The sequence below is a fragment of the Aquarana catesbeiana genome, linkage group LG02 (assembly GCF_042186555.1).
Source record: "Aquarana catesbeiana isolate 2022-GZ linkage group LG02, ASM4218655v1, whole genome shotgun sequence".
NCBI lineage: Eukaryota > Metazoa > Chordata > Amphibia > Anura > Ranidae > Aquarana > Aquarana catesbeiana.
The window spans coordinates 193,271,443-193,415,621 of record NC_133325.1 but is presented as its reverse complement, the minus strand read 5'-3'; the positions used below and the strand labels follow the sequence as shown (position 1 = coordinate 193,415,621).

General features: G+C 43.5%; 1 long non-coding RNA gene across 1 annotated transcript; it reads left to right on the top strand.

The window, feature by feature from the left end:
• The first annotated feature begins 66,130 nt into the window (after positions 1 to 66,130).
• Positions 66,131 to 128,940, top strand: LOC141129847 (uncharacterized). Its single transcript, XR_012241881.1, has 3 exons — positions 66,131 to 66,284; positions 122,772 to 122,865; positions 127,753 to 128,940. It is a non-coding gene; the product is annotated as an uncharacterized lncRNA (long non-coding RNA).
• The last annotated feature ends 15,239 nt before the right edge of the window (positions 128,941 to 144,179 follow it).

Here is a 144,179-nt window from a genome sequence, read left to right as displayed (position 1 = left end):
CATTTTATTGTATTGAATGTTTGCTAATATATTGTATTTCTTTCCTCATTCCCTAATTACCATGATTGTAATATGCTGTGAATGTCCCCTTTCTCCTCATTCATGCTGGATTTTTATGTCATTATTATTATTTTAGGTCCTTCATACATATTTGCCCTTCAATAACCTCCCCAGCATGGTGTCTCCTGGCCCTATATTCACCTCATGTAGTCACTTAACAATGTATTTTATCAGCTCCGTAGTACTGCTTTACCCCAAATACCCCCTAAAATGTTTTGAAATGTTATTTTTTCTTTAAATTCAGGCAGAGTGCCAGAGGCTTTTTTTTTGTGGTGTCCCCAAATAATTTTTAGTAACCCTCCCTCCCCCAACTGCTAACTCAGCTGATCCCAATTCTCTATCTATCCTCAATCCTCTATCTGCTGACTTTGCAAAACCCATAATACACACTATACCCATCTCTTTTGTGCTCAGATTTATGGATGAATTCCCCAAAGCATGTAGTGCAAGGGCCTGCCTGTATACTTTCAAATGGCACTGTTTAAAGTTTTTGTATTCTATTATTTTCTTGATAGGTAATAGCAGAATGTCCAAATGTCCTCAAATGTGTACAATGTGTATTTATATCTTGGTATTATGACACTTCTTACCTGTCCAGTGGGCTGCCAATAGTGTAACTAAGGAGGGGCTGTTCCAAGTAATACCCATTATTTAGGCATTCATCTCTCAATGAAGTGAAGAGGGTTACCTGTCCAAGATTTCCACACACCCCATAATGTTAGAAATGGCCCATGAGAGGGGGGGGGGGGAATATGATAGGTGTACCTTATACTTTGGCGTTGTTAAATTCCCCTTAATAAATGCTATCTGGAGGTTGACCCATAATGTTTGTGCCTAATCTGCTTGCTTCTGAGCAAAAATAGTAATGTTTTATTTTTTCCCTCAACAGTTTCCTTCCACGCCACAGGAATGGCAGACTGTGGCCTCCCACTTTGCCCAGCGGTGGGACTTTCCTAACTGCGGAGGGGCAATTGATGGGAAACACGTCCACATCGTCCCACCACCCAACTCGGGGTCGTACTATTTCAACTATAAGGGGTTCAATAGTATAGTGATGTTGGCGGTGGTGTCGGCTAATTACGACTTCTTGTATGTGGACGTGGGGAAGAATGGCCGGATGTCCGATGGTGGAGTCATCGCCCAGACGGAGTTCTACAGGCGTCTCCAGAATGGCAGCTTGGACTTGCCAGCTCCAGAGGACAATGTGGAAGGACTCCCATTCGTGTTCGTTGCTGATGAAGCGTTTGCGCTGGGGGACCACCTGATGCGGCCATTCCCGATGAGGACCCTCACCCCGGAACAGAGGGTTTTTAATTACCGGCTGGCCAGAGCCCGAAGAGTGGTGGAGAACACATTTGGAATCCTGGCCAGCCGGTTCCACGTATTTATGACACCCATCCATATGGCGGAATATAAACTGAACCATATTATACTGGCGTGCTGTATTCTCCATAACTTTTTAAGGAAACATTCGGCCAACTATGCTGGCTCAGTTGGGCCTGAGGCCGGAATGATACATGAAACCACACTGACGGCGCTTGAAAGCGGCCGTCCTGGCTTGCCCTCCCTGAGTGCCCGTGATGTCCGGTTACGCTACCTGGAGTTCTTTGCGGGTAGGGGGGCCATCAATATGCCAGCAAATATGTGAAGCCTTTTTATAATAAAAAACAAAAAGAAATTCTTTGTGGACATTTACTGCTTGTGTTTGTTTTAGCTGACCCTGACAGAAATGTGTTGAGTGCAGAAAATGGCGTGATTGTGTAACCTTATACAAAGCACTGTTGGCTGTTATTTACTAAATGCAAAAACACATTTCACTACAAGTGCACTTGCAACTGCACTGAACCTGCACTTGTAGTGCAAAGTGGATTTGCCCTTAGGAAATAACCCCCATTTTCGCTGAAAACAGCAATTACATCACCCCAAATGTGTTGTAGTGTTGAGACAATAATCCACACATTCTTGATTGACCAACTTTTTTATACCTGCACAATCACATGTGCATTTACCAAAGGTTTTTAAAACAAACCAACATGTTTGTTGTATAACAATTTTTGGGGTGGCATTATCAAAAATAGAAATGTCCATTTATGATAAAACAGGCCTGTGTAAAACCAACAAGAAAGACAAAAAACTTGAACTTACAAAGTTCACATTAGGTAAAACCTGAAGGCAATATCAGACATCAGTATTTAGGAACTGTGTTTGATATTGCATTCAGATGGGGGGAAATCACCCCTGGAAAAGCCAAATTTGGAAGATGCACACCAATTTACGAATGTCAACATGTGCTAGCTGCCATCACGGGGGGTCAAGGGACGTGTTTTGGGGGAGCAAGCCCTTCCTCACCGCTACTTTATAATTGAGGAAGGGGTTGCACCCCCAAAACGCCTCCATTAATCTCCCGTGATGGCAGATAGCACATGTTGGCACACTGTGTGCATCCTCCAAATTTGGCTTTTCAAAACATTGCAAAAAGATTTAAAACATTGGACCACAATCCAAAAAGTGATTTTGTGGGGTTTTAAATTCGCCCCAAAACATCAATGATGTTATTATTTTTTTGAATCACATCATTTATTTTTTTCTGGATGTTTTGCAATTCGACATTACACCCCATGATCTCCCCGATCAGGATCTGGGCACTTTCAGATGTGAAAGGATCTCGATCCCTCACATCACGATCACCTAAAAAGAGAGAAACCAAACAAAAACAGGTATCAAAAATCTGCCAGCATCCATTTCTTACCTGAGCCTGTGGTCGCAGACACTCACCTGTTGTGGTGCCAATTTCCACCACATCTTCTTCCTCCTCCTGCTCTTCTTGGGTTGGGGGTATTTCACCTTCTTCCATAGGTGGGGGGTCTGTGGTCTCCTCGGATGAGGGGTGTCCTCCGAGTCTTTTCTCCCCTATGTAAAACAAAAATGGTATAATTAGCACACAGATATTTGATGGCAGAACTATAAATAGGAAACATTGCTTGGAAGTGGGGTACAATTGTCTATTTTAGCCGAGTTCCAAGATGTATTTTTTTTATTGCCCTTTGTCAAGTTGCAATACTTTACCTGTTTAGTACAAGCTTCACAGATGGAGACCCCCCTATAGTATACACTGGAGCACCTGTGTGGCCCCCCTAATAAAAATGGTGTTCTTGTGTCCCACACTAGTGCTCCAGTGTCCAGATGTGAAAACAGCTGCTCAGTGTCCTCTCCTTACACAGAATCTATTTTGCATTTCATTCTAGTAACAAACCCATCTACACAAACAAATATTTGGCATCCAAGTAGGCCCTAAAAAATGTGGGAAAATGCATATGGCCTAAACAATGGTGTTTTAGAGGCCGAAAGAAAAATGTTTGATACGAACGAATAATGGGCCCATGAACATTAAAGTTGCCCTTTTAAACTGTACAATCAAGAAAAGCATATGGAGCAGCACGAACGTAATAAAGACAAAAAGAATAGGAACACAGCACAACTACTTACTTTTTTGCAGCACTCTCCGGATCTTTCTGTACTGCTCTGGCTCTCTTAATTTCAGGTCCGACCACCGCTTCCTGAGCTGATCTTTCAATCGTCGTACCACGAAATTCCTGTGAAGACTTTTGACCACTTTCGCCATGATCTTGGCCTTTCTGATATTGGGGTTGGGGTAAGGTCCATACTTTCCGTCATAGTCGGCCCTCTTCAGGATGTCCACCATCTCCAACATCTCCCCAAAGGACATATTTGTGGCCTTAAAACGTCTCCTTCTGGATCGGGACGTGTCCAGATCCGGGCTTTCCTCCTCCTCCTCCTCTTTCCTGTAATTATCACACACCTGCTGTGACTCCGCCATGTGCTCTTCCCCCCACTGCGCTGAACGAAAAGGGGCGGGGAATAGAATAGAAAGAACGTCAGGGGCGGGCGGAGTTACACGCATGCGCAGTGTATCTAAAGCGTAACACACGTGCGTATTACGTACGATCTGTGAGCGGAGGAAGGAGCATTGGACGCGCCGATCGTAAGAACGAAGGTAAGAGACAAACTTGTGCCTATACTGCTTCTACATTGAGGCCTATATTGTAACAAGATTAGGAGAGTTTTGTCTGACATTAGGGTTTGGCTTGTGTTGTGTCTTGCAGTGAACATGGATATGCTAGTGAAAGACAATGAGGCCACGTGATACGCACACGTCTTGTCCTGTGTAGTTGACTTCCGGGTTGAGTAGCGGGCGGTGGAACGCACGCTACACTGCGCTGCATTCCCCACAGCTTTGACTCTGTATCAGCCAGCGGAGCACTGTTCGCTCCCCTCGTTTTAAATCCTTTTATAATGAAGCTGAGTTTTTTCGGATTCACGCGATGGGGCTTATTTTTGTTTTGTAACATATGGATGTTCATGCCGGGGAGTGACTGGAGGTGATCGGGATACCAAGAAAGGAGAGTAGAACGGAGGACTGTCACCACGGACTATTGCTGCGGGATACAGTTTACAGGCTTGATACCCCTGCAGGGGTGAATTCTTCCGGTGAGTGAGGGCACAAAAGGGGGGTCCTTTGGAAGGCTGGGAGCACTTAATCCATCAGGAATATTGCTATGTGATTGAAGAGACTCGATACTGCACTTTAAGAAAATGATTTATGGATTTTTTCTTTTGGGGACACTTGTTTTTATGGACTGATTATTCACTTTTTGTTTTAAACACTATTGTATGCACATATGTACATATGCTTTTTATCAATATGTTTTAGCACCATTGATGTACACATTAGCATAGGATTTTACCACTAAGGATTTTTTCAAGCATTTTTGGTATTTTTACAACTATTTTTCTTACATTCATTTATTCACCTTGTTTTGGGATGGTTTAATCTGGATCACTCTAATTTTAGTGTTGTAATTTATGCGATAATACACACTGCACTTTATAGATTGTGGGTATTTTTTTACACATACACAAAAAATTTTTACTCACATGTTTGGAATTTTTACCATTCCTATATACAAAATATTTTTTATTTTTTAGTTTACACTTATATATGTTTGTGCACATCAGAGTGGACCTGGTCGAACAGCGCCAATCACCCCAATTTGGTACTCAATACTTTCTAGAATTCCACCTAGGTGTTATTCTGTGCTGGGGGGCTGCAGTTCCTTTATTGCCTAAGCGCGGAACTATTTGTTTCTTACAGAGTGAACCCAGGCCATCCCTCTCCAGTCTTCCTTCCACGCTTCCTTCCCCCCCGGCTGAGGCTTCTGACGCCCAACCTGGGCCTTCCAGGCAACATGTGGAGGAGCCCAGATTGAGCCAGGTATAGCATTCCTCTAAATATTTCTGCTTGTCCAATCAATGATGTTAACTAGATGTTAGTTGGGAGTACTAATTTATGATTGTGATTGATGATGCAACAACTAAAACCATGTCCCTTTTTCATACACAGGGAAGTCTCAGCCAGGAGGTGGCCGGGCCGAGCCGGCTGGCTGATCTGCAGGTCCCTCCACCCCCCCTGGAAAGAGAAAGTGGCAGGAGGAGGAGTGCCCTAGAGGAGGCTGCCAGAGGACTCTTTTGGAGGGCTACAGAGGTCCTGGGAGCACCACACACTGTGGAGGAGGACATTGCTGCCACCATTGCCTATAAAATGCAGAGGATGGAGGAGGGCCAACAAGCCATGTGTGAGTCGCTCAAATTGGAGGCTCTTAACAAAGGTATGAGGGGCCAAATTACAGCTCAGACACACCTTTGCGATGGTCCTCCTCCTCCTCCTCCTTCTCCTCCAGGTCCTCCTAGTCCTCCTCCTCCTCCAGGTCCTACTCCTCCTCCTGCCACATCTCCAACAGCACAGCCACAGCGTAGAAGGAAGCATGGAAGGAAGACCAGAGAGTGATGGCCCTGGGCTCAGTCTGGTCTGGGAAAAGATGCAGCCTCTTGTGGTACCACAGCCTGGGGACACAGATGTCATCTGCTGCTTTCCAGATCTCTGCGACTTCTGGACCAGACTGCCCTCCCTTACATATGGACTCCTCAGGCCACCAATTTTGATGTTCAAGAACTGATGTCTGCCGTGGGGGTCCCAGGCTTTGCTAATATCTCCTGTTGATCCAGTGTTGCCTTCCTCTTTGTTTGGTTCTGATCCCTTAGTAAAGGATTTTTGTTTTGAATTGTACTCTCCTATGTGTTTTACTTCAAAAAGGACAGTTTTTTTGTGAGGATTCAGGTACATTTCGAATATACAATGTGAAATGAACAAGGGACACCAACAACAAACAATCTCCTTGAGATTAAATAATAAAAGATATCAATGGTGTTGGGGTAACTTGACACACAAAACACACACAAAAATATTCTGGAGTAAAAATAAAAATAACATTGAACAAAGATCAGCCTTGGAAAAAATACAAACATTAAATCTAAAAAAAAAAAAGGCTTAAAATCCCAAAAAAAATTAAATAAAAAAAAAAACATTCTGTCAGATGTGACAACTAATAACAATATATTCAGGGAATCCCAATAAAAAAACACAAATAAAACTTTGTGAGAAGTGTGTGTGAATATGAGCAGCAAAACTACTTAATTCTTGTCACATTATAAAGAAGAAGAGAGTGCGCTGTATTAAACCATTTTTGACATTGCAGCGTGACGAAAGTGTTGTATCCATTGCGAACGCTAAGTTTACCAGAACGAGCTGTTCCATGCCGGAATTTCTTCTGAGCATGCGTGGCACTTTGTGCGTCGGAACAGGCCACACACGGTCGGAATTGACGCGATCGGATTTTGTTGTCGGAAAATTTTATCTCCTGCTCTCCAACTTTGTGTGTCGGAAAATCCGATGGAAAATGTCCGATGGAGCCCACACACAGTCGGAATTTCCGACAACACGCTCTGATCGGACATTTTCCATCGGAAAATCCGACCGTGTGTACGGGGCATTAAAGTGGTTCAACTGGAGAGTGCACAATCTGGTGCAGCTCTGCATAGAAACCAATACGCTTCCAAGTTCTATTGTCACAGCTTAATTGAACAAGCTGAAATTAGAAGCTGATTGACTACCATGCACAGCTGCACCACATTTTGAGTGCTCCTGTTTTAGTAAATCTCCCCAACAGTGTCAGATAACACAACCATTTAGTTGTCTACTTTTCTATTAACTACGGGGCTATGTCTTTGCTACGCATGCACCCTGTTAAAAGGGACACCAGAGCTGGACAGGAAGGAGTTAAAATGGCAGTCATTCTTATGAGAAAATCAGCCAGCTAGGTCCTAAATATATTTGTTTCATTACAGCTCCAATTCAAACCCTCCTTATAATCTTTGAGTTGGAGGGTTTATTGTCCTCAATTTCACTGTAGCCTTTGTTCCTTCTCCCCAAGGCCTGTAAACAGTGCTTACTTCTTACAGCCATCTGTCGCTATGGGCTAGTAATATGCATCATCTTCAACAGGTATCAAATACAAGGTACCTTGGTTAAAAAGACTGAGCCTGAGGACACAATAAAGTTTCCAATAATCTCAAATGTCAGGGAAGACAGTTCCCATAGGCCATACAAGACCCTCCATGGTAAATATCTTTACACAAAGCCTTTCCATAAGGCATTTTCGAGACCACCGCAGTAAAGTCTTAAATATCACCCTTGGTGTAACTGAGATGGCAGTGCGTCATTCCATGCATAATTGGATTCATCCTCCAGACTAGGGTTGCCACTTTTTCTTCTAGCCAAACCCGAACATTTTAGTGGCACACAGCAAAAATTGTTTTATTTTTTTTGGAAAACACTATCGGATAAGAGACCTGGGACACCTTTGGGTGCTCCTAAGAGAATAGAAATGCGGCATGCATCGTGCCCCCTCACTCTCCTGTCAGGCCCTGTTCCGAGCCACATTCCTCTCGGAGCAATGTGTCCGGGTTTCAGGCAGACTGAAACCTGGACACATGATTCAAAACCCGGACTGCCCGGGTGAATCCCAGACAGGTGGCAACCCTACTCCAGACTGACAACCATGGGACAGCCGATGTATCTCAAATAATACATAATCATCCTAGGCTATCATTGTGGTATCAGAAAAACATATATGCCTCAATACTTATCATGTCCTTATGGCTGTTAAGTTGTGAGCTGGAACAAAAAAACTTAATCTAGGTTTCCCAGATCATACTGTGCCCCATTTCAAATCGCTGTGTATTTGTCTCCACAGTATCCCTCCATTCATCTCCTGTATAACAGTCTCAGATAACAGAGCCCTTGTGTACCTTATGTAGCACCCTCTACCAGAAGGTAGGTGCCAGTAAGGGTTATTTTATTAGGTTGTTCAACACAGGCAAATTTAGGCAGGCCTATGCTGTAAGTTAGGCCTGTCTGTTTTGATCTGGGGGCTGGGAGTGGTTAGAGTAGCTGTGGGTGTGACCACCTGTGCTCCAGTTCTGAGGCGCCTCCCCTGCTTCCAGGGAGAATGTTCTGGAACAAGAGGCTGGGCCTAGAGCTGGAGTGGCAGGTAGCACATGTGGGAGCCTTGACCAATCCCTAACTGGCATTGGCGGGGGCGGGCCTCCTATATATGCTGAGGTGACATGCTGCTGGGGAGTAGAAGTCGACTGGGTGACGTGAGGCATGGAGTGCTAGACAGCCACAGGAGCACACCCCCATCTGGGGGGGGGGGGGGTGTAGCGATCACAGGAGGAGGCCCAGGGAGAACTGTGAGGGAACATTGCCTCTACATGGTCATTGGCAATGTCTCTGTCATCACATGGTCGGTGGCAGGGACATTCTGGAGCAGAGGGGCAGGGAGTTCTTCATACCCATTAGAAGAGGATGTGTTATATCTTAAACGTAATTGCAAGTTGTGCAGGAGGAAACCAAGTGTGCAAGAGGAAGCAAGTTTGGGCAGGTGGTGAAGAGAACTAAGACTATTGCTTTTACACGGTCAAAAGTGATGTTTCTGTCTCTCACATGGGGATGGATGGAGAACTCTTAGGAACAGTTGTCTGCATAGAGATGCAGAGGAAGTAATAGTCTGCAAAGAGATGCAGAGGGAGTAACGCCGCGTACACACGGTCGGACTTTTCGTCTACAAAAGTCCAACGGACGCTGACGGACTAAAGCTGGCTGGTAATCCGATCGTGTGTGGGCTTCTCCGGACTTTCAACTGACTTTTTTAGCCTCAAATCCGACGGACTTTAGATTTGAAACATCAGGCCCAGATTAAGAGCATCATGGGCCTGGTGCTAAGGATGTTGGTGGGCCTTTTTATGAAAATAAATAAAATGAAAACGCAAACAATTTTTTGTGAAATTTAAATTAAAGAGGGAGGGAGAGGGAGAGGGAGAGGGAGAGAGAGAGTGGTAGGGGGTGAAGGGGGTGAGAGAGAGGGGATGAGAGAGAGAGGGGGGTGGGAGTGAGGGGGTGAGTCTGTGGGGGGCACAGCATAGTACATTACACGGGAGGGGGGGGGGTATAGCACAGTACATCACATGGTTGGCACAACACATTACATGGTGGATACAGCACATTTAATGGCGGGCACAGCACATTACGCGGTTGGCACTGCCCAATACAGCACATTACAAGGTAGGCACAGTACATTATATGGTGGGCACAGCACATGACATGGTTGGTACTGCACAACACAACACATTTCATGGTGGGCACAGCTCATGCACACAGTGGGCACAGGACCTTATATGGTGGGCACAGCACATGACATGGCAGGCACAGCTGAGCACATTACATGGTGGGCACTGGACATTACAAGTGGGCACTGCACAGAACATTATATGGTGGGCACAACACATTATATAGTGGGTACTGCACATAGCATGGTGGGCACTGCACAGCACATGACAAGGTGGGCACTGCATGACACAGCACAGCACATTACATTGTGAGCACAGCACATTAAATGGTGGACACCACACATGACATGATGAGCCCTGCACACCACATTCCATTGTGGGTACTGCACGGCACATGCCATGGTGGACAATGTACAGCACATTACAACATGGTGAGTACAGCATATTACATGGTAGGCACTGCATGGTGCAGCACATGACATGGTGGGCACAACACAGCACATGACATGGTGGGCACTGCACAGCAATTTACATGATGGGCACTGCACATGACACGGTGGGCACTGCATGACACAGCACATTACATGGTGGGTACAGCGCATTACACGGTGGGCACTGCATGGCACAGCACATGACGTGGTGGGCACAGCGCATTACATGGTGGGCACTGAATGGCACATAACATTACATGGTGGGCACAACACATTACATGGTGGGCACTGCATGGCATAGCACGTTTCATGGTGGGAAATGCAACTGCACATTACATGTTAGGAACTGCACATGACATGGTGGGCACTGTTGAACAGCACAGCACATTACACAGTGGGCACAACACACTACATGCTGGGCACAGCACATGGCAGGGTGGGCACAGCATAGCACATGACATGGTGGGAAGTGCACATGACATGGTGGGCGCTGCACATTACACGGTGGGCACTGCACATTACATGGTGGGATCACTGTATGGCACAGCACATGACATGGTGGACACTGCAAATTACATAGCGGGCATTGCAAGGCACAGCCATGACATGGTGGGCATTGCACATGACATGGTTGGCACTGGATGGCACATCACATGACATGGTGGGCACTGCACATTACATGGTGGGCAATGCAAGGCACAGCACATCACATGGTGGGCACTGCACATTACATGGTGGGCACTGCAAGGCACAGAATGACATAGTGGGCACTGCACATCACATGAAGGGCAATGCAATGCACAGCACATGACATGGTCAGCACAGCGCATTACATGGTGGGCACTGCAATGTACAGCAAATGACATGGCATGGTGGGCACAGCACATTACATGGGGGGCACTGCAAGGCACATGACATGACATGGTGGGCACAACACATTACATGGTGGGCACTGCATGGCATAGCACGTTTCATGGTGGGAAATGCAACTGCACATTACATGTTAGGAACTGCACATGACATGGTGGGCACTGCAAGGCACAGCATGACATAGTGGGCACTGCACATCACATGAAGGGCAATGCAATGCACAGCACATGACATTGTTCAGCACAGCGCATTACATGGTGGGCACTGCAACGTACAGCAAATGACATACTGGACACAGCACATTACATGGGGGGCACTGCAAGGCACATGACATGGTGGGCACAGCACATTACATGGGGGGCACTGCAAGGCACATGACATGACATGGTGGGCACAGCACATTACATGGGGGGCACTGCAAGGCACATGACATGACATGGTGGGCACAGCACATTACATGGGGGCACTGCAAGGCACATGACATGACATGGTGGGCACAGCACATTACATGGGGGGGGCACTGCAAGGCACATGACAGGACATGGTGGGCACAGAACATTACATGGGGACACTGCAAGGCACATGACATGGTGGGCACAGCACATTACATGGGGGGCACTGCAACGCACATGACATGGTGGGCACAGAACTTTACATAGTGGGCACTGCAATGCACATGACAGGACATGGTGGGCACAGAACATTACATGGGGGGCACTGCAAGGCACATGACATGACATGGTGGGCACAGCACATTACATGGGGGGCACTGCAATGCACATGACATGGTGGGCACAGAACTTTACATAGTGGGCACTGCAATGCACATGACAGGACATGGTGGGCACAGAACATTACATGGGGGGCACTGCAATGCACATGACAGGACATGGTGGGCACAGCACATTACATGGGGGCACTGCAATGCACATTACATGGTGGGCACAGCACTTTACATAGGGGCACTGCAATGCACATGACAGGACATGGTGGGCACAGCACATTACATGGGGGGCACTGCAAGGCACATGACATGGTGGGCACTGGGCACAAGAGAGCACATGACATGGTGGGCACAGCACATTACATGGGGGCACTGCAAGGCACATGACATGACATGGTGGGCACAGCACATTACATGGGGGGGGCACTGCAAGGCACATGACATGGTGGGCACAGCACATTACATGGGGGGGCACTGCAAGGCACATGACATGGTGGGCACAGAACATTACATGGGGACACTGCAAGGCACATGACATGGTGGGCACAGAACTTTACATAGTGGGCACTGCAATGCACATGACAGGACATGGTGGGCACAGAACATTACATGGGGGCACTGCAATGCACATGACATGGTGGGCACAGCACTTTACATAGGGGCACTGCAATGCACATGACAGGACATGGTGGGCACAGCACATTACATGGGGGGCACTGCAAGGCACATGACATGGGGGGCACAAGAGAGCACATTACATGGGGGGAAGCAGCAGTCTGTCCCCTAGCACAATAATTACACAACATCCCCCTAACAAATGTACTGACCTCATCATAACAGCATGGGAGATATCCTTCCTCCCGGGCTCCTGCTGGATAGGACATCAGTGCCCCTCCCCCAGACACTGAGGATCTGTGTGAGTGAACAGATCCTGTGATAGGGGTCAGGCATCGACAGAGACAGGACTTGGCTGCACTGACTTGTCTCCTCCATGTGTGCACAGAGGGCTCCTCTTCCTTCAGGAAGGCACACAGGAATTGACAAGCCACTGCCATGGGCCTATATTGAGGGAGGGGCCTGGAGCTGCAGCTCCACCAGCCCCTATGTTAATCAGGCCCTGTGAAACATGCTTCAAATCTTTACGTCGTAACTACGACGGACCCCGAAGTCCGCTCGTCTGTATGCTAGTCCGACGGACAAAAAAACGACGCATGCTCATAAGCAAAAACTAAACGGAAGCACTCGGTCTAGTAAAACTAGTGTTCGTATTGTAGGTAGCACATTCCTCATGCTGCAAAATCTGTGATCGTTGAATGCAGCGCATTTAATGTCTTCTTTACGAATGCTATAAAGAACGAAGATGTTTTGCTGTTCATATTCAAACAGAGTTCTCCCAAACAGATTTCTGGATTCTTTTTCTCTTTGATCTCATGAATGACATGGTATGCTTTTTCAATACAATGTTTCCATACTAATAATACTTTTTAAACTTTTTTTTTTTTTTGGTGGAGTCATCTTTTCTTGTAATTTTTATCCAGATATTTATTTTATGATTGTTGTGGAACTTTTTTTCTGTTTATCTCTAAATTTTTTTGTAAAGTTACCACAGGGAACCCATTTTTATATATTTTTTTTAATTTTTTTTTAATGTTTGTAAAGTTATCACAAAGAACCCTTTATAATTTTTGTTTTTATAATGATTTGTTATTTTTTTTATATAAAGTTAACCCAAAGAACCGTTTTTGGTTATGTATCTTTTTTTTTTTTAAATACTTACCACTCGAACATTATTAACATTATTTTAATCTATTTTTGTTGTGTTTTTGCAAAATCAATGAGATTGTTGTCCCTTGTTAATTTAAAACATTGTGTCTAAAATCTATGATTTAAAATAAAAAACCTAAACTCAAAAAAGATCCATTTATTTATGGTCTAAATAAAATAAAGAGGAAGTCAACGCTGGAAAAAGTATGTGTACAAGAAAATGGGGATCTTGAGGAGTCCATATAAGAGGGAGCACAATCTGGTCCAAGAATCCCAGAGATCAACAGCACCAGCAGATGATATAGATGTCCCCAGACTGTGGTACTACAACAGCCTGCGTCTTCTGTCAGACCAGACTGAACCCAAGTCATCACTTTATTTATTTTATTTATTTATTTCAGGTACTTATATAGCGCCGTCAATTTACGCAGCGCTTTACATATATATATATTATACATTCACATCAGTCCCTATACCCTCAAGGAGCTTACAATCTAAGGTCCCTAACTCACTTTCTTCTCTTCCCTGCAGCCTTTCCTCCACGCTGCCCTGCAGCCTTCCCTGTAGCCTTCTTTCGAGGCTGTGGCTCTGGTGTTTCAGTTGTGGCAGGAGGAGGAGGAGGAGGAGGAGGGGGGCTGCCTCATGTAGTTGGGTGTTTTGTGTTAGCGTGCCCTGCAGCCCCTTCTGGATTGTTTCCCCAAATAGTCGCTCACAAATGAGGCGCTGCTCCCAATCCATTTGAAGAAGCCTGCTGGCTAAGTAGCAGCCATAGGACTCTTCCGCTTCGGGGGGGCTCTTTAAAAAACGGGTGGCCTCTTGCATGAGGCGCAGGGATGCCTCCTGTGTGACCGTCCCCTTCCTGGCCCTTTTTTTGGGAAGGTGGAGGGGAGGCACTTGGGATTCGGTCAGGCTCCTACTGGGCCCAGCCACCTCACTTGGCCCAGCCACCTCACTTGGCCCAGCTACCTCACTGGGAGCAGCCACCTCACTGGGAGCAGCCACCTCCTGCCTGACACTGGGCCCAGCCTCCTCCAGGATGATGGTGAATCCGGCCTCCTCCAGGCTGTCCATGGGCCCGGTCTCCTCCTGCCTGCCACTTTCCCCACATTCCTCCTGGATGGACTCATCCTGTGTATAAAAAAAGGACAATAGTTTTAGTATATTTTTTTGGGTTCATCAATGACACACAGTTTGCTTCTCATGACTAGCAAATTCAATATGAATACATCTCTTTAATAAAAGAGTCTAATCAGACACCCTAATTATTTCAAGCAGGTGCCAAACATATTTAGCCACTACTGTCAATTTATATGTATACACAATTTTGAGGGCAAAATTATTTTAGACAATTATAACATCCAGTTAACATCATTAATATTAGTACAGTAAATATTTGTTAAAATAATTTACCTGACTCCAGATGGTCATATCCGGTTCATCCAGGATGGAAGACCCAGCTTGCTCCTCATCAGCCTCTGCTGGGGTGGAGGGAAGGGTGGAGGGAAGGGTGGAGGGAAGGGTTGAAGGTGATGCCCTGGCTTCAGTCTGGTCATCAAGAAAACGGAGTTGATTGTAGTACCACAGCCTGGGTACATAAACATCATCTGCTGATGCTCCTGATCTCATTGATTCCTGGATCTTCTTATGTTCCCTCTTATACATGTTCCTCAAGACCCCAATTTTCTTGAGCAATGTCTCCATTGTTGCTTCCGGGATGGTCGCCTGGACAAAGGCCAGAAGTCTCTCCAGCGTTGACTTCCTCACATGCTTTGCATAATACTGTGGGTGTTTCACCTCCCACAAATTCCTCATCTCTCTATATTTAGAAATAAAAGCAGTAAGGAACTCTGGATCCTTAAATAGGGGATTCATAATGTCTGTATAAAAGATAAAGTCACAAGACAAAAAACACTTTTATTGGGTTTCTGCTAAACCCTCATCATCTTATCCCTATGTAGGCCTCATCAATCTGTCAAGCCATATAGGCCGCTTGCTACAAAGTCTTGACCAAAAGTATAAATTTTAAATTACCTTCGTTTAGTAGCGTCCCAGTCCACTATCACCTACGCACAGAACGTACGTACGACACGTGCGCAAGGCCCCTCTTTATACACTACGCATGTGTGAAACTCCGCCTGCGTCGCCCGCCCCTGACGTTCGATTTTAACTCATGTTCTCCGCCCCTTAATTCTACGCACAGAACGTACGTACGACACGTGCGCAAGGCCCCTCTTTATACACTACGCATGTGTGAAACTCTGCCTGCGTCGCCCGCCCCTGACGTTCGATTTTAACTCATGTTCTCCGCCCCTTAATTCTACGCACAGAACGTACGTACGACACGTGCGCAAGGCCCCTCTTTATACACTACACATGTGTGAAACTCCGCCTGCGTCGCCCGCCCCTGACGTTCGATTTTAACTCATGTTCTCCGCCCATTTTTAGTTACGGCGCGTAGTGGGGTGAATAATGGCGGAGACACACGACATGTTAACTAACTCAGGTAGCGAAAAAAGCCCGGAGGCTGGAACGTCAACAAGATCTGTGAGGCCTAGATTTAAGGCCTCCAATATGAGTTTTGAAGAGATGGTGGAGATGGTGGCCATTCTTCAAAAAAAGGACTATGATGGGAAGTATGGGCCGTACGCCCGGCCAAATTTGCGCAAGGCCAAAATAATGGTGAAGGTGGTGGACACTTTACAGGCTTCTTTTGGGGTACAGCGCTCCAGGGATCAACTTAGAAAAAGATGGTCTGACCTGAAACTCAGGGAGCCGGATCAGTTCAGACGGATCCGGAAAGTGCTGCAAAAAAGTAAGTACCTGTGTTTTCATCTTGTGTTGATTACCTCGTATACCGCTCCATGTGCTTTTCATTCCTCTACGATTGTTTGCATCGTTTGAAACGATCTTTTAATAAACATCGTTACATATCTATATATAATATATACATATATATCTCTCTCTATATATATACACATAGACATATATATATATATATATATATATATATATATATATATATATATATCTATCTATCTCTCTCTCTCTCTCTCTATATATATATATATATATATATACACACACACACATATATATATATATATATATATATATATATATATATATATATACACACACACACACACACATATATATACATATATATATATATATATATATATATATGCATACATACATACATACGTATGTATGTATATATGTATGTATATAGATATATAGGTAGATATATAGATAGATATAGAATTTTTTTCTTTTTTTTTTAATTAAATTAATATCTATTTTTAGATTTAGATTTTGTTTGAGATTGAAGATTTATATTTAGTTATAGATATATAGAGAGAGAGAGATCCAAAGATTTTTGGATATATTTTGATATTGATATCTAGATATCGAGATATCTATCCATCTTGATATGTCTTTAGAAATTAAAATCTTGAAGTCTACTAGGAACTCTACACAAACAGACAATTTGTACACCACTTCACTACAAATGTTTGAAGATTAGTATGTACTAAAATATCTGTGTGCTAAGTATATTAATTTTTTGCTTCACATAGGGGAAAAATCACTCAGCCAACAAGAGGAACCCAATCCCCCCCCAGCAAAAGAACATACTTGGGAAATCAGCCCAAGCCCCACTGAGGATGTGGAGGAAGGAGAGGTGGGCGACATGGGCACCCCACCAGGTGAGTGTCTGACACACCAGCTTACGGTAATCTATGCATGGCTGCCTTTTCTTTTATGTAATTTTTCTACTCTATTTTAGGTGATCTGGTTGTGCTTGAGTCAAGCAACAGTGCCACCCCCGAGGATGTTCAGGAATTATGCGACATGGGCACCCCACCAGGTCAGTGTCTGAGACACCAGCTTTATGGTAAGGTAAACTATGTATGTGTGCATATTTCTAAACACATTTTTTTGTTTCATTCCACTTTAGGTACAAGAAGTGACTATTTCACCTCAGACAGTGCCCAACGGCTAATTTGTCAAATAATGGCCTGGAATGGGGAGATCGATGAAATGCGTAATCGGCTGGATCGTATGCAGCAGGAAATGAAGGACATGATTGATGTTTTGGGTCGAATCTAAATGCCCTTTTTGAAACCCCAAAACATCGATCATGTCCTTCATTTCCTGGTTTGCTGACCCCATTCTGGGCCTTCTCTTTATTATTTTTGGTCAAATTATATGGCTGTTTAACAGCATTTAAAAAAGGAGGGCTGTTTAGAGAAAATACCTTAAAAATCCAAAAAAAAAAAAAAAGTGATTTTAAAAAACCAAAAAAAAAAAAAATGGATTTTAAAAAAACCAAAAAAAAAATGGATTTTAAAAAACCAAAAAAAAAAAAAAAAAAAAAGGATTTTAAAAAACAAAAAAAAAAATTAAAAAAACGCATGTTTGCTAAAATCAAAATGCCCAAAAAATTGTATTTTTGATTATGTAAAAATATTTAACTATAATTATATTTTTCGAAATTATTAAGATATCATTATATTTTTGTCTAGGAACATTTTATACTAAATGCATAACTGAATGCATAACAACGATTAATAAAAACATCTGCTTAGGAATTAAAGAAATGTGTGGTTTGTTATTTCAATGCTCAGTATCAGTTTGGTTATAATTTTAAAAAAGTTGTTTACAGTGGCAATGGAGCTTATTTAGACATTTAAAAGGAAAATACAGTTGGCACTACAACTGCTCGACCATAACCTAGGAGAAAGCCCAAAAGAAAGGCAAGCAATAAATATAATTCACGATTTCATCAAGATTTTTTTTATTTAAAATATTTAGATATCCTGGCCCATTGCAATGGCCCCCCTACCCATAAAATAATTAACATATTGCTGTCTAACTTGACGGGCACTTTGGGGGGCCAAGCCAGTACGGACAGTATCCAGGCCCGTAAGGTTGTCATCGATAAGTCCGGCCTCAGGCCCAACTGTTACCATATAATTTGGAGAATGTTGTTGTAAAAAGTTGTGCAGGATGCAGCACGATAAAATGATAAAATTAAGTTTGTATTCCGCCAAATTAATGGAGGTTTGAAACAGGCGGAACCGGCTGGCCAGAATCCCAAACGCATTCTCAACCACTCTTCTAGCTCTGGCCAGCCGGAAATTAAAAACCCTCCTCTCCGGGGTGAGGGTTCTTTGCGGGAATGGCCTCATGAGGTGCTTGCTCAGAGCGAAGGCTTCATCGGCAATGAAGACAAAGGGGAGTCCTTCCACGTTATCCGCATCAGGTGGCAATCCCAGGCCACCACTCTGGAGACGCTGGCAGAACTCCGTCTGGGCAAATACTCCTCCATCCGACATCCGGCCATTCTTCCCCACGTCCACATATAAAAATTCATAGTGTGCCGACACCACCGCCATTAAAACAATACTGTGGAACCCCTTATAATTAAAATAGTATGACCCCGAATGGGGTGGTGGCACGATGTGGACATGTTTCCCATCTATAGCCCCTCCACAATTGGGAAAGTCCCAACGGGTGGCAAAATGGGATGCCACAGTCTGCCATTCCTGTGGCGTTGAAGGAAACTGGGGAATCAAACAAGAAAACAAAAATCAGTAATTTTGAAGATAACATTGCAAGAAAATTATACAATTAAAAACATTATTCCCCAGCATCAGTATAACATTAAATAATTTAAATCTTCGGGAAGAACTAATATGGAAAGGCACACTTATCAGATTGCTCACCCCCTCTGATGGAACATTGATTACATTTTAGGGGGTTGTGAAATCCCTAAAAAAGATTACTTTTAGGACATGCAGGGATTTAGGGACTAAAAAGGCTACAAGACTGCAGTTGTCGCACTCTGCAAGTGCAGTTGCTACCCAGCTTACAGTAAATGAGGTAAGGTAAAAAGGCAGTCATGTTGCAAGGAGTACACAATCACATGCAAGGGCAATTAATGAAAACACTTCGTGGCTTGCATATGATTTGATGATGGAAATCAGCAGAGCTTCTGCTCATTTACTAAAGCACTGGAACAAATGCACTTGGAGAGTGCACATGCATTTTGCAAAGTGCAACATATATTTGCTTTATACAAATCAACACCACAGAACATTCTAGCAAATTTTTACGAGGGTGGGGGGGGGGGGGGTTGGGAAATCAAGCTAATTGCTAATTATAAGCACACTATTTGGATTGAGTTTAGGTGGGGGGGAGGGGGTTGGGAAATCAAGCTAATTGCTAATTATAAGCACACTAAATACACTCAAACAAAATACATTCAAAATGAGTAGACTAGGTGGATATGTGCCCATCATTGCATGCTGGGGAGGTTATTGAAGGAAAATATACATGCAGGACAAAAAAGAACAGGAAAAAAATCCAGCATGTGTGAGGATAAAAAGGGGACATTCACACTATATTGCAATGATGGTAAGTAGTGTTTTAGGCGCTTATAGGGAGCACTGATTTTTATTTTTTTAACTTTATTTTCATCTTTATTTTTATCAGTTTTTTTTTATTTTTAAAGACTGTATATTTCACAATATAATCTGAAAGAAGGATCAATGAACTTTCACAATTTTTGTCACGTTTGGACCAGTGGCGGCTGGTGATAAAAACATTTTTGGTGGGGGGGGGGGGCAAACAAACCCCTCCAGGTCCTTACCTGCAAACAAAGCCTCTATCCTGGGCTGTCATGGCTCCCCTAATACCTGACAGCTGTTTCAAATCTTCAGCCTCCTGATTGGTTTGGCGTGAAACCAGAAGGGGCGCAATGGTGAATTTTTAATCGCTACAATTAAAAGTGGGAGAGCACTGCATCCCGAGCACAACGTAAAACAAGCCAATTAGAGCCTCAGGCTCTAACCACGTTCTTGTTAAACACTGACAGACCTAATAGACTTTTATTAGTCCGGCGCCCCACACATTGCACTGCACACACATTTTTAAATAAATCATAATATGACTAACATTTTTTAACTTTAGGATGTTAAGTTTTTTTTCTCATATTATCATTTAAAAATAAAGCGTTCTATGAATCGCTTTCCTATTGGTCTAAACTTTGGGGGGGGGGCTGCGCTTCTCATGGATCAGCCACCTCTGATTTGGACACTAATTAATTGAGTTGCACTGCACTATTTTATTTTAGTTTTATATCAGAGTGTTGTGAAATCACTGTAGAGTGTTCAACTAGCAACATTTTGCAGAATCTTTTGGATTTTAATTGTTTTATTTCGTTTGATTAATTTACACCAGACAAGTAGGGGTGGCACTGATTGTAACTGGGTATACAGGAACTAAACTGCCAAAGTGTATTTGTGGCAACTATGCTAGGCTTAGACCGACTAGATGTGCACTGTCCAAATAAATGAAGGAAATGAGAGAAGGGAACAAAGGGAACCTGCAGGATGGTTTTACGGGAGGGGCAGTTCTTTATGTTGTTCTTTGCTGGCTATTATTGGGGCCCTTTAAGAAGCATTGTGCACTTATGTACCAGACCTTCAGAGCTCGTGCCATAAACAAGAGCTCCCGTGCGCATACGAGAGAGCGACCTCATCGCGGCTCCGCGCCACTCATGTAGCTGGAGGCCGCAAACCCGAAAGGAAGCCCGGGTGAAGATGGAAGCCCTGTAAGCAGTGACAGCGTGTCGCTGGAGGGCTTCGTTTTAAGGTATGTCTCTAATAATGTGCCACTATGTGCTGTGCGATGTATACTAGCACATTATGACATTACCTTGCAGGGGATTTTTTATTTTTTTTACTACCGCTTTAACATTGCACACTGCACACTGTACCAAGAGCATAGAATTATTCACATGGAGGTGGAAGTTAAAGATCATTTTCACTAGGTTTTGACTGTGTCTGTCATCGGATCAGATGAGAAGGTTTTTATGTCAATGGTCACTTTTCTTTTGTGTTGTTTTATTACAGCAATAACTCTCACAGACAAATATAAACTGTACCAAGATGTTCCTAACCTGCATTACCTGGGTGACGTCATTATAGGAGATCTAACGCATAAAGACTACATCCTGTACTTGTCCTGAATATTTGTGAATTTATGAATTATGCTCTGAAGACATGTTAATACTGTGGAAATGACAGGTAATGTTTATGGCATCAGAATGAAAACTGGAACGATGTTAAATCAGACATCTGTCACTGAGCTTATGTCTGCAAGGTACACATCACCATGAAGATGTTAGGACCAGGAAAATAAATACTGGTATCACTAGCTGTTTTGAAGGGAAAATATCATGTATTTATCAAGCACACATTTCACAGCTGTCAGAGTAATTTTTTTTAAGTTTTTGATACGACTGAATGCCACGTCAAATTTTTTACTGTAATCAAGTTGCTATAATTTTTAAGTGTAAATAATACAAAATCTAGGCATTTGAAGACTATACTAAACGAAAAAAAAATATCACCATGCTTATATAAAATGTATATACTGTATAACCAGATGAGTTTTACCAAGGGTAGAAAATCAATAAAACCCCTATTAGTTTATGTTTTCTGTTTGCATCCCATGAGGATGGGATAGTAGGCATCATGCAAAATTACCAAACATGCATAGCAAATAAATAAACAGACCATACACCCATTTCATTAAAATAATAATTCTTTATTCTATATTTATTGGATAAAATTGGCCACGGCCTGATTTATTGGTTTTATTCTATTTTTAATACCAAACCAAATTTATTCATAACATCAAATCCATTCTCATAAAGCATATTCTCAACCAAACTTTATTTTAACCATAAACCATACTCAACCCAGCCACTGAGACTCGAGCTGAATCAGCATTTATCATCAAATCTTCTTCTTAAATCTCCCCTTTGATTATTCACCAAAGGGAGCCACCACATAAATCTTTAGCCGCGACGGGGGGGGGGGGGGGGGGGTTAGGGCGGGGAGCTCTTAGTGCTGTAATTTCTCTGGCGACTGGCACAATCCTGACTGGAAATTTCCCTTAAATAGGCTATAGGATCCCTTCTGGAATATTCTAAAGGTCATATGACCTTTACTGACCAATCCTAACTGGCCTCTTGACCTTTCCAGAACCTTCTAAACCACCTGACTAAAATTGCCCAATCATTGCTATACTATTTAACCTTCTAGATTCTTCTATGACACCTGACCTTAACTACCCAATCCCTAATAGTCTATTAACCTTCTATAACCTCTGAATCACCTGACCCTAAACAGCCTATCAAATTTAACCTTAACTGCAATACCTATTCCTAATATTCTTTTAAATGCCGATGCCACAATCCCATGAGGAAAGGCGGCCCAATATGGCCTATCCTTTATTTCCCCATGGGATAGTAGGCATCATGCAAAATTACCAAACATGCATAGCAAATAAATAAACAGACCATACACCCATTTCATTAAAATAATAATTCTTTATTCTATATTTATTGGATAAAATTGGCCACGGCCTGATTTATTGGTTTTATTCTATTTTTAATACCAAACCAAATTTATTCATAACATCAAATCCATTCTCATAAAGCATATTCTCAACCAAACTTTATTTTAACCATAAACCATACTCAACCCAGCCACTGAGACTCGAGCTGAATCAGCATTTATCATCAAATCTTCTTCTTAAATCTCCCAAACGACAGGAGAGTTGATATTACCATCAACTCTCATGTCCACAGAACCCCAGACCGCGGCCGACTCTATGCATGTTTGCAAATCAGAATTAAAAATATCTAAGCCCACCTCAGATAAATGAATGCCATCGAATCTATACAAACCTGGTAAGTTTCCTTCCAGTTCCATATGACGAAACGACAAACCTAAATCGGGGACTAAAATTTTCTCCATAGCCCTATTTATCCTTTTCCTAACTTTGTTTAGAGATTTAAAAACTAAAGAATTAGACCAACATAAACGTGGAATGATTTCTGAAAAGACCAAAACCGTGTTTGGTGAATTGATCCGCAAAAATCTAAATGTGTCCTGCATGGAAGAAATCAAATCTAAAGTCTTCACTTTCCCAATATCATTACCACCAAGATGAATTACGATTATATCCGGAGAAGTATATAAAGCATATAATCTACCTAACTCGAAAACCAAATCTTCCCATAACATACCCCTCCGTCCATACCAATGAATGCGAAAAGAGGAAGGATCCAGTCCTAGATTTTCAGAATATATTCTATGAGCTGCTCTCTGTTGTGCCCAAAAAACAAAAGAATGGCCCACAATCCACACTGTGCGGTGAGGACCTGAAATAAAATAACAATTTAATAAGGACGAATGTATAATTGAAAAGAATTAGAACTCCATCTTCCTATTTTTTTGATGATATTATCTTGTAAACCGATTCGAGCGGCCTCAGTAGCCGCTCCTATTCTAAATGAATGACATGTGATCCTTAAATGACTTAGACGTAAATACACCAAACACCTTTTTAAAACCGCCGAAAATTGATAAACAGTTAAAGGAGAACCATTCTCGTGAATAAATAAAAATTCGGAAATATTAGGCCGTAATGCAAAGTAAAAACGTAAAGTTTTAACTGGACAAATATTAACATCCGTGCATTCTTTTAAATTTATCCAGGCCCCTAGACCTAGAGGATCCGTTTTACTAAAACGCAGGAAAATGCGCAGACCATCCGATAGAAACTCAACGTTTGATGATAACATTCCCGATGTACTTGTCTTAGAACAAGGTAAAACTTCGGAAATCCGAAACGGAGCAAAAAACGTTAATGTAAAAACCGAAGAAAAAAGTGCAGCTTCATAATTTGACGAACATACATATCCCGTTGCCATACAAATTCTTGACAACATATCAGGTGTTATCGGAGATCTACTATCCTTCTTAAAATTTTTCCTCTTATATCCCTTTAAAACCTGTCTCACCGAGAAAAAACTATGACAAGGAGGCAGGCTGTAAAGGCGCAAAAAGAAAGAAATTCCCGATAATGTTTTGCAAATATGAGACCAGGAGTATTTCTTCTGAATTAACGATTGAAGAAATAGCAGCACAATACTTTCGGAATATTCCGAAACAGTAACGTTCAAAGCTAATAAAAAATTAGACCACAAAAGCCATGAAGAAGTATAATTCTTCCAAGTAGAAGGGGCTACAGAATTCTTAATATTCTGAGATATCAAATCAGATCCCACAGATGCGACGGGCAAAGTGACCCCACCACATCCGCCTCTGGCATTAATTCGAAAAATCGTTCCATCTGTAAGCGAGATAGAGCATCGGCAATTATATTAGTCTTACCTGGAATATACTTAGCCTTTATCCAAATGTTCCATCGGAGGCATAGAAAAACTAAATGTCGCAAATAAGCGACCACCAAAGGCGATTTGGAAGAAAGGCTGTTAACCGCAAAAGCAACACCTTTATTGTCAGTGCTAACTAACAACCTCTTATTCCTAAAGAAATAACCCCATAGTTCTAATGATACTATAATAGGAAAAAACTCTAGCAGAACACTGTTTTTGCAAAAACCATTCGTGATCCACCTGATTGGCCAGGTCGAGGAACACCAATGATTTCCCCAAATTGTCCCAAAACCAACCGATCCCGCAGCATCAGTTGATAGTTTAAAGTCACTATCTATAATAAAGTCCTGTTGCCATAGAGCTCTACCATTAAAATTTTCCAGAAATTGTAACCAAACCATTAAATCTTGCTTGATGTCCATAGTAATTCTAACATGGAATGACGGATTTTTTAAACCAGAAATAGCCGTGTACAATCTTCTGGAAAAAACCCTACCCATAGGTAAAATTCTGGTTGCGAATGCTAACTGACCTAACAAAGATTGCATCTCCTTTAAAGTTACTTTACTTTTTCTCAAGAATAACCTCAAAAGTTGATTAAGTCTATAAATTTTCTCATTGGGCAATCTAAATTCCATGTTTATAGTGTCTAAAGTTATCCCCAAAAACTCAATACAACAAGTTGGAAAAATGGTCTTTTCTTCCGCCAAAGGAATACCAAAATAATCGCATATTCCTTGAAACGATTGTAATAAATGCAAACAATCGTTCTCACCACCCCTTCCCATGAATAAAAAATCATCCAGATAGTGGATAAAATCGTCAGAGGCAGTTACTTTAGCTACCACCCATTCTAAAAAGGTGGAAAAAGCTTCAAAATAAAAACATGAAATAGAACAACCCATAGGCAGGGCTTTGTCGAAATAAAATTTTTCCTCGAAATTAATACCTAATGAGCTGAAGCAATCAGGATGCAAAGGAAGAAGCCGAAAAGCAGATTTTATATCCGCCTTCGCCATTAGTGCATTAACCCCTAATGAACGCAGTTTATCTACTGCTGTGTCAAAAGATGTATAAGAAACTGTCACCGAATCACTATCAATTTGATCATTAATGAGCTGCCAAAAGGGAATGATAGGTGATGTATGAGCCGAAATTCATTCGGTTCTTTTTTAGGAATCAAACCCAATGGAGAAATCCGAAAATTATCAAAAGGGGGGCTATCAAAAGGACCCTCCATCCTGCCTGCTTCCACTTCTTTTAATAATTTTTTACGCACTAAATGAGGGTAATCGTTTACAGATTTCAAATTTTTAACTTGTGCACAGCCCTTACCTTGAAACTTTGGTAATGAAAACCCGACAGAGAAGCCTTCAATTAGCAGAGATGCCATCTGAAGGTTTGGATAAACCCGAAGCCAAGGAAGAATTCTTGGAAACTTCACTGGCGTGATTGCTTTTGGAAAAACTTTCCTTTTGGCTTGCTTGAAGCTTCCGAAAACATTTAGATATGGGGTGATTTCCGGAGCAAAAAGCACATTCATGTTTATATTTGCATGCAGATAACCATTTACAATGGCTATCATTGTATGCAAAACACAAACCTTTCTTATAATTAGTACTTGTAGTCGAATTGGAAACCGTATTAATTGCACTTTTTTGTGAAAAAGTTTGTCTCTGAGGTAAAAATAAATTCAACCAGAGACCTACGTCCTTAGACCCCCATTGTAAAGAGGGTTGAACTGCCAATTTCTGTCTGAAAGCCTCATCATAAGCCAACCATGAAAACCCACTAAAACTTTTGTAAGCCTCTAAAATAATGTCAATATGTTGAAATAATAAAGAGCTTTTGGATGGGCATTTCTCACATAAAACACTGGCATAAATGCAAAATGCTTGTAGCCAGCTGTAAAATGATTTAATTAATGGTTTACGGCGATCATCCTCCTGCTTCTCATCCCTCCTCTCATATTTCGGAAATTCTCTAGAAAGAGGAAGAACTAAATTTAGATCAATAAATTCCTCTCTCCAGATTTTCTCCCGCAAAGATGAAGAAAGATGAAAACCCAGAGGAGAGATAAAACAAGGCATGCACTCCCTGAATCCTTTCTCAGGCCCAGTGCCCACTGTGTTGACAACCTCTTGTGAAACAATAGCCTTCTGAGGCATAGTGCTGTTTTCATTTAAAACAGCCGACCAGACCTCTGCTGTATTATCATCCCTGCTACTGGGCATCCTTGTCTGTGATGTTGTGTGAGCACGCATAACTTCAATAAGCTGCTGTAAAGAAGAAGATAATTCAGAAAGCTTTGAGACATCTGACAACTCACCATCATTATTACTAACTTTGTTGACTTCTTCAGAAAACAGAGGTGAAGCACACCGCACAGTGATAGGAATGCCGGCTGCTGTACTAGTCAGAGGAACCAAACTGGGTTCCCCCATTGCCTCTCCATTGTGGCTGCTGCTCTTCTGCTGCTGTTCCGCTAGAAACCGCTGTGTAGACGACTGAGCTGTGGCCGCAGCTGGTACCTGACTCGCTCTCTCTTCATTGTGCTCAGTAGCGTAAGTCGCGCATGCGCGCCGACTACCCGACGACGACACAGGCCTCTCTCTCCTTGCTTCAGGCTGTACAGGCGGCGCCGGACTGAAACTCCTCCTCGGAAGCCGCTTCCTCTTGTTCGCTCTCCACCCTCCTTCTCCAGCTTGCGTGACATCTTCCTGCCTTCCGACCTCCGGAACTACATGCGCCGGAATTACATCATGTACAGCAACCCGACATGGACGCTGACTCTCACCGGCTCCAGCGCTTCTACTCATTTCTTCTTCCAATCTTCCTTCAGCTTCCCCGGAGGTTTGACCCACAGGTAAGGCAAGGCAAGACCGAATCCATTCTTCTCCTCCAGCCGCCTCTGCTCTTTCTAATAATTGACGAATTAGAGTCTTCATTCCACCAGTGAAACACTGAAACCAGTATTATGGCTACTTCTGCCTGAGCTCTTAGTGCTGTAATTTCTCTGGCGACTGGCACAATCCTGACTGGAAATTTCCCTTAAATAGGCTATAGGATCCCTTCTGGAATATTCTAAAGGTCATATGACCTTTACTGACCAATCCTAACTGGCCTCTTGACCTTTCCAGAACCTTCTAAACCACCTGACTAAAATTGCCCAATCATTGCTATACTATTTAACCTTCTAGATTCTTCTATGACACCTGACCTTAACTGCCCAATCCCTAATAGTCTATTAACCTTCTATAACCTCTGAATCACCTGACCCTAAACAGCCTATCAAATTTAACCTTAACTGCAATACCTATTCCTAATATTCTTTTAAATGCCGATGCCACAATCCCATGAGGAAAGGCGGCCCAATATGGCCTATCCTTTATTTCCCCATTCCCTTCACTTTCTGTTCTTTCCTGTCAAATGAAACAAAATCTTCCCAAGTTGGGCAGAATGCCCATCTTAGATGTAGCAAGGTCCCAGGCTTCCTTCGGTCTAATGAGAACCTCCAGGACCAGAGATGGCTGACATCCTTCTGTGTATAGTGGGTTGTGAGGCATGGTGGGTGCAAGATGATTAAAGTCATTGGGCGCCAGACACTTCTTGAATACAAAAGAGAGTTTATTTCTCTTAACAAACTTTTGGGGAGAGGGGGTTAGGGCCAGGACACCCTTAGGTAGTTGCGAGTTCAATTGGCAGACAATAGGAGGACAGCCATGCAGGGAAAGGCATCCAGCAAGACGCCACATCTGCATGTGTAGGAATGCTGTCTCCTATGGCAACCGTCTAACAGTTCCTAACACAAAGCTGTACAGTTCCTTTCTATTCCACTACAATCACCCCTTGTAGTTCTTCAGCCCACTGAGCTCCCACTCTCTCTCTCACTAGACCCGCTGATTCACTGTCACTGAATCCCTTGAGCTCCTCCAATCTTCCTCAAGCATCACCCCCTCTTGTCTGCTGGACCCTAGCTTGGCACTCAAAATACCTCTCAAGCTTCACCTCTGCTGGCCTGCTCGGTCCCTGGCTTGACATACAAGGCTGCTCTGCAAGTGTCATCTCTGCTGGCTGGGTCCTTGGCTTGATACCCCCTGATCCCCGGTTTGTGAGAACGCTGCTCCGATACTTGCTTCAGTTATTCACTGTGGTCCCTGGTAATTAGGCGGATAGTCCCTTACTGACAACAGCTTCTCTTCTACCTGTGACCAAGACAGGTTCTAGGCCCGGCAGAACCGTCACTTTTGGTTGAACTGCAAGCCTGCAGTCCCAACCCTGCGCTGCTCTCTTGCTTCTAGATAGGCCCTTAGACAGCCTAGAAGCCAGATGTGCCCAGGATAGGCCCAATCTCCAGCCTAGCAGCCTGGGCAACACAACACACGTCCACCCAGAGAGCCGTCCAGCTGGCACAGAAAATAGATCACCTGACTTCATCTGAATATATAGGCTCTCCCAGCAGACCAAAGGATTCATGAAAACCCCTGCCCATTGGCTGAGATACCCCACATACCCATAACCTGACCTTGCATTGCCCTCCTCATATCTAGTACCACCAAGTACCCGGCCACCTAGTGGTAGAAGAGAAAAGTGCTATGAGGCCAAACTTAGGGAGAATCAATAGATCTCTAACAATCAACCAGGATAATAATTCCTGGCAGGTAAATTTGTGAGGAGCAACCCTGCCTAAACTCCAGGGTGCTACATCGACAGTTGTTGCCATAACATTTGTTCCCAGTGATGATTTGCCCTCATTTCATGCTTTGGATTTTCACTCATTTGTCACCTTGGTGATAATTGTCACTAGTAGAGATTGTCTCGGGCAAGCTGGATAATTCCCCACCTCACAGCACACTTATGCCCCGTACACACGGTCGGACTTTGTTTGGACATTCCGACAACAAAATCCTAGGATTTTTTTCCGACGGATGTTGGCTCAAACTTGTCTTGCATACACACGGTCACACAAAGTTGTCGGAAAATCCGATCGTTTTAAACGCGGTGACGTAAAACATGTATGTCGGGACTATAAACGGGGCAGTGGCCAATAGCTTTCATCTCTTTATTTATTCTGAGCATGCGTGGCACTTTGTCCGTCGGATTTGTGTACACGCGATCGGAATTTCCGACAACGGATTTTGTTGTCGGAAAATTTTATCTCCTGCTCTCCAACTTTGTGTGTCGGAAAATCCGATGGAAAATGTCCGATGGAGCCCCCACACGGTCGGAATTTCCGACAACACGCTCCGATCGCACATTTTCCATCGGAAAATCCGACCGTGTGTACGGGGCAATAGAGTACATGAAAGAGTAGGCTCCTCCTTTCACCCATATGGCAGAAAAGGATGAAGCTCATGACATGGGCATGCAGCATCTCAGGTACCCCAAGAAATGTGGTTATGCCTGGATGACAGAGCACATGCAGTCTATTTAGATTATTTGTCTAATAGTCTGTTGCAAATGTGCACGGCTACCATTAATTCTTAATGGCACCTCTACTTATCTCATATATGTGGGTGCGCTCATGGCCACCAAAACGCATGATACTGCCAAACCGGGCAGTTTGGTGCAGCTCAATTTTAAAAGTCGCGTCTACCATACTTTATGTGTGTTCCCAGGTGTTTCGCTGCCCATTGGAATTAATGGACTGACAAAACGCACTGCATGGGAACATGCAAAACCATGTATGTGAGCACACTATTTGTGGTGTGACTTGGCCCTAAATATGATGACCGCATTCATTTCTTACTTTGGGCTTTGTACTTGGTAAGTCTGTTATTTTTTTAGCTTTCTGTAACAGACCAAGCTGTCCAGCAAAATATGCCAATTAGAGGGTTGATGAGACAAACCAAATAATGCTGACAGGGGTGCTTACAATGGTCAGCTTTTATTCATTTATGCAAAACCCTTATCCAAAATGGCAAAAAACCTGTTTCCGTAGCTGTTTAAAAAGCATTAGCTGATGTTAGGCTTTAATTTGTAAGTCACTTATGTAAATGTATCTAGGTCTACTAGTCCATAAAACAATAATCTCTCCAAACAATGATGCTGTCCATGGGTGTTTCCATTGTTCCTCCATAGATGGAGGAGATGCCTTAAGACTGGAAATGTATTACCGGCCATTCACCAAAAGAAAAGAAAGAATAGCATAAAAAAGAGAACTAAAGTAGTCACCACATCTAAGGACTGGTAAGCTACAATATATTACATTTTTGTTTGTGAGTTAGATGCACTTTAACTTTACAAAGTACAATACAACCCACAACAATATTCTACACCCTCTACAGTGCCTTGCAAAAGTATTCACCCCCTTGGCTTTTTACCTATTTTGTTACATTACATCCTTTAGTTCAATGTTTCTTTAAACCGAATTATATGTGATGGATCAGAACACAATAGTCTAAGTTGGTGAAGTAAAATTAGAAAAATATATACATAAAACTATTTTTCAGAAATAAAAAACTGATAATTAGCATGTGCGTATGTATGCACCCCCTTTGTTATGAAGTGCATAAAAAGCTCTGGTGCAACCAATTACCTTCAGAAGTCACATAATTAGTGAAATGATGTCCACCTGTGTGCAATCTAAGTGTCACATGATCTGTCATTACATATACACACCTTTTTGAAAGGCCCCAGAGGCTGCAACACCTAAAGCAAGAGGCACCACTAACCAAACACTGCCATGAAGACCAAGGAACTCTCCAAACAAGTAAGGGACAATGTTGTTGAGAAGTACAAGTAAGGGTTAGGTTATAAAAATATATCCAAATCTATCATAACCAAATGGAAAGCACAACAGCAAACCTGCCAAGAGAGGGCCGCATACCGAAACTTACGGACTAGGCAAGGAGGGCATTAAACAGAGAAGCAGCACAGAGACCTAAGGTAACCCTGGAGGAGCTGCAGAGTTCCACAGCGGAGACTGGAGTATCTGTACATAGGACGACAATAAGCCGTACGCTACATAGAGTTGAGCTTTTTTTTTTTTTCAAATAACAGTTTTTTATTAAACATATACTTAGATAAGTACAAAAGACAATGAAGCTGTAATACACTGGTTACAACTGGTCAGTGGCCTTGCTGGTAAGTATTAAGCATCAAAAGAGAGTTGAGCTCTATGGCACAGTGGCCAGAAGAAAGCCATTACTTTCAGTAAAAAACAAAATGGCACATTTTGAGTTTGCGAAAAGGCATGTGGGAGACTCCCAAAATGTATGGAGGAAGGTGCTCTGGTCTGATGAGACTAAAACTGAACTTTTTGTCCATCAAAGAAAATGCTATGTCTGGCGCAAACCCAACACATCACATCACCCAAAGAACACCATCCTCACAATGAAACATGGTGGTGGCAGCATCATGCTGTGGGGATGTTTTTCATTAGTTGGGACTGGGAAACTGGTCAGAGTTGAGGGAAAGATGGATGGTGCTAAATACAGGGATATTCTTGAGCAAAACCTGTACCACTCTGTGTGTGATTTGAGGCTAGGACGGAGGTTCACCTTCCAGCAGGACAATGACCTCAAACACACTGCTAAAGCAACACTTGAGTGGTTTAAGGGAAAACATATAAATGTGTTGGAATGGCGTAGTCAAAGCACAGACATCAACCCAATAGAAAATCTGTGGTCAGACTTAAAGATTGCTGTTCACAAGTGCAAACCTTGCAAATTGAAGGATCTGGAGCAGTTTTGCAGGGAGGAATGGGCAAAAATCCCAGTGGTAAGATGTGGCAAGCTCATAGAGACATATCCAAAGCAACTTGGAGCTGTAATAGCTGCAAAAGGTGGCTCTACAAAGTATTGACTTTAGGGGGGTGAATAGTTATGAACATTGACTTTTTCTGTTATTTTGTCCTATTTGTTGTTGCTTCACAATAAAAAAAAAAACATCTTCAAAGTTGTGGGCATGTTCTGTAAATTAAATGATGCAAATCCTCAAACAATCCATGTTAATTCCAGGTTGTGAGGCAACACGAAAAATGCCAAGGGGGGTGAATACTTTTGCAAGGCTCTGTATATTCCCCCCCACCTATGCAACATTATATGCCTTAAAACTGTACAGGTGCTCTTAGGTCTAAAGGACTCGGAGTTTACTCAGAGCAGCAAAATACAATAATAAGGATTCTAGAAAAGAACACTGATTAAGATGATTTAAGCACGTGATTAGAGCCAGAGGATTTGATAGGCTTCAAAAAGGGTGTGCTCTGGACGCAGAGCACTGCGCTTAAAGCCCACTCAGTTGTGGGACGATAGCGAATGAATATTCACTATTGTCACACTGATTCTGCCTCCCGGCCAATCAGGAAGTGAGACCTGTTTCACGATTGGCAAAAAGGAGAAGCTATCATAATGGCCGAGGGAGGAGGAAGAAGGAGACGCACGGTGAGGACACCGCCATGATGCCGAGGAGGAGACGCACGGCGAGGATACCGCCGTGATGCTGAGGAGGAGATGCAGGGGAAGCTGGCTGCCTGTCGCCCGGAGGGAAGCACTGCCTGGGGTAAGTGTTGCGGGTGATCAACCAACCGGGGGGGGGTGCAGGGTGCCACCGGCCGCCACAGGTCTTATGGTTCATCAGTTTATGCATTATAGTTATGGCTATACCTTTATTAAGCTATAAAGTGATCAATCAGTACAGGGAGCACTGCAATGATTGATCATTTTATTGTTTGTTTATTGTTTAACTTTTTTCAGTACAGCAGCTATAGAAATTAAAAATATTGGAAAACATGTGGTAAAAGCATGAGAAATAGATGTGTTTTAATTTCTTGGCTGTAACTTGATTTTTTTTATAGATCAATTGCATAAATTAAACAACTACATCGGTCATATGTAGTGATCATATACGGACGTATTGGTTAAAGTGATTGTAAAGGTAACATTTTTTTAAAAAACAAACATATACTTACCTCCACTGTGCAGCTCGTTTTGCACAGAGTGGCCCTGAACCTCGTCTTCAGGGGTCCCTCGGCAGCTCCTCCCTGCATCTGACAACCCCCTCAGAGAAGCGCTTCCCCGGGGGGGGTTACCTTGTGGGCGCGCTCCCGAGTCCAGCATTCGGTGTTTATAGAGGCCGAATGCAGGACTCAACCCTGCCCCCGACGCTTGCATCATTGGATTTGATTGACAGAAGCGGGGGCCAATGGCTGCGCTGCTATCAATCTATCCAATCAAGAGCTGATTACTCTGGGCAGAGAGAAAGCGCATCCTCGTGGGTCAAGTTCGAGAGGTCAGTTAAGTAAAACGAGGGGGCTGGGGGGCTGGGGGGCCGGTCACTGACAGGTGTTTTTTCACCTTAATGCATAGGATGCATTAAGGTGAAAAAACACGAACATTTACAACCCCTTTAAGCATTTGAAGCAAGAGTGGCCTCTTTCCAGTCTTCCTTTGTTTGATCTTCTGTTGTCTCAACTTTTCTGGAATGCCCTGGAAATAACCGCACTGGTTTGAACTATGCCATTGGAAACCATTTAACCTACTTTCCATGCAGTTTTGATGCAGAAAAAAAAGCACTGGACTGCATGTGGTGTGAAATGGTCCTAAGTGCGAATCCTGTTTTGTCAAGCAAATGTACCTGCACTACCCATGTGCAAGTTGAATCCACTATTCAAGCATGAGAGTCGATCTGCTTTGAGAAAAATACCTTTGGCATGAAAGATTTAGCAGCATTAAGGCACACCTATGACAGCTGGAATGTTTGTATAACTTGATCTATAAAATAGTAGATTTATTATGAAGAGTACAGTATTTTTATTTTTACCGCCTGTCATGCATAAGGAAGATTTACAATGCATAACATTTATTAACCCATAGGAATGATAGGAATTGTACATAAAATTGCTAACTAATTGCTGATAAAACACTTTTTTAATTATCAAAATACATTTTCCCTGAAGTTCTCATTATTGTGAATCTCTGTGTTTTCAAATGGGCAAAACGTATTCAATTGGATACAGCTTTTTAGAGATATAACCATTGTGGTCATTGGGTATGAGATAGATGGGCCAAAGTAGAATTCATTTCTCAAATGTAGGGCACTTGGCAATAAGAGAGTCGTAATAGTTCAGTCAGCCATTCTCAGCCTTTCCATTTCCAGTCTCATGGAAGCCCTGCTAAAAATGACTAAATCTACAGCTCATGCATGGTATATTAGTGTAATGGTCGGTGGGAAGAAAGCTCCTTACATTTGTTGCTCAGTGGGAAGAATCCCCCCCCCCCCTTAAAATAGCTAAAAAGATCATTATTGGTTTCAGTAGTTACCTATCTCAGAGTAAGAAATTGCTCATTGCTCAAGGATCCCCTAGAAACCTCTGGAGAAATCCTAGGATTCCAAGGAACCCCTGTTGAAGAGGCTGATTTAAAGTGGAACTTCACTCTCTCAATCAACATTTTGAATACTCATGCTGCTAGCATTAGTAAATGGATAGGAATGTATATCATATTTATTTGTTTTAAACAGTTTTTTTTTCTACATTTCTTCAGTTACTTCCTGGTTTCCAGGCCTAGGCAAATGATGTCATACCTTCCAGGAGGGGTTTCCTCAGCTATGCACACCCTCCTGCATACATGCCTGAGCTAAGGGCAGATGAATTTCAGGAAGTAAATTTCAGGAATCATCTGCCCTTACTCAAGATGGCCAAGGCCAGAAATGCTAGGGGAGGGGGGTTTAGGTGATTTCTCAGCAAAATAAAGCATGGGCGAGTTTGCTTTGAATATTAAAAATGAATTAAATAGCACTTTTGGTTTGTGGTGCTCAGATACAGTGTAGTTCCCCTGTAGTTCTATGCATTAAGGTGAAAAAACTTCCGACAATAGCGCCCCCCCCCCCCCCCCCCCCGTTTTACTTACCTGACCCCTCGAAAGTCCCGTGCTCGCCCCCGACATCCTCTTTCGACGCTCAGCCTGGCCGTTGATTGGTTACAGTGGATGGAATGAAAGCAGTGCAGCCATTGGTTCGTGCTGCTGTCAATCACATCCAATGACGCGGCACGCCGGGGGGGCGGGGCCGAGTGATACAGTGAGCGGCTATGGCCACCGGCTGTATCACGGGAGCGCACACGCAAGCACTCAACACCATGCGAGGGAGCTTGCATGAAGGTGTTGAGTCCTTGCGGGGGGGAGCCAAGACAGCCGCCGAGGGACCCCAGAAGATCAGGTTCGGGGCCACTCTGCAAAATGAGCTGCACAGTGGAGGTAAGTATAACATGTTTGTTATTTAAAAAAAAAAAAAAAATTATCTTTAATGATCCTTTAAGTAATATCTACTAATACATAACATCAGTGATTGTTAATACAGTGCAGTGTCCAGAATAAAACAATAAAATAGGCTGCATAAAACAATGTACTTTGTATGAACTTTTGAGCTGATTGTCTGCCTTTCCTTTGACATTTAAGTGATTAGTAATGATGATGCAGCACTTTTTTTATCACCCTGGAAACGTAAAAAAAAACCAATGTGTTCTTGATTTACTGTACATTATTTTGCACTACTTGCATAGTGCTGATTCATTAATGGAGATATTTTTCCTCCTGAAAGATCCCTTTTTTTTCTTACAGGTACCTCTATACAAGAAATGTTAAGCCAGAGGATATATTTGCACAGCTGTGACAGACTGCTACATGTGTAATATATTCAGCTATCAGACTATAACAGGTCCTGACAAGACAACCTGACACGTATTCAATGTCTACTGCAATAAACATTCTAACTCTTATTTTATGGTTTAAGAATGTATACCAAAAATCAACATACCTTTAACTTTATGGTTATTCTTAAGATTAGGTAGAGTGTTATGGAACTTGAAATGGGATTTTCCAATCTACACAATGCAATGATTAACAAAGGAGATTGTGGTTAAAGCAAAGATTAAACTCACAGGAAAAGTTAGTCACTTTCTATAGAAAGCTTATTTGCTTATTTCTGCTTATTTGTTGTGAGCCCAAAAAACAAGACAGCCCTATGACAAAGGTAAACAAACTCCAAAGTGCCTAAGGCCCTCTCTAAAGCCCCCATAGACACTATTAGATTTTCTGCAGAATGTTGTTTTCAGATTTACCAAAAACCATGTAGTGCAAAGGCCTGCCTGATTGCATACAAATTGAAACTCTCAAGGTTTGAACTCATATTATATGGTTTTGGTAAATCTGAAGACAAAAATCTGCAGAAAATCTAATAGTGTGTATGGGGTCTAAGAGCCCTTGCACACTGGGGCGGTTTGCAGGCGCTATTGCGCTAATAATAGCGCCTGCAAACCGCCCCGAAAGTGCCGCTACTTTCATTCCAGTGTGCAAGCCCCGAGGGCTTGCACACTGGAGCGATGCGCTGGCAGGACGGTAAAAAAAGTCCTGCTAGCAGCATCTTCGGAGCGGTGAAGGAGCGGTGTGTATACCGCTCCTTTACCGCTCCTGCCCATTGAAATCAATGGGACGGCGCGGCTATACCGCCGGCAAAGCGCCTCTGCAGAGGCGCTTTGCGGTGGTATTTAACCCTTTCTCAGCCGCTAGCGGGGGGTAAAACCGCCCCGCTAGCGGCCGCATACCGACGGTAAAACGCCGCTAATAATAGCGGCGTTTTACCGCCGACGCCGCCCCCCGCCCCAGTGTGCAAGGGCTCTCAGAGGTGGCTCAGACATGCATGTTTTGACTAAAATAGGCCTGCTAGGTGTGGCTCAAACCCTTGCCTCTAGAATACTCTATCTTCTAGTCCTATGGATTCCTGGATTCCTAAGGATATAATGCCAAAAGAATACTATGTATAATATAAAACAGCTTTTCTGAGTGATATGAAGACACACACCAGGATTGTAGATAGAGGTACCTGTACAATATCACAGAAGTTCATTACATGCAATGGTAGAGTTTAGACAGACACCCAGGAGGACCGTACTCAAGCTAGTTAGAACTATTTTAGGCAGAGCTGTGGATAATTTAAGAAATAGCATGATTTTGATGGATGAGATTTATCAGCTTCATATGATCTTTCGACAAAAATAGTGATTTTCTGATTCCCTTGAATATGCACTTGATGGACAAATTATGACATTTCTGTATTCCGATATTACAGAATATGTAAACACAGCATTTCATATTCCTGATATGTGCCTGCTGTACCATGTACTTGTATGAAAAAGTATATTGTTTTCTTTGTCTTGCTTCCTTTGTGTGAAATCCCTGGTTTTTCTTCCAGTCCCTCTGTTTTTCAATCAAAAACTGAACACACTAGGCATTAAAGCACAGTGGGGTCAGTTTTCTAGCTGTGCTAGTAACTCAGTCTGTTCTCCTACAATGATCAGACTTGTCCTGACATGCCCCCTCCCCTCACGGCCATTCACTGGGAAGATCATTGTCCTCCCTCCAGCACTCTAAGATCCTTATGCAGCTGAGGACAAGAGGGTATGTGATCATTTATTTAAAAAATTGTATTCATAATGTTTTTTCTATACGTATACACAAATGTTTTGTCTTGCATTTCTATTTAAAACTTAATGGGTTGTTTTACAAGGTAAGGGTTTACATATACTTTAAAGGAGAAGTTCAGCCTGTGCTCGTTTGGCTGGACTTCTCCTATGGGTCACAGGAGTGCAATCTGCTTTGCACTCCTGTGACCTGTTTTCAGCAGAGAGAGGTCTGAAGTCCGCTCTATGCTAACGTCATCAAGATCAGTCCAGGCACCGCATCATCCCGACAATGGAAGTCTGAATCCACCAGGTGCCTGGACTGACACCCATCTGACACCCGTCTCAGCCTCTCAGTGAGCCACTGAGAGCCTGAAATAGTCACTCCCCGCCCCTCCACTGCTTAGCGCTCCAGTGAGCGAGGGGGGGCAGAGCAGAAGAGATGCTGATTGACAGTCACCAGCTCTCTGCTGTGAGAACCGAGCCTTCGACGATGTTTGATCGCTCGGTTCTCATTGTAGAGGCGCTGGGGGACAGATGCAGCATCGGACCGATGCTGCATCCACCTAGGTAAGTATGATGGGGGGGGGGAAACCCGCAAACCCATACTTCTCATTTAAGGAAAAAACAACAAATCCTAGACTCTAAGGCCCTGTTCCACCTGAAAGATTTTCTGCTTGAAGCTTCTTTTTGGCAGACTACAAACGTTTTTGGCCTCATAGACTTCAATAGACATGCCTGACTTGATTGTTTTACCAGCATTTTGTTACTCGTTTTCTGCTCAAACTGCAGCTCTCCGCCCCTAATTTTCTCTCTCTCTCCTCCCCTAGTACGCTAAAAAAAGCTAAAAAGCTCTACAAATGCTTACAAAACGTCAGTAAACTGCTATGCTCAGGTGTAAATGGAACCTTGTCGTCAGTTATTCATTGTTTGATTCTACCTACTGTTTGTACTGTACATAAAAAAGCATTATATTCTTTAAAATCCCATTCCCACATCAGAACTGGTAATAGTTGCAAAACTCTAAATCAATACAAATACTGTACTTAGCATTTCTACAAGCATAGAAGTCCCCTTTTGTGTCAAACCAAAAATGTACTTCTAATAATGACCAGGCAAAGTTCCAAGCGCAAGGCTCTTTGGAAGTTCACAGAATTATTCAACTATTTAAGATAGGCAGTAATTGTCCTTACTGTTTTTCTGCTGAATTCACAGGACATGGGGCATATTATTCATTTGAGAACAACAAACACTTCCTTGGGGTCTAATTTGAGAAGAAAAATGTAAGCTAATGCTAATGTAAGCTCCCTTGCAATCGCAATATGTTAAGTATATTTGTTTGTTCTTTGTGCCCACGTCCACAGCTGGGAATATTCACAGAAAGAAAAGCTCAACATTTTATTTTTACAGTGCAATAATCCATCATTGTTAAAGCAGTTCTCTCAGCATAAACACTGATATAATAAAACTGGAAACAACACAGTATATATATAGTTAAAAGTTACATTTTCCTCTAAATTTGGTGTTTTTTGACACTTCATAAATCCACTGGCTGGATTTGCAAGCTGCATGACAGAGCTTCTTGTGGTCTGCAGTCTCTTAGTAACTATTATCTTTAGACTTACTATAGTGGGACCATGCTTTGTTGAACCATCAGGATACTGTTGAATTGTTTCAAAGGGTACAGGCTTTACGGCTCTCATCCTTATCTTTATACAACAAACAATATCCTTTAAACAAAAAAAAAATCCATCCATCTAAATGGCATGTAATCTATTTTTATAAAATCACTTCATACTGTGTTTTTAGGCCTCCTTGTAATGTTCTCTGTAAGCTTTCAAACCTCTTCTTATCCCCTTGGCTTCTGTTTGTTTGAAATGAGTAGTACACGTTGGTGGTGGTCATGTGCACTACTCTATTCAAACTACACATCTCATAGCCCATAGTCCTTAGTCCAAATCGGGAGTGAGAAAGAGAGGGTGGCTACGCTTTTTCTTACAGTGGGACCAAGGAGACTGAATGTAGGCACCCTTGGAAGTGAGCAGTAATGACTAGACATGTGCAATTCGTTTAGTTCCGAATTTGTTTTTCGACTACATTCAACAAATTTGTTAATTCGAAAGCATATTTGAATTAACGAAAACCCGTTTAACAAATTTTTCTGAAATTTGGAAATTCTAAAATGCGAAAAAAAAAAAATTAGATAACCCGAAAATTAGAAAATCTGAAATAATAACTACCTAATAATAACTATTAAATTATAGGTAATTTATCCGAAGTTACGAATTATCCAAAATAACAAATGCCGCATCTAAACGAATAGAACGTAACAAATTAACCACTTCAGCCCCGGAAGGATTTACCCCCTTCCTGACCAGAGCACTTTTTACAATTTGGCACTGCGTCACTTTAACTGCTAATTGCGCGGTCATGCAATGCTGTACCCAAACAAAATTTGCGTCCTTTTCTTCCCACAAATAGAGCTTTCTTTTGATGGTATTTGATCACCTCTGCGGTTTTTATTTTTTGCGCTATAAACGGAAAAAGACCGAAAATTTTGAAAAAAAATGATATTTTCTAGTTTTTGTTATAAAAAAAATCCAATAAACTCAATTTTAGTCATACATTTAGGCCAAAATGTATTCGGCCACATGTCTTTGGTAAAAAAAAATGTCAATAAGCGTATATTTATTGGTTTGCGCAAAAGTTATAGCGTCTACAAACTAGGGTACATTTTCTGGAATTTACACAGCTTTTAGTTTATGACTGCCTATGTCATTTCTTGAGGTGCTAAAATGGCAGGGCAGTACAAAACCCCCCCAAATGACCTCATTTTGGAAAGTAGACACCCCAAGGAAATTGCTGAGAGGCATGTTGAGCCCATTGAATATTAATCTTTTTTGTCCCAAGTGATTGAATAATGACAAAAAAAAAAAATTACAAAAAGTTGTCACTAAATGATATATTTCTCACACAGGCCATGGGCATATGTGGAATTGCACCCCAAAATACATTCAGCTGATTCTCCTGAGTACGGGGATACCACATGTGTGAGACTTTTTGGGAGCCTAGCCGCATACGGGACCCCCAAAAACCAAGCACCGTCTTCAGGATTTCTAAGGGCGTAAATTTTTGATTTCACTCCTCACTACCTATCACAGTTTTGAAGGCCATAAAATGCCAAGATGGCACAAAACTTCCCCCCAAATGACCCCATTTTGGAAAGTAAACACCCCAAGCTATTTGCTGAGAGGCATGTTGAGTCCATGGAATATTTTATATTTTGACACAAGTTGTGGGAAAGTGACAAATTTTTTTTTTTTGCACAAAGTTGTCACTAAATGATATATTGCTCACACAAGCCATGGGCATATGTGGAATTGCCCCCCAAAATACATTTAGCTGCTTCTCCTGAGTATGGGGATACCACATGTGTGGGACTTTTTGGGAGCCTAGCCGCGTACGGGGCCCCGAAAACCAATCACTGCCTTCAGGATTTCTAAGGGTGTAAATTTTTGATTTCACTCTTCACTGCCTATCACAGTTTCGGAGGCCATGGCATGCCCAGGTGGCACAACCCCCCCCCACCCCAAATGACCCCATTTTGGAAAGTAGACACCCCAAGCTATTTGCTGAGAGGCATGGTTAGTATTTTGCAGCTCTCATTTGTTTTTGAAAATGAAGAAAGACAAGGAAAAAAAATTATTTTTTTCTTTTTTCAATTTTAAACCTTTGTGACAAAAATGAGGTCTGCAAAATACTCACTATACCTCTCAGCAAATAGCTTTGGGTGTCTACTTTCCAAAATGGGGTCATGGGGGGGGGGGGTTTGTGTCACCTGGGCATTCCTTGGCCTCCGAAACTGTGATAGGCAGTGAAGAGTGAAATCAAAAATTTACGCCCTTAGAAAGCCTGAAGGCGGTGCTTGGTTTTCGGGGTCCCGTACGCGACTAGGCTCCCAAAAAGTCCTAAACATGTGGTATCCCTGTACTCAGGAGAAGCAACAGAATGTATTTTGGGTAGTAATTTCACATATTCCCATGGCATGTTTGAGCAATATATCATTTAGTGACAACTTTATGCAAAAAATAAAAAAATAAAAATTGTCTTTTTCCCGCAACTTGTGTCACAATATAAAATATTCCATGGACTCGACATGCCTCTCAGCAAATAGCTTGGGGTGTCTACTTTCCAAAATGGGGTCATTTGGGGGGGTTTTGAACTGTCCTGGCATTTTATGCACAACATTTAGAAGCTTATGTCACACATCACCCACTCTTCTAACCACTTAAAGACAAAGCCCTTTCTGACACTTTTTGTTTACATGAAAAAAAAATTTTTTTCGCACAGTATTTGCACAGCGATTTTTCAAACGCATTTTTGGGGGAAAAAACACACTTTTTAAAATTTTAATGCACTAAAACACACTATATTGCCCAAATGTTTGATGACATAAAAAAGATGATCTTAGGCCGAGTACATGGATACCAAACATGACATGCTTTAAAATTGCGCACAAACGTGCAGTGGAAACAAAATAAATACATTTTTAAAAGCCTTTAAAAGCCTTTACAGGTTACCGCTTTAGATTTACAGAGGAGGTCTACTGCTAAAATTACTGCCCTTGATCTGACCTTCGCGGTGATACCTCACATGCATGGTGCAATTGCTGTTTACATTTGACGCCAGACCAGCGCTTGCGTTCGCCTTAGCGCGAGAGCAGGGGGGGACAGGGGTGCCTTTTTTATTTTTTTTATTTATTATTTTTTTGCTTTTTTATCTTATTTTTAAACTGTTCCTTTCATTTTTTTTTAATCATTTTTATTGTTATCTCAGGGAATGTAAATATCCCCTATGATAGCAATAGGTAGTGACAGGTACTCTTTTTAAAAAAAATTGGGGTCTATTAGACCCTAGATCTCTCCTCTGCCCTCAAAGCATCTGACCACACCAAGATCGGTGTGATAAAATGCTTTCCCAATTTCCCAATGGCGCTGTTTACATCCGGCGAAATCTAAGTCATGAAATGCTCGTAGCTTCCAGTTTCTTAGGCCATAGAGATGTTTGGAGCCACTCTGGTCTCTGATCAGCTCTATGGTCAGCTGGCTGAATCACCGGCTGCATTCTCAGGTTCCCTGTTGATACAGGAGAGCTAGAGAAAAACACGGAAGATGGTGGGGGGGCATTCCCTCCCACTGCTTATAAAAGCAGTCTAGAGGCTAATTAGCCGCTAGGATTGCTTTTACATGAAAGCCAACCGCCGGCTGAAAAGAATGATACCAAGATGATACCTAAACCTGCAGGAATCATTCTGGTATAACCACTCAAATTCGTGAATGGCGTACCTGAAGACAAAAAAATGGTTAACAATAAAACACAGTAAACGGTAAAGTATAAAAAATTGCATACCTGAAAAAAAAACATGATAAAACATAATAACAATAAAACATTGCAGAATAGAATACAGTAAAAAAGAGCAGAACAATAGAGAGAGAATAGAGACAGAGAACAATGAAACAACAACTATTTTTTTTTTATTTTATATATTTTTTTGTGTTTTTTTTTTTACACTTTTTTTTGTAACTGTAACTTTTGTAACTGTAATCAGTTCCAGGTTCGGGTCTCTCAAAATGCGATGGCATCTTGGGAGACCCTGTGAAAGTGTGCCTAGTCTGTGCAATGCTGTACCCTATAATACTCAACTAGTGAATGGTAGCGTTCAAAACATTCACCAATGCAAAGACCAGGATTTTCAGGACAGGGGGGAAAATAATAGCGGGTGTCACGCCTATATCCGCACTTGCTGCAGACACGACATCTTTTTTGGAGGGGGTTCGTTGGGTAGGGGTACTGGGGAGGACATAAAGAAAATGCCTCTCATGCAGCCGACTGCATTTGGTTGGGGATGTGAATGGAGGAAGTACAGGTGCTGCAGAAGTGGTGGGTTCCCAATTAGGATTGGCGAATGCAGCAGGAAGGGCACTATGGGCACGACGGGGCTGTGTTTGTCTTCTTCTTGGTGGAAGCGGGACACTACTTGTGCTTGCCACCTCACCAGCTTGAACTGCACTTACGGGACTCGCCACGTCACCAAGTGTTACTGCAGTGCTGGTTTGACTACGACCAGGGTGTACTAGGCTGCTGGCGCTTGCCAGTTGACCAAAACGCTACCAAAAAAACTGTTAGCGATCGCAGGGATCAGGCCTGACTCTGCAAACGCTGCAGTTATGTGTTTAGTGTTTTGTAAGTGACAGTGATTGATCGATACTGCACTTGAGTGGGCTGGGCTGGGCCAGGCGGAGGGGCAAAACGCAGGTGCTAGCAGGTATCTGGGCTGATCCCACTAACACTGCCTTTTTGGGAACCCTAAACTGCTGGGGATGCTAGTATAGATCTGATCGGATCAGATATTGATCCGTTCAGATACTATACCACTAAGGGAGGTGTACGATGCGTGCGTGGAGGTTAGCGGTACTGGCGCTAACCTGACGCTGCTTGGGGCTGGTGCTTGCCAGTTCACCAAAATGCTATGAAAAAAACTGTTAGCGATCGCAGGGATCAGGCCTGACTCTGCGAACGCTGCAGTTATGCATTTAGTGTTTTGTAAGTGACAGTGATCGATCAATACTGCACTTGGGTGGGCTGGGCTGGGCCGGGCGGAGGGGCAAAACACAGGTGCTAGCAGGTATCTGGGCTGATCCCGCTAACACTGCGTTTTTGGGAACCCTAAACTGCTGGGGATATTGATCCGTTCAGATGCTATACCATTAAGGGAGGCGTATGCTGCGTGCGTTTGTGTTAGCGGTACTGGCGCTAACCTGATGCTGCCTGGGGCGACGCATATCACCGCCGGGCGATCAGGGGGCTAAGCCTTTATTCGGTAATAAATGGCGGGTGCCTTGACACTATAAAAAATAAACTAACTAACCAGCGTAATCCGTAACAGTTATACGGTGATCACTGGTGAAAGGGTTAACTAGGGGGCAATGAAGGGGTTAAAACCTTTATTAGGTAGTATATGGGGGTCCCTGACGCTATAAAACGCTGACGGTGAACCTAAATATTTACCTCCCTAACTAGCGTCACCAGTGACACTAATACAGCAATCAGAAAAATGATCGCTTAGTGACACTGGCGACGGGGGTTGATCAAGGGGTTAAAACTTTATTAGGGGGGGGTTAGGGGGGTACCCTAGACCTAAAGGGGGCTAACACTAACTGCCCTACCACACTAACTGTCACAAACTGACACCAATGCAGTAATCAGAAAAAAAAAACTGCTTGGTGTCAGTGTGACGGGGGGGGGGGTGATTAGGGGGTGATCGGGGGTGTAATGTGTGCCTGGCATGTTCTACTGTGAGTGTGTTGTGTTTTACACTCACATTGATGTCTTCTCTCCTCGGCGCTGGAACGGAAAATACTGAGCCGATTAGAGATGACATAATTTCCTCTGCTGCTGTTTACTATACAGCAGCAGAGGAATGATCTCATTGCCGGGAGCGATCGCGAGGGGGGAGGCCACGAATGGATGGCCTCCCCCTCACCTCCGATTGCCAGGGGAGAAATGCCGACCGCCTCGGGCACCCAGCCTGCGGGAGGCAGATCACGTACAGGTACGTGATTCTGCCTGCCCGTGCCATTCTGCCGACGTATATCGTCGTGAGGCGGTCGGCAAGTGGTTAATAATAATAATAAATAATAATAATAATAAAACCGTTTTATTATTATTAATAATGTGAAAGGAAATTCCAATACCTATAATTTAATATTAGTTAGTTATTATTTCGGATTTTAACATTTTCGTTCGTATTTTCGTTCTTTCGGATTTTCTTTTTTATTTTCGGATTTTTGTTCTTATTTTCGGATTTTCATTATTTCTTATTTTCAGATTTTCAAATTTCCGAATTTCCGAATTTTTCAGATTTTCAAACTTTCGGATTTCGAACTTCAAGCACATCTCTAATGTAACACGTCACTTTAGCCCGCACCTCTCTCCCAGCCTTTTCGCAGCCACCCATTCAATTCACGGCATGGCTGGGGGGGGGCGGAGACTGGAGGTCAGCTGACTGGTGAGGAATGTGAAGTGGGAGGGGCTGGAGGAGACCCTATCGCCTGATTTCGGCATAGGTGTCACTGCTGGGAGACATCACAAAGTCGGAGACACAATGAGTAACACTACCTGTGATCATAGTTGCCATTAAAAGTCCGCACTACATTTCTCGGATGAGCAGATGACCTTTATCAAGAGCACCTAAGTTGGCTGATCAGAACTCCCCGCCAGCACTGCCACTGATCCCATCCACCCCCCCAGCGCTGCTACTCATCCCATCTCCCCGCCAGCACTGCTACTCATCCCATTCCCCCCACCCTCCCCCCACCAAGGAGTTATGCCCCGTACACACGATCAGAAATTCCCCCAGCAAAAGTCCGATGTGAGCTTTTGGTCGGAAATTCGGACCGTGTGTAGGCTCCATCTGACTTTTGCTGGCGGAATTCCCGCCAGCAAAAGATTGAGAGCAGGTTCTCTATTTTTCGGTTGGAAAAAGTTCCGATCGGAGATTCTGATCGTCTGTACAAATTCCGATGCGCAAAATTCCTACGCATGCTCCTAAACAATTCGACGCATGCTCGGAAGCATTGAACTTCATTTTCTCGGCTCGTCGTAGTGTTGTACGTCACCGCGTTCTTGACGGTCGAAAATTCAGAGAACTTTTGTTTGACCGTGTGTATGCAAGGCAAGTTTAAGCGAAATTCCGAGTTTTTCAGAGTTCATCCAAGTTTTTTCATACGGAAAAGCCACTCGTGTGTACGGGGCATAAGAGAAGAAATAAAAATAAAGGATACATGCAAGGGAGAGGAAAAGAGGGGAGGAACAAAGAAAAGGGGAGAGAAAGAATAAGAGAAAGAACAAGAAAGATGGTTAGAAAGATGGATCGGGAAAAAAAAACAGGAAATTACGATAGAGAGAGATAACAGGCAAAGAAAGGAGAACAAAGAGAGTGGTACACCCTAAAATGTACCACTAGGGGTTTTATTACTGTACAAGTGGAAGGGACTCGGGGAGTACTAAATGTCCATGGGTTAGGGGGGCAAATTACTTGTCTTGCCTTGAGTGCTGACAACCCACGCTAAGAAAACAATTTTTCTGTTTGGGGTCCCCACAACTTGGGAAATGTTATCAAGGGGTCACAGCACTGGAGGGGTTGAGAACCACTGCTTTAGAGATTGTCATCAAGGTGATCCCTTTTCATTTAGATTCAGGGGAATAGAGAGGCTTTCACACTTGCCAAGAGGAGGTGATAGAGAGAGGAGGCTTTGGGGAAGAGAGGCCTGGTGGATTTTTAGTTTTTTAGTTTTTTTTTGGCAAATTCTTTTTATTGAGTTTAGAAAAGGGGGGAAGGTTACACAACAAAGCCTATTGGGCATACCCAGGCTTAGAAAACAAGTACATAAGCAATAAGGTGGTAACCAATGCCCAAGGTAACCTCTCTCGAATCTGCTAGGAGGTGCTGAAAAGACGGCAGAGAGAAAAAAAAACGGAAAATTGTATACTCACCTTTCCGTAATTTTCCTTTCCTGGTGCATCTTCATGGCAGCATACATATGGGTTGTGACTCCGCCCCCACAACCTGATAGGACCGATTAACTATAAATCAAAGACAGACCCGGCTCACAGCATTCTCTGTAACTCTCACCATTTGGGTGGGTATCTGTATGCTGCCATGAAGATGCACCAGGAAAGGAAAATTACAGAAAGGTGAGTATACAAGTGTAATGAAGGTGTCCTGGGAGGACCATATTGCTGACTTGCAAATAACCTCAGGAGACACTCAGAGCTGAGCTGTCCATAGAGCTGGCACTGCCCTAGTTAAATGTGCTCTTAAGACCTCCAAAACAGGAAGGCCTTGAAGAGTAGGCTCTTTTAATTGTCTGAACAATCTAGGAGGTGACTGAACGTGTTGATGCTGACTGCTGTGAGTCGGGTCTGTCTTTGATTTATAGTTAACCAGTCCTATCAGGTTGTGGGGGCGGAGTCACAACCCATATGTATGCTGCCATGATGCACCAGGAAAAGGACTTTCCCCACAGAGTACAGGACCAAGCAAAAACAGGTGGATTTTTAGTTTAAAGACTAGGTCTCATCAGGGGTTAAACATGAGATGGGATCTGGACCTGCATGTACATTAGGTTGCCTCTCTTGCCTTTTTCCTCCTCTCTGCATACAATTACAGTATGCTTTTGTCTATTATCTCCTTACTTCTCCCTTTAATAGGCAACCACTTAATTGTACTGTTATTATTAATTTTTATTCATATGTTTTTTGTATACTGTTTTTTTATGATGTCTGTTTGTGAAGAATAGTAGCATTTACATCGGCTCCTCTGCTATTGCATCAGCTGTTTCAGTTTTTTGCAATTATATCAATCAATTTATCCAATAAGTAGGTGGAGCCTTTGATACTTTAGCCACTATATATTTCAAAGTTTCATGTTTTATTGTAGTTATGATTAAAGACGTGTAGGCTGAAACACATCAACTAATTCCATCTGCGTACTGTACACTGTGGTTTCTTAAATAAAATGCAAGATTTTAGAGCAATAGCGGTTGTGCGGATCATCTTTATGGACTATTACTCTCAGATGGGCGGCTGCGGATCAGGCACCTATGAGCTCTGCTGATGGTGAACTATATGGGTAGCAGCACTGAAATCTTTGTTTGCATTATTTCACTTTTCTACAATTTGCTCCAAGGTAAGATGACCTTTGTTAAAACAAAGCCATTCCATCAATGAGAGGAAGATCTTACAACTAGGTTTACTACTGCACAGTGGCATATGGCCCTTAAATCTATATGATGCAACGCACTGTGCTGTACAAAACCTGGGGAGTTAGCACTAAAGATTTCACTGAGATGGTATTATACTCCATGTCGTCTAGTTAAGATTTTTCCTTCCTATTCTCCCTGCTGGTGAAGTTGGTTGCCAAACTGGGAATTAATCCTATGGTCTTGCAAAAGCATAACTAGTTTCTGGCAGAAAATATTTCAAACTATATCGGAGGTGACAGGTGTTTTAATAAAACCTAACCCAGCCCTGGCTATTTTAAATTTTTTTGAGATTGACTAGGCACCAATTGAATTCCATAAGTATGTCTCACACTCACAGCAGCCGGAATTACTATAACCAGGTAATGGAAGCAACAGCCAGCACCCAATACGTTAGAATGCATCACTCATACGAGAAGATGCTTGCCTTGAGAGACAGAAATGTAGTTGCCTTTGACAAAATATGGAAACCTTGGTCTGCCTGGATTAATAACTGAAGTTTTTTTATTGTACATGTGCATCTGGTTTTTGGTACCTATGATTCTTCTGCTGATGTTTGAACCTATAATGCCTCTACGGTCGCTTTAAGTGCACGGTATGTTTGTATTTTATGTCACCTGCACATTCCAGGTTTTCTGTACATTTATTGTTTATTTTTTCTCTTTCTGTACTCACCATTTGGCACTCCAATTTCAGACATCCCAAGTCTCCCGCATTTGACTGTGGGTTCCCAGACACCCGCAAGCCCCGGGCGATCTTCCAGCTGGGCCTATCACTCAGCCATAGACAGAAGACAGAGAGCCCCTGCATCCGAATGGAGTATGACTGTTTTGGGCTGCTCTGTCTTCTGTCTGTGGCTGAATGACAGGTGGATGCAGGGCCGATCCTGGGCGGGTGCACGGGGTGCACCGCGCCCAGGTGCTCCGAGATGAGGCAGAGGGGTGGAGGACAGCCCATACGGCTGTGCCCAGCCTGCTTTGGCTGCTGCATAGGGCTACTTTCTGAGTGGGGTCCGGCCAATTCAAAAGGGATAGAAGGAGGGTGGGGGGAGGCAGAGAGAAGACTGAGCGGCGTGATCTGCAGGCTGTAGCAATTTAAAAAAAAAAACTTTCCCCAGTTAAGCGAACTCTTTCTCCACTTAAGCCAGTAATCACCTGTGCGACACATACATGACAGTCCTGGCCTCTTCTATATCAATCCGCCAGGCAGACCGGGACTGTCATGTACTTGTCACACAGGTGATTACTGCGCGGCAGCACCCAAAAGTGGAGAAAAAGTCTGCTTTACTGGGGAAAGTTTTTTCTTTTTTTTGCTACAGCCTGCAGATCACGCCGCCCAGTCTTCTCTCTGACTCCGCCCATCCGATTCCTTCTGGGGAATTCTCTGACTGGGATGACATAATTGCCAACATTGCAAAAAAAAAAATTCAGGACACTTTTTTGCATGTAGGCGGAGCCTTGCTATAATTAGGGGGCGTGGCATTTTTGTAGGCGGGGCATACTGTAACATAGCGCGCCAACCTGCCATGTCGCCTGCCACCAGATGTCATCAGGTGTCCCCAGCAGAGTCCCCCCTTACATCAGGCATTGCCAGCAGAGTCCTCCCTTACATCAGGCATTGCCAGCAGAGTCCTCCCTTACATCAGACATTGCCAGCGGAGTCCCCCCTTATATCAGGCATTGCCAGCAGAGTCCTCCCTTACATCAGACATTGCCAGCGGAGTCCTCCCTTACATCAGGCATTGACAGCGGAGTCCCCCCTTACATCAGGCATTGCCAGCGGAGTCCTCCCTTACATCAGGCATTGCCAGCAGAGTCCTCCCTTACATCAGACATTGCCAGCAGAGTCCCCCCTTACATCAGGCACTGCCAGCAGAGTCCTCCCTTAGATCAGACATTGCCAGCGGAGTCCCCCCCTACATCAGGCATTTCCAGCTGACTCCTCCCTTACATCAGGCATTGCGAGCGGAGTCCCCCCTTACATCAGACATTGCCAGCGGAGTCCCCCCTTACATCAGACATTGCCAGCGGTGTCCCCCTTACATCAGGCATTGCCAGCGGAGTCCCCCCTTACATCAGACATTGCCAGCGCAGTCCCCCTTACATCAGACATTGCCAGCAGAGTCCTGTCCTTACATCAGACATCCCCCAATGGAGCCCCCCTTTCCTTACATCAGGCATTCCCAGCAGTGGAGACTCTCTCTGCCGCCATTACTAAACAGAATGGGACAAAATAGCCGGGTGGCTGTCAATAGCAATTGAGCTGCGGCGCCGCCCACCCCCGCCCCTTCCAACATCAGGTCACAGACAGATGACAGTGGGGCGGGAGGTGGATGGTGCCACAGCTCAAATTCTATTGGCAGCCACCTGGCCATTACTAAACAGTAACTGTCTTCGGGAAAATGGCGGCCGGTGGAGACATTGTCTCCGTCGCCCATGGACTTTGTAACGAGCCTCTTGCTCGCTCGGTTCCACTCTCCCGACATTCCTCTGCAGCTATTGAATCAGATTGCAACGTCTGATGGTTCGGTCATCCAATGCTCCGGGATTAGAACTTCAGCTATGTGCCGTTCTAACCCAGTTGTGTAGCTCAGAACAAACACCAGGCAGGCTGTATGTAAGTTCAACCAGGAATCTCTCTTTATTGACAGCAATACAGTCTTATTTATACAATAAAAGAGGAGGTGCATACCTCCTGCTCATATTACTCTAACAATGCAGCTGTAACCTAATTAACCTAATTAACATGGGCTAATTAACTAATCCCTTTAGACAGCCTAGATGACTCAGACATGACCTTTAGGCCAGACTGGCCGTCTTGTAGTTCAGAAAACACAATCAACATAGACTCTTCTTCACACAATAGCAGAGTTAATTAACACAAACAACAATGGCGATCTAATGACTCTTAGATCCCATAGTAGACTTATTTACAATACACATTTTAGCAGACAACAGACAGACAGGTGTTGGAATTTACATCAGCATCTCCTAACAGTATCTGTCCCAGCATTATGAATCAGCCACTATTTCTAATATGGCAAATCCAGGGTCCCCAGAGTCTGTGTGTCCTGGGGGACCAGGACCCGAATCCACAGTAATACCACCCCAAGCGTCCCCAGGCATACAGCTCACAAAGAGCACCGTTCCCCCAAATGCAAGGGCCCCCAATCGATCGGCAAGAGGCTAGCATACAGTCCCCTCCAAAAGTCTCTCTCCCGGCTAGGTCTGTCACAGACCTCTAGCGGCAGAAAAAAAAAAAAAAAAAGGTAAATTAAGAATTTCCAGAGACATTTCCCGGGAATGGCTAAATCCGGGAAAAGGGTCTAAATCCCGGGAATGTCCTGGAAAATTCGTGACAGTTGGTAAGTATGGGATGGCTCACAGGCCCCAGCAGCCAAACCCTAGGCCCCAGAAGCCAGACCCTAGGCCCCAGCAGCCAGACCCTAGGCCCCAGCAGCCAGACCCTAGGCCCCAGCAGCCAGACCCTTGGCCCCAGCAGCCAGACCCTTGGCCCCAGCAGCCAGGCCCTTGGCCCCAGCAGCTAGGCCCTTGGCCCCAGCATCCAGGCACCTGGCCCTAGCAGCCAGGCACCAGCAGCCCAGCCCCAGCAGCCAGACCCCAGGGCCCAGCAGCTAGGCCCCAGAAGCCAGGACCCAGCCCCAAAAACCAGACCCCAGGACCAGCAGTCAGGAATCAGGACCAGCAGCCAGCCCCAGTACCCATTATTTAAGGTAAGTGAAGTCTTCTAGGGCTGGGCCTGGGCATCAAAGAACTATTAATATAATATTGTTTATTTTTACTGTTATTCAGTGACACTCTAATGTAGTCTCTCATGGGGCCTGCAGGGAACTCTATCTGAGACTCTCCAATGGTCACAGAGAGGGTCTCTGTTAGATAGACCCACCTCCAGGTCCCATTAGACTCCATTGTAACCTCCAATAGAGCCTGGTGGGGGCTATTTCTAACATAGACTCTCAAATGTACACAGAGAGGACCTTTGTTAGAGAGACCCCCCTCCAGGATCCTAAAGGAAATTGTACAATCAGATTGTATAGTGTATGGCCACCTTTATACACCTAAAATTACTAGTTGCGCTTTCAGTGCCATTAATTGTTAACAACACAACAAACACAGAAGCAAACATACATTTTGGCATGTGAAATGCTGCAAAACGCACAGTAAAAAACATGCAACCCACAAAACGCCAACATGTCCCATAAGCCACATATAGCACAGCCCATTTAAATCAGCGGGCTGCCCTATGCGTTTCCCATGAAAAAACGAGACACAAAATGTGCGCTCCCACTATGCTAGATGTGAATGGGTCCTGAAAGTGAAATTGGTGGGTTAACACAAGAACAATGAGGCTCCATTCATATCTGTGTGTTTCTTTGCATTTCAGAAATGTGCTGCACCAAACTTGCAGTAAAAAACGCACCAAGCTCTGTTTAAAAACAAATAAATAAAAACAAATAAGCAGCCACAACTGTCATATTTCTGTTCACAGGTATTCCCTTTAAGGTAGATAATTGTTTCAGCTACATGCAGCCCCTTCACTTCTCCTTTATGATCCTCAGAAAGTTTAAATTGCATGGGACCCCAGGATGATTACTTAATATAATGTTTGTTGACCCTTTCTAAAGGATAAAACATTGTAAATGGCAGTTAGTACAATAAAATTAAATATGAACTCCAGGGAAATAAAAAAAATACCATTGCATTGTTGCAGTGGGAATCTGCACTGCACTGGTTAAATGCTTATTTTAGCCTAGGGCACCTGTAAAAAGTACATCTACTTACCTTATGCTCCCTTATGCTCCTCCCACCACGTGTCCATGCCCCGTGGCCTCTTCTCTTTTGAGCTTCAGCTAGTGGTTTCAGCTGTGATGTCATCACGAACAAGGAAGACCATCAGTTCTGAATTGTAAGTTAGGATGCTGGGCCCCAGCCAGACCACCAGAGAAAAAATGTGACTGCCGAGTGAGCAAGGAATAAGGTAAGTAAAAGTTCTTTTTACTGGTGCCCTAGGCAAAAACATGCATTAAACCCTTGCAGGAAGGCAGGAGCCCCATTGCAGGGGTAGTTTTTCATATTGTGGAAATTCTGTAATTATCACCATCATCTTTTTTCCACGAACTGTGTAAGTGTTAACTAACATACTAAACATGTTATGACCCTATTATTTCAACTTAGTTCGGCCCACTGTTTCATTTGAGTTTGATATGCCTGGTTTAAAATATATGCACACCACACTATTTATTCTAAAAGGTGTTGAAAAGTGTTACAGGACATACTGGCTAATTTCTATAACAAGACTGACCTAAAATAGTGATGTAATACAGGAAAAGGAGTATGGTGACTAACACATCTTTTCAGTTTATCCACAGTTTCGCAACAAAGATTAAGATCAGTAAACCGCATTAATCAAAGATAATGTCTGAAATGTTGTTTTTACATAGTGAACGGCTATTCTGAAATGATCAGGAGCATTACGGCGTGTACCTGATCAGAAAAAAATGTTCAGACAAGCTGTGGAATATATGACATTGTCGGTGGACTGGGAGATGAGACTATGGGGGTTATTTACGAAAGTCAAATCCACTTTGCACTACAAGTGCAAAGTGCACTTGAAATTGCACTGAAAGTGTACTTGGAAGTGCAGTCGCTGTAAATCTGAGGGGTAGATCTGAAAAGAGGGGAAGCTCTGCTGATTTTATCATCCAATCACGTGCAAGCTAAAATGCTGTTTTTTTATTTTTACTTGCATGTCCCCCTCGGATCTACAGCAACTGGACTTCCAAGTGCACTTTCAAGTGCACTTTGTACTTGTAGCTTACACTTGTAGTGCAAAGTGGATTTGCCTTACGTAAATAACCCCCCTTGTTACAAAAACCTTTTCCAGGCCATACTTCCTTGAACCACTGTGGACATAGTTTTCTGTTAGGATCAAACACGCATGTCTCAATCAGTATAGATCTATTTGAGATGATCTTTTCCCATTTCTAACTTGCCATGCCCTTTTCTGCACTGTGTATCATGTACCTGACAGGAGACTGAAATTATGAGAGCAGCCTTTCTTATATCTCCAGCCCGGGCCCCACTGAAGGTGGGACAGAGGGTACTGAGGGACAGGGGCACATGAGTGCCTGCTGATGTTTATGGGAGAACTTGTAGCAGGACATGCGGTCCCAAGGGGACTGGAAAACCAATGGATCAGGAACAGTAGTAAGATTCAGAAGTCTAGCACAAGTTAAAGGGGCACTCCGCTTATGCTGTTGGTTCAGAACGTGCGGCTTGTCAGAGCTCTCAGCAGATTTGAGGCAGAAACACTCAGCGGTGCACAGAGCTGGTAAAATAGATAGCCAAACAGGCACTTGAGCAGGACAGGAAGCCAGGATCAGAGACAAAAGTGTAGTCACAGGAACAGCCAGGGTCATCAACAGGAAAGCAGCAAGGTACCAAATCATGAGCAAAGTCAAAGTCAGGAATTAATGACAGGTCAGAAGCAGAATCCAAGATCAGGTCAGGAGCAAGCCGGGTCAGCAACAAGGGAATCATACAGGATAAATGCAGGACACAGGGAATTGCTGAAGATCAGTCAGTACAGAACATGGGCATGAGCATTCTTTAACCGCTTGCCAACCAGCGCACGCCGATTTACGTCTGCAGAATGGCTCTGATGGGCAAAAGGGCATACAGGTTACGTCCCCTTTAAGAAGCGGCACTGCTGGTGTGAGCACACCGCCGACGGCGCACCCCCGCCGCAGTCTCCGTGACCGTGGGTCCTGCAGACTCAATGTCCGCCGGGTGCCCGCGATCGTGTCACAGAGAGGTAGAACGGGGAGATGTTTTTGTAAACAAAGCATTTCCTTGTTCTGCCTAGTGACAGGACAGAGATCACTGCTCTCTGTCATCGAGAGCAGTGATCGCTGTCATGTGAGGTGTAGCCCCTCCCCCCCACAGTTAGAATCAATCCCTAGGACACACTTAACCCCTTCACCACCCCCTAGTGGTTAACACCTTCACTGCCAGTGTCATTTACACAGTAATCAATGCATTTTTATCGCACTGATCGCTGTATAAATGACAATGGTCCCAAAATAGTGTCAAAAGTGTCCAATCTGTCCGCCATAATGTCGCAGTCCCGATAAAAATCGTAGATCGCCGACATTACTAATGAAAAAAAAATTACAAATAAAAATGCCATAAAACTATCCCCTATTTTGTAGACGCTATACATTTTGAGCAAACCAATCAATATACGCTTATTGCGATTTTTTTTTACCAAAAATATGTAGAAGAATACATATTGGCCTAAACTGAGTAAAAAAATTGTTTTTTTAAATATTTTGGGGGGATATTTATTATAGCAAAAAGTAAAAAATATTGTGGTTTTTTTTTTTCAAAATTGTCGCTCTTTTTTTGTTTATAGCGCAAAAAATAAAAACCGCAGAGGCGATCAAATACCACCAAAAGAAAGCTCTATTTGTGGGGAAAAAAAGGACATCAATTTTGTTTTGGTACAACGTCGCATGGCCGCGCAGTTGTCAGTTAAAGCGACGCAGTGCTGAATCGCAAAAAGTGCTCTGGTCAGGAAGGGGGTATATTCTTCCAGCGCTGAAGCAGTTAAATAGCCTGTCTGGCCCCAACAGGAAGTGTGCATGTGCACACACGTGTGCGCAATTGCAAATTCTTGCGCACATGTGCATATATGCGCACTAGATGTCTCACAGGGATTCCCTGACACTCTGTCTCTGTGTGGAGGGGGGCAGCCTGGTAGCAGCAGAGTTTTGCTTATTCATGTCAAAGCATCCAGCACATCCGTGATCTGTACAATAGTGACGTCACTAAATCTCACTCCAAATTTCCTGAGACTAGCAGTGGGGACCGGAGTGCTTTAGATCTCAAACTGTAGCTATACAGCTATGAGGCTATAGGCACAAAAGTGTCAAGACACCCTTACATACCAGGAAATGCTCTGCTATTTTTCGTGAGTAATTCAAAACAAAAAGGTACATTTTTTTGGGTACTGCTTTGGCACAATTAACGCTTCTGCTTTTTCCCTATAACAAAGCAAATCTTCAATTTTTGATTCCAGGTCTGTTTTAATTTCTCAGTAGATATACCCTTACTTGGACATCTTAATTCTGCACACATTCACAATTCTGATTGTCCATTATCCAGTTAATCAAATGTGCATTACAAGCTCATTCACAATTAGAAGAAAACATACACAAATTACGGTCTGAAAATTCAGCCTGGAGACCGGAGTCTTCTGGCACACTACAAATCTAACAAACTGCCTGTTCATCAGACTGCTAAAGACTATATTTGCTCTCAGCAATTCAATACCTACATATAAATATTGGGACATCTATAGCAATACAACCCCAATCCCAAATAAAGTGGCAATACTGTGTAAAATCTACACAAAAACAGATTTTGCCGCCTCAACCTCCGCAACAGCTCCAAAATACGCCCTTTCCTAACCAATGGCACCACAAAGCTCTCGGTTCACTCCCTGCTCACCCCTCACCTTGACTACTGCAACTCCCTCCTCACGGCATTACCTTTACACAGGCTATTCCCCTCTTTAGTCCATCATGAATGCTGCTGCCAGACTCATCCACCTCACCAAATGTTCAGTGTCTGCTACCCCTCTTTGTCAATCCCTCTACTGGCTTCCGCTCACCCAACAAATTAAATTCAAAATATTAACAACTTACAAAGCTACCCACAACTCAGCCCCCAGCTACAGTACATCAATAACCTTGTCTCAAAATACCAACCTAATCGTTCTCTTCATTCCTCCTAAGACCTCCTGCCCTCAAGCTCCCTCATCACTTCCTCCCATACTCGCCTCCAGGACTTTTTTCGAGCCTCTCCCATCCTACAGAACTCCCCACCTCAATCTGTCCAACTATCTCCTACTCTTTTTTTCTTTTAGATCATCCCTGAAAAGCCTCCTCTTCAGAGAAGCCTATTCTGCCCCTACCTAATAACTGCACATTTATTTTCTCCATCAGATCATCCCCCACAGATATTACCTTTTGTATCACTTGACCCTCCCTCCTAGATTGTAAGCTCTAAAGCCTAGTACACACCACTAGTTTTTTTTTGTTCAATTCAGCGGGTTAAATAAAAAAAAAAAAAAACTGACAGCTCAGGTCAGAGCCATTGTTCTAACAATCTGATATTAGTACAAGGATCTCCCCTGATATTCTATTGTGTTCTTACAGGAAGACGCCATCCCCTGCCAGAACATTCCAGTCAGTGATCTCAGCCATTGGGAGCCAGTCGGCAGATCTTTTTCAGTCATGAGCCTTTGACAGAATGTATTGAATTGTATTGTAACTGTACTGTCTGCCCTCCTGTTGTAAAGCGCTGTGCAACCTGTTGGTGCTACATAAATCCTGTATAATAATATTAATAAAGAATGCAATGATTTGCAAAACTCATAAATCCATATTTTATTCACAATAGAAAATAGAAAAATATCAAAAGAAAAAAAAGGTAATTTTGAAATTGATGGCAGTAACATGTCTCAAAAAAGTTGGGACAGGGCAGCAAAAAGCTGGCAAAGTGTAAGGTACCTGAAAAGGATAAGTCCAGAGTGGAGTTTTGGCAAGGGGGTTGAGGCATTTAGCGAAGTCAGGCAGGCTGGGTCAGCAACAAATCTTGACAGCAAGGTACAAATTCAGAATCCAGAAGCGTGGTCTAAAGCAGGCCGGCAGAGTAATGTAGAATTGTCAGAGAGGAGAGTAATCCAGGAAACAGGCAAAGCTCAAAGTCCAGAATTTCAGTAACTCAGCAGTATATCACACTCCCAGGGAAACAAATCCAAGGAATGGACACAAAGCACAGGAAGTTCTGCTATTTAACCACTTACCAACCCTGCTATAGCAGATTGACTAACTGCTCATTTAGCCTTGGGGTGCTGGAATCAGGAGTAATGCTTACCTTTCTGGACAATAAAATAATATATTTAACCACTTCAGCTCCAGAAGGTTTGACCCAAATCCTGATTGGGTCATTTTTTGTGATACTGCACTGCGTTGCATAAACTGACAATTGCACAGTCGTGCAACAATGTACCCAAATAAAATTGATGTCCTTTTTTTCCCACAAATAGAGCTCTCTTTTGCTGGTATTTGATCACCTCTGTGGTTTTTATGTTTTGCACTATAAACAAAAAAACAAACTATTTTGAAAAAAAAAGCAATTTTTAGCGGGACTGCGACATTACAACGGACACAAAGAGACACTTTTTTTGGGGACCAGTGACGCTAATACAGTGATCAGTGCGAAAAATATGCACTGTCATTGTACTAATGACACTGGCAGGGAAGGGGTTAACATCAGGGGAGATCAAAGGGTTAAATGTGTTCCCAGGGAGTGCTTTGTAACTGTGTAGGGCAGTGGTTCTCAACTCCAGTCCTCAGGACCCACCAACAGGTCAGATTTTATGTATTACCTTGGGGAGTTGCAGACTAGAATATACTGCAATCACTGAGCAGCAAGTGATATCACCTGTAATGTATTTCAGCTATCTTGCAAACCTGGCCTGTTGGTGGGTCCTGAGGACTGGAGTTGAGAACCACTGGTGTAGGGGATGGTTTACCAGTAAGACAGAGATCCGTCTTCCTGCTTAGCAGAGACACAAGTCTTTCTTACTAGCAGAATGGCTATCTGCCTTGTTTACATAGGCAGACCGCCATTCTGCCTCTCTATGAACGAACCCTGGGTTCCCAGCGAACATTGCGTCCGCTGGACCCGCTGATTAGCTCCCGATGTGTGCAATCACACCGGTAGTGGGTCTCTGGTGGCACGCACGCCCCTGACCCGAAGGAAGGAATCACGTACAGGTACGTGATTTTGCACTTAAGGGTCGCCCTGCCGCAGTAAATGTACGTGGGGTGGTCCTTAAGTGGTTAAACAGCTCTTGTTATAATGTGCATAAACATGTCAAATATATATACCATACGTGTTTTCATTAATCCACTGATACCAAACCTCCAAATGGCTTTGTGATATTCAAACTATTGTAAGGAAAAATCCATAAAATAAACAGGTGTGACAGTCCTTATAGATGTGCAATGCATGAGTGCTTTAAACACCAACTCCTAAAATGAGACTTGGTACTGTTATTCCACCTCATGCTCTTGTGACACACACCGCACTCACTGGACTCCAATAACCCCCCTTACTGTACATCAGTAGAGAAGTCATACCAGCTTTGTTGGTCACTATGGGGCCTATCCCGACCCTCCAAAACAGCTCCTGGCTTGGATCCTGTCCCCTCCTTGATGTGATCCTGATTTCTTCTAGTTGATTCAATAGGCAGGGAGTAAATAATAAAAGCAGAGGAAACCTCTCATAGTGTAAAACCTTCTTTTTATTAAAAAATAATGAAAAGGCAACACAAAAAACACCCAAATATCATTTGCATCGGTCCGTTATTGACCAAGCAAGATGGATGCCACCTTTAGCTGGACGTGTGTTTTGCCTGCGGACTGCAGGCTTCTATTGCAGACGAAACGCATTAAGCGGAGGTTCTAGTGCATCACTTCTGGTCTGCAGGCGGACTGATGCGAATGATATGTTGGTGTTTTTTGTGCCCCTTTTTAATTATTTTTTAATAAAAAGAAGGTTTTACACCATAAGAGGTTTCCTCTCCTTTTATCATTTACTTCCTGACTATTGAATCAACTGGAAGAAATCAGGATCATATTAAGGATTGGACAGGATCCAAGAAAGGAGCTGTTTTGGAAGGTCGCGATAGGTTCCAAAGTGACCAACAAAGCTGTGGTGACTTCTCTTGCTGTACAATAGGGAGTCATTGGAGTCCGGTGACTGCGGTGTGTGTCACAAGAGCAGGAGGTGGAATAACAGTATCAAGTATCATTTTGGAAGTTGATGTTTTAAGCACACAAGCATTGCACATCTATAAGGACTGTCATTTTATGGACTTTTTCTTTACAGTAGTTTGAATATCACAAAGCCATTTGGATGTTTGGCATTAGTGGATTAATGAAAGCACGCATAGTATATATGTTTGACATGTTTATGCACATTAAAGCAAATGCTGTTTATATATAGTATTTTATTGTCCAGATCTCTTTTCTGAGAAAACAAACAGCAGCTGCACATTTTATTTTATATATCTATAGATAGATATCTACATATATAGATATCTATATTATATAGATAGATCTTTCTGGAGCATTTTTTTATTATACACACTTTTTTCTTACATTTTTTCAGTCACAGTGGCGTGGGTGTTTTACCATATTTATACTTACCTTTCTACTCAGTCCTGTAGACTCCTCAATCTGTGTGACAGGTCCCATGTTTCCTCCTGCATACGGTGCTCCATGTTGCCACCTGTACAAGCCTCCTTCACATACAATGGAGGATTAAGAGACCTGCATTGTACATGATGACTTTGAGGGACTTTCCACAACCCAGGGCACCAGGGACAAGGACAGCGCTGGAGTCAGTCTGAGCAGGGGTAAAGGTATGTAAAACTACCCATTCATTTCCCCCTACACTTAACAAGAATGTAACCCTTGCAGTGCAGATGGTACATTCATTCAGAGAGTTCAGGTTTAAAGATGCAGAGACACACTTAGACACTATGGTATTCTGGCAACCACGGAGGGATGTTCTACAAATCCATTGGTGATTTTTATTTATTCCAGTTAAACATATGGAATGAGTGTAGTAAGTGTAGCAATAACTCTCGGTGGAGCTGCTGGTTTTAGCAGGTCTGTTACCTTCACTCTGCTTCCCTCTGTTTCACCGGCACCGGGTCTAGGTTTCCATTGAGTTTACCTCTGGACGACACACGCACCAACACTGGAGTACGTTTTCAATGCTTTATTAAACACTTGATTTAGGAAATAGCAGGAAAGAGGCAGAAAGGAAACTGCAGAAGAAACTCAAACATCTTCTTGTAAACAAATGTTCGGATAGAATTCAGATATTGTATGGAATGCGCTCCCCTCGTGGGACACACTCCTTGCTCGCCTGGATAGGACTCTCTCACCAGCCTAGCAGCCAGTACGCAGCACGAATCAAAGTCTCTGCCACAGACTTACTTGGGAACAAAATCCGTACGATCCTCTGCCACAGGATGTATCAGATTTTCTGTGATGAATGTCAGTCACAGTGCTTGAACCTTTAAGCCAACCCAGCAACACTATGCTGTATAGTTACTTTCGGATACATCCTCCAACTGAGTCACCAGACCCCTCTATAGACCAGCATGCTGCGTGATCCCTCCAAGATGGGTCCTCCCCTGGGATCTCCTCGGTTGTCCAGCTTCGTCACACAGGACCGTCAGCTCAGGCCCATTCCTCGGCCACGGTGGTAGGCCCCAGACAAGCCTCTGGACCCACCCCTGCTCCGTAGTGTCGTGGGCTTCCAGAATGGAGGACCACGAGGTAGCTCCTTAATGCATACCTGTCAGCCAGGAGGGCCAGCAGGTGGCTGTAAAACGAACCCCAAAGTATGGCGTCTGTTCCATAAATACCCTCGCCCAGAATGCAACTCGGAGGACCACCTCCACCGAGTTGTCTCCGGGACAGAAGAGCATCCGTACGCTTCAACACGTTGCCTTTCCAACACTAACCAGTGATAACAGCGACACCCACCGGTCAGCACGGAAACACACACAACATCAGCCAAGCTGGAACAGAGGCAAACTTAACCTTCCTAACGAACAAATTACTAAATTTACTTAACATGCGGTAGATTGCAAATCTACCAGCGCTACATAAGTACCTTCATTAGAATGAATAGAGATCAAGGCACACATGTTCTGGGGCAGCAGGAACAATACTGAAGATTGCCAAGAAGAACCTATGCTCCTGAGCAGGCTTCACAGTGAAGATCTCCACAGAGCAAGTTCAGATGATCCTGTGACTTGTCAGGAATGGTGGGGCAGTGCATGAGGGCCCAATAAAGGTAGGGGCCCTTTGAGCACATGTTGTATGATGATCCACAGACTTATCTTTTTAGTGTGTTTTTTTACTTTCTTGAGCAATAATTTCTGGATGTTGTTACCATGATGTCATAGACTATGCACGTGCTTTGTTGCATAGGTGTGGGGGTCATTATTTAATACTCTGTATGTGTAATGAAATGTTTGTCTCTTTGCCTGGATAAAAGGACCTTCTTGGTAAAGATGATGGTGATTTGAATAAACATTTTTCTGAAAACAAAGATGGTGTTCTGTTGAATATTTATGGTGATCAGTAAAGACCCTGATTCATAAAAAAAAAAAAAAGCTTTGGGATCGGTTCCATTCTAGACCATTATTATTAGTAACGCTGAATTTATTAACACTAAATAGAATATTTTATCATAAGCCACTTTAATGTTCAAGCTCTTTAGAACCCAGCATGAAATCACTTTGCCAAGAATTATCCAATTCACTGTGGCAATGTGTGTTTATCTCAGAGTGTTTGCTAAATTTCCATATTAGCAGATTAAAACATTGTGTAACATGTAAATGAAACTGGAAGGAAAGCGTTCAAGTTCACTTTGTAAGCCTTTTGACAGTAGGCAACACTTTTCACATTGTTCTTCAGAAAAAATGACTAAGTTAAATGTGGTGATGGGGCATGTTATCTTCATCTCTGAAATATATTACTGATAATTCACACATCAGCGGTCTGCTGTAATGTTTTACAGAAGAAAATGAAGGTTAGGACAGTATAGATAACACGATTTACTAAGAATTATTTTCAAACGTTAAGTTTGTTTTGACAATAATGGAATGAGAACACACAGATACAAAAATAGCAACTCTATGGAAGAAAGGGTAGAGGTGCAGAAAGTGGGATATTTTTTCACATTTTTAACACTAGTACCTAAAGTGAAAAATAAGCAGTTTAATCTTTGCTCTTACAGAACTAGACCCCCCACTGGGATCATCAGAAAAGCTGCAGGGTCACATTAATGATGTAGCAGTTGGCAGGTGGAACCACAGGACGCAATGGGGGGGATGCTGGTATCCAAGACACCAGAGAGTGTTGGATGCTGAAATTCCTACAAGAGGGAGTTGCTTTGCAAGACAGCAAAGACTGAAGTCATCTGCAAGCTGATCTCTGGGCTCCCCTTTAACTCAAACACACGCCATTGACTATTGCTATGGTCATGGGAACACTTCATATTCCTGATTTGGGTTATGTTACAACCCAAAAATTCAAAACTTATTACAAATAAATATCTGAAAAGTGTGGCATGCATTTGTATTCAGCCCCCTCTACTCTGATATCCCTAACTAAAATCTAGTGGAACTAATTGCCTTCTGAAGTCTTCTAATTAGTAAATAGAGCCCAACTGTGTGCAATTTAATCTCAGTATAAATACAGCTGTTCTGTGAAGCCCTCAGAGGTTTGTTAGAGAACCTTAGTGTATTGCCTCCTTTATGTTAAATTCCTGGTGTTCCTGTCAGTCCCTCTGATTTCCTATTAAAAACTGACCACACTGAGCAGGAGAGCACACCCTGGTCAGTTCTCTAACTATGCTGGGAAGTCAGCCTGCTCTCCTTCAATGAGCAGACTTGTCCTGACACTACTTCTCCTCCCCCTTATGCAGCTGAGAACAGAGGGAATGTGATCACTTATAAAAAAGGGAAAAAAATGTATTTATAATTTTTGTTATATGTATTCAAAAATGTTTTATCTTTCATTTCTATTTTTAACTGAATGGGTTGTTGTACAAGGTGATCATTTAAAATAACTTTAAGTCTTCTCTCTTCTTCTGCTTATGGAAGGCAGGGTACTTCTTCAGGTGTCCATGTCACTAGCTGCGACATGTGGATACTTCCAATTGGCTGTCCAGCAGAGGTTTCCTTTCACGATCAAGAAAAGGAGTCTGCAGCACTGATATCAGCACAAGGGGATCTGTAATTACAAAAGGGGCCTGGGCTGGTTTTTACCTTACAGGTCTGAAACCGACAGATCTTGAACTGCCCTGCAGTGAACTTACCATTTATCAGAATATGCCATGTGAAAAGGTGATGGATCCTCCAAACCACCACTGTGGAAGGAACTTGCAGGTTGGGCATAAAGCCAAAGAAACGTTTCCATACTTCCCTCCAGCATGATCATATGATCTGATGATAATCAACACACGTGAAAGTATTCCTGTCTCTTCAGGGCAACCTGTAATTTCCCTGCTCAATACTGTTTTGAAGAGTCACTTCATTTGATGTTCTCTGCAATACTTGACAAGTACTGTATTAGAGTGGTAAGGATGTGGCACCTGCGGGACCTGGTTCAACATTTGCACCTTGTCCACTATTTCTAAAGCTGGTTTATTTCAAGTAATATGCTTGCAGCTAGCTGCTTTAATGCAAACAGTTTAATGTGTTCACATAAAAGGACATGAATAGTGAAATTAAAATATTAATAAATCACCCCCTGTTAATAAAACTTTTTGTGCTAGTCATCCTTGCAATTTTTTAGGAAGGAAACATATTTTCTGGTTTCTGAAGGTATGAATTTGGTGCTCATCAAGTCCAGGCCCACCCCCAAATTTCTTGTCAGAATGCACATATTACATATACTGTACAACCTTTGTTACTGTAAGTCTTATGATTCTTTGTACCCTTTATGACACGTGCATACCGGTGTTAGGCCTTGTTCACACTGGCTTTGGAGGCACTTTTTTGCTGCTCTTCTATAATATGGACAGGGGATAGAGCTGTTCACATTTGAAAAACATGCATCATTTGTCACTGTGCAGAAAAAATGAAGCTACATGTCAAATCTGGAGGAGTTGAAACTTGTCAACTCCTTCCATTCAAGTCTAGGTAACGCACCATAAATGAGCCTGTAGCCTTTATAGCGCATTTTGCAGCAGATATGACAAGTGTTTGACGAGAGAGGGGGGAATGAGGTGGAGAGAAAAATCACTTGGGCGCATGGGGTTAATTTTTTAACGCATACCTAAAGGCACATTAAGTGTGTAAGAAATGCGTGTTAATGCTATAAGTGCGTTTGTGTTATTGTCAGCATTAGTATTTTTAGAAAATGTGAACTTAGCCTTATTGATTATATTACTGTCAGTCATAGATACTGTAAGGGCATTGTAGGAGAAGCTTGTAGTGAAGTATGTCACTGCAGCCCTTATAGTCCCAGGAGTCCACAGATGAAGGCGAGAATGATGTGCCTTGTGGCGATCTACGAAATTTCCAGCCCCTCCTCCTTCCCCTCGCTGCCTTGTGGGAGACAGCAGGACCATTCAGAAAGCATAGTGTGACTCGCGCATGCACAGTGGGAAACAGGCTGTGAAGCCACAAGGCTTCACTTCCTGTTTCCCTTAGTGAAGATGCCGGCGCCTGCACCCGGAGCTGGTGGATGGATCGGCTTTGACATCGGGAGCTCCCTGGACAGGTAAGTGCCCTTATATTAAAAGTCAGCAGCTACAGTATTTCTAGCTGCTGACTTATTTTTTCCCCCTCAGGCTGGAACTCCTTTTTAATGTTTATTGGGGTTCCTTGCCTGCATAGTCTATTTTGTGGCAAAAGTGAACTTTAAACAAGAAGTGACTTGGAAGCTAATTTCAAATGTGGTTTTTCACTGTAAAGGAAGATACAATAACAAGGATTTTGCAATCCAGCAAGGAAATTAACAAATACGACCATTTGCTGTTTGGGTTAGGGTTAACATACACTATAAACTAATAAGAAATATACTTTGGGGTTCATTTAAAAAGCAACGTTATGGCCATATTGAGTATTCAACACAAAAAATGAATCTTATTGCAAACGCCACTTTACAATTAATATTCTCTGGTGCATCATGGCAGCATACAATGGGTTGTGGCTCCGCCACCACAACCTGATAGGACTGGTTTACTATAAATCAAAGAAAGACTCGGCTTACGGCATTCTCTTTTTAGCCCTCACCTGATCAGGACTGGAGTCGCAAAATATCGCTTACCCCAACCAGGTTCAGCCTCTTCTGTTGGAAGTCCTTCCTGTACAGTCTCTAAATGAGCTATATGGTTGAGGAAGGGTTGCCACCTCATCCCTTTAAAACCAAACACATATTAATTACACAGGTTCTGAGGCTAATATAATGAAGGTAAGGCACTAAGTGAATTTAATTACCACCTTAATCAGCCGCAGAACCTGTGTAATTAATATGTGTTCGGTTTTAAAGGGATGAGGTGGCAACCCTAGGTTGGAGCCCCATTCTGGTGGTCTGGGGGGCATATTTCAACCTCTCCTGGGAGTAAGTCCTTCCTGTACAGCCTCTACATGAGCTATATGGTTGGAGCCCCATTTTGGTGGTGCAGGCCTGTCTACGAAAGCTTTAAACAAGCTTTGACATAAGTGACAGCATTTTCCCTTATGCTTTCCATATACTTTTCACTTCTTTTTCTGTTTTGTGGGCGTTTGCCATTTCCAAGATGGTTGCAGCAGTGCACATACACTCTGAGCATGAGAGGCAGGAAGTGATGTGGCCTCTGTGGCCAGTTTCCTGGTAGCCCTTTTCCAAAATGGCGATCTGAGCATGCTCAGGCACTGATATCTTCACTAATGGCAAAATGTAACAGTTTTAAATGGTTTTATAGCAACACATGGTAGAGTTCTCTACTCATGCATGCTGGATGCTTATGTGGTCATTGTTTGCAGGTATGTTTTCCCTTTTTATGGCATTCACCTGGGCTTTTCCTATCTCCTTCTCAGTGTTGCTCTGTGATCACTGTGCTCTTTATGGCATTCACCTTGGCTCTTCCTATCATCTTCCCAAAGCTTGTTCTGGGATCACTGTGTCATGCTGTTATCAGTCTGCTGCTTTGCTCTGTTTCTATTGGGAACGCTGACCAGTCAGACCACCCATTGCTTTTAAGGTATAGGGATTAGGTAAGTAATGAAGATTGAGAAAAAGAGAGCAAATATATACAGCCCTATAAGGACCTCAAGATGGAGGGAGCCCTCTAAAGGTCAAAACAAGTTGCCATCAAAGAGCAGACATCCAGGCAATGTTAATCAAGGTCATCATCTCACCTCTCATTATCATTGCTTCCCGTTTACAAACATCACAGGTTAGCAGCCCTAATAGTTGCTGCATTTGTGGTGGAAAGTCATTGCCTGTCAAGCTAGTATGTCAAGTCTGCCTGGAGCAAGCAGGATACAGCCCTGCAAGGACCTCAAAATAGAGGGGGCCTTCTAAAAGCCAGAGCAGTCACCATTTAGGCACAGACATCGTTGCTCAAGGTCATAATCTTGCCTCTCATTATTATTGCTCCACCGTTTACAAACACCACAGATTACCAGCAATAATGGTTGCTGCATTTCTGGTGGAAAGTCATTACCTGACAAGCTAGTAGGTCAAGTTCACTTGGAAGAAGTGACAGCTGGTGCCTGCAGAACAGGACTCCTTTTACAAGAGGAGCAAGAGTTGTATTGTGCCTAGACAGCAGTGGAAGGGTAGAATTCTTAGGCTGTCAGAACTTCCTGTATCAATAATTACAATTATGCAATTTTGTTTTAGGAGGCTCTAGTGTCTGTCTCTCCTACAGTTAAGCATTGAGTCACCACTGCCTCTGCCAGTGATGACAGGTTTGCTCTCTTGTGGCCAGTTTTGCCATCCAGCTCCAAAAGGCTACTTTAGATGGCATGGAAGTTGAGAGGAGGAGGCTACCAAGTCAAGGGCACTCAGTGCAGGTAGTGGCTACCTTGTGTCAAGCCAGAGAGGTCTCCATGAATAAGACTTACCAGAGAAAATGGGTAAATTGTGCAGATCTCATGCAGCAAAAGCCTGGAGTGCTTTATCACATAAACCAGCCAAGGTTCTGCAGTTCTTACAACTGGGGCTGAACAGGGGCCCGGGTTTAATTATGTTCAAAGTTCAAAGTTCATCCTTGTCTGCACTTACAGGGGTTTAAGGAGTCCTTAACCCTTTAGTGATGCAATTCTTAAAATGCTTGCATGAAGTTATAGACCCGCCAGGAAACCATTGTTCTCTATATATACGACTTGCTTATGGTCCTCAGCTCTATCAAGGCCTCATTTCTATCCTACAAAATTAGCTACACTGCAATCTAACCCTGAAGAACGTATGTCTGGTTACTACAAATTCTGTGGAAAGGGTGTCAGAGCTGCAAGCTTTGTACTCAAGGAGCCTCACCTAACGTTCTACCCAGACAGAATAGTCCTAAAACTAGACTGCTTTTATCCATGGGGTGTCTTTGTCCATCCACTTTAACCAGGAAGTCGATTTATTGTCTTTCTTGGTTGTGTGAAAGAACCACATCCCCAGGATGTTAATCTAACTCTGATTACCTGCTTGGCTGCTACCTTTTCATTCAGGAAAGCTGAAATCCGTGCTTGGTTTCCAGCATGGCTTAAGACCGGGTCAGTCAGCATGTACAGTCACCTCATAGATTGTTATGACAATTAAATGAGCCTACTCTTCACAAGACCTTCCTGTTCCAGAGAACTTAAGAGCACATTCAACTAGGACAGAGCAGTGCCGAGTGTCTCTTGAGGCTATTTGCAAGTCAGCAATATGGTCCTCCCAGGACACCTTCATTACACTTTATTAGGTGAACCCGGCTCACAAAAGTAAACTTTTGAAAACTCATTGTGCATACTTACGCTACTGACCTTTACAAAAATTTTCTTGCACCATCCTATATGGCGAGTTAGTTCCCACTGTATGCTGCCATGATGTACCAGGAAAACAGAAAATTGTATACTCGCCTTTCTGTAATTTTCCTTTCCTGGTGCATCTTCATGACAGCATACAGATTCCCACCCAAATGGTGAGCGTTACAGAGAATGCCGTGAGCCGAGTCTGTCTTTGATTAAGACCCCTTTCACACTGGGGCGGTTTGCAGGCGTTATTGCGCTAAAAATACCGTCTGCAAACTGACCCAAAACAGCCGCTGCTGTTTGTTCAGTGTGAAACCCCGAGGGCTTTCACACTGAAGCGGTGCGCTGGCAGGACAAGAAAAAAACTCCTGCAAGCTGCATCTTTGGAGCGGTGAAGGAGTGGTGTATTCACCGCTCCTAAACCGCTCCTGCCCATTGAAATCAATGGGGCAGCGCGGCTATACCGCGGCAATACCGTGGCTATAGCCGTGCTATGCGAGCGGTTTTAACCCTTTTTCGGCCGCCAGGGGGGGTTAAAACTGCACCGCTAGCGGCTGAATACAGCCGCAAAAACAACGGTAAAACAGTGCTAAAAATAGTGCTGTTTTACCGCCGACGCCCCCACCGCCCCAGTGTGAAAGGGGCCTTATAGTTAACCAGTCCTATCAGGTTGTGGGGGCGCGGCCACAACCCATTGTATGCTGCCATGAAGATGTACCAGGAAAGGAAAATTAACTAAAATTAAGTATACAATTTTCCATTTTCATACAAATAGTTCACATAATCATCCTGCATGAATATACTGTATTATTATAGTGCACTCAAAGTATTAAATCCAAAAACAAACATTTATTATATTGCAGCTTACCAAGTCTTAGATGTGATGGCTGTATTAGTTTCCCTTTTAAGACTTTCTTCCTTCTATTTTTATATAATGATCAGCAAGCCTGTTTTTCAAAAGCCCAAGCTTTCCAGCAGAATGTATTTGTTTATATGGATGAGACAACCCATTTAACACTGGGAGGGGTGATTAAAATGATCAGCTTTTATTTATTCATGCAAAATATTTATTCCAAAACGAAGAGAAAACCGTTTGCTGTAACTGATTATAAGAGCTGAGGTGGCTTTAATTTGTTATTGTATTTAAATCTGCTAGTACATCTAATGCTCCCTTCCCACAAACTGGCAATTTTACTGTGTGCTGTGACCAGATCACTAGGCGAAAACAGAAAGACAAAAAGCCAAATAAAAGAAAACTGATGCAGCCACCACATATAATGATTGGCAAGCTTCAATGTAATACATTTTTAGTTTTGGGTTTAATAGAGCTTCAAGGTTATCCTTTCCTGTACACTGTATCATATCACTGTATCATATCATCACCTTTAAAACCATCCATTGTAGGGAGACTTTACAGCAGATTAGGAGTCTGTTCTCCATTTGATAAAATCCTGCTCCCGGGTTTCATCAGTTCAGATCAATGACTCTTCACAACATATGCACCAGGTAGGTGAGCTCTGTGTCTCCTAAATGATAAGTCTATCTGTGAAGACTTCACCAGTAGTTCTTTCTGCTGCGTTAGATGTAGCATACCACAGGGTCCCTACTGTGACCTACATTTTATGAATCGGTCACAAAATGTAGTACTGTGAGTTATAATGGAGAATAATAGAAATATCCACTCTCTGTTATAAATCAACTTAACACGAGTGTCAGCTGAACCTTTTCCTTGTGCCTTATTTGTCTTCCTTATTTTTCATTAATAAGTTTTCTAAATCTTTCTGTTGAATTGCAGAGGTGTCTGTCTCTCTTTATAGCTGTACTTACTTCTTTGTATACTGTAGAAAGCTGAGGTTTGAGTGAGGTATTGTCTGGGATGTAGCTTGCCTAAAATTTTTATTAAGACCCCTTTCACACAGAAGCGCCGCTAAAACAGTACTAAAGTGTTGGTCATTTTTGTGGTGCTTTAGCGGCGTTTTTCTGGTGCTAGCGGGGCAGTTTTTTAAAGGTCACGTGACAACGTGACCTTAAAAAAAAAAAAAGGAGAAAAGACCCGTTTTGCAGTGCTTTCAAATCGCTTTTAAGGCGCTTTGGAAGCACTGCCCATTCATATCAATGGGCAGGGGCATTTTGGGAGTGCTAGTTATAGCGCTCTCAACCTGCCCCAAAGATGCTGCTTGCAGGACTTTTTCTAATGTCCCGCAAGTGCACCACTCAAGTGTGAAAGCAGACATTGCAATGAATGGGAGGCAGTTTTCAGGCGCTTTTCAGAGTCTATTTCTAGCTCTAAAATGCCTGAAAACTGCCTCAGTGTGAAAGGGGTCTAAACCTTCCATTAAAAACATTATATACAGCAGTATACTACAGCAGTTACAGTTTGATGTTTGCCTTGTGTTTGCAGCCTCTTCCTTCTTTGTAATCTGCCTACGACATTTCAAACATGTAGTTTCTATTTAAGGCTCAATTCACACTAGTGTGCACCGAGCTTTCCGACCAACCACCCGCAGCCGAATCGCACTGCTCTTTGCAAGACACGCGGGGCTGCCATTCAATTCTGAATGGCACTCCTACACATCTCAGCCTGCAGCACAATTATGACCATGCAGTTTCCATATGGGCACGTTTTTAAAAAGGTGCATGCACTTTTCCTGTGTTTCACGTGGCACAGCAGCCCATTCAGAATGCACGGCCCGCACTAGTGTGAACCAAGCCTTAGGCTCCATTCACACCTGAAAGTTTTTTAGCTTGTAGCTCAAATCTCAAAAACGCTCAACAAGCAAAATTCCATTGTATCCCTTAGGCTCCATTCACACTAGCGCGTTTTTTGATGCATTTTGCATTTTGCAGACATGCATGGGAATTTTTTAACATGGGTACCTATGGAACATGTTCACATCAATGCCTTTTTGTATCTCTGCATTTTTGGAAAGGGTCAGGGACTTTTTTTCATGCAAAATGCAGCGTTTTGCATGTAATGGAAGTCAATGGACAAGCATCAAAAACGCAAGTGCACCGTTTTTGCAGCGTTTTTACAGCGTTTTTGATGCGTTTTTACAGCGTTTTTGCCGGTTTTTTTTTGTTTGTTTTTTTTTTAATTTTTTTTCGACTGTATACAGTCAAAAAAAAAAACTGTAAAAAAAAAAAAAAAAAAAACGCAAAACGCCGCAAAAACGCTACAAAAACGCTGCTCAAAAACGTGGCAAGCATGAAAAAAAAAACTCCAAAAACGCTCAAAAGCAACATGCATAGGTGTGAATCGAGCCGTAGCCCTTGTTCACATCTGAGCATCCTGTTGCTTATAGCTGAACACCTGTTGCTCTAAAAAGTACATAAACCACTTTTCAGAATTGAGCATTTGGCCCCATAGACTTCAATGGGAACACCTGAAAATGCTTAATTTGAGCATTTTTCCCAGGTGTTTTTTAGTCTATATTACCTGATCTCCTCCCCTTAGTGATTTCCATTGGCTAAAGCAAAAAGCCAGAAGCTTGAATACACATGTAAAATGCCTGTAATTAGGGTTGCCACCTCGTCCATTGACACACTGGTGTGACACGGCAGCCATCCTACTTTGGATCCGACATTGCCCCGTGACTTAAAGCCGGCATACGTCCGAATTTCAATGAACGGGGATCCGGCTTGGATCACCGCCAATGCCAGGCACTGTGTTTGGTATGAATCTTGAGGGGGAACTCCACGCCAAATTTTAAATAAAAAAACGGCATGGGTTCCCCCTTCAAGAGCATACCAGGCCCTTAGGTCTGGTATGGATCTTAAGGGGAACCACCTACGCTGAAAAAACAGTGTGGGGGTCCCCCCCAAATCCATACCAGACCCTTATCCGAGCACACACCCCTGCCGGTCAGGAATGGGATTGGAGACGAGCGAGCACCCCCCCCCTGAACTGTACCAGGCAGCATGCCCTCAACATGGGGTGGTAGGTGCATTAGGGCAGGGGGACAATAAGGGTCTGGTATGGATTTGAGGGGACCCCATGCCGTTTTGGCATAGGGGGTTCCCCTTAAAACCCATACCAGACCCAAGGGCCTAGTATGCTCCCCCTCAAGATCATCTGAGCACAAGTTGCATGCCAAAGTCGGATCATGCGAGACAGCGATCCGACTTTGATCCGACTTCAATGATAGTCAATAGACTGAAGTAGGATCAAAGTCGGAGAAAAGTAGTACAGGGAGCATTTCTAAAGTCGGAACGACTTGTGTCGGACCAGTTAGGATGGCTCCCATAGGAAAACATTGAATTTCACACGTCATGCGACATGAGCTCCCAATGTCGGAGCGTTTGTCGGACCAGTGTGAACCCAGCCTTAAACCCGAACACATATGAATTACACAGGTTCTGAGGCTAATTAAATGCAGATAATGCACCAAGTGAGTCTAATTACCACCTCAATCACCCACAGAACCTGTGTAATTAAAATGTGTTCGGGTGTAAAGGGATGAGCTGGCAACTCTACCTGTAATACACTTCTAATAAATGCCTGTATAAGAAAAATGCTCAAAAAAGCTCAAATGAAAACTCCTAAAATCGCTCTGCTCAGGTGTGAATGCAGTGACTCTGCTCTGCTGCCTTGCATTAGTCCTTACAGCCTCCTTTTATGTGTGCGCTTCCACCAAGGACCACAGCCTGATGTGTATGGAAAGAACAGTGTTTACCCTGATAGGACAGGCACACATGCACTTTGAACTACAGCTGTGTGTGGGAAGGGAGACCAGCACTAACTCTTAGGATAGGCAAAAATGTACTTTATTACAGTGCTCAGCATGCGTCATGTAAAAGAGTAAAGTCGTGAGAACTTGCTGTAATTTTACCGAAACCACCACCCAACAGGAAGCTTGGGGAAGGGGCGCACTGTATGAATATGCAATCCTCTTTAAAAATGAACACATTAGGGTTGGTTTACTATTAACAAATAGACTGTGCACTTTGCAAGTGCAGTTGCTCCAGAGCTTAGTAAATGAGCAAAAGCTGAGCTGACTTCGCTCCTCCCAAGACCTCCTGCTCTCAAACTCCCTTGTCACCTCATCCCATGCTCGCCTTCAGGACTTCTCCAGAGCCTCCCCCATCCTCTGGAATGCTCTACCCCAATCCGTCCGATTTTCTCCTACTTTATCCACTTTCAGACGATCCCTGAAAACTCATCTCTTCAGAGAAGCCTATCTGGCCCCCACCTAACAACTGTACATTTATCTTCTCAATCAGCACATCACCCACTGTTATTACCTCTTGTATCTCTTGACCTTCCCTCTTAGATTGTAAGCTCTAAGGAGCAGGGCCCTCTGATTCCTACTGTATCAAATTGTATTGTATTTGTACTGTCTACTCTCAAGTTGTAAAGCGCTACGTAAACTGTTGGTGCTATATAAATACTGTATAATAATAATAATAATAATCCAATCATGTGCAAGCAAAAATGCTGTTTTTTTATTTTCCTTGCATGCGATTGAAAATTCTTTGCAAAGTGAAGGTTTACTAAGCTCTGGAGAACCTGTACTTTGCAAAGCGCACAGTCTATTTGTCTTTAATACTACCTTAAGCTATATTATTTACGTATTGTCAGGAAAGTATAAATTACTCTATAAGGATATTCGACTTATTAAAATATATTCTGCTCATCAGTTTGAGACAAAACTGATTTACTGCACATTTAAATAATTTTAACAATACAATCAACTTCAATCTGATGTTAAAAAACACTATGGCAGACTGAGGTCTGATGGAGCCAAAGGTAGCAGTTCCTTCCCAGTAACATGCTATTTTCAAATCAATGTGATGCAACATTGATTGGGAATAAAAGCAAGCGGGCAGAGCAGCAATACAGTTCTAGCAGCTGATGCCATTAGTTCTGACCAAGTTTACGCTGACAACAGGATGCAGAGATTTTATGCCAAAAGCATTTCATTGGCAGGACTAGTGCGTCATCTGCTCTGAAACCTTTGGTAATGAGGCCATCCTGTTCCTTGTACAGGAGAATAGCAGTTACAAGCCTGCAAATTAACGAGAAAGGCTCTGTTCTCTGATTTATCAGCTAAACACACAGGAAGCGTATATTTATGGGTACTTCTTGTACCAAATGGTGCACAAATATACTTGTAGAAAAGACAAGATATTTGGCAATTCATAAGATGCGTTGTCATCTGCGAGCTCTGTTATGTTACGGTTTTTGAGCTTTATGTGTGTCTGATATTTTTAGGAACATATATAAAGTTTTACAAAGTGAGGTGCTTTGTTCTGGATCAATGCAAGTCACCTCTAAACATTTAATGTCACACATACAGCACATAATGGAGCAGGATGGCTGCAGCAAACAATATAACAATACACCACTGGAACTAAGGGTAAAATTGATGCTCTTAAAAGTGCCAGGATTGTTTGTAATGCACATTTTGGATGCCCCACTACCACAAACCACAAGGCTCAGAGGCTGACTTATTCTTTAGCATTGCTCTTGGGACGAAAATCTTAACCTTCTTTATTATTACCGATACTTTTATAGCGCTGCCAATTTACACAGCATTTTACATATACTGTATTTTGTACATTCGTATCAGTCCCTGCCCTCAAGGAGCTTACAATTACATAGTTAGTCAGATTGAAAAAAGACACAAGTCCATCTAGTTCAACCAAAAAAAAAAAAAATCATACAATCCCATATACACAATTCTTCACCCACAGTTGATTCAGAGGAAGGCGAAAAAAACCAGCAAAGCATGCTCCAATTTGCTACAGCAGGGGAAAATATTCCTCCCTGGTCCCCCCCCAGAGGCAATCAGATTTTCCCTGGATCAACTTTACCTATAAATGCTAGTATCCAGTTATATTGTGTACATTTTGGAAAGAATCCAGGCCTTTTTTAAAACAATCTACTAAGCTTGCTAGAACCACCTCTGGAGGGAGTCTATTCCACATTTTCACAGCTCTTGCTGTGAAGAAACCTATCAATCTAAGATCCCTAACTCCATTGGTGGCCCATCCATACAGGGCGCAGGGGCGCCGCCCCCTTAATTCATGCATCCGGCCCCTAATCTTCATGCAAGTTGCCAGATACATGGATTCCAATAGGTTTTTTTTTTTTTTTTTTTGAAGCACATGATTACAGCCTGAGGCTCTAATTGGCTTAAAAAAAAGGGTGGACTCAGAGCACTGTGCTCTGAGCTCACCCAGTTGTGTGACAATAGCATATTTATATTTGCTATTGTTTTCCTGATTCTCCTCCTGGCCAATCAGGAAGCGGGTTCTGAAACCTGTCACTCGATTGGCCGAGAGGAGAAGCTATCCTATTGGCCGCCGAGGAAGAGGAGGGAGGAGACACAGGGGGAGCTGCGTGAAGCCAGGAGGAGGAGACGCAGGGTGAAGCTGCCGCCCAGAGGAAGTGCTGCCCGGGACCTAGATGGGGTAAGTGTGGGGTTGGTGACCGACCGACCAATTTAGATAGGAACCAAATAACCTACCAGTAGTGATTGGCTCGGGCTTGTTCAAATCGAACCCGCCAGGATACTGTCACTGCACACCGCCAGTCATAGACAGTAAGCCATTTCTGCACATACACACGCTGCCTATGATTGGCGGTGTGCAGTGCTGGCTTCCTGGCGGGTTCGATCGGAACATACCTGAGTCCATTCCTACCTACCAGCATGTCCTTGGAGTGTGAAAGGAAACCAGAGTATCCGGAGGAATCCCACACAGGCACAGGGAAAACAGGCAAACTCCATGGAGTCAGTGCCATGGTTAAGATTTGAACCAACAACCCTAGTGCTGCTGGGCGGAAGTTGTTGCTATCGTGATGCTATGAGTAACTTGCTTGATTACAATACCCAGGCAGTAATGGAGGGAGGTACAGCACTAGGAGTCAATTGGGTGTACAGGGAGGCCCGGAGTGAAAATGAGGAAGGAATGATAAAGGAGGGCCGGGCATGACAGTGTGGAGAAGGAGACACAAGAGGGGTTAATTAGAAATAGGGAATGGGAGTGTCTAGGAAGGGTGGTGGAAGATAGGAACTTGTAAAAGGGGGAGTGGCATTACTTAAGGGGAGAGGTGGAGCCAGGAAGGGGCAGTGGAGAGAAAGAAGACACAGGAGGAGGCAGTTTTATTCACTGCTCCTCCAGCATCAGCATGGAGGACAGGACACCATCCTGGCGAGGCTGAGGGCTGCGACGGCGACGAGAGGAGTGGACTGGCTGAAGAGGCAAGTCGGGGCACTGATATTGGATGAGGAGGGATCGTGGACAGTGGAAGAGACCCATCACGTGCGGAGGTCGCGGCCTCCGGCGTGTTTTTCACCAGGGCCGCCATCGCGGCCTGCTCGGCAGACAGGGAGCCCTCGGGGGGACCGATCAGCGCCCCCAGTGAAGCGGACACAGCGACAGGATAACTCAGGGCCCGGGCGGTCTGCACGCCGCAGGCCTACTCCGGGGGGCGGGGCCACGGGCCGTTATGGCGCCGCTTCACCGCCAGAGTTTCACAGGCCTCAGAGTGAGGGTTTAACACATGGGGGGTGGCAGAACAGGCAGGGGGGCTAAGGGGGGGAGTAGTGAGGACACAGTGGCTACCGGAGGGGGATTAGAGTGGTCAGCAAGGCTGTGGGTGGGCGGGGCTTAGCCAACAGACTGGCACATGGACAGAAGGATGGCGGTGGTGGTCACAAGCAGGCCGATCGGTGCAGCCAGGGCGACTCCCAGTGGCGGTTCAGGAAGAAGTATAGCGGCAGGAGAGAGTCGGCCCTTATATGATCAGATCTTCACGGCTTCCGGGGCCTCTTCACCCGGGGGGCTGACAACGCCAACTGTCAGGGAGCAGGACGATCGCTCGGAAGGTGAGGTGTCCGACAGCGAAGAACAACAAGTGCCAGCAGGAGAGACCAATCGGAGGCGGTGGGGGCGTGCTCCCAGACAGCCCGGTGAGTCCAGCAATGATTTATCTGTGATTAAGGCATTACATGACTTATTAGGGGTCGTAACAGCGGGTACAGTGGGGATAAAGGGGGGGGGGGCGCCTGATCAGCAATTGGCGGCTCCAAGGCCGGCCAGTTCTGGATCAGGGGCGCAATTGAAGGATTTATCGAAAGGATTGCAGAATTTGGTGGGTAGATTTGAACTGGGACAGGAACAGCTGCCGCAGGTGGCCCTTGGAAGGGAACGGTAACCGGGGGGGAAAGAGGTGCTATGGCGACTAGGGTAAGGGTGCAGAGGGTGCCGGACCCCTCGGGGGCGGCAGCAGAAGGAGCGGGTCAAGGAAAAAAGGGGGGCTACAGAGGGGGCGGCAACAACGGCCAGAGTGGAGGTGGTGAGTATTGCGGATGCGGCGAAGGGCGAGGTATATGGGTGCTTTGAGGGTCCACTGGGAACACACTTAAAGCAGGAGGTTCGGGATAATATTGTCAAGGGTGAATATGTGGAGATATTTTTCCCTATTGCCGCTGGAAAAATTTAACCGGTGATAGGGTAAAACCGGATAATTCCAAGAAGGGGGGATGAAGAAAAAAGAGGTACAGGCTGATTCCGCGGACATTTACAAATTGTAAATTTGGGGGGTCCTGTAAGTTTAAGCACGAGTGCTTCAAAAAAAAAAAAAAAAAAAAAAAAGGGAGGCGTCACAACGAGCCTGCACATGAAAGGGACGACGCCGGAAAGGTGAGAAGGAAGAAGCCTTTTCTAAGTAGGTATCCGGACTAGGTAGCGATGAGGCTATTGGTCACGGGGTTTGGGGAAGGTTTTCGTATACCATGTTCATGGGCAGTGGTTCCACCACTGACAAGAAATTAGAAGGTTAGTGGGGGGGAAAAAATTGGCGAAGGAAGTGGCTTTGGGTCGGATGGGGGGCCGTTTGTGGATAATACCTATACAGGATTTAGTTGTTTCACCTTGGGGGGTGGGGCCTAAGAAGGAACCGAACAAGTTCCGACTTATTCATCAGTGGTCATTTCCTAAGGGAGTTTGGTGAATGATTTTATCGATCCGGAAGCATGCACTGGGTCTTACACGTCATTCAACGTGGCAGTATGATGGGTGAGGAAGTATAGCAAAAGAGCCATTGATGGCAAGTCGGACATAGAATCCGCCTTCCGCTTGCTTCCGGGGCATCCGGATAGTTTCCGGCCGTTGGGTTGTTATTGGCAAGAACAGTTTTATGTAGACAAATGCTTACCTATGGGTTGCTTCATTTATGGTGCCATGTTTGAAGCATTTAGCTCATTTCGGGAGTGGGTGGTTAGGGATGTGTCGGGCCTAGATTCGGTCATACATTACTGCCTCCGACGTGTGTGCGATTCTGCTAGCCACGTTGCAGCACTTCGCGGGCAGGTTTTTGGAGTGCCTTTAGCAGAGGATAAACAGAAGCCCCGACGACGGAACTCAGTTTGTTGGGGGGATAGTGGTAGATGTGGAAACAGTGGAATGTCGCCTGCCCAGAGGTAAGTTGGAGAACTTATACAAAGTAATTTGAGGGATCCACAGACTGTGGTAAGTCCAGTTGAGGGCTTTGCAGTGGTTACTAGGTAAGTTGACTTTCGCTTGTAGGATAATCCCAATGGGGAGGGTGTTCTGTCGACGGCTGTCGGCAGCAACGGTAGGGGTCAAGGCACCTACATATTTGGTCGGGCTTAATAGGGAACACCGGGAGGACTTGAAGGTATGGTATGAGTTTCTGGAGTCGTACAACGGCAGATCGTTGTGGATGTCGGGCCCGGTGACATGGATTTAACTACAGACGCGGTAGGGGCTAAGGGTTATGGGGGCGTTTTTTTCAAGGGCAGTGGAGTGTGGGTCCTTGGCCGCAAGTATGGGTGGAGGCAGGGTTCGCGTAACCTGGTGTTACTGGAACTCTTTCCAGTAGTACCGGCGTTGGAACTTTGGGGGTGAGGCTTGTAGGAATATGAAATCGGGACTGAATTGTGCCAACAGGGGAGTGGTCCAGGTGATCAACCGCATGTCGGCGTCATCACCACCTGTACTAAGGCTATTGCGTAGGTTGGTGTTGAGGTGCTTGGGATTGCACATTTTCTTGTATGCTGGTCACATACCTGGAGTGTATAATACACTGGCTGATGCACGGTCTCGCTTTCAGTGGGACAGATTCAGAGAGTTGACCCCGGGCGCAGAGCAGGAGGGAGTCCCTTACACAGATTGGATGTGGGAGCTGGCATTGGAGTCGCCGCGGGATGGATTCGGCAGTCAGTGAGTGTAGCCACGCGGGCGCATTATACTAAGGTATGGAAGGAGTGGTTGTTAATGGTACAGGAGGCCAGGATTGGTAAGGACAGGGCGGAGGTAAGGTTGTGGGTTTTGTATTTTGTGTCTAGGAACATGGAACGTGGGGGATTGGTCTCTGCCATTGAGCGGAAGATGGCAGGCCTGTCATGATTTTACAACTGATGGGGGAGGAGGACGCAACAAAAGAGTTTGGGTGAAACAGGCTTAAAAAAAAAAAAAAAAAAAAAAAAAGGGGGGGGTTTTCCGGAGGGGTCACATGAAATTGGTTATGAGACGGCCTGTCACGTTTGCCAGTCTGAGGGCCATATGTGGGATGTTGTGTTCAGTATGTATCTCAAGCTATGAGGTCTTACTGTTTTACTGCGGTATCTTCGCTGGCATTTTATGACTAAGGCATAAAGATGGGTCCTATTTATCAAAAATTCCAATTTATGTCGGTGTTCAGCAAATGCCTTTTCAGGGCAGGCTTGGAGGGGGAACAATACGCTTCACACTCCTTCCGCATAGGGGCGGCTACTGAAGCTGCCAGGTATGGGTAGGATGAGGCGGCGGTGTGGAGGAACGGGAGGTGGGAATCAAGGAGATTCCGCATTTAAAAAAAAAAAAATAAATAAATAAATAAATAAAATACAATTTTAAAGAAAGAGAACAGGGGGAGGTAAACCGGATTTACGGGGTGTTTTAAATGAGGTTGTCAGTATGTGGGGATATGCTGGAGTATTGCTACCTTGGATGTTTTGTCGTCTCATTTCAGATGGAGGTTCCACACGCCTCATTTTCAGATGGAGGTTTCACACGCCTCATTTGGATCCTCGGTCATTTCTATGTGTGCTGGGATTGGGCATTTCGCGGAAAGAAGCTTATTTGCGGTGGTTGGGTACGCCTGGTATGAGGTGGGAGAGAGTAGTTCGGGAAGTGGTATGATATGAAATTTGGACAGACCTCCCGATGTTTTGGTAATCCATGCAGGGGTTAGTGGTTTGGGGGGTACGTCCGGTCAGGGAGCTGATCACAGACATCAAGGCTGATTTTCTGCAGTTAAAGGCTGATTTTCCGGGTACTCTGCGGCTATGGTCGGACATATTTGCCCGGACAGTTTGGAGACGGGCTAGATTAGTGACTAGCATTCAGAAAACACGCATATGCATAAACAAAATGGTGGGGAGGTTGTGGTTAATAATGGAGGTTTAGTCATTGGGCATCTAGAATTAGAGACCAATGTTGGGCTCTATTGGATAAAGGATGGAGTTCATCTTTCAGATGGGGGATTGACCTCTAGTCTGGGCTTGCAGGAAGGGATTCAAAGGGCCCTGTGGGTGTGGAGGTGCCTTCAAGAGTAAGTTGGTCACTCTTTCAGGCTGTGGCGGAGTTGCTTGTTGGTCTCTGACGGTGGCAGTAAGAAGTTGGTAATCCAAAAGGGGTGGGGGGCTCATCGGCAAGATCAGCCCCTCCGGTGTATTCCATCATGGTGGATGGAATAAGGAGATGGTGGCACTGCGGGAAAGGGGGTGTCTCCGAGCGGCTACAGCGGGAGGCCTAACGGTTTTCAAAATGGTACCCGCAGTGCGTGGTGGTATATATATTTTTGGTATACATATTTGGTAAACAAGGTGAGTCGCCGTCAGAGACCAACGGACTGGGGTAAAATGTTATGGTATGGGTTTTATGTTGATTTGATAGTGGAGTTATCTGGTTGGTTTGTCTAATAAAAGCTGTTATGGCCATTTATACTCCAAAACAAGGTGTGGACTCAATTATTATAAATGGATATTAAAGTGGGTTGGAGTTTAGGTGCATAACAGTTAATTCATGGGGGTCATTTTGACTACACTGGTCAAGGGAGGCCCGGAGTGAAAATGAGGAAGGAATGATAAAGGAGGGCCGGGCATGACAGTGTGGAGAAGGAGACACAAGAGGGGTTAATTAGAAATAGGGAATGGGAGTGTCTAGGAAGGGTGGTGGAAGATAGGAACTTGTAAAAGGGGGAGTGGCATTACTTAAGGGGAGAGGTGGAGCCAGGAAGGGGCAGTGGAGAGAAAGAAGACACAGGAGGAGGCAGTTTTCCCACCCTCCCTCCCTATATATAGATATATATAAAATCAGAAGTGTATACAATTTATGTTGGGTGTTTGTTGTGATTTTTCTTTTTGTATTCCAGGTGGAAGACGGTCGTCATAACAGCAAATAAGGGGTGTTTACAGAGGGTGGCGGAGTTGCTTGTTGGTCTCTGACGGTGGCAGTAAGAAGTTGGTAATCCAAAAGGGGTGGGGGGCTCATCGGCAAGATCAGCCCCTCCGGTGTATTCCATCATGGTGGATGGAATAAGGAGATGGTGGCACTGCGGGAAAGGGGGTGTCTCCGAGCGGCTACAGCGGGAGGCCTAACGGTTTTCAAAATGGTACCCGCAGTGCGTGGTGGTATATATATTTTTGGTATACATATTTGGTAAACAAGGTGAGTCGCCGTCAGAGACCAACGGACTGGGGTAAAATGTTATGGTATGGGTTTTATGTTGATTTGATAGTGGAGTTATCTGGTTGGTTTGTCTAATAAAAGCTGTTATGGCCATTTATACTCCAAAACAAGGTGTGGACTCAATTATTATAAATGGATATTAAAGTGGGTTGGAGTTTAGGTGCATAACAGTTAATTCATGGGGGTCATTTTGACTACACTGGTCATGCAGTGCTAACAAGGAACAAGTTGTCAGAATGAGGGAGGCGAGAATGAACTCATCAGTCTCTTCTTCTCTTCGGTTCAATCACAGGCTGGAGGGGGACAGGAGGTGACCAGGCGCATAACTGCAATAAAGAAAAGTGAGGTCCCCAGTCTGGCTGTGTTCTCTGGCAGGGCTTTGAATATCTTAGAATGTGTTAGAACTGCTTGGAGATATGTATAATTCCATTGGCAGATAAAACAGCTTTCATACATGCATTTTAGTTGGGTATTTAACTATCAATCTGGAGCTCACCTTTTAATATATAATTCAATAAAGATCTTACCTCATTAGGGAATGTGTATATATAAAGAGCTTCAGCTAGGAAATGTCAAGAGGTGGTTAAATGTATTGAAAGGCATGTGGTACAAATACAGGTTTTTTTTTTTAAAATACAAGTGGAATATGGCTTTGCATACACATGAACATTGCTAGCATAAAAATACATTAGTGACCAAAAATAGCCATGTATGCAAACCTTTCTAATACATTGCAGAGACTGAGCTGTTCATGGAGACAAATTTGCTATAGAACTCTTGGCCCAGTACCAAGATCAGCAGGATAGAAGAGAGGCTGACCCAAAACCAGAATAGGCAGTAAAATAGTGTTTTCCTTTTTTAAGCTTTGTATAGGAATCAATGAACACTGAAGGTGATGGTCAAAAAATATGACTCATTACAATAATCCTTATGGATGCAATTTTCAGCTTTCAGCAGCACATACTGGGGGGATCACCAGCCTTTATGAATTCCAGGGACTGTATTTAACTGTCAAGGTAATAGACACACAACACAAAACATGGATGTAGACTGAAGAGGTGGAGTCCCATAAAGTGCAATGATGATGTCATTAAATATGGTTACCTCTGGATGTTCAGTTATCACACCAATAATGAAATAAGAGGTTTCAGGGTCAGTTCATGATTTCACAGATGCACCAATAATAGTGACTGTGGAAGACATTTCAAAATAAATAAACATTTTAATAGACCATAGACAGCAGCATGGTGGCATGTTTGGGTGCAATGAGGGTTCTTCCACCATCTGTGCCTATTGCTGCTACAGTAGTGCTTTACTGTGTAGTAAAGAAGTGTTCCATCTGTGCAGCTAATACAAGATCAGTAGTTATCACTTATGTAATGAACTTGCTGTTCCAGCTTACTGTCCTATATTGCACCATGGTATTTTTGACATTAGTGAACAGACCTTGCATACAATTACCTGGAATTATCTATGCTAGATTAGATATGTATACACCATTTCAGATTGGTTTTAAGCATGCTGTAAGCATAGGCATAGCTAAGTCTTGAGACTGGATTTCTTCATAAGAGTGAAACCTTAAAGTGTTACTAAACCCACAACAGTAAAATGAGTCTGTATATGCAGTAAAGCATGCTTGTTATACTCACTGTGGAACTTAAGGGGTTAATCCTCTGCATTGTGTAAAAAGGTTGCTTGATCCTGTCTTCTCTGGTCCTCCCCTTCTTCCACAGTCCTCAATCAATCTGCTGAGAACAGAGCCTCGAGGGCAAGCTGCACGTGGTCAGTTTTATGTGTATTGCTAGAGAGTTTTTTTTTTTTTTTTTTTTTTTTTTTTTGGGAGAGTGCATGTGATCAGCACAGGGCCAGTCAGCACTGTTCAGACAGAGGGTCAAGGGTCCTGCAGTCTCATAGGGAAATCAAGGGAGAATGAAAACTCCTCCTACAATCTTTAAAAAAGAAGTATGGTCATTTATTTTGTTTCAGAATCATGCTTACCCAGGTGGATGCAGCATCGGTCCGATGCTCCATCTGTCCACCGTTGGCTCTAACACTGAGAACCGAACAATCAAACTGAGCAGAGAACTGGTGACTGCTGAAAATGGGTCACAGGAGTGCAGAACGTACTGCACTCATGTGATCCACAGAAGAAGTACAGCCAAACGAACTTTGGCTGTACTTCTGTTTTAACCAGACACTGATAAAAGTCATAAGATTGCTTTAACTACTGATGGGGAAAAAGTATTTAGCAGTTTATATTTACTAATGTAGCAAGGTCCCAGGCCTCCTTTGGTCTGATGAGAACCTCCAAAGCCAGGGAGAGCTGACATCCTTCTGTGGTGGGTTGTGAGGCATGGTGGGTGCTGAGTAGTTAAAGTTATTAGGTGCCAGACACTTCTAGAATGCAAAAGAAAGTTTATTTCTCTTTACAATCTTTTTTTGGGGGAGAGAAGATTAGGGCCAGGACACCCTTAGGTAGTTGCAAGACTAATTGGCAGTCTGAGACTTCAATAGGAGGACAGCCATGCAGGGAAAGGCATCCAGCAAGATGCCACATCTGCAAGTGTAGGAATGCTGTCTTCTATGGCAACAGTCTTTAACAGTTCCAAACACAAGGCTTAACAGTTCCTTCACTTTTACTACAATCGCTCCTTGTAGTTCTTCAATACACTGAGCCCCCAGTCTAGACCCACTGACTCGCTGTCACTGAATCCCTTGAGCTCCTTCAAACTTCACCTTGGTATCCTCCTCAAGCGTCACCTTAATTTCTCTGCTGGGTCCCTAGCTTGGCACTCTAGATACCTCTCAAGCTTCACCCACGCTGGCCTGCTCGGTCCTTGGCTTGACACACAAGGCTGCTCTGCAATCATCACCTCCGCTGGCTGGGTCCCTGGCTTGATTCCCACTGAAGTCCCCGGTTGGTGAGAATACTGCACTGGTACTTGCTTCAGTTACTCAATGTGGTCCCTGGTAATAAGACGGATAGTTCCTTACTGGCGACAGCTTCCCCTCTACCTTCCGCCCAACAGAACCGTCACTTCTGTTTGGACTGCAAGCCGCAATTCCAACCCTGCGTTGCTCTCTTGCTTCTGGATAGGCCCTCAGACAGCCTAACAGCCAGATGTCCCCAGGATAGGCCCAATCTCTGGCTTAGCAGCCTGGGCAGTACAACACTTGTCCACCCAGACAGCCGTCCAGGTGGCACAGAACACAGATCACCTGACCTCACCCGAATATATAGGCTCTCCCAGCAGGCCAAGGGATTAAAGTAAACTCCTGCCCATTGGCTGAGATACCCCATATACCCATTACCTGACCTTGGGTTTCCCTTCTCATATCTAGTACCGCCAAGTACCCAGCCACCTAGTGGTAGAAGAGAAAAGTGCAACTTAGGGAGAAATTAATGGATCTCTAGCAACCAGGATAACTACTCTGCCGACAGCAGAATTCTTCTTTCCTTAAGGTTGAGAAGTGAACAAGATGAGGTACAGATTTTCAAGGCTCGATGCATGATGGCTACTTTGCATAACAGTCACTTTATTTATCTCGTACATTCTTCCTTCTTTCTTCCATTCCTCGTGCTTTCTCACTCAAGATTCCATGAGCAGGGTATATGGGTTCCCATACCTGGTTTGTATCTAAGCATCTAGGGCAAGCTGTACTGAGTACTCCGCCACAATAGCTGGTGACTTTAGGGACCCAACGGTCCCAGTGATCCTTTTCAAAGGGCTTAACGACACACACAATTGATGTAAAGTTAACAGGCGGTTCAATCTTAGCACTGGTGTTGTTCCCCAGAAGAGCCTTATCCTCTTCTATATCAAGTATTGGCCCTTCATCCCTTTCACTCCACTCCCCATTGCCAGATAAAATATCTGAAAAGAGTTCCGATAGAACATCAGAAGGAATGTCTGAATCTAAAAGAGTGGAGCACTCTTCGGCCAGGATGTAGTTGCGCTTGGCACAAGCCTTCACTGGCACAACCTAGGCATCCCCTTTGACGACCACTGGCATAACCTCCCCCACAGGCACACCATTCTCACTTCCCACTGGCTTACTCGGATCCAGTACTTTCTTCCCGGGTGGCTTGGACATCAGGGCGAGCAGCTAGGCCCGACCATGGCCTTGGGGAGCGATCGGTGCACTGGGTCCTGGGGTAGTCACTGAGGCAGGGGTAGCAGCTTCCTGCACCATTCTGGTGATAACCGGTGGGCTCTGAACATCACTTCCAGCCGGGATAGCAACATTCTTATCCCAATCAACTTGTAGGATCCGCAGAGGGAGAGTTGGAGGGACAACCTCAAACAGATGCTCTCCACAGCATCTACAGACGATCCAAGGCCTCAACTGTGTGGTCAGGCCAGAACATTTTTCACAGATCAGTCCCAGAGGCTCGTAGCCTCCAGCTGTATACAAGCCAAGCTTGCCCTTCAGTGTATACCGCACTTCGGTATCAGTCAGGACAGGTTTCGCGTCGCTCAGACCGAAACAAACACTGAAGCGTAATTGCTTCAATCCGCCATTTCACTCATGAACTGCGCCATCTATCTCTTCACTTTAATACTACCTCCAGGCAAGTGCTTTAATTCGTTTTTGCTATGAAGCCAAACAGTTATGTATTCTCTTATTTTTGAACTTGATGTGAACTGGCCCTTATAGAAAATAACTCCATCTGACAGCTCTGATTAGACAACCTATCTGTGATGCATGGTTAGCATCTAACAAGTTCTTATTTATCATTTGAATGATAAGCGGTTTGACACTGTGTAATTTGAATCTTAAAATACTGCTAAGAATGCCCCTTTTGAGAAAGTGGCTGGTAGAATAGCTTGGCTCTACAGTTAAATGTGTTAAAACACAACTTCACCAAAAACTTTTCCATTTTGAATGTGTGCAGAAGAGTCAGGAACTCTGTCCGGTGGGAACAGAACATAATAAAACAATTTTTAGTAGACTGAGAAAATGTTAGAACCACCATCAAACATTCATTGTTGTTTAGTCCCCATTAGGAGATTTCTCCTTGCTTCCTTTCTGGGTGATAGATGTCAGATAGGACAGGATATTTGGATAAATTTCCTTAAAAGGAATATAGAACTGTTTTGTACAGATTTATTTATTGGTTTATTTTGGTCAGGATTAACAACATAACATTTTTAAAAAATGTCTTTGTTTAGCCAGGTAAATATAATATAAGGCAATTTATACCGTAAGCCAGGGGTAGGCAACCTTGGCCCTCCAGCTGTGGTGAAACTACAAATCCCATCATGCCTCTGCCTCTAGGAGTCATACCTGTGATTGTCAGGGTCTTGCAATGTCTCATGGGACTTGTAGTTTCAAAACAACTGGAGGGCCGAGGTTGCCAACCTCTGCCGTAAGACATTGCCCTATTTACCATTAAGCATACGGTATGGAGGCAAAAGTCTAGGGTAGCACCAAAAGAAAGCTGTGAGTAAGATTTCTTGAGAAGTGCCACTCCCTAGGGCTTCAACCAAATATTCATCAGCTGCTCAGTAGAACTGCTCATTTCATGTTCTTTTTTACATTAATTTTTTTTAAATAATAATGGCGGTATAAAGCCCCTTTTCACACGGGCATCATCCGTTCAGTCACCTTTTTGCTAAGAAAAAACAGACTCCCTTTACATCCTTTTTTTTTGTCAGATTCCATTATTTTAAAAGGAACAAAAATGCAGACTTGATCCGTTTTAACCCCTTCGCGCCTAAGGGTAAAACAAATCTAAATGCCTAAGCACAATTTTGAAACTTTCACATGTGTTAGTAAAACTGGACATATCATCACAATTACTTTGTGCATCCAGGTGGATTAAACCATGTTTTTTCAGGACAAATTGGTCTTTCTTTTGGTAGTAAATGATAATGGATATCTCCTGATTTTTTTTTTTTTTTATTATTATTATCAAAGGAAAACTGGCCAAAATAGTAAAAAAAATAATTTTTTTAAAATTTAGTTGTATATTTCTTACCATAACCTTCCACCAAAGAACAACACAAATTTAATTCTCCTGCTTCTCACAATTTTGTATCCTACCTGAGAAGGGGCAGCACAGTGGTGTAGTGGTTAGCACTCTCACCTAGCAGTAATATGGTCGCTGGTTCAAATCCCAACCATGACACCATCTGCCTGGAGTTTGCATGATCTCCCTGTGCCTGCATGGGTTTCCTCTGGGTACTCCGGTTTCCTCCCACGCTCCAAAGACATGCTGGTAGGTTAATCAGATCCTGTCTATAAATTGGCCCTAGTATGCCTATGTGTTTGTAAGCGCGTCGGGACCCTACGGGGTAAATGACCACACTATATCAAGATGCAACTCAACCTAAAAACACACTGATACAAAAAAATACTGACCATGATCTTGACCTTTGACCCAAACACTAATCCTGGTACTGATCTAGATCAAACCTTGCTCTGGGTATTTTTTTTTTTTTTTTTTTTTTTTTTACACACACCTTTTTTTTCTCTGTTCTACTAAGTATCTCTCTCCTCCATTTACAGATAAAGAAAACACAGGGGCAGGCTTTGCAGTGACCGATCACTGTGATAGCCAATCAGAGGCTATCACAGCGATCAGGTGATCCGGAATCAAGAGATCTGGGTCCCGACTCTTAGTATGGCGCCTTGGGCTCTCCTTGAGAACCCCGGTCTCTGTGCTGGTAGTGCAATATGTGGCGTGCTCCCAGCACAAAGGGAGCTACACAAATGTGCGGCCCCACGGAAAAAAGCCCAGTCCAGTGGGGCTGCATATTTGCATACGGTCAGTGTGAAGGGGTTAAGAAAAAAAAAACTACCTAAACAGAAGCAGATGAAAAACTAATGTAAAAGGACAACATCCATTTACATCTGTTTGCCCATAGGAATACATTGCTGTCCCTTTTTCATCCATCAACAGAGAGATGAAAAACAGACAGATGGAACCCCAGTGTGGAAGGGGACTTATGACTGGTAGGACTAGGACTTCTAGGATACAGAAGAGTGTTGGTAGTCACCTCTGCCAAGAATACATTTTATTTATAGCCCTGTTGTAAGGATGTTACATTGTTTTCTGCACATTGTAAAATGTGCATATTCTTATGGGTCATCCACTTTTTTGAATAGGTGATATAAAATCCTGGCGCATCTGCAAGTAGCAAATTTGCAGTTAACGGTAGCCTTTCCTGTTTTGGAAAAAAAAAAAGAAAAAACACTTTCAACGATAACTTTAATTTCCAGTGCTTGCTTGTGCTTTATCACTCAGCAAGATTATCATACACTATGATCAAACCTATCTAATGAATACAAATAACAGCAGAAGATAGCATAACTATTTTAGGAGACTTGTTAAAACTGATGCAAAGCAAAAGTAGTTGTGGTTGCTATGCAAGTTTGCCAATGATTTTAATCATTAAACCCTATGAACTGTAATTATGAAACAACAGCATTGGTGGAGTTGATTACAGCACACTGAGAATAATAATGTAATGGGACTACCAAACTGCACATCAGAATATAACATAGAGGAGGGGCCCAGATGGGATCAGTTAATAAAGAACCAGAAAAGAAGTAATGTTAGAACAGGGACAATAAGGAAGGGAAGTTGTACAGGTATCACAATACAGCGGTAGAAATACAATGGGCATAGGAGATGTAGCTATTACTACAGCTAAGTAGAAACTGGCTTTCCACAAAGAGTACATGTAGTGTAGGACATTTGTAATTTATTCTTCTTCATAGGGAGTCTGCCTATTAGCCACATTTTATGAACTGCGCACAGTATAGCAATGTTACACATAAGGACCACACAAAGTAATTTTTACTGTAAGCCATGGCCACATTCACCATGCAACTTCTCCTATTATACATACAGAAATAAAACAGCAAAGTGCCAAGCAGCAGACTGTGCTTACAGTACAGAAAAAAGAAGCTAGCAGTGAGGGAAAACTGGAAAATTGTATCAAATACTTACCGTTATTGTCCTTTCCTGATGCCAATACATGGCAGCATACATATGACATAGCTCCGCCCTATATCCACCCACAGGACCTGTTTAGCTCTATAAAAGTTTGACTGAAAGCTACCTCCCCCATTCTCTGTATAAAGCACAAAGATCAGAGGGAGGGTTCGTATGCTGCCATGTATTGGCATCAGGAAAGGAAAATTACAGTAAGTATTTGATACAATTTTCCATTTTCCTGATGCCAACATGGCAGCATACATATGATAAATAATGAGCTTTTAAGAGAGGGAGGGTTTAATGCTGCAAACTTAGTCTTTATATAACAATAGATATAGAAGCTTGGATAGTTTTCCTCCCAAACTCTACTGTAGTAAGAGCTGCTGGATGCACCCTGTAGTGTTTTAAGTGCGTATGATGTGATCAACAGCCGCTTTGCAGACTCTCCTGTCCGTGCCGCCAACACAAGACATCGCCCTGGTTGAGTGAGCTCTAACCACCTCTGGAGGATCCTTCACGGCTGCTCTATATGCCCGGTTTTTACTGTACAGACCGAGATGGTTCTGGCTGAGGCCTCTTTCCCCTTAGATTTTCCGGCAGGTATGATGAAAAGTCTGTCAGAACATCTGAATGTAGAAGTAACCTGGAAACAGGCTTTGAGGACTTTTGGAATGTCCATCTTGTGCAGATCAGCATCTGATTCCGCTGGGAAGGCTGGAAGCACCCATTCACTGGAGAGATGAAATATCAATGCCACTTTTGGGACAAAGTGATCCAATGGTCTCATAACCCTGTCTGAGGAAGAACATGGAATAAGGTTCGGCTGCCCCCAATTCTTGGATTTCCGACACACTTACCCCTGAAGTTTTGGCTATTAGGAAAGACATTTTTTATGGTGATATTCCATAATGAACCCCTGTATGCATCCTTCTGTCGGATCACAAGGAGGGTTTGCTAGAAAATTGAGGACTACTGCCAGGTCCCTGATAGCATAGATCACTGGACAGTCGACCACCCTTGGTAATCCACAGCGAGCCCGTCAAAATTCTGGAGACCCCAATGTCACACACAACAGGCAGCTTTCATGTGCAAAGTGAGTCTGAACTCTTTATTAAGAATTATATCTTTATATGTGAGTTACAACACAGAGGGGAGGGGCAAACTCGCTCCTAAGTTTCTAAGGGTTAACCAGGCTTCTACAGAGAGATATTTTCATCATTAATTTTAGGCAGCTGAAAGGAATTTACAAAGATAGCTTATCTGCATAGACTAACAACCTAGAGTCGGCCTAAAAACAATGAGTCATACAGTGAAAGTTCTTAATTAAAACTTGGCTCAAACAAAATGGTCTAAAACTCTAACGAGAAAGAAGTGTAAGATAAGGCAGTACATTCTTTAGAAACATGTTTGTTCAATGGAGGGTAGATTACAAAATGGAGTGACAGTTGATCATATGCTCTATTACAGTCCCATTGAGGGAACCTAGTTCTCTTGGGAGGGAGTAGTCTCGCTCTCATGAAGTGCTCCACCAGCAGGTTTGCTGCCCCTTTCTTTTAGGTAAAAGCTGAAATGGCTGAAACTTGCAGTTTAAGTGAACTTACAAGGGTCCGCTATTGGTGGACATTTTAGGCACATATAAGAAAACGTAAAAAAGTATAAATGGTACAAATATAATTTATTAAATTTAAACAGTAAAAATATAACAAAATTGTGGCATCTATTATTTGGAATGCGAATCAGACAATAATGCAATCGTATATATACAGTGTTTGAAACGGTACTCTTGCACCCGGTGCATTTCGGAGTAAATCGCACTCCTTCCTCAGGGGTGGTGTACATTAGAGAAAGTTATTCACACTAGGGGACCCTTTTTCTTTGTTGTTCTAATTTTGGATGTGGCACAATTTACAGTTAGTTGCTGATCTATTTTACACTTTAAGTGAACTTAGGCTGAGCCCCAATCCAATCCGGATTGCAGGAAAGACAGGATGAGATACATTTGGGTCACTAGGGTCAAACGGACGTCCAGCTGCAAAGCTCGTGAACCTATTCCATATTCTGGAGTAGATGGTATTGACCCCTTTCTGGAACTCTGTAAAGTTCTAATAACCTCTGGAGAACATCCTAATTCTTGTAACCCCTGCCTTTCGTAATGGTTGCGGATGTAGGATAGCTCCTTGCAACTGGAGATGAGGAGTCACCGGCAGAGTGATCAGTGGGCACACGCTGAGATCTATTGTCAGAGTGAACCATGGTCTGCGAGGCCAGTAAGGTAGTTCTGTGACTGTCAAATTCTCTGTCAACAATCTCCTCAGGAATTCCAGGATTAAAAAAATTGGAGGGAAGGCATAGGCCAGTTGCGCAACCCCAGGATGGGTCAAGGCGTCCGTCTCCTCCGCTAATGGACAAGGGTGGCGTGAGAGAAACGGCTCACCTTGCAGTTGGTTGATGAGGCAAAAAGATTCAGTTGTGGACACCCCCACTCGTGGATGATCTGTTTGAACACTTTGGGGTGAAGAGACCATTCGTTGGGATAATTGAATTGTCTGGATAGGCAATCCGCTTCCAAGTTCTGACAGCCTGCAAGATATATGGCCCTCAAATCTGGTAGATATTGTTGTGCCAATGTCATGGTCGGTTCCACCTCTCTCAAGGGGGATCGGCTGTGTGTCCCGCCTTGTTGCTGTATACAGGGCACTGCTGACGTGTTGTCCAGATGGAGCAGAACTGGGCGACCCTGAATGTGAGGCAGCAAGGTGGCCAACGCTATGAATGCTGCTCAAAGTTCCAGAATATTGGAAACTAGGCCCTGAGTGGATAATTCCCCTCTGCCATGGATCTTGAGTTGTTCACAGGTGGTGCCCCACCCTGCTGCGCTGGCATCTGTGTTAACAATGATCCATGGCTGCAGCCCTAATGGACGATGCTGTTTAGTGTTTTTTGTTTCGTCTACCACCAGAGACTGACGCATCCGGCTGGTGATCTTGATTGGCTTGGCTAGACGAACTCTTTTCCACTACATCAGGAAGCCTGTTGGAAAAATCTAAGTTTCCAGTAAGCCCAGGAGATCATCGGGATACATGAAGCCATTGTCCCGAGAAGACTTATGCGCTGGGATGCTGACATCACTGGTGCAGCCAATGCCTGTTGGAACTTCTTCCTGATTTTGGGGAGTTTCTGAAGTGGCAAAGAAACTGTGACCACCTGAGTATTGAGGGCCCCTAGGTAGACCATATTCTATGTACGCTCCAGCTGGCTCTGGTAACGCCTGTCCCCCAATGCAAATCTGAGGGACTGCTGGTATGACTAAAGGATCTGCTGGTAGGCATCCTGCAAGCCCACTGAAATCCTCCAGTCTCCTGGTTGAATAACCTGGTTTATGGTATGGAGAGACTCCATCTTGAGTATCTCTATCCGGATAAAATGATTCAGCCTCTTGAGGTCGTTCTGGAGGCGGTTATTTGAACAGCCAACAATGGCTTTGCGCCACTGTGGACTGAATCCGCCGATTTTGGCAGTGGTCTTGCCAGAACTGGGCCCTTTGGGCAGCCTGGCTCCAACTGCCTCCTGGGCGGGCCTGGGGTTAAAAGGGCTTTTGGGTATCTGAGGGAGCCGCAGGGTCCTTAGCTCTCTGCGATCTTACAAAGGTTGACTGTGTACCCTTCCAACCCCTTCTGGAGTCCTTGGATGGGCAAAAGCCTCCAAATTCAGGGTACCTGTTCGGTGCTCCTCTGGATGGTTGCCTCCTCTGGCGTCTGGACCTTCGATTTTGGGGCAGAAGACCTGATTTTCCTCCTGTAACCCTAGAGATTGTAGTCTCCAGTTTTTTGGCCAAACAATGCTATCCCATCAAAAGGCAGTTTACAGCAATTCTGCTTTGAGGATGGGGCCGCCGCCCAGGGTTTTAGCCACAATGTTCTTTTGGCTGTGACTGAACTGAGCATGGCTCTGGAGGACCATTGAATGATGTCTATAGCTGCCTCACCTGCGAAGTCCACATAGAGTTTTTTATCTCATCAAGAGCCTCGATAATTTTTTTCTTTTGGCAGCTGGTTTTTGATTGCATACTCCAAGTTCTGCTCCCCACATACACATAGCGATTGCTATGGATGTTAAAGCAACGGCGGGCTTACAAACACCACCTGCCATGAGGTAAAACTTTCTTAAGTCCATGTCAATGCGTCCATCAAAGATATCATGAAAGGTGGAAGAGTCTTCCATCGGAAGTGTCACATTCTTGGCCAGTCTTTTGACTGGCCAAGAATGGGCCAGTCAAAAGTGACTGGCCCATTCACCAGTGGGTTGGTGGGTTAGATAAAGGAGCTGTAGCCTCCTCCGTGAGTGCATACAACTTCTGCAACCTATTGGTTGAGGAGGATCTTCTCTCCCTTCTCCCTTTCCTCCTGAAACAGACCTCTTATTTATGTCATAAGAGGAAAAGTAGCTACCTGTTTAGGTTCCCCCTATGGAACTCAAAGACTTGTTCACATTTGCAGCAGGCTCTGCTATTGCACTGAAAACCGATCTGTGCTTAGGTCACTTTTCAGAGGCATTTGATATTATCACGTAGAGGGGACAAGTCCGCTATGCGTTTTTCAAAGAGCAATTTGCATGCAATGTTGCAACTCGCATGGGGGCGGCCCAGTCACTTGGCTGCTCTATGCATGCAAAAAGACGCCAATGCTCCTATTTAGGGGCAACAAGCTTTGTACAATGTTTTTTTTTAAAGGCGCGTTCTCCCACGTGACAATCACAGCAGAATCGCATGGCATTTGGGGTGCCCTGAAAGGATAAAGGCACCTAATGCATGTAGTGCAGCGATTGCCACACAATTTAAAATCAGATCGTATGGTGTGTGATAATAAGCTTTCTCCTTCTTTGGAGGAGGTTCTGGATCCTCCCATTCCTTTGCAGATTTTACTGCCTTAAAAAATTGTGGTATCATCGCAAAATCAAAGCCTGAACCTTCAGGATCCTCTGCCGAGAAGGAGGCTGTAATACTGGGTCTGGGGAATCCACTTGCCTAATCCGCTGGGTTGGAGTCACCCTTGAAGTGCCTGGTACCCCTCTAGTTAGAGAGGGTTGAATGGCTTAGCTTAGACCTGGTGCAGGTCCCACACTCGTCCGCTTCTGTCCCTGGTTGTCTAAGATGACTGGAAAATTCTGCCAGGGAGTCATGGACTACTTTTTTGAGCAAGGTTGACACCTGCTGACTCTCGTAGTCCTGGTGTCTGGCAAGCTGCCTGAAGCAGTTGCTACAAAGTAGCTTTCCTGGCAGTTGGGCTGACTTGTGTCAGACCAGTTAAGACGGCTCCCATAGGGAATCATTGATTTTCACACGTCATGCGATTTGTTGTACCAGTGTGAACCTAGCATGAAAATGCTCCCTGCACTACTTTGGTCCGACTTTGGTCCTACTTCAGCCCATTGAATATCATTGAAGCCGGATCAAAGTAGGATTCTAACCATCCGACTTGTGACATCTGACATGGTGATTACGGCCGGGTTCACACTGGTACAACAAACGCTCCGACATTGGGAGCTCAAAAGCCCTCCTGCCGCAAAGCACTCACCACCCCCCATGTTGAGGGCATGCGGCCTGGTTCGGTTCAGGAGGGGGGGGCTTGCTCATCCCCACCCCATTTCCTGACCTGCCAGCTGTGTGCTCAGATAAGGGTCTGGAATGGATTTTGGGGGTGACCCCAACGCCGTTTTTTCAGCGTGGGGGTTCCCCTGAAAATCCATACCAGACCGAAGGGCCTGGTATGCTCTTGGAGGGGGAACCCACGCTTTTTTTTTTTTTTTTTTTTACATTTTGGCATGGAGTTCCCCGTCAAGATCATTAGAGCACACGTCGCATGCCAAAGTCAGATCAGTTAAGACCGTTATCCAACTTCAGTGATATTCAGTGGGCTGAAGTAGGATCAAAGTTCGACCAAAGTAGTGCAGAGAGCATTTTCAAAGTCGGACTGATTTGTATCGGACCAGTTAAGGTGGCTCTAATAGGGAAACATTGCATTTCACACGTTATGCATCATGAGCTCCCAATGTCGGAGCATTTGTTGTACCAGTGTGAACCTGGCCTTAGGAAGTGCTCCTAATTTCAACATGTTACCCGTATAAAAGACACCTGTAAACAGAAGCAATCAATCAATCAGATTCCTATCTTTCCACCATGGCCAAGACCAAAGAACTGTCCAAGAATGTCAAGGACAAGATTGTAGACACAAGGCTGCAATGGACTACAAGATCATCACCAAGCAGCTTGGTGAGAGGGTGACAACAGTTGGTGTGATTATTCACAAATGGAAGAAACACAAAATAACTGTCAATCTTCCTCTGGGACGCCATGCAAGATCTCACTTCATGGAGTTTCAATGATCATGGGAATGGTGAGGAATCAGCCCAGAGCTACACAAGAGAATCTTGTCAATGATCTCAAGGCAGCTGGGACCATAGTCACCAAGAAAACAATTGGTAACACACTACGCTGTGAAAGACAGAAATCCTGCAGTGCCCGCAAGGTCCTCCTGCTCAAGAAAGCACATGTACAGACCGTCTGAAGTTTGCTAATGAACATCTAAATGATTCAGAGGAGAACTGGGTGAAAGTGTTGTGGTCAGATGAGACCAAAATCAAGTTCTTTGGCATCAACTCAAGTCGCCGTATTTAGAGGAAGGGGAATGCTGCCTATGACCCCAAGAACACCATCCCCACTGTAAAACATGGAGGTGGAAACATTATGCTTTGGGGGTGTGTTTTTCTGTGAAGGGGACAGGACAACTTCACTGCATCAAAGGACGACAGACGGGGCCATTTACCGTCAAATCTTGGGTGAGAACCTCCTTCCCTCAGCCAGGGCATTGAAAATGGGTCGTGGATGGGTATTGCAGCATGACAATGACCCAAAACACACAGTCAAGGCAACAAAGGAGTGGCTCAAGAAGAAGCACATTGAGGTCCTGGAGTGGCCTAGCCAGTCTCCAGACCTTAATCCCATAGAAAATATGTGGAGGGAGCTGAAGGTTCAAGTTACCAAATGTCAGCCTTGAAACCTTAATGACATGGAGAGGATCTGCAAAGAGGAGTGGGACAAAATACCTCCTGAGATGTAAGAAAACCTGGTGGCCAACTACAAGAAACGTCTGACTCACAAGGGTTTTGTCACCAAGTGACATTTTTTCCCAGGCCAAAACATTGCAGGCTATTTTTCCCTCACTGTAGCCTGCAATGTTTTGGTGAATCTGCAGGAAACATCCAATACAGTAAGTACCACCAGATCTCAGATCTTCTACTTCCTCAATTTCCTTTCATTGTCTCAAAAATGAGACATCAGGAGTCTGTTTAGACCTGTGATACTTCACCAAAGTCCCCCAACAGGGCTGCTAAAACAAAATTGTAAAAAAAAAAAAAAATGGTAAAAAAAATTATAAAAGAATAACATAACAAAAATTAAAAAAACTACTGACACCGCCCACTGCCCTACTGATAGCATCCTGTCACGTACCTGGTGGAGATCGAGCTGTATAGGGGGCTTCTCCTGCATCTCCTGTCTAACACCCCTGGTAGAGATGACAGGGAGTGTAGGACACAGAGTGGCACGAGGACCGGTATAGAAGGTGGCACCAGCTGAGGTTTGACAGGAAACCGATGGCTCTGGATCACCAGACAGGTACCTGGACCTGGGACTCTGTGACGCTGGATCAGTGTGCAGGAACGTAGCCAGAACACAAGCCAAGGGGTCATCAACAGCCGGTCGATGCAGGTACAGAAACATGAGACTAGAGCAGGATCAGGATACAGGCCGGAGTCGGTACACAGTCGGGCAGCAAGGTACAAGAAAATGAGACAGGAGCAGAGTCAAAGCACAAGCTGAGGTCACAGGTAGGCAGGCGGGAATCCAGAGGAGGGTTGAGGTCAAGCCGGGTCAAACACAGGTAGCCAGGAAACGGATCAGGGCACAGGCAAACAGGAACAAGCTTAAAGACCACTCAGCAATGTGTTCATGCCATTGTTCAGTTTAAATAGGCCGTTTGGCGCCAGTGTGTGCATGTGCATGTTCGTGCATACGTACGTTCATGCATGCGCCTATGCATATTTCCTCTTGTGCACAGGCTAGTGTGCCAATGTGCGTTTGTCTTCAACTAGATTTCTCTTACATATCCACTGCTCTACTGACCCTGTCCTCTGCCCTGCTGACACCATCCACTGCAAACCTGACTGACACCATCCACTGCTCTACTGACTGACACCATCCACTACCCTATTGACATATCCACTGCTTTACTGACATCATCCACTGCCCTACTGACTGACATTGTCCACTGCTCTACTGACTGACACAGTCCACTACCCCACTGACATACCCACTGCTTTACTGACACCATCCACAGCCCAACAGATGACACTGTCCAGTACTCTACCGACTGACACCATCCACTGCCCTATTGACACAGCCACTGCTTTACTGGCACCATCCACTGCCCTATTGACTGACACTATCCACTGCTCCACTGACTGACACCTTCCACTGCCCTACTGGCACTGTCCACTGCTCTACTGACACCATCCACTGCCCTACTAACCCTACTAACATCATCCACTGCCTGACACTGTACACTGCCCTACTAACACTCTCCACTGCTCTACTGACTAACAACTTCCACTGCTCTGGCTGACACCATCCACTGCCTCACACTGTCCACTGCTCTACTGACTCACACTGTCCACTTAAGGTAAGCTAAGTTTATATTCATGTTGTTCAGGTAGGTCTCCACATCTTAAAGGGTGCCTACCCATGCTCCATGGTATTCAGAAGAATTGGAGAGGTACATCAAAATGTGGACAGTTTCTCCAAAATCTTTTGAATGATCCTCTAAATATGTAAATAAATATCTGAAATAACTCTTTAGGGTTTAAATGGGCCCACTCACATCCTTAAGAGTACTGTGCATGTTTGGTGGAATGGTGATACAGTTTGAGTGGACATATTTCTTACTTTCAAATGTCTACATTTTACTGACATGACTTGTCCACTTGAATTAACCCAAAATGATTTGCTTTATTTTAGTGCTGGTGGATCCAAACCCTAACCAACAAGCTGACTTATGCCATATAAGCTTACTGTCACCATGAACGCCACGCATGGTGACATATGCACATGATTTAAGATGTTGTGTCTGGCAGCATAATAGTCACAGACTATCGCACGCTAGAACACGAGGGTAATGTTTCCAGGCACCATAATAAAGTTGTGAATTTATCTCCTTTTTTGGAAGCAACAGCAAGGATAATTTTTATGGTGTTTGACAATTTATTAGAGAGCAGTCAGATTTGCTGCCAAGTGCATCTGATGACATACTTAACTGATTAACATAAGAAGAAGAGCTAGTCAAACTGAAAGAGACAAGCAAAGCCAGGTGGGTATGACACAGATTAATCTGTAATTATCATGCAAGACTAAATAATCAGCACAATTTCTGCCTTAGATCTTCCTGCATGTAATGATATCCAGAAACATTTTTCTCATTAAAGAACAGGTATAGACATGACCTGATATTAGGGTATAGACATACTATACATATGTGTTGCAGAGATCATGTAAACCAATGGAAATGAATTTGATGGTCCAACACTCTACAGTAATACCTCGGATTGCGAGTAACGCGGTTAACGAGCGTTTCGCAATACGAGCTATTATTTTTTTTTTAATCCTGACACGGTTTAAGAACGTTGTCTCGCAAAACGAGCAGGATTCAAGCCTCTGCGGTGTGCAGTATCACATTTGGCCAGAGGTGTGGGGGCACCAGTGACACTCAGAGCCGCTCAGATGCACTCGGAGAAACTCAGAAACACCCCGTTCCCGAGTGTTTCCGAGCCTCTCCGAGTGTTTCCGAGTGCATCTGAGCGGCTCTGGGCGGTTTCCGAGTGTTTCCAAGAGTCTACAGAGCCCCGCCACCTCCTGGCTGACACTTACCCTGTGTGCCACATTCCTGAGCCTCGTCCTGGCTGAGGTCTTCCTATGTATGAAAAAGGGACAAAGTTTTAGTTTTTGGTTCATCAATCACACACAATTTTCAGCTCATGACTGTTGCTAATTGAATGTTAATAAATAGAAAAGACTATCATTCTGAGCCCTGCATTTTTCATTCTTGTTACAATCATTTTTGGCCCCTACTGTCTATTGATATGTAAAACACTTTTTGTTAAATCAATCATTTATCAATATTTATATTTATCAATAAATATGTTAAAAAATACTATACATGGCTCCAGCTGGGCTCCTCCACTTCTCCCAGGATAGAAAGCCCAGGTTGGTCCTCGGAAGCCTCAGCTGGTGTTGAGAAAAGGGTTGAGGGAGGGCTGGATGGAAGTGTAGAAAGTGATTCTCTGGCTTCCATCTGGGCTTCCAGAAACCGCATCCTGTTGTAGTACCACAGACTGGGTACATACACATCCTCTGCTGCTGCTCCTAATCTCATGGAAGCCTGGACCTTAATAAGCTCCTTCCTATACGTGCTTCTCAAGCTACCAATTTTCTTATCCACAAACTAAATGTCTGTGTCGGGGACCTGCGTCTTCACAAATTGCAGCAGTTTCTCCAGCAATGCTTTCCTAGCTGGTTTATTGCGATATAAGGGGTTTTTAACCTCCCACAAATTTCTCATATCCCTGTATTTGTCGATGAACTGGCCCATGAATTCAGGGTCTTTCAATTGTTTCATATTTGCTGCAAGACAAAACACAAGACAAAAACACTAATATCAGGCTAAACTCTCCTAATCTTATCCCAATATAGGCCTCAATCCAGAATCAGTATAGGCCACTGATGTCCCAAGTTAAAATGTTACCCGTTATAACGTTCAGCGCTTCCGGTCCTCCTTCCTCCGCACACAGAACGTAGGTACGACACACACGTGTTAGCTTTATATACACTGCGCATGAGTGAAACTCCGCCCGCGTCGCCCGCCCCTGACGTTCTTTCTAGAATATTCCCTGCCCCTTCTCTTTCGGTGCAGTGGGAGATGACATGGCGGAGACACAGCAGGTGCGTGATAATAGCAGTAATGAGGAGGAAATCCCAGAGCCAGAAACGTCATGCTCCCGGAGGAGAAGATTTAAGGCCTCAAATATGTCCTTTGTAGAGATGGTGGAGATGGTGGACATCTTGAAGCCAACTATGATGGAAAGTATGGACCTTACATAAACCCATATGTGAGAAAGGCCAAGATCGTGTCTAAAGTTGTGAAAAGCCTGTACAGGAATTTTGGGGTACGACGATCCAAGGAGCAATTGAGGAAACGCTGGTCAGACCTAAAATTGAGGGAGCAGGATCAATACAGAAGGATCAAGAGAGTGCTTCTAAAAAGTAAGTAGTTGTCGTGTGTTCCTATTATTATTATTATTATTACTTGCATGCTGCTCCCATGTGCTTTTCTTTACTGTTGTACAGTTTTAAATAGCAACTTTCAGGCTCATGGGCACAGTAATCGTTCGCAGTAAACATCGTTCGTTCGCCAACTAAATACAATGTTTTTGGCAGATACAGGGCTAACTACATTTGGTCATGCTAATTTGTATTAAAAGAAGTTTAGGACATTGTTGTCTAGATGTGTTTGTAACTAGAATGAAATGCAAACTTGATTCAGTGTAATGTAAGGAGAGGGCACTCAGCAGCTATTTACACATCTGGACTCGGGAGCACTAGTGTGGGACACAAGAACAACATTTTTTAGGGTGTCCTACACAGGTGCTCCAGTGGATACTAGGGGTGTCTACATGTGTGAAAGTTGTCCAAAAAGGTAAGTATTCCAGCTTTCTTAAGGGAATAAATCATGTCTTCAGCTTGCAACTCTGCCCAAACAGACAATTGTACCCCACTTCCAAGCAATGTTTCACATTCCTATTTCTGGCCACAAATATCTGTGTGCTAAGTATACCTTTTGTTTCATTCTCATAGGGGAGAAAAGACTCCAGATGTCTGAGGACACCAGGAAGCCCCCACCTCCTGAAGAAGGGGAACAGAGGACACCACAACCTCAGGATGTGGAGGAAGGAGAGGTGGTTGAAATTGTCACCACAACAGGTGAGTGTCTGACACCACAGATTCAGGTAATAGATGTATGCCTATATATATATATATATATATATATATATATATATATATATATATATTATATATATATATGCCAGGCATATATATGTATGCCTGCGTATTTTATCTTTTAGGTGATGTGCATGTTGTGGAAGAACAATCTACTCATTTCACCACTGACAGTGCACAAAGGCTAATCCAGCACATAATGTTTTGTAGTCGGGATTTAGACATCATAAAGGAAAAAACCAAGGAGATTGAACAAAGAATGAAGAACATGACTGATGTATTAGGGAGAATCTAAATCCAAAAAATTACACCTTTTTTTTTTAAAGAAAATTTAACTAAAGTTTTAATACAGTTTAAAAGCCAAATTTGGAACATGCACACAGTGTGTCAACATGTGCCATCTGCCATCAGGGGATATCAATGTACGCGTTTTGTGGGTGCAACCCCTTCCTCATAACTCTAGTAGCACACCCAAAACACGTCCATTGAACTCCCATGATGGGAGATAGCACATGTTGACGTTAGGCATGAGATCAGGAGGGAAATCCCCAGTTTGACTCCCAATTTGTGAGCATCTTCTAAATTTGGCATTTACAGGGGTGACATCACCCCATCTGATGAAGGCAATATCAACACATTTTTAACACTATAATGTCTGATATTGCCTTCAGTTTTTCAATGTTGAACTTTGTAAGTTCCTGAGTTGTGTATGTTATATTTTGAAACATGCCTGTTTATATAAAAAAAAAAAAAATTCAAGGTAAAACTTTATAAAACCAAATGTTATTTTTTTACCAAAAAAGGTTTTACAACGCACATGTGCATGTGCACGGAGTAAAAGACTTACTACTCAACAATGTGTGGCTTCTTCTTTCAATGCTCAGTACCAGTTTTTGTATTAAGTTGGTGTTTACAGTGACAATGGGTGTTATTTAAAAATGGAAAAACCACTTGGCACTACAAGTGCACTAGGAGAACCTAGGAGACAGATAAAAGAACACAAGCAGTAAATCAAATTCAAGATTTTATCATATCAATTTTTTTTTAATTTTGAAAATATTTAAAAATTTGCTGGCATAGCAATGGCCCCCCTACCTGTAAAATAATCAACATATTTTTGACGCACTTCACGGGCGCTTTGGGGGGGGCAAGCCAGGATGGCCAGCTTTAGGGCCATCAGTGTTGGTTCATGAAGTCCGGCCTCAGGCCCAACTGAGCCTACATAATTAGTAGCATTTCGCTTTAAAAAGTTGTGCAATATGCAGCATAACACGATGCGGTTAAGTTTGTTCTCCGCCATATTTATTGCCGTTAGAAAAAGGCGGAACCGCCTGGCCATTACCCTAAATGTATTCTCCACGACTCTTCTGGCTCTGGCCAGCTGGAAATTAAAAACCCTCTTCTCCGGGGTGAGGGTCCTCTGGGGGAATGGCCTCATCATGTGATCACCCAGACCAAATGGTTCATCAGCGATAAAAACAAATGGGAGTCCTTCGACGTTCTGTTCCGCAGGTGGCAATCCCAAGCCACCACTCTGGAGGCGTCGGTAGAACTCGGTCTGGGCAAAGACTCCACCATTCGACATCCGGCCATTCTTCCCCACGTCCACATATAAAAACTCATATGTCGCCGACACCACCGCCATCAACACGATACTATTGAAACCCTTATAATTAAAATAGTATGACCCTAAATGGGGTGGTGGGAAGATGTGGACGTGTTTCCCATCGATTGCCCCTCCACAGTTGGGAAAATCCCAATGGTCGGCAAACTGGGAGGCCACAGTCTGCCATTCCTGTGGTGTTGAAGGAATCTGTGGAGTCAAACCAGAAAAAAATGAGTACTTTTGCACATAACATTGCAAGCAGATTAGACAAAAACATTCTTGGCCAACATCAATATAACATTTATTTTAAGGAGTATTTAAAGACAAAAAGATAAGGTCCACTTATCAGATTCCTCACACCCTCTGATGGCCCATTGGAAAAAGTTATGGGGGGGGTCTGAATGAGTTTGGGAGCCAAAAAAAAAGCCTCTGGCACTCTGCCTGAATTTAAGGACGCAAATAACATTTGTACACATTTTAGGGGGTGTTTAGGGTAAAGCACTACTATGGAGCTGACAAAATACATTGTTAAGTGACTAGGCTAGGTGGATATGGGTCCAGGATAGCATGCTGGGGAGGTTAGCGAAGGCAAATATGCATGTAGGCCAAAAAAGGAACATTAAATGCTTACAGCATGCATGAGGACAAAGGGGACATTCACAGCATATTACAATCATGGTAATTAGCCAACAGACGGTGAAAAACGGGGTCTGTCATCCGGAGAAAATTCCTGAAATCATCAGGGTTATTCTCCTGGATCTCACGCAGCAAAGGCATATGAGAGAATTGGTCACGCTGGAGTAACCAATTCTTGGTCCATGAACTCCTCCCCACCCTGTTCATGGACTGGGCTTGGGTCAAAGCAAGAACCCCAACACCAAGCCCCCGCATAGCACAAACTCTATGACGAGCATGTACCCGCAACATGGCTTCAAAACGGTCGGCTGGTCAGAACGAACTAGCAGAATGCACTGAAGTACAGCAAGGCCTGTGAAGAGTTAGCTGAAAATCAGAAATGAGCAGACAAGAACGCACTGAAAAACAGATACGAACTAACTACACGCACTGAAAACTTGATACAAACTGAACAGCAGTAACGAACTGAAAAGCACGAGACTGAAAAGCATGAGGCTGAAAAGCACGAATCGTCTCTCACCAAACTTCTACTAATACGAGATAAACACGAGATTACCAGAAGGAGCCCAAAGTGTGGCGCACTGGCTATTGAACTTCCTTTTTATAGTGCCGTTGTACGTGTTATACGTCACCGCGTTCTTGATGGTCGGAATTTGGTGTGACCGTGTGTATGCAAGACAAGCTTGAGTGGAATCCCGTCGGAAAAGCCATCATACCCTTTTCTGACCAAAATTCCGATCGTGTGTACGCGGCATAAGACTCCAAAGTTGCACCGATTTTGAAATGCAACTTTGCTGCAACTTTGACACAACTTTGAAAATGTGCAACTTGGATATGACTTTGGCTTTGACCAGTGATAATGGACAACTGTTGCATTGTATAACATACAGGTCTGACTTTAATGCAACTTTTGAGGATTAACATTTAAGTCTATGGCCCTCAAGTTGCATGAAAGTCAGACCAAAGTAGTGCATGAATTACTGTGAAGTTGCCGCAACTTTAAGTCGCACATGTATAAATGGTTATCATTGGAAAACATGGGGAACGACTTGTCATGCAACTTTGATGTCCAAAGTTGCATTACAAGTTGCACAAGTGTGAAGGGAGCCTTAGGTCCCTTTCACACTTGTGCGACTTTTCCTGCGACTTTGGACATTAGGGTTGCATGACAAGTCGTACCCCATGATTCCCAATTATAACCATTCATATCTGTGGGGCTTCAAGTTGCACCAACTTCAAAGTAGTCCCTGTACTACTTTGGCCCAACTTTGATGCAAGTTTTTTTGTTTAATAAGTTTTTATTAAAGAAAATATATCATGTATACAGTTATAACACAAATCTTCCATTATTTTAACAGCATAGGTTATAGTACTCATAAAATTCACTGCTTAGTTAGTTTTATCAGGTGCGCACAGGAAGTTACAATAAGTCAACTAAACAGCTGATTTGGATAAAGAAGTGTAAGCTAGGTGAGCACTATACATTAAATGGAATTTAAATAGAAAATATTGCTTTAGTTTAACATAAGTATACATCGAGACAAGATAGTGGTAGAGAGGGAGAGGATAGAAAAGAAAGAGTTGAAGGTGGGAAGGGGAGAGGGTAGGAGGTTGCTGGCATACTAGACCATGTATTGAGCAGAGGGGAAGATTATCATGAGTGGGTGTTTAATGGCTATGCTCAAGTGTTAGGGTTGAGGGGTTAGAGCAGGAGGTTTGTATATGTGGCAGTAGTCTGAAATTTTTTCCAGGGTTCCCAGGTTAAAGAATGTTTCTGGGAGGTCCCTCTAATATTGTGGGTGATACTCTCCATAAGGTATACATTGTCAATCATTTGTAGCCAGGCCTTCATAGAGGGAGTAATTGGTTGGCCCCACAATGTGGGGATTAAGGCTTTGGCAGTGTTTAGTAGATGAGGAATGATTGAGTGTTTGTACGCCTTTATGGGAGTTTTTGTGATATGAAACAGAATAGCCCATGGATCATTTGGTATTTGAACATCAGCTATCTGAGCAATCAGAGTGCGAATATTCTCCCAATACGGTTTAATCAATGGGCAGAACCACCATATGTGTGCGTGAGTAGCTTTGTTCCCACAGTTCCTCCAGCACAATGGGGAACTGGCGGGGAACATTTGGTGTAGGCGAACTGGGGTGTAATGCCACCTAGTGAGCAGTTTATAGTTGACCTCTGTCATTCTTGAGGCCATGGACGAGGTGTGAGCAAGTTGGAGGATCCTATCTTTTTGGTTGTCAGTCAGGGAGAGACCAAGGTCAGTTTCCCATTTAGTCAGGTAGGAAGGGGGGTCTGGGTTTTGAAGTGTAATAAGAGCTTTATAGAATATAGAGATGCAATGTAGAGGGGGGTCTTTTGGAAGGAATATTACTTCTATTTCGTTTAAATCGCTAATGCCCCTAATTGGATTAGAAAGGGAGCTTAAGAAGTGTTGTAATTGGTGGTATCTCCATTTATCTAGGAACGTGGCTGGTTTAGGGGTGAGGATTGAAGATAAGGGTTTAAGTGTATTGCCATTTAGAACGTGATGTAATAAGAGGGGTTCCTCTGACCTCCATGTCTTAAAACCTGGATCCAAAAGGCCTGGTAGAAAGTATGTGTGATTGAGAAGAGGTAGCAAAGGGGAGTCATAATTCCAGGAATGTTTTTTGTGTAGTGCGTCCCATATATCCAAAGAGGAAATGGTAAGGGCCGAGGTGGTGTGGGCGAGGTTCCTGTGGGAGCGGGGTATCCAAGGAGCCATTGAAAGGTCCACTCCACTCAGATGATATTCGATTTGTACCCATAGCTTCCTGCCAAGGGCATATTTCCATTCAGCTAGTCTGGCCAGTACCGTTGCTTGGAAATAGGCTTTAAAATTAGGAAGTGCCAAACCACCTGAGCATTTGGAGCGGGACAATAACCCCCTGGATATTCTAGGGTGTCTATCCTTCCAGATAAAGCGGGAGACCAGGGACTGTAAAGTAGTAAAAAAACCCACCGGGACACCTAGTGGTAGCATTTGAAAAAGGAAAAGGATGCGTGGTAGTATGTTCATTTTAATTATATTAACCTTCCCTAACCAAGTATGTGACAGGTTAGACCATTTTCGTAGGTCAGTTCTGACTTTATTTAGCATGGGGATGTAATTATATCGGAAAATGGATTGAAGATTAGAGGTGAGGTAAATACCTAGGTATTTCAAACAGTTTGATTCCCATCGAAAAGGAAAAAGGGGTTTGAGGAAGAGAGTCTCGGCCTTGGGGACTTTGATGCAAGTTGAGGTCCATAGACTTCAATGATAATCCTCAAAAGTTGCATGAAAGTTGTACCTGAATGTTATACAATGCAACAGTTGTCCATTATGACTGGTCAAAGCCAAAGTCATATCCAAGTTGCACCCATTCAAAGTTGTGTCAAAGTTGCATTTCAAAGTCGGTGCAACCACCACATTTAAAGCGGAGGTCTTTTAATAAGTGCACTTGCCTGTCCAGCGAGCCCGTGATGTCGGCCCCCCGGGGCCGATCCGTCCATCAGGTCGGGTGCCGGCGCCGCCATCCTAACTAAGGGAAACAGGCAGTGGAGCCTTGCAGCTTCACTGCCCGTTTCCAACTGTGCATGCGCGAGTCACGCGGCACTTTGTGAATGGGCCTGTAGTTTTCTGGGACATACACATGTCCCAGAAGACAACAGGGCAGCTCGCCGAAGAGGAGGAAGTGAAGAGACAGTGTCGGGGAATAGGAAGAGGCAGATTAGGAAGACTGCCTAGCAACAGGCATTTCTGGTAAGTAAAAAAAAGGTTTTTTTTTCAAATTTTTTTTTATATATTTTTTTGTAGAATGTTAATGTAATTTTTAATTTTAGGGTGGATCTCCGCTTTAAGGATTGAAGCTGTAATATATTAGACTTTTTTATTTTTGGGTTAAAAGCCTCCTTAATTTACCAAAAAATTTTTTTTTTCAAACATACAGTCAGGTCCATAAATATCGGGACATCGACACAATTCTAAGCTTTTTTGACTCTATACACCACCACAATGGATTTGAAATGAAACGTACAAGATGTGCTTTAACTGCAGACTTTCAGCTTTAATTTGTGGGTATTTACATCCAAATCAGGTGAACGTTGTAGGAATTACAACAGTTTGCATATGTGTCTCCCACTTTTTAAGAGGCCAAAAGTAATGGGACAGATTAACAATCATCCATCAAACTTTCACTTTTTAATACTTGGTTGCAAATCCTTTGTAGTCATTTACAGCCTGAAGTCTGGAATGCATAGACATCACCAGATGCTGGGTTTCATCCCTGGTGATGCTCTGCCAGGCCTCTACTGCAACTATCTTCAGTTCCTGCTTGTTCTTGGGGCATTTTCCCTTCAGTTTTGTCTTCAGCAAGTGAAATGTATGCTCAATCAGATTTAGGTCAGGTGATTGACTTGGCCATTGCATAACATTCCACTTCTTTCCCTTAAAAAACTCTTTGGTTGCTTTCGCAGTATGCTTCGGGTCATTGTCCATCTGCACTGTGAAGCGCCGTCCAATGAGTTCTGAAGCATTTTGCTGAATATGAGCAGATAATATTGCCCGAAACACTTCAGAATTCATCCTGCTGCTTTTGTCAGCAGTCACATCATCAATAAATACAAGAGAACCAGTTCCTTTGGCAGCCATACTTGCCTATGCCATGACACTACGATCTACCACCACCATGCTTCACTGATGAGGTGGTAAGCTTTGGATCATGAGCAGTTTCCTTTCCTTCTCCATACTCTTCTCTTCCCATCACTCTGGTACAAGTTGATCTTGGTCTCATCTGTCCATAGGATGTTGTTCCAGAACTGTGAAAGCTTTTTTAGATGTTGTTTGACAAACTCAAATCTGGCCTTCCTGTTTTTGAGGCTCACCAATGGTTTGTGTTGAACCCTCTGTATTCAATCTGGTAAAGTCTTCTCTTGATTGTTGACTTTGACACACATACACCTACCTCCTGGAGAGTGTTCTTGATCTGGCCAACTGTTGTGAAGGGTGTTTTATTCACCAGGGAAAGAATTCTCCGGTCCTCCACCTCAGTTGTTTTCCATGGTCTTCCCGGTCTTTTGATGTTGCTGAGCTCACCGGTGTGTGTTTGGCCACACCTAATGTTTTTGCTATCTCTCTGATGGGTTTGTTTTGTTTTTCAGCCTAATGATGGCTTACTTCACTGATAGTGACAGCTCTTTGGATCTCATATTGAGAGTTGACAGCAACAGATTCCAAATGCAAATAGCACACTTGAAATTAACTCTGGACCTTTTATCTTCATCTTGTAAATGGGATAATGAGGGAATAACACACACCTGGCCATGGAACAGCTGAGCAGCCAATTGTCCCATTACTTTTGGTCCCTTAAAAAGTGGGAGGCACATATACAAACTGTTGTAATTCCTACACCGTTCACCTGATTTGGATGTAAATACCCTTAAATTAAAGCTGAAAGTCTGCAGTTAAAGCACATCTTGTACGTTTCATTTCAAATCCATTGTGGTGGTGTATAGAGCCAAAAAGATTAGAATTGTGTTGATGTGCCAATATTTATGGAACTGACTGTATATACAGTACAGTATAAGTGCATTTTAGATCCAGAACAAAATGTTGCAAGAAATTAAAAACTAAATTTTTGGCCATTGGGCATTAAATGCATGCTAAAGAAGTAATAATGTAAAATGTGAAAAAATATGTATCTACTATTTTCAAGAGAAACAAAAAATGTTATAGTTAGCCATTTCCTATCTGACTCATCATCTTATCTGGACTGTTTATATACAACAGCGGTCCTGGTGTCACACATCTTCATTCATGGCTACATAAAATAACAACTGTAATAGCCCCCAGCTGCTCAGCACAGCCCAGTACAGCCATTATTTTCTATAGATGTGCCTGATACATTAACAACATTTAGAAAGCGCTGGGATAGTAGTTGTTTTTCAGCACTTCACTAGCTCAGGGCATGGCAACCAGTGACAAGTGGCTCAAGACTACATCTGAAATCTAATATTATGTTTGAAATTGAAGAGGAAGCCAGGACAGATACGGTAATTACAGATTTTTCTTTGACTAACGTCAATTACTTTCTGCTTAAAGTAGAACTGAAGACAAAACGTTTCATTTAAAATAGAGTAAGGGTGGATCATAACCCCTGTCAGGTTTTTTTTTATACCTTCAACGTCCCATTGGGGAGATTTGTCCCATAACCACAACAGGAAGCAAGTGGAAATCCCTGGTAGTCACCATGGTCACTAGAACTAGTGTATTGGAAGATTTCCCCTTTATTCCTGACTTGGTGACCAATCACAATTTTGGATTTTCCAGTGGAGACTTAGGACTTCTGAATCTTTGAGCATATCACAGGTCGCCCAGATAACACAGTTGGTATATACTGCAATAAAAAGTCCTTCTCCTCAGTCGGTGCCTATAGAAGCTCCCTCACATCTCTATAGATCCATCGGATCTTTAATGTGGATCCCTATCTTATGTCCCACATTATCATATTCGCTCACTGTTGGGACAGACAGAGAGCTAGAAGATCACTTTGTTCTGCTCATACTCCTTTAGCACCCATCCTATACAACCTGGAATTTACCCTAGGTTTGTTACCATACCAGTTCCTTTGGTGGGAAACTAAAGGTCTCCTACAGATAGACTTTTTGAATGGTAGAGAGTTCTACACCCTATAATATAACCATAACAACTTACACTTACTGAACTATTTCAGTATAACCAAATTACATCCAATATTAAGACTAAACTTAGACTTTCAGAGGGTCCTTTAACACTGATGTAATTTCAGCTGTCATGCATCTCCAGAGATTCAACTAAAGGTTGCATTTGCATCCTGTACAATATAATAATGGACCAGAATCGCAATTACCATATATGCAACAGTGTAAACGGGATATTCGCACCTCTTTCAAGATTTCTGACTGGCAAGATATCACTAATGATTTGTCTAAAATATCCAATAATACCACTCTAAAAGAATTGAACTACAAGACATTGTTAGGATGGTATCTTGTGCCTACTAGAGTGGTAAAAATGCATCCATCAGCATACTCTAATTGTTTTAGATGGTGTGGCCAAATAATACCTTGTACCACATATGGTGGCGCTGCCCCGAAGTATCCATGTTCTGTTTTAAAATTTCTATCTCATCTGATCAGTAACAGAAATTAATATCCTGTACTGACCCTGGCTTCGTCTACCATCTGTGCTTGCCTGCTGCCCGCCCTGACCTCAGCTTGTTTCCTGGATTCCCTTCTGTCTCCTGTCGTACTCTGTACACACTAGTGTTTTCTTTGTCCTCAGCTGGGTGTACCTGGGGGCTATGACCTGGTTCCAGCTTGCTGCAAGTCCATCCCCACCAACAGGGGCCCAGGTGAAGAAGCGGGCTGGGGTTTAGACTCCGGGCCCTGGGGAAACCCGAGTTGGCAATCTACAACAACTCACTATCATAGATACCTGACAGTTTTCTCCCATAGGGAAATGTATATGCTCTATGCCTTTGTTCCTTGTTATTTTCAAAAATCTGAATAAAAAGATTGACATATACAAAATTTTGGATTTTCTTTCATTTTTGGTGATCATGGTCCACAGGACAAATAGAGAGGTTGAATCTCCCCAAAAGGGTCCCTCTCCATGCTATCCAAGTTTTGCCTTCAATTCTACTTTAACTACAGGAATACAAAGTATGCTCTGTTGAAGTGTTCTAGTGCTCTAAGTCCTGTCATCCTAGATATAACCTGTAAAATCACACCAGAGATGTGCCAGTATTTTTTACAGGGTCTTACTAAAATATTGCAAAACATCTTGTGTCATAAACATTAGTGAACATTGACAAAATGTCTGACAGAGATAGAAAATGTAATAATTCCAAAACGTTGCACATATTTTCCTTGTGTTTTAGGTCATGTCCTCTAAGCGGGTTTTTATAACCTAAGAAAACTGCTGACTTGAGAGATATGTATGCAGCCTACGCTGACTTGTTTGGTTTGACAAACCAGTGAACCAAAAGTGCTTAGGATGTAGATTCTGATATAAGCTGACAAGAAACTTGCAAGTTGCATCCAAAGTAGTAAGACTACTCCCTGAAGCAGATAGATCAGGTATTATAATGATGTACTTCAGGCAAAAAAATATCTGTAGATAGTGGGTCAATGAGCTAAGAACATACGTGACAAATCCCAAAAGCCAAGTGTCCAGTGCACCTAAAAAATAACAGACAGTACTGTATATAAAGTTTTAGTGACTTTTGTCATTTTGTCTATGTTTGTAGATTTTATTACATCTAAAAACTACCTGCCCACTCATGTGTTCAAATATGTCCTATAAAGCAAATCTTGTATACTGTAAAATAAAACTACATTCACAGTACTTGATAATGTGTAAAAATTACAGTACAAATAAACTACAAATCTCCATTTTTTATTTCCTAGCAGCCCAGTGGCGCAGCATGGGTTGCCAGCTCTTGGAGCAAGGCAATTATTGCGTCCCCCTAACTTGTGGAAGGTTAGCACTTCCTGAGTCCCTTACACCAGAATATATACACTATATTGCCAAAAGTATTGGGACACCTGCCTTTACACGCTCATTGACTTTAATGGCATCCCAGTCTTATGCCCCGTACACACGATCAGAAATTCCGCCAGCAAAAGTCGGATATGAGCTTTTGGTCAGAAATTCCAACCGTGTGTAGGCTCCATCGGACTTTTGCTGGCAGAATTTGAGCCAGCAAAAGACTGAGAGCATGTTCTCTATTTTTCGGTCGGAAAAAGTTCCTATCCGAAAATGCGTTCGTCTGTATGCAATTCGGACGCGCAAAAAATCACGCATGCTCGTAAACAATTCAACGCATGCTCGGAAGCATTGAATTTCATTTTCTCGGCTCGTCGTAGTGTTGTACGTCACCGCTTTCTTGACGGTCGAAAGTTCAGAGAACTTTTGAGTGATTGTGTGTATGCAAGGCAAGCTTGAGCAGAATTCCATCGGAAAAACCATCTAAGTTTTTTCTGACGGAATTTCTGATCGGGTGTATGGGGCATTAGTCCATAGGGTTCAAAATTTAGTTGGCCCACCCTTTGCAGCTATATCAGCTTTAACCCCTCTGGGAAGGCCATCAGCAAGGTTTAGGAGTGTGTCTATGGGAATGTTTGACCATTCTTCCAGAAGCACATTTGTGAGGTCAGGCACTGATGTTGGATGAGAAGGCCTGGATTGCAGTCCCTGCTCTAATTAGTTACATAGTTACATAGTAGATTATATGTCAGTATTACACTGTATATTCCTGTATGTTGCGATCGTTAAGGTGCTTATCTAATAGTTTCTTGAAACTATCAATGCCCCCCGCTGAGACCACCGCATGTGGAAGGGAATTCCACATCCATGCTGCTCTTACAGTAAAGAACCCTCTACATAGTTTAACCACTTGACAACTGGGCACTTAAACCCCCTTCCTAACCAGACCAATTTTCAGCTTTGGGTGCTCTCACATTTTGAATGACAATTACTCAGTCATGCAACACTGTATCTATATGAAACTTTTGTCCTTTTTTCACACAAATAGAGCTTTCTTTTGGTGGTATTTAATCACCGCTGGGTTCTTTATTTTTTGCGCCGTAAAAGAAAAAAGACCGAAAAATCTGTAAAAAAATACATTTTTCTTCATTTCTGTTATAATATTTTGCAAATTAGTAATTTTTCTTCATATATTTTGGCCAAAATTTATACCGCTACATATCTTTGGTAAAAATAACCCAAATCGGTGGATATTATTTGGTCTTTTTGAAAGTTATAGAGTCCAAAAGCTATCGTGCGAATATCTGAAAATTGATCACACCTGAAGTACATTTCTTGAGACCCTAACATGCCAGAAAAGTACAAATACCCCCCAAATGACCCCTTTTTGGAAAGAAGACATTCCAAGGTATTTAGAAAGATGCATGGTGAGTTTTTTGTAGTTGTCATTTTTTCCCACAATTCTTTGCAAAATCAAGGTTTTTTTTTTTACTTTTTTTTTTTTCCACAAAATTGTCATATTAGCAGGGTATTTCTCACAGACCGCATATGCATACCACAAATTACACCCCAAAACACATTCTGCTATTACTCCCGAGTACGGCGATACCACATGTGTGAGACTTTTACACAGCGTGGCCACATACAGAGGCCCAACATGCAGGGGAGCACCTTCAGGCGTTCTGGAGCACCCAGGCCAATTCTGACATTCCTCTCATACATGTAAAAATCATCATTTATTAGCTAGAAAATTACAAAGAACCCCAAAACATTATATATGTTTTTTTAGCAAAGACCCTAGAGAATACAATGGCGGTCGTTGCAACTTTTTATCTCGCATGGTATTTGCGCAGCAATTTTTTTAACACTTTTTTTTGGAAAAAAAAATGTTTTGTGCTTTACAAAAACCAAAACAGTAAAGTTAGCCCAATGTTTTTGCATAATGTGAAAGATGAAGTTACGCCGAGTAAATAGATACCCAACATGTCACCCTTCAAAATTGCATGCGCTTGTGGAATGGTGCCAAACTTTGCAACTCAAAAATCCCCATAGGCGACACTTTAAAATTTTTTACTGGTTACATGTTTTGAGTTCCAGAGGAGGTCTAGGGCCAAAATTATTGCTCTCGCTCTACCGATCGCAGCGATACCTCACATGTGTGGTTTGAACACCGTTTTCATATGTGGGCGGGACTTACGTATGCGTTCGCTTCTGCATGCGAGCACACAGGGACAGGGGCGCTTTAAAATTTTTATTTTTTTTTTTATTGTTCATTTTACTTTATTTATTTTAGTTTGATGCTTTTTTCCAAAGAAAAAAAATTTTGACCACTTTTATTCCTATTACAAGGAATGTAAACATCCTTGTAATAGGAATATGGCATGAGAGGTCCTCTTTACAGTGAGATATGGGGTCAATAAGACCCCCCATCTCACCTCTAGGCTGGGAAGCCTGCAATTAAAAAAAAAAAAAAAAAAAAACGATCCTGGCTTCGATCGTAGCTGTGAGTCGGTAGAAGCGCGGGAGGGGGGGACATCCCCTCTCGTCTCCCGTAAGAATGATCAAGCAGTGGAACAGCCGCTATGATCATTCTTATGGTGTAGGGAATCGCTGTCTGAAATAGCTGATATCTGAATGATGCCTGTAGCAGGCATCATTCAGATATCCCCGCACAAAGTCAAGGACGTTGTATGACGGCCGGCGGGCCGGAAGTGGTTAAAACGCATTTTTTTTTTTTTTTTAACACAAAGTTGTCCATTTATACAATATTTCTAACACATAGCATGTACATACCAAAAATGACACCCCAAAATAGATTCTTCTGCTCCTCCTCAGTACGGCGATACCACATGTGTGAGACTTCCACAGCCTGGCCACATACAGAGGCCGAGTACAGCCGAGCATGGCTCAGCATGGCAGGGTATGGCTGGGTATGGCTGGGTATGGCGGAGTATGGCGGAGTATGGTGGGGTATTGCGGAGTATGGCGGGGTATGGCGGGGTATGGCGGTGTATGGTGGGGTATGGCGGAGTATGGCGGGGTATGGCGGAGTATGGCGGGGTATGGCGGAGTATGGCGGGGTATGGCAGGGCTTTGCAGAGTATTGTTGGGGTATTGTAGGGGTATTGCAGAGTAATGTGGGGTATTGCAAAGTAATGTGGGGTATTGCAGAGTATTGTGGGGTATTGCAGAGTATTATGGGGGCTTTGCAGAGTATTATGGGGGCTTTGCAGAGTATTATGGGGGTATTGCAGAGTATTATGGGGGTATTGCAGAGTAATGTGGGCTTTGCAGAGTATTATGGGGGTATTGCAGAGTAATGTGGGCTTTGCAGAGTATTGCACAGCAGAAGGGATGGCTGAGCATGGATGGATGGATGGCTGGATGTCTCTGTGCAGCGCTGTGGGCACTACACATCCAGCCCACAGCGCTGCAGCCATCCATTCATCTCCCTCTCCTCCACAGTGTACCGATCGGTACACAGGAGGGGAGGAGAGGAACCGGCGTCATCAGATGATGCCGGTCTGTTTACATGTGATCACGTCGTCATTTGACGGCGCGATCACATGGTAAACGGCCGCGATCAGCGGCCATTTACCGGGATCCGTGATGCGCCGGGTCCGGATGTGCTCGGGTGCGCGCGAGAGGGGAATTAAGGGAGGACGTCACAGTACGTCCTCCCAGAGTTAAGCAACCGCCCTGCAGCCGTCATTCGGCTATGGGCCGGTTGTTAAGTGGTTAAGGTTAAACCTCTTTTCTTCTAATTTTAATGAGTGCAAAAAAAGTTTTATCCCTCTTGTGGGGTCACCTGTATGGTATTTGTATATTGAAATCATATCCCCTCTCAAGCGTCTCTGCTCCAGAGAGAATAAGTTCAGTGCTCGCAACCTTTCCTCATAACTAAGATCCTCCAGACCCTTTATTAGCTTTGTTGCCCTTCTTTGTACTCGCTCCATTTCCAGTACATCCTTCCTGAGGACTGGTGCCCAGAAATGGACAGCATACTCTAGATGTGGCCGGACCAGAGTCTTGTAGAGCGGGAGAATTATCGTTTTATCTCTGGAGTTGATCCCCTTTTTAATGCATGCCAATATTCTGTTTGCTTTGTTAGCAGCAGCTTGGCATTGCATGCCATTGCTGAGCCTATCATCTACTAGGACCCCCAGGTCCTAGTAGATGATAGGCTCAGCAATGGCATGCAATGGCATGCTAGATTCCCCCAGAGGTTCTCCCCCCAGTGTATAGATTACATTCATAGTTTTGCCACCCAAATGCATTATTTTACATTTTTCTACATTGAACTTCATTTGCCATGTAGTTGCCCACCCCATTAATTTGTTCAGATCTTTTTGCAAGGTTTCCACATCCTGCGGAGAAGTTATCGCTTTGCTTAGCTTAGTATCATCCGCAAATACAGAGATTGAACTGTTTATCCCATCCTCCAGGTCATTTATGAACAAATTAAATAGGATTGGTCCCAGCACAGAACCCTGGGGAACCCCACTACCCACCCCTGACCATTCCGAGAACCCCCAATTTATCACCACCCTCTGAACTCACCCTTGTAGCTAGTTTTCAATCCATGTACTCACCCTATGGTCCATGCCAACGGACCTTGTTTTGTACAGTAAACGTTTATGGGGAACTGTGTCAAATGCTTTTGCAAAATCCAGATACACCACGTCTACGGGCCTTCCTTTATCTAGCTGGCAACTCACCTCCTCATAGAAGGTTAGTAGATTGGTTTGGCAAGAACGTAGCTACACTTGAAAAAGGAGCGCGCATGCGCCGTATGGACCTTGCGCACGCTCAGAAACACGTTGTGTTTCTTCCTGCTACTGACATCACAGGCCGCTTCCTTGGTTTGCTGCTCCGCTCCTCCGCATAGACAGGCCATGTTCCGTCCCGGCTCTCCGCCGGATTGCGGCATAGGTTTGGGGCTATCCTGGGAACCTGTGATTGTCCTTCCACTCTCCTCTGGAATATATCATCTCGCCCAGAATATAGTTTTTACATGTAAGTGGATACTTTTACTTGTCAATTGCAATAAACCTTTTTACTTAGAGGCGCTCCTCTCCTTTTGTTTTTTTCCACCAAATGATTTGGACCAGTGCACAAACATCTTTGGGATGAATTACAGTGTTGACTGTGAGCCAGGCCTTCTCCTCCATATCAGTGTTTGACCTCACAAATGTACTTCTGGAAGAATGGTCAAACATTCCCATAGACACACTCCTAAACCTTGTGGACCACCTTCCCAGAGGAGTTGAAACCTTTATAGCTGCAAAGGGTGAGCCAACTCAATATTGAACCCTACGGATGAAGATTGGGATGGCATTAAAGTTCATGTGCATGTAAAGGCAGGTGTCTCAATACTTTTGGCAATATAGTGAATATTGTGACAAACAGCCCCAGTCAGTCATGGATGGAGTGTATCTGCTGCATAGAATTTTGAGGTAAATGGGTGGCAGCACAAAGTTTGCAGCAGGCTTCAGGGAGTTAAATAGGATCTCCAGGCTCCCCCCAAAAAATACTGTAGCTGCTGACCTTTAGTATAAGGACACTTACAGTGCCTTGAAAAAGTATTCATACCCCTTGAAATTTTCTACATTTTCTCATGTTACAACCAAAAACATTCATGTGTTTTATTGGGATTTTATGTGATAGACCAACACAAAGTGGCACATAATTGTGAAGTGGAAGGAAAATGATTCATTTTTATTTTTTTTTTACAAATAAATATCTAAAAAGTGTGGCATGCATTTGTATTCAGCCCCCTTTACTCTGATACCCCTAACTAAAATCTATTGGAACCAATTGCCTTCAGAAGTCACCTAATTAGTAAATAGAGTCCATCTGTGTGTAATTTAATCTCAGTATAAATACAGCTGTTCTGTGAAGCCCTCAGAGGTTTGTTAGAGAACGTTAGTGAGCAAACAGCATCATAAAAGCCAAGGAATACACCAGACAGGTCAGGGATAAAGTTGTGAAGAAGTTTAAAGCAGGGTTAGGTTATAAAAAGTATCCCAAGCTTTGAACATCTCACGGAGCACTGTTCAATCCTCTTTCCGAAAACAGAAATATGGCACAACTACGAACCTACCAAGACATTGCCTTCCACCTAAACTGACAGGTCGGGCAAGGAGAGCATTAATCAGAGAAGCAGCTAAGAGGCCCATGGTAATTCTGCAGGAGCTGCAGAGATCCACAGCTTAGGTGGGATAATCTATCCACAGGACAACTATTAGTCCTGCACTCCACAAATCTGGCCTTTATGGAAGAATGGCAAGAAGAAAGTCATAAGAAGTCCCATTTGCAGTTTGCGAGAAGCCATGTGGGGGACACAGCAAACATGTGGAAGAAGGTGCTCTGGTCAGATAAGACCAAAATTAAACTTTTTGGCCTAAAAGCAAATCGCTATGTGTGATGGAAAACTAACACTGCACATCACCCTGAACACACCATCCCCACCATGAAACATGATGGTGGCAGCATCATGTTGTGGGAAACTTTTTTCTTCAGCAGGGACAGGGAAACTGGTCAAAGTTGATGGGCAGATGGATGGAGCCAAATACACGGCAATCTTAGAAGAAAACCTGTTAGAGTCTGCAAAAGGCTTGAGGCTGGGGTGGAGGTTCTCCTTCCAGCAGGACAACGACCCTAAACATACAGCCAGAGCTACAATAGAATGGTTTAGATCAAAGCATATTCATGTGTTAGAATGGCCCAGTCAAAGTCCAGACATAAATCCAATTGAGAATCTGTGGCAAGACTTGAAAATTGCTGTTCACAGACGCTCTCTATCCAATCTGACAGAGCTTGAGCTATTTTGCAAAAAAGAATGGGCAAAAATGTCACTCTCTAGATGTGCAATGCTGGTAGAGACATACCCAAAAAGACGTGCAGCTGTAATTGCAGTGAAAGGTGGTTCTACAAAGTATTGATTTAGGGGTTGAATACAAATGCATGCCACACTTTTCACACATTTATTTGTAAAAAAATTTGAAAACCATTTATCATTTTCCTTCCGCTTCACAATTGAAAACCATTTATCATTTTCCTTCCGCTTCACAATTAGGTGCCACTTTGTGTTGGTCTATTACAAAAAATCACAAATAAAATACAATACAAGAAACCAGTGGTGAGATGATTTGAGCTTTGTGACATGGTGCATTATCCTGCTGGAAGGAGCCATCAGAAGATGGGTACACTGTAGTCATGAAGGGATGGACATGGTCAGCAACAATACTCAGGTAGGCTGTGGCATTTAAACAATGCTCATTTGGTACTAAGGGGCCCAAAGTGTGCCAATAAAATATCCTGGCTGGGACAAGGGGGTGGGTTTTAATTGGTTTTAATGTGTGTGTGTGTGGGGGGGGCTAAGTAAAACAGTAGCAGTAAAAGGGGCATGGCTAAGTAAATCAGTAGCAGTAGACACCATTAGCACTTTGTGCAAATAATATACTGAATTGGATTGTGACTGGAGAGCCTTCTGCTGGAAACCACCTACAGTATAAATGTAGCCTGGGACATGACCTGTCACATGAGTGTGTTGGTGACTGCCTGTGCAGAGAGAGGCGGGGTGGTGCTGAAGAGGGGACATGCTCCATCTGATGCCTCAGTCTCCTCCCCATCCTACAAGTGCTGCCTTCTGTACAGGTGGAAATTAAGTAGGAGAATTTACCAGAAGACTGTTGGCACTCACTAGCAACGCCATGCCAAGTACATTTCAGGGGAGGGGGAATTCATTTTGGAGGTGGTTTTGGTTGGGGGGGAGGTTTGTATTATTGGGAGGAAGGAGGAATTCTGTGCTTTACATACTGTTGGCCTCTACACACTGCATATTTTTTTAATACTCTGAATTATTAAATTATACCCATTTAAGTCCCTCCGACTGTTAACACAATTTGGCCACACCCAACTTTTGGTGTAACATGCTTTGCGTTGTCTTAGGGTGTCCCTGGATTTCAGTTTGAAAATCTGGTCACCTTTACTAAGGAGGCATCTAATGGTCAGTATCTTGCTTGATATATTTCCACTGTCAGGAGAATGGCCAAGGGAGAACTGGCAATTCTGCCAATACTCAGCATGGCCGCATCAGGTGCAATCCTGTGCACACTGGCGCACGAATTTCGAATTGGCGCACACAGGTGCGCAGCGACACAAAATGGTGAATGCGCAAGACTGCTGATGTGCTCATCAGATTGCTGGATGATCGTCAGCAGGCCCCCCCCCCCCCCCCGTGTTCCTGTGCCTCTGTGTATTCTGATCTGTCTCATCTTGATTCCTAGGTTTGATCCCTGGCTTGAACTACTGACTGCTCTACTGCTTTATCCACTGTGTTTGAACTGTCTACCCATGTATGACACTGGTTTGTTCCAGTTCCCACTACCTGCATCTGCTACTGACTTATCCACCCTGTATGACCTTATTTCTGTCAATGGGAAACCACTGATTGGGACAAGGGGGAGAGTTCTACAGTGAATGTAAATGTTATGAAATCCATCCATGCACCACTGGTTGAAAAAATCTGGTCTAAATACAATGGTCATGCTATTTTTTTTTCTTTGTGTGTATTTTATAAAGGTGTGATTTGTGTATTTCTTCTAGAACTACACTGCGCAGTAATCCAGTGTGAAACTTTGCCCCTGTGCAGGAGCTTCCTGTAATAAAGACCAGTCACTGATTCTCTCTCTTCTTGTGCAGGATAACTGGTCTTGTCTTTTCGTTTTCCTGTAGGTGTCTGCAGGCAGCCTCCTGGGTCCCTCCTACAGCTTTGCCATCTGCACAGGCAATAACAGCACAGTAATGATGTCACTGCTAATTTTATAAGGTAATATATAGAGTTGGTACACACAAAATCTATTTATATCCTTTGTGGCTTTTGAGGAATATATTTAAATGAAAAGGGTTTGTGCCTGGATTTCAACTTTAAGCTAAGCTTTCATTACAACTACGTTTGCAGAAAAAGCCCACTGGCTTGAACTATTCAGTCTTTGTGGGTACAAAGTGGAAAAAAATGTAATTATACATGATGAATGAGTGTCAGTTCCACATACAGTATGGTCCTTGTGATATAAGTCAGACAAAATAAAGAATGCTTCTATTTACTGTTAGGAAACATATAAAATGAATAAGCATTTTTAATATGAAAAAGAGTCACCAAGTGATAACGTAGTTAGAGGTTCAGCTGACTACAGGAAAATTCTCCATTTGCAGGATTACCACGAGCATCAGTGAATATGGTTGGCTTAGAGATATTCTCATGTAATGAAGAACATATATAAATATAGAAATGTAGGTTATCTTTAGCGGTCATGTTCAAAGCAGCCAGCTGCAGACTTTTATTATAATTAATGGCAAGTGACCAGCTGGGACAGTAGGAGACATGCACATATTACTACAGCATAACAAAAATCTAGGGCCTGGCAAGCTTCCAGATTGTGTGTAGTGCAGTGGGATAATGAGGCTGAACATCTTTACCCAGCTTTGTTTTGACACAAACAGGCTAATTTACAAAAACTGGCATAAAACTGCAATGGTTGCCAATAACATTCAATATGGTTTCAGCTTTCAATCCAATAGCATTGGTTTTCGTAGTATTTGAAAAAAAGCTCCCATAGAAAAAATCCTTGCTGTCTACTGAAACCTTTAAGATGAGTTCCAGGTATGGAAATTATTTTTACATAGTTACATTGGTGCAGCTTGGACCAATGTACATATGTATGTGTTATACTTGTGGGATTCCCACGAAGGCTTGACAACACTGCAGTAGGCACCGCCACTACAGTGATCTCCAATCTCCAATCCATGCCAAGCAGCTGCCCTACTGTGTACTAAACATGAAAGGTTGCTCATTCAGCGCAATCATTATTCAGAGAACAATTTGCATTTGCCTAATGAATGTAAAGAGTTCTCTGATTGGACAAGGTGGAAAGGCAAGGAGGTGACGTCTCGATTTCCATCTCCTCCATTTAGAGAACCTTTTGCAGCCATGTTTCATGCTTTTGAGGAGGTTCACCCTGACATACCCAAACACTCACTAAATTACTTTTGAGCAAGTGTTCAGCTAAATCACTTCATTAGGAGATAAAAACATAAAAAAACAAGGAGGCTATCAGATTTGGAGAGTTTGGTGCAGAGAAGAAGTTTTGAAGCTTGGAAACTTATGCCTCATGCACACAAGGTGTTTAACTCTCCTAGAAGCCAGCAGCGTTTTTGCAGAAAAAATGCCTGACACTGGTAAAAGTGTTTAAAGCTTTTAGGAGATTTTACAGGTGTCAAGCTCTTGTCTTGAGCGTTAATTTATTCTGGCCATTGAAATGAATTGATGCTCAAGCACTTAACGCACCTAGCGTTTAGGCGTGTTTAGCATTTTTTAGCAGCATCAAGCGTTTTTTCTGCTCAAACTCAGCTGGATGGACTGGCAGTGTTTTTCTATTTTCCTGGCTCTAAAAGCTCTTGGCACTAAACACTGCTAAAAACTTATGTGTGCATGGACACATAGGATAATATGCAGGGGTGTTTAGTTGCAGGGAAAAAAATGGCAAGCGCCCCTAGGAGCAGCTTTAAAAATGTCCAGTGTGCATGAGGCCTTAAAGTGAGTCTGTAACCAGGCAATGGACATTTAATTATTTACATATTCTTTATAAGCAAAAAAAAAACAAGCTTTAAAACAAACCCTCACTTACCTCTGTAGAGGAAGGCACTGTGGAGCAATTTCTCTTTGAACCTGCAGCTACAAAACAAACAGTTTAAGGTTGCTCACCAAACCCAGGGTCATTTCTAGCCTTGGGTGAGCTGCCATTAGCCAGAGAGTGCTAGGTTCAGGAGGTAAGAAAAGGCATTTAAAGTGTTTGTTACCCCATTTTATAATCCTGATGTGCCTGCTGTACCATGTACTTGTATGAAAATGCATCATGTTCTCTTTGTAGCGCTTCCTTTGCGTGAAACCCTTGGTGTTCCTGCCAGTCCCCCTGTTTTTCTATTAATACCTGATCACACTAAGCAGGGGAGAACACCGTGGTCAGTTCTCTAGCTATGCTGAGAACTCAGCCTGCTCTCTTCCAATGATCAGACTTGTTCTGACACCCCCACCCGCGCACAGCCTTTCACTGGAAATCTCAGTGTGCTGCTGCTTCTCCTTCCCCCAGCTCTTATGCAGCTGGTAACAGAGGGAACAGAGGGAAGATGGTCACTTATAAAAAGGGGGAAAAAGGTATTTATGATTTTTTTATATTTATGCACAAATGTTTTATCTTTTATTTATATTCTAAATGGAATATGTTGATCATTTACAATAACTTTATTATACTGTTGGTGTCTAAAGTGGTTATAAAGTCAAAAGTTTTTTTACCTTAATGCATTCTATGCATTAGTGTAAAAAAGCCTATAAGTAGCTGTTCATCCATCCCCCCTCCCTAAATATTTACTTGAATCCTGTATTGATCCCGGCTGTAGGTCCTCTCTCTGTTCTTCCTTCTCTCATAGGCTTGGCTGAGAGCAGTAGGAGCCTTTGGCTCCTGCTACTGTTAGTCAAATCCAGTGAGGAGGGAGCAGGGGCGGGTCCAAGCCCTGCTGTGTGTGCCTATTGATGCACACAGTCCGTCTCAGGAGTGTGCTCGCATGTGTGCTTCCATAGGAAGCAGCTTCCTATGGTGCACACAGAGAAGCGTCAGAGCTGAGAGCACTAGCGAGGAACCCCAGAAGAGGAGGTTCTGGGCTGCTGAATGCAATACCTTTGCACATAGCAGGTAAGTTTAACATCTTTTTTATTTTAGTAAAATAAAAAATGAGATTTTACAATGCATTAAGCATATGTAACAATCACCTCCTTCCAGTCACTCATAGGCGTGCGCAGCCTATTGTATTAGGGTGTGCACCCCAAAGCTCAAACACACATACACACACATTATATTGTCAAAATTAATGGAACGCCTGCCTTTACACGCACATGAACTTTAATAGTATCCCAGTCTTTGTCTGTAAGGTTCAATATACAGCTTCAACTCTTCTGGGAAGGCTGTCCACAAGGTTTAGGGGTGTGTCTATGGGAATGTTTGACCATTCTTCCAGAAGCGCATTTGAGAGCTCTCTCTCTCTCTCTCTCTCTCTCTGCAAGCCGTGACATTATATAACAGTTCACACACTCAGCGGCTCTGGTAAACCTTGCGATCTGCTGCCTGTGAAACTATTTCACAGGCAGCAGGGCAGATTTTGGGAGACAGCACGGGTGATTAGGGTTTGCCCAGGCACACCCTGTGTGCACGCCTATGCAGTCACTAGAGCTGTTGCATGTACCTGCCAAGCCTTCTAGTGCCTTGTTTTAGGCCTTGTTCACATGACAGTGCTCGAGTGTATACCCGTGCTAGAGATGCAAAGGTGTTCTGTGCACCCCCATGCATGTAGTCTCATTCATGTCAAATGGAACACAGCAGCTACATGGACACAGCCTTGTCAGAAGAAGTCTGGCTCTCGAATGCAGACTGGCACCGGGCCCTATGTGCTCATTCCCCTTTACCCCCATTCCCTTCTACTTCCTTGCTCCTCACTTCCCTTCCCTTTCTTTTCATTTCTCAAATACCTACATAAGCCATGTAGGGTACACTAGGCAACTCCTTAGCATGTGGCCTACATTTTTGCTATGCTAAATAAGACTATAACTACCTTGGCGATTTGTGAGTTGTCAGCTTGTTATATCAATGCACTAAATAAAGGTAGAGAGCTGTGCTTACTATATACATTCAGTGCCTAATTGTGCATGTATATAAAAAGTGAATGAAAGTCCACAAGATCAGTTGAGCCCAGAAAGGTAAATCTCCATTTATTATTATTCGTGACAGGTTATTCCACCACACCAAAAGTGCACCTCCACCACATAGAAAACATGCTTACCAGATGGCAAGCTTGGAAAGCTTGCGGCTATTACCCAGCCAGGGCCTTTATCCTGGGGAGAAAATTGATGCCAGCTCTAGAAGGGATTTCTCTCCATACGGGAAAGGCCAACCAGACGTCTTACCACTCTCGCAAGGACCAAAGAGTACACCTTCACCTCAGCATTCAAAGGACAATGAACCAGGATAACCGAAAAGTATAACTGTATAACTGTATAACAATAACTGTAGGTGCCAATAGCTATGGGTTCCAATGAGGAACCGCTCCTCCTCCTTCCTCCTCCAATAAGAAATGTTCTTTCACTACTTTCGCTTGCCTGTAACATGAGCTGTGAATGGGGAGAGTCTGATGAGTCAAGGGATTCTCTCTCCCATTCACAGATTGTGTTACAGGCAGTAAAAGCAACGAAGGAACATTTCTCAATGGGAGAAGAGGGGGCAGGTATTTGTCGAGAATCTTAGCATTCAGAAAATCTGTCAGACATGCAAAAAAGCATTGTCATCTACAAGAATACGGCTGTGTGTAGACATTCACTTGTATGACTGCGTGTACATGCCATGCGTGGTTCCTTGGGTGCAGGAAAGCCTTCGGAAATTACACTGCGCATCTAAAATACCTGTGTAAGCCCCTTGAACCCTAATAGTTACAGTGCACTAAAGTTTATCTGGAGTGGAAGCATCATATTTATCTATACTTCGGACTGTAACATCCAGGGCATTAACTTCACAAACCTGTCTACCAAAATTACAAGTATTGGAGTATTGTAAGTACTGCAGATTTTTCCAGTGTAATTTCTTGCATTTATGGTATTGTGCATCTGTTGCAGGGCATGCAGCACCGTTTGCAATGTTGTGTGTTGAACCACACCTGAAGCAGATCCATATCGGAAAATAAATCCAAACAAAACAGCACTGCAACCCAGTCACCTGACCTCAACGGGGAAAATCTTGTACCGGTGCCTTGCTCTCAGCCTCTGCAAGCCGCTCTCAAAGATAGATGTAGCAATATGGACTACAATCGTAAAGCACCGTACCCCCTCCGGTATTTCAAAGCATCGCCTGTCTCTCTAGTGATCAGTGTATCAGATGACATCATATTTGTGTGCCAAACAAAAAGGATTGTGGGATAAGTAGTTCTCCCGTCAGATAATTGCTTTGCATGATTATGTGCCTGGACTACACATCCCAGGGATCTTTGCTACCATTAGGAAGATTGCTGGGAGTAGCTATAAAAAAAGCAAAGCCCACGTGGAGCTCTCTTCCTCTCGGGCCTGAAGCAAGACAGACCTCCCCATGCATGGAGAGAGGGGTCGGGGCCTATTATGCGTAGTATCACCTTACAACCTATACCTGAGGGGCCCAGCGCTGCAATTTGCCGTTGGACATCCATCCAGCACCACTCTGGTCACCTGTCAGTCGGTGTGCCAAGCTTCATATCGGGAGATCGAGACGGCGGATCCGCTGCACGAGTGTAAATACACGAGTTACTGTCCGGAAGACATCATATTGGTCTGGTCGTTGGTGAGAGGGCAGTCGCCCAACTTTTACCCATCCTTTGTCGCATTTTCACTGGGACACTTTGCACAGACATCTTTACTTTAGGAATACCCTACTGAATCTATTTCAACACTGTGTTTAGATTTCCTCACTACAAGAAACCAATTTCTTCCCACTACACCTAATCGGATTACAGTTACAGTTACGAGCTCCTACATGCTGGTGAAGACCACCAGATCTGAAATGGAGACACTGATGCTATTGCTGATACAAGGGCCATTATATTATTACTTCTAGACCTGCTCTCTCTCCTTAGGATAGCAGTATAGACTGGCCAGGTTCTATCTTCTGCAGAGTGTCAGTATAATCTGTTGGCTGAAACATAACTTTAGGGGGTAGCATTATTTGTTTAAGGAAGTGTGTATATCATATTGTCATTTGTTAATATTTTTACTTATGTCTTTCGGAGGGATTCCTTTGCTGAGTTGGCGCTGTTGTCTTAAACTCAGCAGATCTATTACCTCCTTTTTGTGATAACATCTCCTTTTAATTGGTTCAAGTAAATATTCTCAGAACATAAATATGCAGAGTTGTCTTAGTTATTGCTCTACAGTGATATAAGGATGTCTGAACCCAGAGTGTCAGGTGGGTTGGAAGAATGTTCACGAGGTCATGGCCATGCAGATGAGCAGGTAACCTTAGAGGCCGTGCTACATATAAGTTCAAAAAAAGCATAGCAGAGCAGACACAGCAGAGATCAGTAGAGAGATACCTGAGCAAGCAGATTCCGCTTAGAGTCGCCCATGTGAAAGCAGTACCTGTCCCATGTATGTTGCAGATTTTCATGCATTTTCGATGAATCCCTTGTTGTTCCATTCTACTGGCCTTGAAAATGTCCGTTATGAGTTCCTAATTCACAGCCTGTATGGTGCCAGTAGTCCCCTGACTGAGGGTTTTTGCCACAGCCACAGCAGTTTCACTTTGGTTTGAAATTGTAACAGCCTTTGTTAGAGTTGAAGGCTAAGTTCACCTTTCCCAGAAAATAAGCTGCAAATTGAATCCATAAGCGCTTAAGTGTAGCTGTATAACATGTGTAATACCTGGCATAAATTGTGGGAATACCAGTTTTGTAAACAAGAAGTAGTAGTTTATTAAGATGAAAGAACATAAAAAGCCATGCAATCATATGTGTCAGATGTTGTAACCAACCTCCAGATCTATGTAGTGCTTGCTTGTCCACAGACAAAGAGAAGTCTGAGATGTGTCTCAACAAGTACGTCAGCTGAGCTGAGCAGGGAAATCCAAGAGCTGCGGGGGAGCAGCGGTTGTTTCCTTCCCAGCGCTGGTGTGGCTATTCCCACAGTTGCTCCCCCGCAGCTCCTGGATTTCCCTGCTCAGCTGACGTACACCCACACTGGAAATTGCAAGTGTTGATACACATCTCAGACTTCTCCAACTGCGGACAAGGAAGCCCTGGAGGTTGGTTACAACATCTGACGCATGTGATTGCATGGCTTTTTATGTTCTTACATCTTAATAAACTACAACTTCTTGTTTACAAAACTGGTATTCCCACAATTTATGCTGGATATTACACAAGTTATACAGCTACACCTGGACCTAAGCACTTATGGATTCAATTTGCAGCTTTTTTTCAAGGTTCTTCTCTCCAGAAGCAAGTCCTAGCAGCTAAGGTCCACTGGATTGGCAATTTGTTGTTTTCTCCACAATGTTGTCCCTCCCATCAGGCACCTGATCAATTTTGCAGCTTATTTCCCAGAAAATAGTGTAGCGGGTGTCTCACTCTATAACCCACGACCCCGCCAAGCTGTCTGGAACAATGCACGCAGGCTTTCCAGCTTTAGTTAGGGAGAGCTGCCGGCCAGCAGCTGCAAGGGGGATTTTCACCCCCCCCTTATTCCTTTTTCACTGACTGAGTTTGTTGTAACATGAGCAAATACACACAGAGCTGTGCATTCAGTAGCCTCTCTTGTGCCCCTATTTGCAGAAAGAAGTAAGCCAATTAAAGGCACAGTTACAGCAGCCAATCAGAGAGACTGTACTAAGCTGCAGGAAGCAGCTGTGAATAAATAAATAATTCCGCGCCACAAAAATAAATAATTAATGGAGCAGCTACACCCTGAACAAAAATGAACAAATGTCATAAATGCATACGTGTGAAAAAAAGAAGGGGGTTGGGGAGCGCTAAATAATTATCAAAGAAGCTCATAGACAAAAAATCCCATTGAATGTGAACTAAAAATAATAAAAAAATATAAATAAATAAAAAACCAGCCTGCCTATGTACATAAAAATTAAATAGACAAAATCATAAACGTAAAAACAAAGAATAATTGTGTTCAATAGAACTTGTGCAACCGTAACATATAATATCAAATCAATATCAGATGTGTAATATAATAAAAAAAGTCCATCAAAGGTAAAAAAATTAATATTATGGAATCCTGGTGTGAATCATGATATCAAGACGTGAGCAGAAAAATCCCTTCACCATCACTGAAAAACACCAATGTGCTCATGAAAAAGGATGTCCGCTTACCAGATGGAATTGACCAATTTAATGAAAAAGAGGTCAATTAGGCTTTTGCAAGAAAACGCTTGCTACAATGGAGAAGGCTGCACCAAACCAATGTCCTCACATCACAGGGTCTCACGTATGGGATATAAAATAGATGGAGAGGAACCACATATAGTGTAACATCGTTTATTTAAAATAGAGTAAAAACAGAACATAGCCAAATGGCTACTCACATATAAAGTGCCATCGCCCGGCACTGAGGCTAGGAAGCGTGTCTTATGGATAGAGGAATCCGCTCTATGGAAGAAATTCCTAGATGATCGCGGCAACAGCGTGCGTTCCACCCTCCACAAACAGACAAACCACAGAAGCCGGATATGATGTAAATGCGTGACCAAGTACCGCCTCGACGTACGTTTCGTTAAACACGTCTTCTTTGTGGAGGGTGGAACGCACGCTGTTGCCGCGATCATCTAGGAATTTCTTCCATAGAGCGGATTCCTCTATCCATAAGACACGCTTCCTAGCCTCAGTGCTGGGCGATGGCACTTTATATGTGAGTAGCCATTTGGCTATGTTCTGTTTTTACTCTATTTTAAATAAACGATGTTACACTATATGTGGTTCCTCTCCATCTATTTTATATCCCATACGTGAGACCCTGTGATGTGAGGACATTGGTTTGGTGCAGCCTTCTCCATTGTAGCAAGCGTTTTCTTGCAAAAGCCTAATTGACCTCTTTTTCATTAAATTGGTCAATTCCATCTGGTAAGCGGACATCCTTTTTCATGAGCACATTGGTGTTTTTCAGTGATGATGAAGGGATTTTTCTGCTCACGTCTTGATATCATGATTCACACCAGGATTCCATAATATTAATTTTTTTACCTTTGATGGACTTTTTTTATTATATTACACATCTGATATTGATTTGATATTATATGTTACGGTTGCACAAGTTCTATTGAACACAATTATTCTTTGTTTTTACGTTTATGATTTTGTCTATTTAATTTTTATGTACATAGGCAGGCTGGTTTTTTATTTATTTATATTTTTTTATTATTTTTAGTTCACATTCAATGGGATTTTTTGTCTATGAGCTTCTTTGATAATTATTTAGCGCTCCCCAACCCCCTTCTTTTTTTCACAGGAAGCAGCTGTAATGGATTCTGGGACATGCAGTTCCCTCACCAAGGGGTTCTATAGTCTGGTATTCAGGAAGGAACTACAAATGGCACAGGGTCTTCTGCTGACAGGAAAGTAAAGACTCCATTTTGTGTCCTGAGGAAAAGCCACTCAGCCTTGAGGGAGGGAAGAGACCAGACCTGAGGGAGAGATGCAGTCTCTCAGATGATCTCCCCGCACAATTCAGGCCTCCACTGCCAGTTGGGACGTCCAGCCTGAGAGTGGGGGGATTCCTAATTTTTTCGGTTAAGGTTCCCATTCGTAGACCCACAATCTCGGGGTTTGCATGGATAGACACGGCCAGAGGCTCTGCAGCTAGGGCATAGAGAAGTGGGGAAAGAGGGCAGCCCTGTCTCGTGCCTCAACTGAGGTCAAACTCTTGAGACGGCCACCCGTTCGCCACCATTCTAGCTGTGGGATTTTGATAAAGTAGTTTGATCCACTTAAGGAACCTGGGGCCAAAACCATACCTTCCCAAGCATTGCCATAGGTATCCCCACTCCACAGAGTCAAACGCCTTGGCGAAGATATGTGTGGGTAGGGGCAAGTGGCGCTACCTATATGGGTACGTATCTTTTATGTATTAGCTATATAGCTCAAAATTAATTATGTGCTCTCCTAGTAGTGAATAAGTGTGCTTGGGCAAACCCGTGTAATAAAGTATATATATATGCCCAATGGGATAATTATCCCGTAACAAGAAAACCAGTTTACCACCAAAGTGTATATGTATATACAAATGTGACAGAAAATATCATCAGTACCATTAATTGTAAATAATAAATAAATATGACTGCACACAACTCTCTCCTATTCTATAAAGGATTAACCTTATTTTACAATTCGTTCTTATACTTCCTACAGTGGCTAATATAGAGTCTATTATCCGTCCACATCCAGTGCCATCCACTGGTTACATATTGCCACTAAATATCCATTGTGCACAATTAACGTGACCAACCAATATATATATATATAAATAAAAAAATGTGTATATAAAGTGATCCGTTGTTTCAAAAATATACCAGTTGTAACACAGTTGTAATATATAAAAAATTGTGGATAAAAATCAATATTATGAAAGTTCTATCTTGAAGATATTTCATTCAAAAAATTCCTGCGTGAAGTGACTGTGGTGATGACAGTTGAAATCCAGTGACTTAGGTGCTCCCCCTCAAGGGTCCCCACTCACCCGCTCCCTGCACCCCTGCAGGGGTAAAAAGCATCTGGTATCCTCGATACTTTCTTGGAATCCGATGTAGTTGTCCAATGGGGTTATCCTTAGGGGGCTTCCACTCCAGGTGTAACTGTCCTTCAGGTTTAGGCTTTATCCTTGTGTGTGTGGGTCTGTGACTGGAGACATAGCTGCTGTCCTGCTTGTGTGAATGGTTCATGTGAAAATCACACAAGCAGGACAGCAGCTATGTCTCCAAAGGATAACCCCATTGGACAACTACATCGGATTCCAAGAAAGTATCGAGGATACCAGATGCTTTTTACCCCTGCAGGGGTGCAGGGAGCGGGTGAGTGGGGACCCTTGAGGGGGAGCACCTAAGTCACTGGATTTCAACTGTCATCACTACAGTCACTTCACGCAGGAATTTTTTGAATTAAATATCTTCAAGATAGAACTTTCATAATATTGATTTTTATCCACAATTTTTTATATATTACAACTGTGTTACAACTGGTATATTTTTGAAACAACGGATCACTTTATATACACATTTTTTTATTTATATATATATATATATATATATATATATATATATATATATATATATATATATATATATATATATATATATATATATATATATATTGGTTGGTCACGTTAATTGTGCACAATGGATATTTAGTGGCAATATGTAACCAGTGGATGGCACTGGATGTGGACGGATAATAGACTCTATATTAGCCACTGTAGGAAGTATAAGAACGAATTGTAAAATAAGATTAATCCTTTATAGAATAGGAGAGAGTTGTGTGCAGTCATATTTATTTATTATTTACAATTAATGGTACTGATGATATTTTCTGTCACATTTGTATATACATATACACTTTGGTGGTAAACTGGTTTTCTTGTTACGGGATAATTATCCCATTGGGCATATATATACTTTATTACACGGGTTTGCCCAAGCACACTTATTCACTACTAGGAGAGCACATAATTAATTTTGAGCTATATAGCTAATACATAAAAGATACGTACCCATATAGGTAGCGCCACTTGCCCCTACCCACACATATCTTCACTTTCTATCTCATCCCTGCGGGGGTGAGCAAGGGGAGGCTGCAAGCCTTGATCTGTGAGCGCGGGAATCTTAATCCCCTTTCAAACGCCTTGGCACTGTCAAGCGTCACAATCACCCGTGATCCTACATTTTCATGTGTGGCCTGTAGATTTATAAACAATTTCCGTAGGTTGAACGAGGTGTTACGACCAGGCATGAACCCCGCCTGATCTATATGAATCAATGAAAGAATAACTTGATTGAGTAGGAGGGAGAGTACCTTGGCTAATATCTTGATATCTACCTGTAATAAGGAAATTGGGCGGTAGGATTCGGGGTATCCTGGATCTTTTCCCGGTTTGGGTATGAGGACTATTGTTGCCTCTCTCATAGAAGCGGGAAGTGTAAATGTCTCGAATAAGTGGTTATCTAAGGTTAGAAGTTTTGGGATCAAAAAATCGCTGAATTGAGAGTAGAATTCTATAGGTAGGCCGTCCGAGCCCGGGGATTTGGATCTGGCAAATCCAGCAATAGCCACCGCTATTTCTTCCTCGGTGAGAGGTGCCTCGAGGAGGTTAACCTGGTCTTCTGTTAACTGAGGAAGTGGCGTCTCCTCCAAAAAGGAGTTCATTGGGCCCTTGTCCTCAGAACTTTTTGAGGTGTAAAGGTCAATAAAAAACCCCCTAAACATAGAGGTCACTGTGAGGGGATCAGTATTGGATTGACCGCCAGGACCGTATACGGATATTACCACCGGGGGTCTATCTTCATTGTGTACCAGGTATGCTAGGAGCTTGCCAGCCTTTTCTCCATGCTCAAACAGCTTTTTGTTTAGCAAAGAACATTTTGTGTCGTTCCTTCCCATATTGGAGTTGGGCTACTACTCTGGCCTGAAGTTTAAGTAAGTCTGCGTTTGCGGGAGAGGGATCACCCATATAATTTTGTTCAGATTGGGATAGTACCATTACCGCTCTATCAAGCTCTTTAGAAGAATCTATTTTAATTCTGTTGATGTGGGCTGAGAGTATCATGCGAACATGAGATTTAAAAGACTCCCAGATTGTTGTCAAGGAAGCTTTACGGTCATTGTTCCTGAAGTACAACTTCCATTCATTCGTAAGTTCATCATCCTCAGGGAGTAATGAGAGCCAGAATGGGTTTAATTGCCAGTTCCGTTTTGGTTTGTCAGTGGGCACGCTTAATGTAATCCAGTATGGGCTATGGCCAGACAACAACCTGGGAGAGAAAACTGTCTCTAGTAGTCAAGGTGTGAGACTTTGTGATAGCAATATCATGTCAATTCTAGACACAGAGTTGTGGGAAGAAGAGAAGCAAGAGAATGATTGTTTGTGTGGGTATTTATATCTCCAAGAATCCACAAGGTGAAAAGGGGAAATTAGCTTGGCAAATTTGGATTCTCTGTTGGTTATTGGATGTGGATTCAAGGGTTGAAGTCTATCTACCGAGGGGTTTAGCGTGGTGTTGAAATCCCCCAGCCAGACCACCTGGACTGTGGGGTGTTTGGTCATGAATGTAAGTCCCTCTAAGATTATGGGTATGGAGAATAGGGGAGGAACATAGCAAGCCAAAATAAGAAAAGGTTCCCCATATAATTTAACAGATAAAAAGACGTACCGTCCCTGCGGGTCCGTGGAAACCTCTATAAGTTCAAATTGTACCGATTTGGCCACCAAAACTGATACCCCACGTGGGTGTGATGTGTAGGTAGAATGAAATGCCCATCCGACCCAGGGTCGGCGAAGAGCCATTTGCAATCTCCCCTCCACGTGAGTCTCTACTAAGACTATGATATCAGCGTGTTGGTTTTTAACCACTTGAGCCCCACACCATTATGCTGCTAACGGACCAGAGGTCTTTTTCCAATTTGGCACTGCGTCGCTTTAACTGCTAATTGCGCGGTCATGCAATGCTGTACCCAAACGAAATTTGCGTCCTTTTCTTCCCACAAATAGAGCTTTCTTTTGATGGTATTTGATCACCTCTGCAGTTTTTATTTTTTGCGCTATAAACGGAAAAAGACCGAAAATTTTGAAAAAAAATGATATTTTCTACTTTTTGTTATAAAAAAAATCCAATAAACTCAATTTTAGTCATACATTTAGGCCAAAATGTATTCGGCCACATGTCTTTGGTAAAAAAAATGTCAATAAGCATATATTTATTGGTTTGCGCAAAAGTTATAGCGTCTACAAACTAGGGTACATTTTCTGTAATTTACACAGCTTTTAGTTTATGACTGCCTATGTCATTTCTTGAGGTGCTAAAATGGAAGGGCAGTACAAAACCTCCCCAAATGACCCCATTTTGGAAAGTAGACACCCCAAGGAAATTGCTGAGAGGCATGTTGAACCCATTGAATATTTATTTTTTTTGTCCCAAGTGATTGAATAATGACAAAAAAAAAAAAAAATATTTACAAAAAGTTGTCACTAAATGATATATTGCTCACACAGGCCATGGGCCTATGTGGAATTGCACCCCAAAATACATTCAGCTGCTTCTCCTGAGTATGGGGATACCACATGTGTGGGACTTTTTGGGAGCTTAGCCGCGTACGGGGCCCCGAAAACCAAGCACCGCCTTCAGGATTTCTAAGGGTGTAAATTTTTGATTTCACTCTTCACTGCCTATCACAGTTTCGGAGGCCATGGAATGCCCAGGTGGCACAAAACCCCCCCAAAAGACCCCATTTTGGAAAGTAGACACCCCAAGCTATTTGCTGAGAGGCATGGTGAGTATTTTGCAGCTCTCATTTGTTTTTGAAAATGAAGAAAGACCAGAAAAAACTTTTTTTTTTTTCTTTTTTCAATTTTCAAAACTTTGTGACAAAAAGTGAGGTCTGCAAAATACTCACTATACCTCTCAGCAAATAGCTTTGGGTGTCTACTTTCCAAAATGGGGTCATTTGGGGGGGGTTTGTGCCACCTGGGCTTTCCATGGCCTCAGAAACTGTGATAGGCAGCGAAGAGTGAAATCAAAAATTCACGCCCTTAGAAAGCCTGAAGGCGGTGCTTGGTTTTCGGGGTCCCGTACGCGGCTAGGCTCCCAAAAAGTCTCACACATGTGGTATTCCCGTACTCAGGAGAAGCAGCAGAATGTATTTTGGGGTGTAATTTCACATATTCCCATGGCATGTTTGAGCAATATATCATTTAGTGACAACTTTGTGCAAAAAAAAAAAAAAAAAAAAAATTTGTCTCTTTCCCGCAACTTGTGTCGCAATATAAAATATTCCATGGACTCGACATGCCTCTCAGCAAATAGCTTGGGGTGTCTACTTTCCAAAATGGGGTCATTTGGGGGGGTTTTGAACTGTCCTGGCATTTTATGCACAACATTTAGAAGCTTATGTCACACATCACCAACTCTTCTAACCACTTGAAGACAAAGCCCTTTCTGACACTCATTGTTTACATGAAAAAGTTATTTTTTTTTTTGCAAAAAAATTACTTTGAACCCCCAAACATTATATATTTTTTTAAAGCAAATGCCCTACAGATTAAAATGGTGGTTGTTTCATTTTTTTTTTCACACAGTATTTGCGCAGCGATTTTTCAAACGCATTTTTTGGGGAAAAAACACACTTTTTTAAATTTTAATGCACTAAAACACACTATATTGCCCAAATGTTTGATGAAATAAAAAAGATGATCTTAGGCCGAGTACATGGATACCAAACATGACATGCTTTAAAATTGCGCACAAACGTGCAGTGGCAACAAAATAAATACATTTTTAAAAGCCTTTAAAAGCCTTTACAGGTTACCACTTTAGATTTACAGAGGAGGTCTACTGCAAAAATTACTGCCCTCGATCTGACCTTCGCGGCGATACCTCACATGCATGGTGCAATTGCTGTTTACGTTTGACGACAGACCGCCGCTTGCGTTCGCCTTAGCGCGAGAGCAGGGGGCGACAGGGGTGCTTTTTTTTTTTTTTTTTTTTTTCTTTATTATTTTTTTGCTTTTTTATCTTATTTTTAAACTGTTCCTTTCATTTTTTTTTTTTTTTTTAATCATTTTTATTGTTATCTCGGGGAATGTAAATATCCCCTATGATAGCAATAGGTAGTGACAGGTACTCTTTTTTGAAAAAATTGGGGTCTATTAGACCCTAGATCTCTCCTCTGCCCTCAAAGCATCTGATGACACCAAGATCGGTGTGATAAAATGCTTCCCCAATTTCCCAATGGCGCTATTTACATCTGGCAAAATCTAAGTCATAAAATGCTCGTAGCTTCCGGTTTCTTAGGCCATAGAGATGTTTGGAGCCACTCTGGTCTCTGATCAGCTCTATGGTCAGCTGGCTGAATCACCGGCTGCATTCTCAGGTTCCCTGTTGAGACAGGAGAGCCAGAGAAAAACACGGAAGACGGTGGGGGGGGGGGCATTCCCTCCCACGGCTTGTAAAAGCAGTCTAGAGGCTAATTAGCCACTAGGATTGCTTTTACATGAAAGCCGACCGCTGGCTGAAAAGAATGACACCAAGATGATACCTAAACCTGCAGGCACCATTCTGGTATAACCATTCAAAGTCGTGAATGGCGTACCTGAAGACAAAAAAATGGTTAACAATAAAGCACAGTAAACGGTAAAGTATAAAAAATTGCATACCTGAAAAGCAAACGTGATAAAACATAATAACAATAAAACATTGCAGAATAGAATACAGTAAAAAAGAGCAGAACAAGAGAGAGAGAATAGAGAGAGAGAGAACAATAAAACGACAACTATTTTTTTTTATTTTATATATATTTTTTTTTTTTACACTTTTTTTGTAACTAACTTTTATAACGGTAACCGGTTCCAGGTTCGGGTCTCTCAAAATGCGATGGCATCTTGGGAGACCCTGTGAAAGTGTGCCTAGTCTGTGCAATGCTGTACCCTACGCTAATACTCAACTAATGAATGGTAGCGTTCAAAACATTCACCAATGTAAAGACCAGGATTGTCAGGACAGGAGGGACAATAATAGAGGGTGTCACGCCTATATTCGCGCTTGCTGCAGACACGACATCTTTTTTGGGGGTTCGTTGGGTAGGGGTACTCGGGAGGACATAAAGAAAATGCCTCTCATGCAGCCGACTGCATTTGGTTGGGGATGTGAATGGGGGAAGTACGGGCGCTGCAGAAGCGGTGGGTTCCCAATTAGGATTGGCGAATGCAGCAGGAAAGGCACTATGGGCACGACGGGCCTGTGTTTGTCTTCTTGGTGGCAGCGGGACACTACTTGTGCTTGCCACCTCACCAGCTTGAACTGCACTTATGGGACTCGCCACGTCACCAAGTGTTACTGCAGTGCTGGTTTGACTACGACCGGGGTGTACTAGGCCGCTGGCGCTTGCCAGTTCAATAAAAAGCTACCAAAAAAACTGTTAGCGATCGCAGGGATCAGGCCTGACTCTGCGAATGCTGCAGTTATGCGTTAAGTGTTTTGTAAGTGACAGTGATCGATCGATACTGCACTTGGGTGGGCTGGGCCGGGCGGAGGGGCAAAATGCAGGTGCTAGCAGGTATCTGGGCTGATCCCGCTAACACTGCGTTTTTGGGAACCCTAAACTGCTGGGGACGCCAGTATAGATCTGATCGGATCAGATATTGATCCGTTCAGATACTATACCACTAAGGGAGATGTACGGTGCGTGTGTGGGTGTTAGCGGTACTGGCGCTAATCTGACGCTGCTTGGGGCTGGTGCTTGCCAGTTCACCAAAATACTACCAAAAAAACTGTTAGCGATCGCAGGGATCAGGCCTGACTCTGCAAACGCTGCAGTTATGCATTTAGTGTTTTGTAAGTGTCAGTGACCGATCGATACTGCACTTGGGTGGGCTGGGCTGGGCCGGGCGGAGGGGCAAAACGCATGTGCTAGCAGGTATCTGGGCTGATCCCGCTAACACTGCGTTTTTGGGAACCCTAAACTGCTGGGAACGCTAGTATAGATCTGATCGGATCAGATATTGATCCGATCAGATACTATACCACTAAGGGAGCTGTACGGTGCGTGCGTGCGTGTTAGCGCTACTGGCGCTAACCTGACGCTGCCTGGGGCTGGTGCTTGCCAGTTCACCAAAATGCTACCAAAAAAACTGTTAGCGATCGCAGGGATCAGGCCTGACTCTGCGAACGCTGCAGTTATGCGTTTAGTGTTTTGTAAGTGACAGTGATCGATCGATACTGCACTTGGGCTGGGCCGGGCGGAGGGGCAAAACGCAGGTGCTAGCAGGTATCTGGGCTGATCCCGCTAACACTGTGTTTTTGGGAACCCTAAACTGCTGGGGACGCTAGTATAGATCTGATCGGATCAGATATTGATCTGTACAGATACTATACCACTAAGGGAGGCGTATGCTGCGTGCGTGGGTGTTAGCGGTACTGGCGCTAATCTGACGCTGCCTGGGGCGACGCATATCACCGCCGGGCGATCAGGGGGCTAAACCTTTATTCGGTAATAAACGGCGGGTGCCTTGACACTATAAAAAATAAACAAACTAACCAGCGTCACCCGTAACAGTTATACGGTGATCAGTGGTGAAAGGGTTAACTAGGGGGCAATCAAGGGGTTAAAACATTTATTCGGTAGTATATGGGGGTCCCTGTCGCTATAAAACGCTGACGGCGAACCTAAATATTTAGGTCCCTAACTAGCGTCACCAGCGACACTGTTACAGTGATCAGAAAAATGATCGCTTAGCGACACTGGTGACAGGGGGTGATCAAGGGGTTAAAACTTTATTAGGGGGGGTTAGGGGGGTATCCTAGACCTACAGGGGGGTAATACTAACTGTCCCAACACTGTAACTGTCACAAACTGACACCAATGCAGTAATCAGAAAAAAAAACCAAAAAAACTGCTGGTGTCAGTTTGTGACGGGGGGGGTGATTGGGGGGGATCGGGGGGCGATCGGGGGGGGGGATCAGGGTGTTTTGTATGCCTGGCATGTTCTACTGTGTGTGTGTAGTGTTGTGCACTCACATACCTGTCTTCTCTCCTCGGGCCGGAACGGAAATTACCGAGCCGAGGAGAGATGACATCATTTCCTTTGCTGCTGTTTAGCATACAGCAGCAAAGGAATGATGTGATTGGCCGGCGGCGATCGCGAAGGGGGGGCCACGAACGGATGGCCTCCCCCTCATCTCCGATCGCCGTGGGACAAAAGACGACCACCTCGGGCACCGGGGGGGGGGGGGTCCGATCGGACCCCCCACCCGCGGAAGGCAAATCACATATATGTACGTGATTTTGCCTGTCCGTGCCACCTTGCCGACGTAAATTGGCGTGAGGCGGTCGTCAAGTGGTTAAGGAACGTGAGGGCCGCCGAGCGTTTTATCTTCTCACGCAAGCCCCGCATGTTCCAGGCAAGGAATTTTAAAGTCCCCATGTGTTCTCTTCTATACAGCTACGTATTTCAGCTATCATGCGCGTGTCTAGTTTTTTGGTTAGTCTTCTCATATGTCTGCACTGTATATTTAGTGTACACTATACTAGGTATAGCATAACGTTTTATATCTGCAGCAACGTTGCCAAACTTTGGTTAGTGTACAGTCTGGTTACAACACATACAAATCTGTTCAACGGTTGAACTATCCCCCCCACCACCCCCCACCCCGCCTTACAACCTTCCCAACTGTTGCAGGCATCATCCCAAACCGGCTGAAATTCCCCAACAAGAAAAAAAAAATAAAAAACTTTGCATGGTAAAGCCATAAACATGTGAGTACTTGGGACCACCGCGTTAGAGAATGATGACGGAATACGCTCCGTGTTGAAAAAACGGTAAATGATTGTTCATTGCAGTGGCACCCAATCTCACAACCATATCCTCTGGTGTTGAGTGGGGTAAAGTCTCGCTGCACTTTGCGATGAAGGGGCAGGACTATGTCCTCTCTGGGGCTCCATCCTCTCAGAAAACATAATGAGCCACATAAGATATCAGGGGAAAACAAATTAAAATGAAAAATAGGGGAAAGGGAGAAAGAAAAAGATATTTTTCCCGAAATGGGGGGGGGATTAACAAGCCCCCCTAGGGGAGACATTTGCGCATGTCCTTTCAGCTTGTTGACTGTTTAGTCTGAACTTGACTCTCGTAGCAAGGTTACAACTCACAGCTCCTTGGCGGGTCTTCCATCCAGCTCACTGAGCAAATAAATGGGCTAGTGTGAAGAGCATTTAAATCTAGCAGTTTGATCTGTATATGTCCACTTCAGTGCCCAGCGCATAGCTGTTAAGTTCTAGTCAGGTCTGCAATAAGTATCAAGAGTTGTATGCTATATTGTTTGTGGTAAATGGTAGCAAAAAGCGTACTTACAGCGGTGTCAGTCTGCTCTCTCCGGTGCCTCTTGGCGTTCCAACCAGGTTATCACCTCCTCGGGGTCTTCAAAGAAGTGAACTCTGCCATCCTGCTCTACTCGGAGTCCAGCCGGAAATAGCATAGCATATTTAATTTGCTTTAATCTCAGCCTACGTTTGGCCTCTGTGAACCCTTGTCTGCGGCGCTGTACTTCTGTCGAAAAGTCAGGAATTATGGCGATTTTGCTGTTCCCTAGTTGAATGTTGCCTTTTTCTCGCGCCATTCTCAGGGCCGCATCCCGATCCTTATAGTTAAGGAGGTTGGCTATAAAGGTGCGCGGGGGTGCTCCCTGCGGAGGTGGTCTGGCAGGCATTCGGTGGGCCCTTTCTACAGCTAGCAGTGGGGAGAAGGCCTCTCTGCCATAGTGTGTGATGAGCAGCTGCTCCAGAAATGTGGTGGGGTCCTTACCCTCAGCGCCTTCAGGGAGGCCTGATTAATCGCAGATTGCATCTCCTCAGTCTGTTCTCCATTTCATCCTGCTTGGACAACAGTTGCTGAATTGGGCGCTGCATACGTTCTGTCCCCTCTTGCAGGAGCGGGATGGCGTCTTCCACATTGCTGATTCGGTTTTCTGTAGTTTTAACCCGGTCCCGGAGTTTATGTAAATCTTGCCGAATGAGAGATATGTCTACCTTTACTTCCTCTATCTGGGCTGTTAATGAGGTTCGGCAGAATGTGATTGCCTCGAGAAGCCGCTCTGTGTCTCCCGTCGCACGTTCCTCCTCAGGCTTCTCCGCAGCGCCATTTTCCTCCATCTCCTCTCCCTCCTGCCGGCGGTACTGAGCTACTTTCGCCGCCGTCGCTGCTTTCTGAGCCTTTGTGGGAGACATCGTAACTGGATTCTTCAGCGGTCACAAGAGGGAAGCTATTAAGCTTGTTTAGAGGGGTCTGCGGGCACAGGATGAGGTAATGCGTCCTACTCCATTCGCTGTCAGGCCACGCCCCAGAGTGGGGGGATTCCAGGTGTATATCGCAGTTCACCTACACCAACAGTGAATCGTTCCAGTGTGAGGTGACCAGTCGGGTTGCCAAGAGAGCCTATCTGTTCTGGGACGTTCGTTTGGGCCTTGATCGCAGGATTTGGTGAAAGGGCATTTCTGCTCATCTGCAGGGAACAGAGACACTGCAATACAGAAGGAGCTATTTCCAAGAGACGGTCAGAGACTGCACACATGCTCCAAGAGATTGTCAGAGACTGCAGACATGATACAAAAAATGGTCAGAGACTGCAGACATGATACAGAAAAGGCTCAGAGACTGCAAACATGATGCAGAAAATGCTCAGAGACTGCAGACATGATACAGAAAATGCTCAGAGACTGCAGACATGATACAGAAAATGCTCAGAGACTGCAGACATGATACAGAAAATGCTCAGAGACTGCAGACATGATACAGAAAATGCTCAGAGACTGCAGACA